The 118,135-nt window shown below is 38.2% G+C and overlaps 6 protein-coding genes across 16 annotated transcripts; 3 read left to right on the forward strand and 3 right to left on the reverse strand.

The window, feature by feature from the left end:
- Positions 1-14,045: 14,045 nt before the first annotated feature.
- LOC126970677 (60S ribosomal protein L31) lies at positions 14,046-17,338 on the reverse strand. Its single transcript, XM_050816768.1, has 3 exons — positions 17,177-17,338; positions 16,808-17,041; positions 14,046-14,216 (listed from the first exon to the last, which is right to left on the reverse strand). The coding sequence occupies exons 2-3, from the start codon at positions 17,029-17,031 to the stop codon at positions 14,066-14,068; spliced, it is 375 nt and encodes a 124-aa protein (XP_050672725.1). The 5' UTR covers positions 17,032-17,041; positions 17,177-17,338; the 3' UTR covers positions 14,046-14,065.
- A 656-nt stretch (positions 17,339-17,994) lies between these two features.
- On the forward strand, positions 17,995-32,760 carry LOC126970663 (exosome complex component RRP43-like). Its single transcript, XM_050816750.1, has 5 exons — positions 17,995-18,159; positions 18,232-18,406; positions 30,423-30,717; positions 31,739-31,868; positions 32,385-32,760. Exons 1-5 carry the CDS (start codon positions 18,143-18,145, stop codon positions 32,629-32,631), a joined length of 864 nt encoding a protein of 287 aa, XP_050672707.1. The 5' UTR covers positions 17,995-18,142; the 3' UTR covers positions 32,632-32,760.
- A 14,795-nt stretch (positions 32,761-47,555) lies between these two features.
- On the forward strand, positions 47,556-60,125 carry LOC126970632 (ufm1-specific protease 2). The gene is made up of 10 exons (XM_050816702.1): positions 47,556-47,679; positions 47,903-48,124; positions 48,579-48,806; positions 50,771-50,944; positions 51,566-51,665; positions 52,015-52,161; positions 53,168-53,290; positions 53,808-54,066; positions 54,598-54,851; positions 57,629-60,125. The coding sequence occupies exons 1-10, from the start codon at positions 47,641-47,643 to the stop codon at positions 57,838-57,840; spliced, it is 1,758 nt and encodes a 585-aa protein (XP_050672659.1). The 5' UTR covers positions 47,556-47,640; the 3' UTR covers positions 57,841-60,125.
- A 1,248-nt stretch (positions 60,126-61,373) lies between these two features.
- Positions 61,374-75,911, reverse strand: LOC126970631 (zinc transporter 9). Its single transcript, XM_050816701.1, has 12 exons — positions 75,187-75,911; positions 74,307-74,506; positions 74,023-74,095; positions 72,334-72,463; positions 71,736-71,874; positions 71,061-71,216; positions 70,547-70,658; positions 68,715-68,925; positions 65,104-65,221; positions 64,782-64,856; positions 64,325-64,438; positions 61,374-64,109 (listed from the first exon to the last, which is right to left on the reverse strand). Exons 1-12 carry the CDS (start codon positions 75,590-75,592, stop codon positions 64,065-64,067), a joined length of 1,779 nt encoding a protein of 592 aa, XP_050672658.1. The 5' UTR covers positions 75,593-75,911; the 3' UTR covers positions 61,374-64,064.
- An 876-nt stretch (positions 75,912-76,787) lies between these two features.
- Positions 76,788-82,747, forward strand: LOC126970680 (uncharacterized). The gene is made up of 2 exons (XM_050816772.1): positions 76,788-77,302; positions 82,498-82,747. The coding sequence occupies exons 1-2, from the start codon at positions 76,975-76,977 to the stop codon at positions 82,623-82,625; spliced, it is 456 nt and encodes a 151-aa protein (XP_050672729.1). The 5' UTR covers positions 76,788-76,974; the 3' UTR covers positions 82,626-82,747.
- Positions 82,748-82,773: 26 nt separating this feature from the next.
- Positions 82,774-115,205, reverse strand: LOC126970612 (putative uncharacterized protein DDB_G0289263). Of its 11 annotated transcripts, none has more exons than XR_007730670.1 (29): positions 114,876-115,203; positions 114,322-114,427; positions 113,537-113,713; positions 110,590-110,687; positions 109,723-109,932; positions 109,206-109,355; positions 108,421-108,993; positions 103,493-103,648; positions 102,800-102,898; positions 102,228-102,434; positions 101,900-102,022; positions 101,390-101,495; positions 100,277-100,366; positions 99,884-99,980; positions 99,202-99,368; positions 97,784-97,894; positions 96,792-96,934; positions 94,759-94,838; positions 94,548-94,629; positions 93,809-93,894; positions 93,649-93,727; positions 92,506-92,599; positions 88,928-88,995; positions 88,561-88,672; positions 87,222-87,334; positions 85,747-85,844; positions 85,591-85,661; positions 83,097-83,172; positions 82,774-82,917 (listed from the first exon to the last, which is right to left on the reverse strand). XR_007730670.1 is itself a non-coding variant. In XM_050816632.1 (29 exons), exons 1-29 carry the CDS (start codon positions 115,008-115,010, stop codon positions 82,913-82,915), a joined length of 5,184 nt encoding a protein of 1,727 aa, XP_050672589.1. In that variant the 5' UTR covers positions 115,011-115,204; the 3' UTR covers positions 82,774-82,912. The 11 variants fall into 11 exon arrangements, 8 of the variants coding, with proteins under 8 accessions (XP_050672589.1, XP_050672593.1, XP_050672592.1 ...); XM_050816632.1 differs by lacking the exon at positions 85,591-85,661 and adding an exon at positions 83,877-85,419 and having other exon boundaries at positions 114,876-115,204; XM_050816636.1 differs by lacking the exon at positions 85,591-85,661.
- Between the last annotated feature and the right edge of the window lie 2,930 nt (positions 115,206-118,135).

Genomic DNA, 118,135 nt, shown 5'->3' on the forward strand with positions numbered 1-118,135 from the left:
GGATGGCTTGTTGAAGTTACCAAGAGCAGCTTTCGACAACGACCAGAACTTGCGTGTTCCGGTCGGGTAACTGGAAAGCTGCTCGCCGATTTTAACGACGTGCTTCGATTTCGCACGGGCGATTTGCCGCTTAAAAAATCTGGAGGCACGGTTATATTTCCTCTTAAGAACTTTGCAGCTCGGATCCCTTGTGCCCAGCGCCGCAACCCAAGTTCGATACGCCTGTTTTTTGCAGTCAGATGCTGCTTCAACTGACGCATCGAACCAGGGCTGTGATCAGCCACCGATCGGTACTACAGAGCTTGGTATAAAAATATCCATGCCCTGCAGTATCACATCGGCTACTGCAACGGCGCAGGCACTAGGATCATCCGAAGGGAAACAAACCTTGCCCCAAGGGTAGGATGCAAAAAAGGAACGCAACCTATATTACTTGGTATCTTCTGTGATTTATCTAAGGCTTTTGATTGTGTTCAACATTCAACGCTGGTCAGGAAGCTATGCCACTATGGTATAAGAGGATCTACACTCGATCTTCTGATCTCATATTTAAATAATAGGATTCAGAGGGTCGAGGTGAATGGCAGGAGATCTCCTGGGACTCCTCTCGGTATGGGGGTACCACAAGGGTCTATTCTTAGACCCTTCCTCTTCCTTATTTATATAAATGATCTACCTAACCTTGTAGAAAAAAAACACAAGGTGGTATTGTTTGCGGATGACACTTCACTTATATTCAAAGTGAAACGAAGCCAAGTTTTATATGACGAAGTAAACAATGCTCTATCTGACATCGTGTACTGGTTTAGCGCCAATAACTTATTGTTAAATAATCATAAAACCAAATATATTAAATTCACCGCGCCAAATGTCAAAAATGTAGATGCGAATATTTTATTAAATGAAGAGGTGGTAAAACCAGTGGAATCCGCTATATTTCTTGGCATTACTCTTGATTCCAAATTGCAGTGGGGCCCCCATATTGAAGGATTGGCGAATAGGCTTAGTTCTGCAGCATATGCGGTTAAGAAAATCAGACGGTTAACTGACATAGATACGGCGAGATTAGTATACTTTACTTATTTTCATAGTATTATGTCCTATGGTATATTGTTATGGGGCAGTGCGGCCGATATTAATACTATCTTTGTGCTGCAGAAGAGGGCTATTCGCGCGATTTATAACCTAGGTCCTAAAGAATCATTAAGAGAAAAATTTAAAGAAATAAACATTTTGTCTGTTGCTTCTCAATACATTTTTGATAATGTTTTGTATGTTCATAAGCACATTGAGGAATTTTCTAGAAACTGTGACATTCATAATGTTAACACGAGGAACAAACATAAACTTGTTATGCCTACTACTCGGTTGGGTCGAGTTAGTAAGTCTTTTGTTGGGCGATGTATATGCTTCTACAATATGATCCCAGAAAATGTACAAAACAAATATGTTACGAAATTTAAAAGAATTGTTAAAAAACGTTTGTGTGGGAAAGGTTATTATAGCATAAACGATTTTCTTAATGACACCACGGACTGGGATTAAAGCGAACACCCTCAGGCTCTTTAATTATTAATAGTTATTGTACGATATTACATTGTAATCCATATTTTATATAAAAAAAAGCCCGCTGAGTTTCTTGCGCCCATTCTTCTCAGGTCTGAGGCAGTCTCTTTTGAATGGGTGGTAGATTTTGACGTTCAATAAGTGATTATAAATCCTATTTTGAATAAAAATATTTGAATTTGAATTTGAATATCCCAATCTGCTGACTTATAGTGCCAAACGCGTCTGTGACGTTGGCGTCGGATAGGCACTACACTCCTGACCAGGCAATGGTCGGAAGTTCCGAGAGGGGCGTCGACAAAGACCTGGTAACCATCGGGATGTGTAGTCAGCAGAAGATCTAATAAGGACGGCATGTGGCTATCCAGATCCCGAAGCCGCGTTGGCGACTCAACCAATTGGAACAGACTATACGCCAATGCAAAATTATGCACAAATCGCCCTGCGTAACCTGTGGTACGTGATCCAAGACATTCGGCATTGTGACCGTTGAAATAAACCAAGACTACGATTTCAGTGGAGGGGATCTGTGCAAGCACGTCGTCAATTGCCGCTTGAACGCAGCCCATGAGATGATCGGTTTCTGCGTAACCACTATGGGACCTGTAGACACACGCATAGATGCGGACGCGGTCCTCTAAATCTAGGCGGAGCCAGAGAGTAGACAGGTCCCTACCCTCAAAATTGCCGACACGGCGACAGCAGATATCATCCCTAACGTACACACATACCCCGGCATGAAGCAAAAAATTGTGCTCAATTTTGTACACGGGGTACGTTAAATATGACGTGACGACATATCTGCGTCTCCGTAAGGAAACACAAGGCCGGCTGCACCGTCTCAAGATGGTTGACGGCCTTTAAATTGGAGTGAATTCCCCTGATACTGCAAAAGTCCACGTTGAGCGTGGAGCGGGGTGCCGTGGTGTTACTGCCTCGTTTGTCCTCGGTCATGCGCGGTTCTGTGCCCACCCCAGAATACGAAGGGCAGCCCGAGCGAGAGTGCTCGGGGAGGGATTCTCCTGGGGTAATATCTTTTTACAACCGCTGTCATATTTTGTTGGAGGGGGGGGGGGGGGGGATGGCCTCCGGTCCTCGACACTAACCTATGCGAAACATAGCGGCACTAAGCCGCTGCTTCACGCTGGTATTCTGTGCGAGTGTGGTAATTAACCCGGACGAGTCTGGCCCGATTGTGCTGATGTCATAAGACGGCAGCGTGACTCATCCACTTCTTAAAAGCCCTTAGTCGCCTCTTACGACACCCATGGGGCTGGGACTCCCCTATTCTTTTTACGCCCCGGGGAAAGTACAGGGCAGAAGAATCCAGAAGATTATCATTAGAGTTCAATTTTTCGGATGGGGATCCATTAGGGAGTCTAGAGTGAGGGGTACTAATTATAGCTTGATGAGCTTGTCTGTCATAACCTGAGGAGGAAGGAGAAGCGGGAGCAGTTCTTTGGGTATAATATGTACGCCTATATGAAACTGTACTAGGAGAGGATTGTGTATGAATAGGAGATTGGTTTGTTTGACTGGGCACAAGAGCCGGAGAAGATTGAGAAATATCAGCAAAGGGTCTTCTTCTTCTTTTTTTTTTTTTTTTATTTGGATCATCAACATTACATATATTACACATTTATATAAACTTATGCTAGGAACAATTATTCTGATATATGTAACAATTAAAGATGAACACATCATTCAATGGTAACAGTGAACAGTGTGATTTATACAGTCAAAAATGTCTAAGTACAAAAATGTATATAAAGTAAGGATATAATTTATATGGTTTTATAATGAAGAGGATATAGGTACATACTACTTGGAAAAAAAAAATTACAGGTTAGCTTGATGTGCGAGAATTTTTACAAACTTTTTTGAATTTTCGTTGAAAATATCGATTTCTGAATTTTTTGAATTTACTTCGTTGTATAATCTACAAAGCCTGACGATGGGGGCGTTGAGTCCAATGTTTGTTCTGCAGTAAGGAATGTGAAAGATCTTGGATATCGTCTGTCTTGGGTATTTAAAGGGTACTGAGAGGGATATGCATTCTTGAAGATCAGAATTATTTATTTTATTATTAACTATTTTGTGCAGAAATAATAAATCTAGGTAGCTGCGATGAGATTTTAGTGAATGAAGTTTAAAGAAGTCGAGGCGTTGGGTATAAGGGCATCTATAAGATATTCCAGGTGTTGAAAAAGCTAGATGTCTCGAAAAAGACCGCTGTATTGATTCAATTCGTTGCGACTGCAAACTGTAGAAAGGATTCCAAACAACACTTGCGTATTCAATATGGGTTCGTACTAGAGCATTAAACAGTAGTATTTTGGTTTTTACACGACGGAATTTATTGGTGTTGCGTCTCATAAAGCCAAGCATCTGCGTAGATTTTTTAACGACTGAGTCTATGTGCGAATTGAATGTGAGTTGATTATCGATAAGAACACCTAAATCACGGATTTCACTTACTTCTTGTATCTCTGTATTATCTAACGTGTAAACAAAATTCGATGGTTTCTTTTTGCGGATAAATTTTATAAGGAAGCACTTGCTGATATTTAAATACATATTGTTAGTGTAACACCATGTCCATATTCTATTTAAATCGGCTTGTAGTTGTGCACAGGAGACAGGGGATGCGGTAACATAAAGCTTCAAATCGTCCGCAAATATAGAGAATTTGGAGTGGAGTATTACTGAACTAATATCGTTGATAAATAACAAGAATAAGATTGGTGCAAGGTGGGATCCTTGCGGCACACCAGAGGTTGCATAGTAAGTATGTGACTTATAACCGTTGGTCATCACTATTTGGGATCTCATTCCTAAATAAGATATAAGCCAGTTATGAAGTGAACCACATACACCAGCGGTTTTTAATTTCAGTGTAAGCAAATTGTGGTCAACTTTGTCAAATGCGCTTTTAAAATCTGTATAGATACTGTGTACTTCATGGCCCTTATCTATGTCACTGCAAATATTGGAAACGTAGGAAACTAAGTTTGTTTGGACAGATCTTCCGTTGAAAAACCCGTGTTGGTTATTTGAAATAGTGGCACTGATATGCCTAGTTATGGTAGGAGTAACAAGAGATTCAAAGAGCTTGGCAAGGCAAGATAGTATTGCAATTGGCCGGTAATTTTCTACTTTCGATAAGTCGCCCTTTTTAAATATAGGCACTATTTTGCTTTCTTTCCATACTTCCGGGAATATGCCATCTTGTAATGATTTGTTAAAAATTAGAAACAGAGGAAAAGAGAGAACAGTACTACATTTATTAATGAAAAATGGGTGGATATCGTCAGGGCCGCTAGCTTTAAAAATATTTATTTTTTTGATTTTTTTAATAATATCTGTTTCTGTTATATAAATACAATTGATGAGTGTGTCCGACAGTATTTGTGATGGGTGATTGTGTGTAGAAGTCTTTATATTAGAGTACACTGAATAAAAGTGGGAGGCAAAAAGGTTAGCTATTTCAGGGCCGGTATTTGCCACGGAGTCGTCTTTAGTCATTCTGTCAGGTAGTTTACATTTATTTTTCTTTTTATCCTTAATGTATCGCCAAAACGCCTTTGGATCTTTTGTTATATTGTCCTCAATATTGTTTCTATAAACAGACAAACAATGATCATGTAAGGAGTGACACCGATCCCGGAGGATTTCAAATTCCAGTCGATCCCGCGGGTTTCTATATTTTTTATATTTTGCACGGACTTTATTTTTTTCCGAAAGTATTTTTATTAGTTGTCCAGTATACCAGTGAGGATATCTGGAAGTTTTCACCTTGCGCTTTGGTACATATTTTGATATAGTTTTCCACAACTTGTTATATAGGACAGAAACCATTTCATTTACATGTTTTTCTTTTAGTTGGTCTTGCCATGGATAGCTCTTTAATTCTTTTTTAATAGCATCATAATCGGCTTTGAAATAATTATAATCGCTACGGGGCTTAGGTTTAAGGAAGGTAAGGTTGGGAAAACTTAGATTTAAAACGAGATTAGGATGATACGGATCTAATTTAGACAATAATTGTAATGGTTTACTTATATTTACAGAGTTGAAACTGCAAAGTACTAAGTCTAATATATTGCCGTTTGCGTTTTGAATATTATTGATTTGGTATAAATTATTAGTAGAGATAAAATCAATCAAATTATAACCTAAGGGATTGTGGTGGTATGATGGTAGAGTGTATGTACTGTTGTTTACGGGTGACCAGATAATTGAGCTCTGATTAAAATCTCCAATTATAATTAATTCTTCTGTATGATCGATGACAGAGTTAGCGTTATTAATAAAAGCAGCTTGAGTGTGAAGTTTGACAGGTGGAGGTAAATAGACAGCACAAATTGTTATTTTTTTAAGGATGTTATTCAGATTCAACTCTATAGTTATCCATAGATCTTCACATTCGCTTTCATAATGACTGATACGTGCTGAAGTTATGTCTTTCATTACTGCTATCATAACTCCTCCGCCATCCAACTTGCTATTACTGGAAGTATGGCGATCACGGCGGTAGACCACATAACGACCATCGATGAATTCGTTATCAAATATTTGATTGTTTAACCATGTTTCGGTAAAAATTATAATTTTATATTCATTTTGAAGAATATTTTTATATATTTCATTAGTTTTTGTACGTATACCTCTTACGTTCTGATAATATATGTCAACAGAATCGAATTTGGAAATGGAAAACTGAGTCGCATTTAAATCTAAAACATAAAATACATATAGTTCCTAAGTAATTGACTTGAGAGTGTCATGACTGCGGATTAGAATGCAGGAGCACGATTCGTCTTTTCTCATATAGATTCGCCCGTTACGAACCCATACATACTTATAGCCCGAGACTTTAGCCGTTGTTCGAGCAGCTGCATGTAAAGACTTATTTGCTGGGGTAAGATGTTCGCTAACGTAGATTGGGGCAAGAGGAGCACTTCCAGAAACACCGAAATGGCCAGAGTTTAGCTTTTCATGAGCCTTTTTATTTTTATTAAACTTTGTGACTGCGGCTAAGAGGGTATCACGTTGACGAGCACTTCGTAGTTTTGCTATTACAGCTCGGGGCCTTGTACTTTCTTTGTCCAATTTAGCCACGCGAGTAACATGTTGAATATCAGCATCTCCAATAGAGCATCCAACAGCTTCAGCAAGGCTTATAAGAGTTGTGGACAGATTTTCGGATCGATGTTCAGGGAGCCCGTTTATTTCAACGTTAGATTCGCGCATGAGTTGTTCGACGTTGCTCAACCTAGTTGTCAAATCTTTAACGGAACTTTGTAGTTTTTGATTGTCCGTTTGAAGATATTTTATGACTTCATTTTTTTCGTCCAACGATTTTTTGAGATCTTCGTATTGCTTATTGAAGAACTCAAAGGAATCTTGGTAACTTCTCACCTGTGTTTTGATGTCCTTCAGTTGTTCGGCAACTTGCTGTTTAATTATTTGTGACACTTCCTGTCTGAGAATGTCACTAAGACGGTTTTCTGTTACGAAATGATCTTGGTTGTTAGGAGACTGCAATATTGGGTTAGCTTTATTGACATTTGTGTCAATGTTTAAAGATGTTGAGTTCAAGGCAGGCGTATTTGTCAACGAATGACGTTTGCATTTGCCACATTTAACAGTCCGGTTCAGTTCTTGACGATGATCCTTGAATTTTGCTGAATCAATATTCATACAGGAAAAGTGGTGTGGACCCTTGCACGAGGAACAATTTAAAAGGCATCCACGGTCTATCTTTTTATTACACTCTTGGCAATTCATAGTGCGAATGCTTCAAATCGACACAAGCGCCTAGTTCCGCTGACAATAAACTTCAATGAATGTTCAAGTAGGAATTTAATCCTTCACCCAATAATCTTGTTATTAAATTATAAATAAAAAACAAAATATTTTTAGAGCTGAGATTCGAACTCGGTTCGACGCGGCACAATCTAACGCCTTAGTTAGCCACAGAGCCACGAGGATTCTGACGCAATAACTGCAAACTGCGTTCACGTTAAGTACTTGGGCAAAACGATCAACACGAGACTGCTACGTCAACCCGACGGCAAAGTTTTTTTTCACTGTACCCACAATAGTTTTTAATTTTTTTCACTGCATACCACACTACTAATTTTGTTTCTATAATAAAAACCGGTAAATTAACTTTCTGTAACAACACTTTTTGACCACAGTTCACTTTAGTTCATACCTTTCACTTTAATCAGTTTCTAAATTCTAATATTCGGGTTTCACTGCTTTAAAATTTAAAACAATACGGAGCTTGACTAAGCGAGGTGTCACCGTTAGCGTCAATTGTAATTAGAGCATTAGAGCTTCTTACTTGGGGGAATCTGACTGATGCTTCAGAATAGGAAATATTTTCCTGTGACAATACTAGTCTTATAGATTTCTTTCTTGAATGTTCGGGACATTGTGAATCTGTGGCCTTACGGCTACCAGAGCACAAAAGACAAGTAGGGGTCTGACAAGCACTAATACAATTTATACCAGCATGTGGTTGAACGCAGATGAAACATCTCTTTTTAGAACGGCATTGAGTAGCAACATGCCCGAATCTGCAGCATTTGTTGCAATGAATAGTTTGCAAAATATATGTCTGTACTGGCAGGGATGTGAAGAAGCAATAAACCCTATCTGGGAGTTTTTGTCCTATGAAAGTTAGAACCACAGTTGGGGTTGAAGTCCAAATGGGTGTGTTATTTTCAAATGATAAATTAAGTAAACTAAGAAATAAGAAATCGCTTTAAACACTTGTTTTAAGCACTCACCTACCGAAAAACCTCCGTGCACTCCTAAATTACTTTATTATTATCAAGTAGGACTTCTTTTAGCCATAATTGATGCACCGATTATGTTACCAACCCTGTCAAGACAAAATTAATAACTATTGAGTGCCGTGCTTCGCCGAGACTGGTCGCTGTCCGAGTTTAATGGAGCTGCAGCGCGCCGGTGAACTCTAATCCATATTTTTGCTGCTACGAAATAACAGGTATGAATTCTTTATGAAATGCCTTTTGATGGGCATAAATTTTCCGAACATTAACAATTGTAATTTATATTTTTTTACACCATCGAAAAGTAAAGATTTCAACAAACAGAAAGCACACAAACTTCTTGAAAAAAGCTGACATTTTGACGGGTGAAATTTCGATTGAAAACAAAGAGTTATTTTCGATATTTAATCAAAATAGGGCGAAAAAATTAATATTTAAATTCAAATAAATTGCAACATATTTGGGACATACAGACAATGATATTTAAAAGTATAGATAGGTTACCTAGACAACATTCGGTGTTTGTAATTGATACACAAACGCACACATGAATAATTTAACATTGCAATAGCACACTACATTACGATTACATGTCAAAGAAGGATAGTACATGCAATTATAGCAAGTGAAAAAGAGATAAGTATAATTTGCTAATTGCTTCGTATTTGCATAGCAAAAACACAGAATCATTCACCAGAAATGAAAACGATTCATTCATGAGTTCATGTAATAAAAGTTATAAAGTAGTAAAACTACATTTAAATTAGGTAAATTGGGTGTTATTGATTTTAAAAAAATCATGATTATAATATATAGCCATATTGATGATTTAAATTATTTGTACATAAAATAATAAAAAACATACAGACATATCAAAACAAAACCGAAATGTACTAACAATAAGGGTTCCATTTTTACAATTTTACTAACGACGGCTCCCAAAAAGTTTTAAAAGTTACATTACAAGAAATAATCTTGTATATTATTATGAATATCATTTATGAATGTATTTTTGTTGAGGGTTTATTACAATAAGATAATGGGAGAAACAGAAAATGATCCATTGATTCTTCTGCAGTTAGCAAGGGATATACCGAAAGGGCAGTGTTACTGAAAAAACTCCTACGCACTCCTCCTACTGCAACAACGCCTTTTTTACATCATTTCCAAAATTGTCCTAAAATATACTACCTGGATCATCCCGCAGCAGACAGGGTAGTTGCGATATATTCGGAGTATTATCGTATCGTTCCAAATGTGTCGTTGTCGATTTTGCGAGTAGACCTCCTGGTACGTTACATACATTCCAAGATTAAGTACTAATAAAATATCAAATAGTCTGCTATTACTAATCTCATTCTATACCATCTTTAATATAAGACTTTGAAAGCCAGATCTTATTATATTCATCATAATATTATGTTATATATATTTTATTAGAAGTAGTATTACAACTAGATTTTATAACTATTGAATCACACACTTGTTGGGTAAAATTTTCTTTTCCTACAATTGGATTTTTAAAATAATTAAGCATTAAAGAGAGAATTACAAATAAGTAGCTGTTTCGGGTGTTACACGAAATTGCCTCTACCTTATGACCATCTGTCTTAATATGCATAATTCAGCGAATTTTCCCAGTAATCTCCAGTTTAATTTATAACAAGTCAAACTATAAACATTAGCCCATCTAAACACGGAATAAAAAATTAGTTATCAATTTTCCATTAATTTTAATTAAAAAAATTACCTGTTTCGGGTGTTACAGATGCTTCGTTTCGGGTGTTACGAGTACGAAATGAATATACATATAAGGAATTTATGGGCTTTATTAATGAAATATTAAGTACGCTTTCTTTTAAAATAATAACAAACATTAATAAACAATAATAATTGTAGAATTATTATAAAACACTAATAAAGATTAACATTTAATAATGAAAACATAAATTTTTCATAGACATCAATTTCTACTGGGAATTTGTAGTTCATACGATCACCTTTAGTTTAAAAATAGGAGTAGGCAACACGCGTATTATATTATCGTATCGCAAATCATAGATATCTTCATCACGTCTGAATGTGGTAGCTTTATCTCCAACTACTTTCAAAAACGTGAAAATTTCTGGCTGAAATCTGAGACGAAACAAATGTGCCAGGTTTAATTTTCTGCAGTGATCCCGGTTCATCTTCTTCTGAATTAGTGTAAACAAGCTGTTTTTTACTAGTTTACCTGAGGAACTAGGTACAGCTCCCAAGTCAGGAATGAAGTCACTTCTAACTTCTGCTTTTTAAAATGTATGTAAGCACACAGGTGTTACACAATTTCAAACGGTAAAAAAACGATTAAAACACATGCTTGCGCATTCATTGTTAGATATTCGATTAGATTAACGACATAACAATACTTTTGCAAAATGTGTTAGTTTAAAGATAATTAGGCGAGAAATTAAACAAAAAATTATCTCTTTTTCGTTTCGGGTGTAACACTGCTACCACAGCTTAGAAAACTCTTCTTAAAACATTTTTATTATTTTTTACAATATTTTTATTATTTTTAGCGCGAATCAAATAACGCTTAAAGTAACGCTCACTTATAACGGAAACCAAGATACAGTTAACAGCTTCATTCTTTTTTTTAGTGTTTCGAAATATTGACATATAAATAAAATGTGTGACCCGACCTCTATAACATTACTTTCAAGTAGGTAAAATATGACAAATATTGTGAATTTTGTAAAAAAAAATCTAGACATGAAGGTTAGGAATGTTTTCTATGAAAAAAGGTTATAGCTGACTTCTTACGCCGATTTTTTTTTCTGAGGACTTGGTAACGTTTATTATGGAATGACCCGGTTACGAACGCTATGTATTCTGCCTACGATTTCACTTCTGGTTGATTAATCTATGACATATACTATTTGTCCTTGTCGCGTTGCAGTTGACATCATAATCTCTATCTTGCTCGTACCACCACGTTATTAATTCGAGATTTATTTGTAAATAAGAAATAAAATCGTGATAAAATACAAATACGTTCTTTTATATACTTTCGTAATAAAAAACCGATAACTTGAATTTTTCACATAATTTTTGAGGTTATGTGAAAAAAGTGTGCTTACCAATAAGTTTCATCCTACTATTTTTTTTTTCACTTTTTTTAATTTTCAAAGGCTTCACTCAGCACTGGTCTATTCTCTTTGTGCTGGTTTTCATTGTAAATTGTATCACTCTCCTACTACTTTTTTTTCGCTTTTTTTAATTTTCAAAGGCTTCAGCACTGGTCTATTCTCTTTGTGCTGGTTTTCATTGTAAATTGTATCACTCTGTATCTTGCCCTTAGCTATAGGTGATAGTTTTGTCAAAAGCAGCTTCAGTTTTCATCAAAAAGGACATAAGACTGATTAGTCTCTCCAAATGCAGCAGCCGACCCGACACACGTTGACGAAGTTGATCGTGAAGTTGAACGTCGCTCCGCTCTGAGCCCTTCAGGCGATGTAATAAAACCCACCTCTTACGAAGAGGTGAAGCTAATCATTAAGGAGCTTCACTCCAAGAAGGCCCCGGGGCCCGACACTATAAACAATAGGGTTCTTAAAATCCTACCCTCGACTCTTATTACTTTATTGGTTACCATTTTTAATATTCTATTGTCTAATAGCGCGTTCCCCGAACAATGGAAGGATTCCATTGTTATCGGTATCCCAAAACCCAATAAACCTAAAGCTAATCCGAGTAGCTATAGGCCTATTAGCTTAATTAACTCGATCGGGAAACTTTACGAAAGATTAATTCTCGCGTGTCTTAATCATTACATCGCGGAGCTCAACCTGATACCCGACATACAGTTCGGATTCAAAACCGCTCACTCGTGTCCCCAGCAGGCTCACCGACTCACCGAGTACATTCTCGTACGGCGTCAACTTCACGCTACCACGGCAGCCGTGTTTTTCGATGTCGCGAAGGCATTCGACAAGGTATGGCACAACGGCTTAGTATTCAAGCTGTATCAACTGGGAGTGCCAGACAGGCTCGTGCGCATCATACGACCTACCTTACTGATCGCTCCTTCCGATATCGAGTAGAGGGCACCCTATCCTCACCCAGACCATCAGGTCTGGCGTGGCACAGGGTTCAGTCCTCTCTCCCACTCTTTTCTCGCTCTTCACGAGCGACATTCCCAAGTTTCCGAGTGTCCAGCTCGCTCAGTACGCTGACGATACGGCACTCTACGTTCAATAGAGCGGAGCCAACTCCGCTCTATTGAACCGCTCAACCTTGAGCAGGAACATTAAAGTACTTCAAGCCGCCGTCGATGAACTAGGCAACTGGTTCAGAAAATGGCGGGTTGAAGTGAACCCCACCAAGAGTGCAGCGGTACTCTTTGGTAACGCGAATAGCATCCACGCTAAAAAACGACCGACCGACGTCATTAAATTGTATGAAACACCCATACCGTGGGTGAAGGATTACAAATACTTAGGAGTCACGTTCAACAGCAATATGAACTTCAAGAAACATATTGATACGGTATGCAATAGAGCCCGATTTGTCCTCAGTCGCCTTTATCCACTTGTGTGTGGGCGAAGCAAACTTCCGCTCAAACACAAAGTGACCCTGTACAAAACCATCGTACGGCCCATACTGTCATACGCAAGCGTCGTTTTCGCGCACACCCGACCGAGCTACTTACGTCGATTGCAAGTAGTTCAAAATAAATTCACGCGCATGGCAACCGGAGCCCCGTGGTTCATCCGAAACGTTGACCTTCACCGCGACCTAGAGCTTCCGACGATAGCTCAACACTTTAAAGAGATCTCGCGACGCTTCTTTGACAAGGCGCCTAACCATCCCAACATCTTGGTTAGGAAGGCATGCGGGTACACCCCCCTTCACCATAGTCTCAACCCAATAAGACGTCCCAGACACGTAACGGTAGACCCGGATGACGACATCACCATCGCGAACGCGACACCCACACAAACACCGACACAGACACGTACACACCGCCTTCGCAGGCGTAGGCGCGGTCAACCACCACAAACCACTGGCACTCGTCACTCTGACGATGGCCAGCGGCCCGCACCCTAGATACACCACACATTGTTTTGATACACGAGACGTAAGTCCCCTCCTGTAATCGTTTCACTACACTCACTCACACACGGACTGACTGACGGACTGACATACACCACTTACACAACCACAAACACACTCCACAAACAGACACAAACACAAACATACATGCACACTAACATTTACACTACTTACACACATACAAACATACCTACAATCATAAACACATACACACACACTTACATACATTCGATAGGTTCGGATTAGGTTCGAGTCTCCTTAGGAGACGCCCCGCGACTGTTGTTGCGTAGTCTTTGCGGCCTCCACGTCCCACGTCCTACTTCGCTGTGAAAGCCAGGGCTGCTAGTTAGCACAGAGGGGGTTTTAGTCGGACACTCGAATCCGATATATTACGCCCCGTTGCGGGGCGTAAATACGTAACAGTATTTCCTCCTCTCAAAAAAAGCATGAAATGAGTGACTTCTTCCACTTCTGTGACCTTAACTTAGACTTCAAACATTTCAGAGTAAAAATATTACCATTTGCAAGTTTTTGTGGGTTACTTTAACAAAATTTTGAATAATTAAATGAAACAAATTATTTCTTAACTATTATGTTTATTCTTGACTGGCATCAACATTTTCTGTTTGTAAGCCCTTGATTGATGCAACTGGAACATATGTTACCAGTGTGAACAGTTTGTGTGCTGAATCTTCATCATCATTGCGTCTGCGGGAAAGCCTGACTCGAACTCGGAATGGTACATTTCTGTAACAACGTATTTGAAGAGTAAATAAAATTATGTTTTATTTGAAGTAATCAATATAGAACATATTGGAAGTCAGAAATCTATAAATAATAATAAATATAAAAAAAATTAAATAAAATTAAAATTGAATACAAAAACCTGCCCAGTTAGGTTCTTTTTCATAAGCAAAATCTTGATTTAATCTAATATTTATCTTTAAATTGTATTTAATAGTTATAATATAGGATATATTAATTTTTTGGCTAACAAAAAATCTCTTACTAAATTTACTTATCGTGGTAAATGTACTAGCTAAGAAGTTACATATTTTTATTTGTAATGTTAACACCCATTTGGAAGCCTTTCCAATTTTTACAGACATGTAGTATGATATTTATAAAATTATTAGCTGAATGTCAAAAATTAAATTACACCTTCGCACAACATGCCACAAATTAGGATATCATCCACCAATACATATACCACATACCACTCACATACCATGACAGTTGGTCAAGGAACAGTGCGGTTTTCAGGGAACTTAATTTCACATACTACAAAGCTGTGGATTGAGCTTCGTTGTGTGGTGTTTCGGTGATGATATGACATGGGTACCTAAAAAAAGTGTGTCAACCTTCCTTAAAGGCAACACTTCTGTGATTCCTCTGCTTTTGCAAGAGAATGTGGGTGGCAGTGAACACTTAACACCAGGTTACCTGTACGCTCATTCATCCTCCTTTTTCTATAAAAAAATGTACAAATTTACAGTATCTAGTGCATAATAAGAGCTGTAGTAATCTAATCCCTTCAATGTATCCTCATTAATTGTTCCAACAACCTTGTACTAACCCAAATTAATTAAAACTAACATAATACCGAAGATTTGAAGCACAATAACCACTAATCATATTTTCGATACAAAAAGTGCAAAATTTAAGCCCCTATTACTACTCCAAGTATACATTGAATATTTAATAATACCTTTATTAGTGAACCTCACACATGTGGTCTGTATTTTAATACATGTTAATGTTGTTGTTAAAATCAACATGATCACTTAGAATTAGAATGATTCACATAAAGCAATGACATAGGCATCAAAGTAGGAAATGCAATCTTTGCAACTGGTTATAAGATTAATTTTCAGATTCATAATATTTAAATAATTGTACAAAGTTAAATTTGTTGCAGTGAGGAAAAAACCCAAGGATGCCTAGTAGTTCTTGGACAGAACTTTACTCAGCTAAGTCGAGTTAGTAAGTCTTTTGTGGGGCGATGTATATGCTTTTACAACAAGATCCCAGAAAACGTTCAAAACAAAAGTATTAAGTTATTCAAAAGAATTGCTAAAAAACGTTTGTGTGGTAAAGGTTACTATAACATAAATGACTTTCTTAATGATACCACAGATTGGGAATGGAGGGACCGCCCTCAGGCTGTTAAATAATGAGTTTAATTGTACAATGTTACTTTTTAAATGTTACTTTAATTGTAAAACATATTTTTGATGAAAAAAAAAAGCCCACTGAGTTTGTTGCGCCCATTCTTCTCAGTCCTGAGGCATTCAGTTTGGAATGGGTGGTCGTTTTTTTGACTTTCAATAAGTGATTTCACATCCTATTTTGAATAAAAATATTTGAATTTGAATCACCTTTTCAGATCTGATAATAACAAAATTATTAATGATTTCAATATTTGATAAGAGTATTGGTGCTTCTCCCTTCCACTTCATATATAGTTATTGTCATCTCTCACTACCAAAGCACACTCAATTACCAAATAATTTACTTGGTAATACATGATTGCTAGATTCTATTCATTATAGTGATAGTAGCATATTTAATAACTTATCATACATTACTTTTTGTAAAATAAAAGGCATCTATTTTCTCAAAATTGATTCCTTTAGAATTATTTTTGATGTCATTTCTAATATACTAGATATTACAGCAAGCTCTATCGCCACTCTTAAAGAATGGGATAATGTGTGCTTTCTTCCAATTTGTACAGTCATTTCTATCTCTATAAAATAATCACAATCTAGTCCCAGGCTGTCCGCTCATTTAGATATTCAGCTGTGGAGTAATAGGACTGACGACAGAGCATTTTTTTTTATAAAACATTTAAATTTATTTATAGATAATGCCTGAACAGTAGCTGGGACTTTTATAATAAAGTGTATACATTTTCCCTTAAAGCTATTATGTATCTTATGAAGCCTACTACAATTAGTTACAAGCAATCCCTTATTTCTAGTGTTATAATAATGAAAATTACTGTTAAGAGCAAAAAGGTGACGATTTTTGTGAATGTATATTAAATTTTCATAAATGTACTGGACAATGAACAGTCATAATATTTAATTCTTTAAATTTTTCTTTGAGAGACTGTCTATAATCAAGCTGATATATAGCACGAACAGCTCTCTTTTGCAGAGCAAACACTATAGAAATGTCAGCAGCATGACCCCATAGTAAAATACCGTACATGATACTGTGAAAATAACTGAAGTAAACAACTATGTTTACGAGAACACATTAGTTGCAAACTACAGCGCTTATATCTTATACAATAATTATTATCCTTGATAGTAAAAAAGAACAATTCTTACCTGACACCTTTGGACCACAAGTATTTGTTCAACCTAGTATCCACTCTTACATCAGGTGTGCCCATTTGTTTTTCCGCAAATTTACGGACTTCCTTAATAGCGCGAGGGGCACGCCTTTTGAAACCAACTCCATGAAGTCTTTTGTGTAAGTTTACAGTGTACTCTCTTGTTACAACTTCATTTATGGCAGATTTGCCTTTTCTCTCTCCTTTAGGTTTTGCCATTGTAAACAATCTGAAATAGATTGTATTCGGTATAAATAAATTATAAAACTTAACAAAACAGTTTCCATAATTCAGCTTGTGGACTTTAATTAGTGAAAAATTAAGATATTAAATTGATTTCATTAGATAAAATTTCATAACCAACCTCGGCGAACACCCGTCGTTTCAAAAAGAAATGTTGTTAAATTTGCTGTCATACGTCAATGTCAATTCACAATTGTTAATATCTCAGCAGGTTGTTAGAGGTAAGTGTTGGTGGGTTAGAATAGTGTCATTATTCTAAGGTAGTCTAATAATTAGCCTAATTAACCTACCATAGCTTGTACTACTGTAATTAGTGTTTAGAATAATAGTCGGCTATGTACCCACTCAAAACAGAATAGGACGATGAATACTGGATTTGGCACAAGCAGCACTTAAACATGTCTAGATTAAAGAAACATAGATATTTAATATCCCTAGTCTGGTAATAAGTACAGTCACAAATAAAATTGAATTTTTATGCACCTGAATTTCACGTCAGCCTTGCTTCAGCCTATCAAAATATTTCTATTGGATATCTTTGAGGAAGAAGACCAAAAATACCACTTCCTAATAGAACGTGATACAAAATCAATGCAAGAACAATACTGAGTCTGAATAGAACAATATATAATAATAATAATATTGACACAATTTTACACAAATTATCTTAGCCAAAATTAGGCATGTAGCCTGTGTTATGGGTTGCAAGATAACGATATATTTAATACAATACGTACTTAATCATACATAAATAAATATAAAAATCCATAACTCAGAAACAAACATTCATATTCATCATTTAGTTGCTTGCACCTATCGGGATTCGACCTCTAGCTTAGTAGGTAGGTCATAATATAACACACCTTTGGCGATGGCTGCATCGCTCTGCTTTTGCCTTTCCCGTAAAAATAAAAAAAAATCAATATGTTCTGACTTCTATCAAAATAAAAACATAACCTCGAATATAAAAAATAGTAAATACATAAAGTTATCAAAAAGTACTCTGTGAATAAATATTCATGCAAAATTTCTGTTTTGTTATAAATTGTGTTACTAATTACTATCAGAAAAAAATATTACTGTTAACATGACGGATGCATACAAGTATGATTTAAATATAATTAATAATAATTAGTTTTATTGATGCCTTAACTTTAGTGTATTTTCTCTTTTTAGAATAATACATCCAAATAAATATTTTGAAGATTATATATCATGTGGTGAAAGACCCGATGAGCGAGGATTTTCAGACCATAGAAGCCTGTTATTAAGCGTTCATTCAATAAAAACAGCCGAAGCATCTGCAGTATTGAAGTGTGGAAATACTGCGGCTGTGTGTGGAATATCCTTAGTAAGTAAAGTGCATATTATGAGAAATACCGCGGTATTTTAGATGTTTTTCGGGTTAATGGTTGCTCCTTTTAGTTATATCTAGTAAATGTCTCAAATACCAATTTGGAGCTTTATTGAGCTATATATTGTAATATCCCTTGACAGGTTCCTTAATGAAAACTCGCAAATTTGTCAGAGTGGGAAGTTCTGTCTGTTATTGATTTACTCTACCTTACATGGAATTACAGTGTATACACTACCTTAAAGCCAGCAGCTCTGCTGTTTGTCCTCTGGAGTTGCAATAGAGCGTGGAGGTGGTAATCACTTACAGTTGATATTTATTATTATTAACTAATATTTTCAATTCCAGTATTCAACTTACTTTGTAATCTTTTATCCTCCTAATTTCATAAAAAATATTTTTTTGTTCTGACATAAGTCATTCGGTTTTTTTATACAATAGACAATAGGGTAATCGACAAGAGACGTAAACATTGATAAGAAGTGGTGAAACAACCACCCATGGATATCTGCAGCATCACAGGTTAAGAGAATATAAGGTGGTATTGCAGTGTAAGCTTGACAGTCCCCAAGCCATAATAGCTTAGGTAATATTGTGGTAATTGATGCCACAAATTACTATACAGACATCTCTATGCCATACTAAGGAATGAAGCCAAAAATGGCTTGATTTTTGGATGATTCTATGTCAAATGGAAGAAGGCTGTTACTGGGAAGTGCATGCCTAAAGAACAGAACAATACTTCGGCCAATTTTTTTCCTTATATAGTTTCATACTTGAAGGGAAGTACTTTCTTGTCTGAGTATACCAAGCTTTTTAGAAGCCAATTTGGCCTTTTCTTCTGAGTGGTTAAAAAAGGAGGAGATTCACAATTTGTTGGTATTTTTTTATGTTTGTTACCTCAAAACTTTCGACTGGGTGAACCGATTTTGATAATTCTTTTTTATTCGAAACTTTCCTGCCTTCCGGTGTCCATCCGCCGCGACTCGCTCTCGCCTCTCGCCTCCTCACAACTCAAGCACATCTCACCTATAACTATGTATGTAGTTACAAACCTATCTTGGATGACACCGACTTCAAAAATGACAATAATTGTAACTAGAATTAGGTGAATTAATTAGATTGTATGTAAAAATACGTAATTATTTTTATACTTTTTAGTGCATATTATATGTATTGTTTTGAAATATTGTTTTGTTAAATTTTATTCTTTTTCTTTTCTTTTAATTCAACATTTACAGCTTCATCATTATAAAAATCATTTAAATTATAATATATATATATGAAACAACTTAAAATACCTAATGTCGCACACAAATAAGTCAAAAAAGTAATTGCAGGTAAATTAACATGTAAAAACAAGAGTTATTGAGTAAAGTAGATGCATCAATCCACACACACCCTAAATAAATAAAGGTGCTTTTAAAAAAATATTGTTTTCTCTACTAAAAAAGCAAATTGCTGAGAAGAAATTCAACCACATCCACTGGAAATTCCTTTCTCTAAAAGATATTTTCTGTGTACAGACATAAACACATGCCCACACACAAACACACACACATACATTGCCCTGTTCTTTCCCCGGGGCGTAAAAAGAATAGGGGAATCCCAGGCTCATGGGTGTCGTAAGAGGCGACTAAGGGCTTTTTAGAAGTGGGAGAGTCACGCTGCCGTCTTATGACGTCAGCATATTCCCTCCGCTGAAATCGTAGTCTTAGGTGATTTCAACGGGCACAATGCCGAATGCCTTGTAATACGCACCACAGACTACGCAGGGCGATCTGTGCATAATTTTGCATTGGCGTATGGTCTGTCCCAATTGGTTGAGTCGCCAACGCGGCTCCCGGATGTGGATAGCCACTTGCCGTCCTTATTAGATCTTCTGCTGACTACACATCCCGATGGTTATCAGGTCTTTGTCGACGCCCCTCTCGGAACGTCCGACCATTGCCTGGTCAGGAGTGGAGTGCCCATCCGACGCCAACGTCGCAGACCACCAGCGACCAGACGCGTTTGGCACTACAAGTCAGCAGATTGGGATAGGATGCTTTCCTTTTTTGCATCCTACCCTTGGGGCAAGGTTTGTTTCCCTTCTGACGATCCTAGTGCCTGCGCCGTTGCAGTAGCCGATGTGATACTCTCTGTAGTACCGACCGGTGGCAGATCACAGCCCTGGTTCGATGCGTCAGTTAAAGCAGCATCTGACTGCAAAAAACAGGCGTAGCGAACTTGGGTTGCGGCGCTGGTCACAAAGGATCCGAACTGCAAAGTTCTTAAGAGAAAATATAACCGTGCCTCCAGATTTTTTAAGCGGCAAATCGCCCGTGCGAAATCGAAGCACATCGTCAAAATCGGCGAGCAGCTTTCCAGTTACCCGACCGGAACACGCAAGTTCTGGTCGTTGTCGAAAGCTGCTCTTAGTAACTTCAACCAGCCGTCCCTGCCGCCGTTGCACATGAGGAATGACACCCTGGCCCATACGGCAAAAGAGAAAGCTGATCTCCTTTGCGCTCTTTTTGCCTCCAACTCGACTCTTGACGACAACGGAAAATCACCGCCGACCATCCCGCGGTGTCAGAGCTCTATGCCTGAAGTACAGTTCAGACAGAAAACTGTTAGGCGAGCTCTGTTTTCGTTGGACGTCAGGAAGTCGAGCGGCCCGGATGGCATTTCTCCAATCGTGCTTAGAACGTGTGCCCCTGAGTTGACGCCGGTGGTAACGCGTTTATTCCGGCACTCTTATTCTAAAGGCGTAGTCTCTGACTCATGGAAGTCAGCCCTTGTCCATCCGATCCAATAAAAAGGTGACAGTTCGGATCCGGCAAACTACAGGCCTATTGCTATTACCTCCCTGCTCTCCAAAATCATGTAGAGCATAATCAGCCGCCAGCTCTTGGTATATCTAGAAGGTCACCAGTTGATCAACGACTGACAGTACGGCTTTCGCCATGGTCGGTCAGCTGGAGATCTTCTGGTATACCTAACTCATAGATGGGCTGCGGCTATTGAAAGCAAGGGGGAAGGCCTGGCAGTTAGCCTGGATATAGCGAAGGCCTTTGATCGTGTATGGCACAAGGCGCTCCTCTCAAAACTTCCATCATTTGGGCTTCCCGAGAGCTTGTGCAAGTGGACCTCCAGCTTCCTCACTGGGCGCAGCATACAGGTTGTTGTCGACGGATATTGGTATTGGTAAAGGGCTCCTGTTTCCGCAATTAGACTGCTTAATTGGGTCCATTTTGCGTGCAGTGTTGGCCAGTCATTCCAACCAGCCCAGCTCCTTCCAGAAGTTCAGAACACACCTGGGGTGTTCGCAGACTTCCTGGAGCGACCTTGTATTTACTAAGGTTTTTGCCCGTTGGTTGGCCACCCCAGCACATTCCAGGATTACGTGAGTGACCGTTTCATCTTCGGTTAGACAGCCCCTGCACTTAGGAGTTAACGCCGATTGTAAATAGGTGTTTGTTCAGTGATGTGTGACCCGTTAGGGTGCCGACCATAATTCGGATGTCATGTCTGTTTAGGCTAATAAGTCGACGTGTCAGTTTGGGCGATAGTGCAGGAATCGCCTCTTTCGACTGTCTGCAGCGTGAGACATTTGTCCATCGGGTTCTATGTAGGTTGTTGGTGAGAGAGCGTATCCATGACCGCATTTGGCTAAGGAAGGGTAGCGGCAGGTCTGGCCCTGGGCCAGCCACTTGCGTTTCCGACCCCCGCCTTGCAAGTTCATCCGCTGCATCGTGCCCCAACGAACCGCTGTGTCCTTTGATCCATTGCAGAGTTACCCAGTTGTTAGAGGCAGCTCGTTCTAAGGATTGGTGACACTCGTATATCAGCGCTGAGTTATAGGTGTTGCTCCCCAGCGCAGTCAGTACTGCCATACTATCGGATAGAATACGCATATAATATCCGTGTATTTTCCTTCTTAGTATCGCGTCTGCAGCTTCCTTGATGGCTATGCATTCGCATTGGAATATGGAGCTGTGTATGCCTAAGGGTATAGAGGTGTGTATATTCAGTTCCTGTGAGAAGATGCCAGCTCCAGTTCCGGCTGCCATTATGGAACCGTCTGTGTAAATTCTGAGTTCATTTACACCTGACTGGTCTGCTCCCACTTCGGACAGTTGAATACGGTAATTCTTTTGAAAGATGTGTGTTTTGGGTATTCTATCACAGGGTGCCTCACAGAGTGGGAAATCCTTCCTTACTCTGTTCTAGAGGTTTCCTGTGAGGCAGTCATCATTCTTGCATACACCCATCAGCTTCAGGCGGAGAACCGACATTGTCGCCTCATGTTGGATATGTATGTCAAGCGGTGTGAGCCCTAGAATGGTTTCTAGGGCAGATGTTGGCGTAGTGCGCATGCAACCAGTTATGGCTGTGCAGGTCAGCCGTTGGAATCGCTGCAGCTTGGTTTGTACGGTTGTTAGCTCTGTCCTGGGCCACCAAGCTATTGCTCCGTAGGTGATAATTGGTTTAATAACTGCTGTATATAGCCATTTACATATCTTTGGAGCAAGACCCCAGGTTCTCCCTACAAGTCTTCTACACTGCCAAAATATTATACATGCTTTTTCCCGCTTGTGGTCTATGTGTTTATTCCAAAGCAGCTTACTGTCCAGTATGACCCCCAGGTATTTAACTTCTTTAGTAAGGCTTATCTCGGTATTGAACAACTTAGGTAATGTAAGATTGCCAAAATTGCGTTTGTTAGTGAAAAGTATTAGCTCAGTCTTTGATGGATTAGCGGTTAGCCGATGTTGTGTGCACCATTCTTCGATTATCTTAAAAGCAGATCTCATGAGATTACATAGGACATTCTCGAATGGACCTGTTATTAGAATGGCGAGATCGTCCGCATAGCCTACTGAGTATACTTTCTTTCTGTTTAGCTCCGCGATGAGCTCGTCCACCACAAGGTTCCAAAGGAGTGGTGAGAGTACCCCTCCTTGTGGGCATCCAGTTGCCACCACACATCTTGTGCTGGTGTTCACAGTAAAACGTATCGGTCTGTGCCGGTCTGTGTATTGTGTTCAGCTAGCGCTCGGCCTATGCTAGTAAAAGGATTTTTGTCAAAGGCGCCCTCAATATCAATAAATGCACCTAAAGTTGATTGTTTACGTGATAGACCTTTACCTACAAGTGATGTTACGCAGTAAAGGGCAGATTCAGTTGATTTGCCTTGACTATAGGCATGTTGGTTGATGTGTAGTGGTTTGTGTAGGAGAGCATTTTCCCTAATATCCCTATCGCAAAGTCTTTCTAAAGTCTTCATCAGAAAGGATGTAAGACTGATTGGTCTGAACGATTTGGGATTCGTGTAGTCACTCTTGCCGGGCTTAGGGATAAATACTACTTTCATCTCCCTCCATTGGAGTGGCACGTATCGGTGTGCTAGACAGGCCCTGTATATAGCTGTGAGATGCAGGGCCAGCACCCCGGTGTCTCCCCATTGTAGCAGCCCCGGAAAGGCCACCTGGCCTTGACGGTATTTTTCAGGTGTTAAAAACAGGTGTTTTAAATGGAAGAAAGCTATTGATTGCCCACATTACCTTATCTGTGTCTACCACCCTGTGAGCTGTAGTCCAATCCGTCTGGTCCGGTGTGCTACTCTGCGACGCCTCATTCCACGACTGGTTGTTGGTGATGCGGCAGCCAGAGAAGTGAGTTTTCAGGAGCAATTCGCAGGTCTCGGTGTCGGATTTGGTGTGCGTTCCGTCAGATTTTTTCAGGCAACCTAAGTGTCGCTCTGGGTCGCGTGAGAGTATGTTTTTAACTTTAGCCGCTTGATTAGTGGATTCTATACTGGTGCAGAAGCGTCTCCATCCTTCCCTCTTCCTATCGCGGATACGCTTCTTGAACCGGTACTGGGCTTGCTTGTACGCGTCCCAGTCGTCTGGTGCCCGGGTGTTCTTGGCTCTGTTGAACAGCTTCCTTACTTTGCCTCGCAGCCTTTCCAGCTCTGGACCCCACCACGCAGATCTGTTGCTTGAAATCGACCTTGTCGAACTAAGAGGGCACGTCTGTTCATAGCTGTTGATTAATGCATGAGATCAGTCAGTTATATGTGTGTTAATACCCGCCGTGCCGTTGTATTCATACGGTAGGGTGATGGACAGAAGCTCATTCCTCACCAATTTGCTGTACTTGGCGCGGTCCGTTTTGCGCGGACTACGCCTTTGTAGGGCAGGTTTTATGTTTATGTGCAGGTTATACCTAATCCACCTATGGTCCGAGCATGAAAGTTCATCCGACACGTGCCAGTCGGTGATGTGTGTGGATACATGATCGGTTGCTAGCGTTAGGTCAATAACGGTTTGGGCTCGCGTTGTGACAAAGGTCGGCTCGGAGCCCCTGTTTAGTATATTAAGGTTGGTTGAAAAGAGAAAAGTAAGTAGATCCTCACCTCTTTTGTTGGTGTTCTGGCTGCCCCAGATGGTGTGATGCGCGTTGGAGTCTGCGGAGATGATGAGCTCGAGATCCTCTGTCTCGCAGTATGTCACAAGCGCAGAGAGCTCCGACGATGGTACTTCTTCGTCGCCTGGCATGTAGACCGATGCTAGGACCACACTTGGCAGGCCTAGGCGGTCATCTGCTTGGAGCTTGACAGCGGTTAGATCTCTGGAACATGGCTCGTTTATAATGGTAGTCGTTACATGCTTTGGTGTGTAGATACATGAACGTGGTTTACCTTCGGTGGCAGTGTCCACTAGAATTTTGCCTCCGATGTTATTCAGACCACATATTTTGACATGTCTAATCCACGGCTCTTGGATTAGGGCTATGGTCCCGGTGTTTTCCTCCAGCACCCTTCGCAGGTTAGCCGTTGCGGTATAACTGTGCTGGAGGTTGGTTTGTAGTATTTTAAGGAGTGGAGGTGGATGGGTCTGGGCTGCCAGCACGCAGCAGACTTTCCTCCAGCTACTTAAATTGATGGTCTTCCCCGACCCCTTGCTGCCACCAGTCCTTGGAGTGCGGCTTGGTCTCTGTGGGAGCTCCACCCTCTTTAGGAGTGGTGGTCACAGAGACACCGTCTGTCCCCTGACGGGTGGCCGCAGGGGCTGTTCCTGAGGTGAGGTCTTGTCCACCCTCCGGCTCGTCATCCATACGGACGCTGGGCGATGCCTCAGGAGCAGACGAGGTAGGCAGATTCGGCTGCGGTGCCGAGTCCGATTTGGGTTTCGGAGGCTCGCTGCCCTTACCTTCCTCGTCGGGGAAGTGTACATATATGGAGCCACATTTGTACGAGACTCGTCGGTCTCGTTTTTTGAGCTCCACTACGTCATCTTCCGAAATACCAAGGACGATGCGTACTTTGCCATTTTCGTCCGGTTCTGGAATATGGTACAGACTCCAGGTGCGGACGTTGTACCAGGGATTTTGACCGGCGAATCTGGTTTGAAGTAGGCTCAGATTTTCGCCCTTGGTGAACCTCGGAATGATCATCACCGCCTTTACCTTCTTGGGAATATCGGCTTGGCGCCGAACGACCAGTCTGGTGTGTGGCAGTGGCGAGCTAATCTTTGCGACCGTTTTTCTAAGCCATTCCGCGGTGTACGTATCCTCGCACCAATGCTTGAGGGTACCCTCACCGTGGTTGGCTCTGCCTCTGAAGCTGGGCAGCCTTAGCGGGTCTGTAGAGGAGGTGGCGGCACATATGTCTGCATCTATCGCTTCCTCTATAGCCATCTGGATTGCCTCGGCTTGCTCAGCTTTGATGCCTTTAAAGGGCTCATTCATTATAGCGACTAGCAGGTCGTTAGACTTGCATATGTCCGCATAATTTATGAGGCCCTTTTTGGGAGTGGCCCGCGGGTTCGTACGCGTGCGCTTTGCGTCATCACGTGGTGACAAAGTGTCATCAGGACGAGCTCGTTTGTTGCCCTTGGGAGGGTGTGATCCCTGCCCGGAAGCAACTCGAGCTTCTGCCCTTTCGTGGACTAGTCTGCCCGCGCGTTTCCCGCGCGGCCTTTTCTGTGCCTGTTTGTCTGTTTCTTTTGGTGGGATATGAGGCTGTCCTTGAGGCTTGCCTTTGTCTCCCACCGCGCCACCTCCTTTAACCTCTTGGGGTTTGGGAGGGTTGGCTTTGGCGGCAATTTTCCTCGCCTTCCTAGCTTCAGCTCGCGCGCGGTTGCGTGCAGCCTTGCTAGGTGCTTTGTAGCTGGGCTTGCTCTCTTCTTTTCTGATAGGAAGCGTCCAGGCATCGTCCGTGAAGGTTGTTGCCGGTATAGCTTCCTTAAGAGTGGAGAGGTCTAAAGTCTCTTTTGGCGCTGTAGGAGCAGCCGAAGTTTGGGTCTTAGGTAACTTTGCGGTCACCTGAATAAGCGCTCCCGGGAGAGCAGCTGCATCGATAGGCGTATCAGTATTTCTCTTTTTATCCATACTTGAAATTTTGTAAATTTCATCCCCGAACGCGCCCCACCCGCCATGGAGCCTCAGAAGGGGACGCCATACACCCTGATGTGCATGGATGCCAGGACTTCTGCGGGGATATAGCGACCCTCACCGTGAATGACTGATGACTGACGGTCGAGAAATGCAGGAATGCAATACGGGGAGAAGAGAGCCCCCCACGCTCACCCCAGCACCCGCGACCGGGCCATAGGCACCCACATGGATTTTAGGTAGCTCGCCGGCAGCCCTCTGACGGGAAGCCACAGCCGATTGATCGAGGGTGGCTGGCCCTCGACCGCACGTTTAAGAGGAAGCCCAGGACCAAAGAGGTATGTTACGTCAAGCAGGTAACTGACCGACCCGCTATCCGCTCAACCACCAGGATTCCCTGCTCCCTCCGTACGGGTATCCACGCACGGCACAAACACGTGGATGGTCGAAAGTCCCTTACCCATTAGTGTAATGAGCCTTTGACCTCACGACCACATGAGGTGAAGTGAAGGAGGAAGGGGGGAGGAAGGGATTAGGGGTGGGTAAAGGTTGTGGGGCGGCCAGAGGTTTTTGTCTAGCCAATCGCCGTAAATATTTGTGACTCTACAAAGGTAATTGGCCAAAGAACGGGCGGCAACCTCGTGAAGGATAGTCCACTGGCCTTGTTTAGGGGATCACTTTAATGGAACTCCCCTAAACCATTCGCCAAACTTTCGCTACTCGCTACTCCCAGCGTCTGTCCGACGCTGGCGATACCCCCGCCCAAATCGTCGACGGATATTGCTCGAACCCAAAGCCCGTGAATGCTGGAATGCCCCAAGGCTGTGTGCTATCCTACGCTCTTTCTTCTGCATATCAATGATATGTTGGACACCTCCAACATACATTTCTATGCAGACGACAGCATTGGTGATGCCGTATACACGGGCCATGCAATTCTCTCTCGGGAAATCGTCGTCCAGTACCGGGAGAAACTTGTGTCTTCTATCGATTCCTCTCTCGAGAAGGTCGCGGAATGGGGTAAATTGAATCTTGTCCAATTTAACCCCCAGAAGACTCAAGTTTGCGCGTTTACCACTAAAAAAACCCCATTTGTCGTATCACCGCTCTTCGACAACACTTCCCTTAAAGCTTCGCCTAGTATCGGAATACTGGGTCTCGAAATCACGAGCGATTGCCAATTTCGTGGCCATCTGGAGGGCAAAGCCAAATTGGCTTCGAAGAAGCTGGGCGTCATCAATAGAGCGTCACATTTTAGCGCTCTACAAAGCGCAGGTCCGGCCACACATGGAGTATTGCTGTCATCTCTGGTCTGGTGCACCCCAGTATCAGCTCGATCCATTTGACCGCGTGCAACGCAGAGCAGCTCGAACTGTCGGGGACCCAGTGCTCTGCGAACGGCTGGATCACTTGGCGTTCAAATTCAAATTCAAAAACACTTTATTCATGTAGGTCACAAAATGACACTTATGAATGTCAAAAAAAATATATAAATATTGTTTCTTATTGAATTTGACGCTACTTTGCGTAGAGACGTCGCTTCTTTGTGTATCTTCTACCGCATTTATCACGGGGAGTGTTCCGAAGAGCTGTTTAACCTGATTCCTGCCGCCGAATTCCACCTTCGCACGACTCGCCACAAGTTAAGATATCATCCCCACCATCTGGATGTGTGGCGGTCCTCCACAGTGCGGTTTTCAAGGAGCTTTCTTCCGCGTACTACAACGCTGTGGAATGAGCTTCCTTGTGCGGTGTTTCTGGGACGTTACGACATGGGTACCTTCCCGCCCTTCAAAGAAAGCGCGTACATCTTCCTTAGAGGCAGGCAACGCTCTTGTGATTTCTCTGGTGTTGCAAGAGAATGTGGGCGGCGGTGATCACTTAACACTAGGTGACCCGTACGCTCGTTTGTCCTCCTATTCCATAAAAAAAAACATACTTATATACACTTGCAAGGGCAATAAAAACACTTTTTGTTTAATATTAAATTTTATGAAAAAAGATAGCTTAAGTAGGTAATCGGGAGGCAAACATCCACTTCCACTCACCTTAGGTGGGAGGGGATGGCTGAAAAACAGTGCTGCATGGAAACATAAATGCATGATTCCATGTGAAGTTGAGCTTTTTCCTTTTGCCTATTGTTTCATCGCATAGCGTAATTATTCATTTTATATTTGTAATATTTTGTATGGCAATAAATTATTTATTTATTATTATTGTTACTGTAACCGTAAATTTGTTTTGCTTAACAATGCGTAAACAGTCAGCCACGCTTGGCATAAGATCCTTAGTATTTTGAATATTAAATCCTTAGATTAAGGTTTGGTCTCCCCTGTGCTCCAACTAGATTCCGCACTACCTAAGAACAATAGCTTTTTTATTACGACATTATATATATTTAATAGCATCATTAATAAATTTGTAGCATACGCTTCTTGTTATTTTACATTGAAATTAATAAAATACAAAATATTTATTAATATTTGATCTTAGGTTATTTTTCTTATTTCTTGTAGTATTATTTTTACAAAGTTTTACTACGCAACCATTTTAGTTTCAATTATCAGCAAAGTTTAACACAACATGTGGCACGTGAACGTGACACATAGTTTGAGGCTGACTCTAGTACGCCTACTTGGGCGTAGTAATAGTTGCCGCACTTTGCCTACTACGCCTGCGGTATCTAGTTGGAGCGCAGCGGAGACCAATCCTTAATGTAAGATTAACGGCCGTTCCCAGTACACTATCTACACATAGAAATATATTACTTCCTTCTACTGACAGTAATTAGCAGTCAATAATCTGAAGCTGTCCCAATATACCCGATAAGTCATTCTTATCGCCTTATGTTGGGACGCGTGGATTGCACTTTCCATACAAACTTCTATCGCTGGTAAGCTATACGTCATCCAATTGACAGACAGCGTGAACGGATGACTGATGAACTTATCGACGGTAACTCACCTTGAGTTACCGTCAATAAGTTTATTGGGACAGAAAAGTCAACGATATTTACGATTTTTATCTCAAGTAAGAGATAGACTGAATATTGGGAACGGCCGTAAATAATAATAATAAATAAATAATACTAACTAATGCATTCATTGACAACAAAATTGGTCACACATCATCGGGCTGTCGGGTTATCTATACGCCACTATATTGTTAGTCTACGTTCTAATTGAAAATGTGTTGAAATTGTGTTACGTGAAATCCCTCCAAAAGCCAGTTTCTCAAAATTTTCGATTTCCAATAAAGCAATAATCTCAACTATTTGCTGCTTATATAATTTTATAAACAATGCCTTTTCGTCCAACGTTTTATATCTCCTGAAATTTCGCGCCAAACTTCCATTTAATGTCTCCTCTCGCTCCTCCACTCCTTCTGTAAATCTTTTGTAGGTGCAGGTGCTATCCATGATTTTTTCTTCGAGAATAGGTTAATACTATTACGTATTTAGGCCTTGATCGAAGGGCCTACATGTCGGACTCAGATCGCAATCTTACCGATTTAAAACCTTTATGCGGAGGTCATTCAAAGTTCACAAATTCAATCCTTAATTTATTAAATACTTAAAGATTATCTTAACCTTTATGTTATTGTCATATTTATTTAATTCACAACTTTTTAGGAATTGGCAACACCAAAGGCTGAAGAACCAGACAATGGATTCCTTGTAATTAATGTTGAAATGACACCACTGTGTTCCTCTAAATTTAGGCCTGGACCACCTTCAGACCAAGCTCAAGTTATCAGTACGGCAGTTAATGATGTTATTACAAACTCAAAATGCATAGATTTGAAGGATTTATGTATTGTATCAGATAAACTGGCTTGGGTGGTGTATTGTGATGTGGCGTGCATTGACAATGATGGCAGTGTGATAGATGCTTGTATTGTAACATTGATGGCAAGCTTAAAAACATGTAAGGAAAATTTATATTATTATATATATTATGGCAACACCTTTTCTCTTTGTATAACATGGTTATCTGTCCACTTTGCTGTATTCTATAACGGCCGTTCCCAATATACTATCTACAGATGGGGATAAAGTACTACCTTCTACTGTCAGTGATTAGCTGTCAATAATCTGAAGCTGTCCCATTATACCCGATTAGTCACTCATATCGTCTTATATTGGGACGCGTGAATTGCAATTTCCATACAAACTTCTATCGCTGGTAAGCTATACGTCGTCCCATTGACAGATAGCGTGTACGGATAAGGTGAGTTACCGTCGATAAGTTTATTGGGACAGAAAAGTCAACGATAGTTACGGTTTTTATCTCAAGTAAGAGATAGATTGAATATTGGGAACGGCCGTAAGAAAAAACACATCAAATAATTGTTTGTAATTTATAACATAATTTTGATTAAATTGCGTCCTTCTCGCAAGAAATGCGGGTGCCATTTAAAGAAACAGAATTTATGTACATATTTTATATTATGACGTATGTTTTTTTGTAATTATATACAATAAATGTGGCCACACTTATAACCCTGAACATTTGGGGCAGGCGACGTTCTGGTAGTGTGGAACGCGCGTAAACGAAAATGTTCTTTTTTTGAAATTCATACAGATACCACAGTATGGCTGTCTGTTGAAACTCTTTGCGCATGAAGGGATCGAAAAAAAACAGGAGTGTCGTTATGAAATTCAATACAACATTACAACACTCGTTTGGATGATGATTACATCATGGTATTTGATGAATCGAATACCATAACCATTAGGTTATTAGAACATTGGGCAATAAGCTAACTGTTTCAGAATCTTTAATAGAGGATTTAAAGCATGGGTGTAGATAAAATAATTAATGTTGGTAAATCAGCCTTTTCTTTGCCAATCAATCCATACCTATGACATGTCAGTTCGAGGTGCACGACTTAATTCTAGTTAAGTTAGTGTACCTACGTGTTATATCTAATAATTTTCATTTTCAGTAACTTTACCCACTGTATCATATGATGTTGAAACAGAAGAAATAAAGGTTGATCCAACAGTTCGAATACCATTGAAGATGTCAGGTCTACCAGTTGCAACAAGCTTTGCAATCTATCAAACACCTCAAAGGTTTGTTAACAAATATGAATCTAACCAAAAGATACAATACACAAATTAAATTTGTAACCGAAATTTTTGAACGATGCGGGTCTCGAACCCGCGACCTCTCGGGTTCTGTTAGAGCGTCTTCCAGTCAGCCAACCGTTCGAGGGATGTATCGTTCATACATCTTGATATGTCTTGTTCAACTCTCAGGTTGTGGCTTCATCTACAGGATCTACTTTAAAGTTGATAACCTGCTCAACCCCAATATTTGCATATTAGGAAATTGACTTGAGATGTCGCTCTTTCAAATCCAAAAAATTTGTAATTTTTTTAAAGTGATAACCCTCACTTCTGGGATTATTTACACAAATTATGTCAAGATTTGATTTGATCGAACGAAATTTGTTTACAAATTTAATTTGTGTAATAATTAATCCCAGAAGTGAGGGTTACCACTTAAAAAATAACAAATTGCAAACAACACATTATTTTTCTTACAGACTATTTCTTGTAACTCTTTAAATTTCTTAATTTTTTCAGAAATATTTTATTAAGTGATCCAACAAGCTATGAAGAAGATATGTGTGGTGGTATTGGAACAAATCTAATTGTTTGCTGGAATGAAGGTCTTTTATGTGGTGTACAAAAATTTGGCGGGAGTAACATTTCAACTGAGGATCATAAAGAATTATTTAGAGTGTCTAAAATGCGAAGTGAAGTTATACGAGAAGCCATCATCACTTGTATTACAGGGGATACAGAGGAACTTAGTGAATCACCTAAATAGACTTAGAAATGTAAAAATAAATTAAATAAACAGCCGAAGAGTTAAAAGAATAAGCGATAACCTGATAATACGATTTACGTATTTGTTTTTCACTCATACCTTTTTTCTAAATAAATATTTTCTTACTTATTTTTTATTTTAAGAAACATTAAATAGTTATAATAATATTCAGTTTAATGAGACTTTATGACCCATTATATTACATCAATTGTTCCGGTGTCTCCAAGGTATTACAAATATTTCATTGACAATATTTGTAATGTAATCTCAAAAAAAAATTAGCTCAGAGTTTCTTGTGGCTTCTTCTTCGCTGAGTCGCAATAGTAAATTTAGCATTTAATCCTGCCGATTCAGTTACTACATTGAATGCATTGAATAGATAAATAAATTTTTATTTTTAAAATATTGTGCTATTAATAAATTTAATACATTTTTGCATTGCTATTCTTCTTAGTCGTTTCCTCACGGCTCAGGCTCAGGGCTATCCCCATCGGTTTCGCTCCGTCGCTTGGTTGGTCGCACTATTAAAATAATATAATAATAAAATTGTTGCGGGAACCCTCTATTGCATTCCCTACGCACTAGTAATGCGGTGGCGATATTGGGGATTCACAATCCAACGGCGAAGCGCACAAAACGTCATTACATATTTTACAAAACGAACGGAGGTTTGTTGCCCCGTCAAGTTTTATTATTTAGGCACACAAACTATAATAAAAGTAAAATTAAATAAGTACCTACGTAATGTAGTTTACAATATTTACACAAATCTGCTTTGTAACTTAGTTTACTAAAAGCGTGCAAATTAAATTTGTAACCAAAATTTTTTTTACGTTGCGGCACTCGAAACCGCGCCTTTTGGGTTCCAACCAACTGAGCCAACCGTCCGAATGACGCATCGACCGTAATTTTTGGTAGGTATGTCTTGCTCAACTCTCAGGTTGTGGCTCCTTCTAATATAATTTGTCTATTAATCCCAGATGTGATGGCATCTTGACGGAATAATGACGGATTATACTCAAATAGCTAGATACCCGTTACATACGTAAATCCGATGTGGAAATAATTACAACTGGGGCTCAAGGAGGCGAGCAAAGCCCACATAGAATTGTGTCGTTTCATGTCACATATTGACTGTGGAGCTTGAGGTCTGGGTCGAAAAGCATAGCGGCCCCGGAGCCCGTCTCACAGATATCTGTGAGCATATACAATTACTCCTAGTTTAGCGTTTTGATGTCCGATGAGTCACACTTGTATTGAATTAGGCTATGCTACACACAAGTACCTACAGTTACACAAACAAACAAGTACAGGTACACACGCAGATGGACAATAATGCACACGTATGTAGCAGTGTATGACAGTCCGGCTTCCGTTGTCGCTGTTATACACACTGTTTCATGGGCTAACATAAATAGATACACATCCGACCCTTGATTTGTGTCCCGTTGGGTGACTTTCTGCGGCTGTGAACCGTCTTTTAGGCCGCGCCCGTTTCGCTGGATAAAGCTTTTTAAACTACCGGCACAGAGGATGTTAAAACATCCGGGTGTTCCACCCACTAAAGTGGCGTGACATAATTATCCACCCACTAAAGTGGCATGACATAATTATGCGCCCTACTTCAGGGCCTTCATACGAAATGTATTTTCCTCCTCTCGAAATAAATAGTGGTCCTAATGGTAATAAATATCCGTTTATTGATAAGCTGAAACGTAAATTAGTCAAGCTATTGGGCTTATCAGTCTATGGCCGTCAGTCAAAGTAGCCGATAGTGGAAACGATAATATAAATGTTAGTCTAGGTATATAAATCTAACTCTGCTCGCTTTTTCAAATTCACAATTGTGTTTTGTTGAATGATTGATATAATATCTTAAAATCCTCTATATATTTCATAAAATATATTTGCGGTACCTCGAGACTTCCACGAAAACCGAAATTTATAATACATATGACAGTCCAGTACGATAACTCACGAGCGAATGAACCTATATTGGCCGCGTGCAACGCAGAGCAGCTCGAATTGTCGGGAAGTGAGTCCAAGAGATCACTTGGCGTTGCGTAGATACGTCGCTTCTTTGTGTGTCTTCTACAGCATTTACCACGGTGAGTGTTCCGAATAGCTGTTTCACCTGATTACTGCCGCCAAATTCCATCTTCGCATGACACGCCACAAATTAGGATATCATCCCCACCATAGTGCGGTTTTCAAGGAGCTTTCTTTCACGTATTACAAAGCTGTGGAATGAGCTTCCTTGTGCGGTGTTTCCGAGACAATACGACCTGGGTACCTTCAAAAAAGTGCATACACTTTTCAGGCCGGCAACACTCCTGTGATTAGCACCAGGTACGAGACCCGTACTCGTTTGTCCTCCTTTTCCATGAAAAAATAGTAATAAAAGTGAACGCATTGTTTTATAAGCGTTCACTGGGTAGCAAGCATCCTTCGGGTTAAGAATGTAATCTACAGAGGATCAAATCACATATCATCCATAAATTTTGGTAGAAATAAAATTTGTATATGTACTTACCTAATCAATCTTTAGAGACTGTGCGTTTGGCAATTAAATAAAACAACTGCTTGACTGTGAGGAATATGTGGAAGATATATGGAAGATATGATTTGTTAAAAAGTTACACGATATATATACAAACTTCTTAAAACTAGTTACCCAATTACAATCGTTACTTAAAAAATATTTACAAGTTCAGAAAATACACACCAATACTAGAGCTTACATTTTAACCAATAGTAAAACGTTTCATTCAATAAGATTTGAGAATAATATTATGTGTTCTATCATGCTCTAAAACTAATGCTATCGCAGTTTGTGTAAACTCGCGTCGAACCTCGATCATACGATGTCAATGAGCATTCCGCACCTACGGCTGTTGCTCATTGATTAAAATTGCATGAATAGCGATCGACCCCCGAGTCCCGAGTTCGATTCAGGCAGGCAACGCGAGCACACGTGCCGCGTTATCTGTCCTCCTTCGAATATTTTTATTACCTGCGTTATCGCACTATCTGTTCAGGCCACCTGGGCTAGCTATTGTTATCGCGCGCTATTGTTCGGGACTCTTTGAGTCTCGCACCTGTTACGTTCCTTCGCGGAACGTAGCTTAGTTATTATCAGTGTTAATTACCCGGTTTTAAGATCGTGTTAGTTAGCATCTGTGCTGTGTTTCGCGATTCTGCACGCTAATCGTGTGTGTTTGTGAGTTGCAGTTCGTGCCGTGTGTGTCTTCTCCGCGGGGGCCTGCATAGCGTGCATAGGGGTTCCGGCCCAGCCTGTCTACATCCAGAAAAGCTAAGTCTTAGGCTTACTTAGTATTATTAATTTCTTTTAATTTTGCATATTTTATTATTATTAATCTTATTTATTAATGTGCAAGTGTACAACTTAACTATAGTTGTCCACTTAATTATTATATTCCCCCTCTGCCTGACTCGGGCAGCGGGGGTTGTTGCCCGCCCAACCTAGTTAATATATATGACAACCATGGCTTCACCAATGGTTCCCGACGAGGGCTTCTTCAGTGCTCTCTTAGATAGTTTATTTTCGGAGAAGATCGCTCCCCTTATTAGAAAAACAATAGATCAGACAGTGGATCCCGCTTTTAGAGTGAAATCCAACAAATATAACTCATCGTCTGACGTTTCGGGTTCCGACGGGGAATCCGAAATGGAACTAGGTAATGACTCCGACGCAAGCTCCGTAGCTTCGGTCAAACCAAGGAAAGTGATCACCCGATCAGCCCGTCCGCCTGTCTTTCAGGCGTACTTTGACGCGCAGGCGACCCCTAAGGTCCCCGCGGTCAGTCCTGACCGCACGGAAGCCCGTCAGGCTTCCAGTGCTTCACCGGCCCAGCCGGAAACCGCTCTACCGTCGAGAGCGGAGAGTGTCGCGTCGGATGCTGACGGCTTCATCACCGTCAGTCGCAAGAAGAAGCGCGGTCGCGAATCGCCTTCTCTTGATGGCACACCCGCCAAGAAAGCCGCGGCCACGACTGGCTCCACTCCCGCGCCCGCGCCCGCTAAAGCCCGCGTACCGCCTCCGACCAAGCGCCCGCCTCCTATTTTTATAGGAGACCGAGGCCGCTGGTTGGTTATCAAAAATAGGATCCCGAAGACGCTCTCCTTCCAGGCGAGGGCGTACCAATCTCTCATCAAATTAGAGACCAAAGAGGTAGCGGACCACCGCGCCTTGACATCCCTTCTTAGAGAGCTGAGTGTGGGTTTCCACACGTACGCCCTGCCTGAGGAGAAGCGTCTGAGGGTCGTTATTAGGAACGTCCCCAGAGAGTTAGACGAGGCCGACATTCTGTCGGACCTCAAAGAGCAGGGTTTCCCTGCACACGAGGTGCACTGTATGCGCGGAACCACCAACAAACAACCATTTAACATGGTTCTCGTCGTCCTCGACCTCACGCAAGAGGGAAAGGAAATTTTTAACATAAAATCGGTTTGCTCCCATCAGGGCATCCGGGCCGAAGCTCCTCGCGCATCTCTCAACCGCGGGGGGCCTGATCAGTGTCACAGATGCCAGTTATACGGGCACTCGGCACGCAACTGCGAACACACCCCGAGGTGTGTGAAATGCCTCGGCAAACACGGCACGCCGGAGTGCCCTCGACCAGCGCAATGCGCGGAGCCCCCGGCCTGCGTCTTGTGCGGGGAGAAGGGGCACCCCGCGAGCTATCGCGGGTGTCCCAAGGCACCCAAACACAAGCGTCACCCAGGGCGCCGCCAGCCGCAAGGCAGAGCAGAGAAGGTGGAGTTCACTCCGACCTTCAAACCTGCGCCGCCTCCGAAGGTAAACGCCTGGGCGAGGTCTCCTCCGGCTGCCAACGCTGCCACAGAGGCCACTCTCGCGGCCCCCGCGCCCCTCCGGCCACCGCTAGCGTCCCGCCCGGCGGCGTCGGTCGACCGCGACCGAGGCCACCGGCGCCCGCGTCCGCGGCAACAGGTAACAAAGGCGGCGGCACCTTTGCCTTCATGTTCGAACTGTCAGAGCTTTTCGACATAGATGAAATCACAGCCCTGGCCAGCAGGCTCGAGGCTGTCCGGGACGACCCGCCGTCGCTCCTGCAAGTTATGGCAGACAACGGCAAAATATTCCGTGCCCTCACCGATATAGGGCGAAAGTATAAAAACATTCGCGATACCTAATTACGTAAGCGGACGGGTTAAACCACATACGCTCCGTATAGCGTATTTTAACGCCCAAGGCCTTAAGCCTCAACTAAACTTGGTGAAGGAGTTCGCTCACGAACATCAATTAGACCTATTCTTAGTGCAAGAGACATTTCTAAAACCACGTATACGCGATCCGCGTATCGCTAATTATAACTTAGTCAGGAATGATCGCACCACCCGTATGGGCGGCACCCTCATTTATTTTAAAAGGTCTCTACACTGTATACCTATAGATCCTCCGGTCCTCACTAACATCGAGGCCTCTGCCATCTGGGTCAGTATGGCGAATCACCAGCCGATCACTGTTATTTCAGCTTATCTTCCGCCGAACAAACAAATATTAGACACAGATATAGAAGCATTACTCGGCCACGGGGCCGCAGTCATAGTGGGCGACGATCTTAACGCCAAACACTCCAGCTGGAATAGTAGAGCCACAAATAGAAACGGAATTTTATTAGATTGTCTCACAGACACGCTGAACTTTTCAGTAATAGCACCCGACGAACCAACACGTTATCCGGATAACGTCGCGCACCGACCCGACATTCTAGACGTTGCGTTACTTAAAATCGTAACGCTCAATGTAAATTCAATCGAGGTTTTTCACGAATTAGAGTCAGACCACCGGCCCGTCGTCCTAAATCTAGGCCCCCGGTTAACTTTCAACCACCGACGAAACAGTGATCGACTGGCAACGGCTGGAAAAGGATCTCGAGTCTATCAAGTCCGACGACCTTGACCGTATACCGGACGTCATCGACTCGGTCGACACGGCTCACAGTGCTATCTCTCATGTGACGTCACATATACAGAATAGGATCAAGGCCTGCTCCAGGCAGGTTCCGACGATGCAACCGCATCGCCTAAACCTGCCTCCAGAGGTCAGGAACTTACTCACACAGAAGCACAGAGCCACTAGACTTTACGACAGGTATCCGTCGGTCGAGAATAGGCGCCACCTCCGCTACCTACAGCGGGTGGTACGGGAACGTATCGCGGAACTCCGCGGCGAACGTTGGGACCGCTTGCTCGGCAACCTTAAGCCATCACATGTGGCTTTCTGGAAGCTGCCTCGCGCGATCAAACAGGAGCCGCCCACTGTCATGCCTCCTTTGGACAGACCGGGACTGCAGCCGGCGCTCGATGACGATGAGAAGGCTGAATGCCTCGCCGATAGTCTCGAGAGTCAGTGCTCTCCAAATGCAGCTGCCGACCCGACACACGTTGACGAAGTTGATCGTGAAGTTGAACGTCGCTCCGCTCTGAGCCCTTCAGGCGATGTAATAAAACCCACCTCTTACGAAGAGGTGAAGCTAATCATTAAGGAGCTTCACTCCAAGAAGGCCCCGGGGCCCGACACTATAAACAATAGGGTTCTTAAAATCCTACCCTCGACTCTTATTACTTTATTGGTTACCATTTTTAATATTCTATTGTCTAATAGCGCGTTCCCCGAACAATGGAAGGATTCCATTGTTATCGGTATCCCAAAACCCAATAAACCTAAAGCTAATCCGAGTAGCTATAGGCCTATTAGCTTAATTAACTCGATCGGGAAACTTTACGAAAGATTAATTCTCGCGCGTCTTAATCATTACATCGCGGAGCTTAACCTGATACCCGACATACAGTTCGGATTCAGAACCGCTCACTCGTGTCCCCAGCAGGCTCACCGACTCACCCAGTACATTCTCATACGGCGTCAATTTCACGCCACCACGGCAGCCGTGTTTTTCGATGTCGCGAAGGCATTCGACAAGGTATGGCACAACGGATTAGTATTCAAGCTGTATCAACTGGATCGGAGTGCCAGACAGGCTCGTGCGCATCATACGAGCCTACCTTACTGATCGCTCCTTCCGATATCGAGTAGAGGGCACCCTATCCTCACCCAGACCATCAGGTCTGGCGTGGCACAGGGTTCAGTCCTCTCTCCCACTCTTTTCTCGCTCTTCACGAGCGACATTCCCAAGTTTCCGAGTGTCCAGCTCGCTCAGTACGCTGACGATACGGCACTCTACGTTCAATAGAGCGGAGCCAACTCCGCTCTATTGAACCGCTCAACCTTGAGCAGGAACATTAAAGTACTTCAAGCCGCCGTCGATGAACTAGGCAACTGGTTCAGAAAATGGCGGGTTGAAGTGAACCCCACCAAGAGTGCAGCGGTACTCTTTGGTAACGCGAATAGCATCCGCGCTAAAAAACGACCGACCGACGTCATTTAATTATATGAAACACCCATACCGTGGGTGAAGGATTACAAATACTTAGGAGTCACGTTCAACAGCAATATGAACTTCAAGAAACATATTGATACGGTATGCAATAGAGCCCGATTTGTCCTCAGTCGCCTTTATCCACTTGTGTGTGGGCGAAGCAAACTTCCGCTCAAACACAAAGTGACGCTGTACAAAACCATCGTACGGCCCATACTGTCATACGCAAGCGTCGTTTTCGCGCACACCCGACCGAGCTACTTACGTCGATTGCAAGTAGTTCAAAATAAATTCACGCGCATGGCAACCGGAGCCCCGTGGTTCATCCGAAACGTTGACCTTCACCGCGACCTAGAGCTTCCGACGATAGCTCAACACTTTAAAGAGATCTCGCGACGCTTCTTTGACAAGGCGCCTAACCATCCCAACATCTTGGTTAGGAAGGCATGCGGGTACACCCCCCTTCACCATAGTCTCAACCCAATAAGACGTCCCAGACACGTAACGGTAGACCCGAATGACGACATCACCATCGCGAACGCGACACCCACACAAACACCGACACAGACACGCACACACCGCCTTCGCAGGCGTAGGCGCGGTCAACCACCGCAAACCACTGGCACTCGTACTCTGACGATGGCCAGCGGCCCGCACCCTAGATACACCACACATTGTTTTGATACCCGACGAGACGTTAGTCCTCGTCCTGTAATCGCTTCACTACACTCACTCACACACGAACTGACTGACGGACTGAAATACACCACTTACACAATCACAAACACACTCCACAAACAGACACAAACACAAACATACATGCACACTAACATTTACACTACTTACACACATACAAACATACATACATACAATCATAAACACACACACACACACTTAGATACATTACACAAAACATCACCACACTCGCCGGCGAGTGTGTTCTAATCACCTTTTCATCTTTCATCTTCATTTCATCTTCATTTTCATTCTCTCTGCTTCCCACAAGCACACAGCCGGTCTGAGGTTCGAGTCTCCTTAGGAGACGCCCCGCGGCTGTTGTTGCGTAGTCTTTGCGGCCTCCACGGCCCACGTCCTACTTCGCTGTGAAAGCCAGAGCTGCTAACAGCACAGAGGAGGTTTTAGTCGGTATGGGGTGTCCGCTTACGCGGACACTCGAGTCCGACATATTACTAATTCGTAACAGTATTTCCTCCTCTCAAAAAAAAAAACCCCGAGTCCCGACGCTTCATTCGAGGACGCTCGGCCTTGCTGTGCGGTTGTGTAACGCGGAGCATATGATTGATCACGTGAGCATATCTGCGATCGTCGAGACAAAGTATGGTGCTTGAAACTTCACTGAGATGACTAAACTGGTGATCTGTATGATTCTATGAGTTGATGTACAGCATTATGAAATGGTTCTTATCAGAGCTAATATTACGTTATACAAAATAAAATGTTCTTGTCAGAGCTAATATTACGTTATATAAAATAAAATGTTCTTGTCAGAACGAATCTTTCGGCATAAGCTTATTACAGTTATTATGCACGATTACTATTTCTACGATCTATAATGCTACGTTACAAGTTAGATATTAGACATTTGTATTAATTGATATTATTGGTTGTAGGTACAGCTACAGGAGTCCCCTTCAAGTGAAACGCACCGGCAACTTGATGTGTCGGCCTGTCCTTGACATTTTGATAGGCTGGGACGTCAAGTTGTTCGTAGGGTCCGGTAACGTGGTATTTTGGGTATTGGTGGTATGTTTGTTAGGTATGGTATCGGTAAGGTTTTGGGTAACTTGTACAGGTAAAGGTAATGAATATAATGTATTGTTTTCTTCAGTTTCATTTAATAAATATGCAGGTATTAAACGGTCGATCGATATGTTTGTTTGTCGACCTGGTAACTGAATGGTATAAACTTTACCGCTTCGTTTGATAACACGGTACGGTCCTTCATATGGTGTTTGTAATGGTGGTTTTACTGAATCTATTCTAATAAACACATGACTGCATGTATGTAAGTCTTGATGAACAAAATGTGTTTGTTATTACGATGTGAAGTAGGAGTGTGGTTTATTAGCTGCGATATGGGTACGTAATTTATCAACGTAGGTATGATCCAATGAGGTAGATGATGTATGTGTGTTTATATCGAAGAAATGACTTGGTAGACGAAGGTTATAGCCGTATGTTAGTTCGGCGGCGCTAACGCCTGTGTCCGATCGTATAACTGCGCGCAGGCCTAATAATACGGTTGGTAGTTCATTGACCCATGCACAGGTGTTCGTTAACCTTGAACGAAGGGCTGTCTTCAAGCAACGATGAAAGCGTTCTACCTTTCCGTTACTCTTTGCGTTATAGCTAGTATTCGTATTTCGTATCCGTTAACTCCCATAGTTTTCATGAGGTTGGTAAACAGAGAGCTTTCGAATTGTCGACCTTGATCGCTTGTTAGTGTCGCTGGGCATCCAAATCTTGAGATCCAGTGATTGTATATGATATCTGCAATTGTCTCGGCTGTAATATTGTCGCTAGGGATTGCCTCAGGCCAACCAGTGTGTCTGTCGATCATTGTTATCAGATAACGATGTCCTTGAGCAGAGGTAGGTAGAGGTCCAACAATAACTATGTGTATATGCTGAAAACGATCGCTTGCGTCAAAACATTGAATTTTGCTGACTGTGTGGCGTTGTATTTTACTTTTCTGACAATTTATACAAGTTTTACTCCACTTCCCGATGTCGATATTCATTGATGGCCAAAAGAATTTTTGAGATATTAATTTACGTGATGTTCGTATTCCTGGGTGAGTAATATTATGTACACTATTAAAAATTTGTTTGCGGAATTCTGTAGGTATGTAAGGACGTACATGACTTGTTGATGTTTCGCAATATAATTCTAGGTTCGTGTTAGGTACATTTATTTTCTTGAAGGTTAAGTTTGGTTGTTGAATGAGTTGTGTTATGCTGCTCTTGTGCGATTGCAATCTCGCTGTAGTCGATCGTAGGTGACACTGTTATTGTTTCTATTCGACTTAATGCGTCGGCAATAATATTGTATTTTCCACTGATGTGTCGAATATCGGTTGTGAATTCACTGATGAATAATAATTGGCGCGTTCGGCGTGGCGTTTCGTTTGCAGTATGTGTTTTATTCATAGCGAATGTGAGGGGTTTGTGGTCTGTGAATATAAATAATTCACGTCCTTCAAACATCTTACGGAAATGTTTCACTGACTTATAGACGGCTGAGAGTTCTCTATCATACGCTGAGTATTTCTTCTCCGCCTTTGAGAATTTCTTTGAGAAGTAACCGAGTGGTTGCCAATTATTTTCGATGTATTGTTGTAGGACTGCACCTACTGCATTGTCAGACGCATCGCAGAATATTGCGATAGGGGCATCATGTGATGGGTGAGCGAGTAAGGTAGCTTTGGATATACTATTCTTGCACTCTTCGAATGATTGTGATGCTTCGTCGGTCCATTCAATTATTGTTTTATCACGTTTCTTGACATGGTGTAGGTAAGCGTTTAGCGGAGCTTGTATTGATGCGGCATTCGGTATGTGGTCACGATAGAAATTTAACATGCCTAGAAATCGTCTTAAACCTTCTATAGTTTTCGGTTTTGAATATTCGGTAATGGCTTTAATCTTCTCTTCTGGTGGCTGTATACCGTTTTTTGATACGATGTATCCAAGAAATTTGACTTCCGTTTTGCCTAAGTTACACTTCGCGGTGCGGATAGTGATACCGTTTTCTTCCAATCTTCTAAGAACTGTTCTTAGGTGATCGCGATGCTCAGTCTCGTTTGCTGAGGCTATGAGCAAATCGTCAATGAATGGGAAAACGTAGTCTAATCCACGGAGCACTTCGTGAATAAATCGCTGAAATGTTTGTCCCGCATTCTTCAGACCAGGACACATGCGAGGAAATTCGAATAAACCCATTGGTGTGATGATAGCTGTCTTCTCTATGTCCTGTTCCCTGGTCTTCAATTGTTGGTAAGCGCGGTTGAGGTCGATTGTGGAGAATATTGTTTTGCCAGACAGATGATGGGTAAGTCCTTGACTCTCGGCACTGCATATCGATCGGGTTTGGTTATGCTGTTCAATCGTCTATAATCACCACATACCCGTATATCGCCATTCTTCTTAGGTACTATATGGAGTGGTGAAGACCACTTTTTAGACTTTTACTCGGTCTGCAGAGTCCTTGTTGCATCATGTTTTCGAATTCTTTCTTCACTATTTCATAACGATGAGGTGGAATGGGACGAGCACGGCAATGTAATGGAGGTCCTTGTGTTTCAATATAATGTTCCACGTTAATTTTTGGCGATAATTGCATCGATGTTAATCTCGTGGTACCGGGGAATTCGGCGAGTATCGCGTGGTACGGGGCCTGTATATCGATACTTCGTATTGTGGATGAGGTCGTTGACACTTTGGGCGCGTTGATTTTAAGACTTGTGACGGCATCAATTAATCTTCGATTTTTTTAGTCTACGATAAGTTGATGGTGGTTGAGAAAATCGGCACCTAATATTGGTTTCGTGACGTCAGCTACAATAAACTTCCACTTGTATGGTCGACGGATGTTGAGATCGAGTTCTAATGTTTTCTCACCAAAAGTTGAAATTGTTGTGTTGTTTGCAGCGTACAATTTAAATGGTAAAGGCGTTGCTTTCAGGCCTAGTTTTCTTGGTAGGACGGATATATTAGCACCGGTATCTACTAAGAATGACATCTTTGTTTTCTTGTCTGTGACAAAAAGGCGGTATGAAGTGTGAAGGACGCCGAGTACCGCCGCAGCTAGCGTCCGTTCTAGTTTCCCGATGGCTCTTTCTTGAAGCTGCAGGGCGTAGTACAACGTCGTGCTTCACTACCAAATCGGCGATGGTAATAACAGTAAAGTGTTGGTGAGCTATTGAGTGTGCGGGAACGGTGTTGTGACGAAGTTCTATAGCGAGATGACGAGCGAAATCTGTGGCGATGATAGTGTTGAGATGGCCTTGACTTGAGTTCGGTGACTTCTAGTGATAGTTTTCGTATCTCGTTAATAAGGAATTGTGTGTGATCTACCTGATTTGACGTCGATGATTCTGGACCTGATGCTGGTGGCTGGCTGGAGACGGCTGCTACCTCCTGGATTTGCTCCATCATCGTGTCAGCAAGCAACGCTAGTTCCTCCAGCGTGGACTTCGCGCTGAATGACTCGCTGACGGCGAGCACGGAGCGGACGTGGGCTCGCAGCAGCTTACTCCACATCATGCGGAGGGTGGAGTCGGTAACCTTGTCCCTTGCAAGGTTACGCATGCGTCGCAGTAGCTGTGAAGGCTTCTGGTCTCCAAGCTCCATCTCGGCGAGTAGCTTCTGGAACTTTCGGCTGTCGGATTCTTCATACGCCGATATGAGACGTTCCTTGATTGCTGAATATTGTTTGTCTCTCGGTATGTTAAATAGGATGTCGGAGATTTGTTCGATGTCAGCCTTTTCTAATTGGACGAGCACCATCTGTGTCAGCTGGGCTTGACTCCTCTTGAGATCATCGGTGGCGGCTTCAAAGCTGTGATACCACAATCGCGGATTTTCCCGCCAGAATGGTGGTATGCGCATCGACAGTGAAATGCTGGAGATTTCTGTCGCGGTGGGCGTTGAGAGTGGCTGAGCCTGGTTTGTGTCTTCCATTTCTTCGTCGGGTTGATATTCCTCGAGCAGAGATTCGTCGAACAGGAATTCGTCGTTTCGGCGAGCTGGTGGAGCTGTTCTTCGATGTGTAACCGGACAGAGGTTCGGTGTATTCTGTTCTGGCTTCCGTCCGTCGGTGTTCTTGTTCGGGACCACTTTAGAGACTGTGCGTTTGGCGATTAAATAAAACAACTGCTTGACTGTGAGGAATATGTGGAAGATATATGAAAGATATGATTTATTAAAAAGTTATACGATATATATACAAAATCCTTAAAACTAGTTACCCAATTACAATCGGTACTTAAAAAATATTTACAAGTTCAGAAAATACACACCAATACTAGAGCTTACATTTTAACCAATAGTAAAACGTTTCATTCAATAAGATTTGAGAATAATATTATGTGTTCTATCACGCTCTAAAACGAATGCTATCGCAGTTTGTGTAAACTCGCGTCGAGCCTCGATCATACGATGTCAATGAGCATTCCGCACCTACGGCTGTTGCTCATTGATTAAAATTGCATGAATAGCGATCGACCCCCGAGTCCCGACGATTCATTCGAGGACGCTCGGCCTTGCTGTGCGGTTGTGTAACGCGGAGCATATGACTGATCACGTGAGTATATCTGCGATCGTCGAGAGAAAGTACGATGCTTGAAACTTCACTGAGATGACTAAACTGGTGATCTGTATGATTCTATGAGTTGATGTACAGCATTATGAAATGGTTCTTATCAGAGCTAATATTACGTTATACAAAATAAAATGTTCTTGTCAGAGCTAATATTACGTTATATAAAATAAAATATTCTTGTCAGAACGAATCTTTCGGCATACGCTTATTACAGTTATTATGCACGATTACTATTTCTATGATCTATAATGCTACGTTACAAGTTAGATATTAGACATTTGTATTAATTGATATTTTTGGTTGTAGGTACAGCTACAAATCTATAGCAGTTGAATTGTTATTTAGATCAAAGAAATGGTGCTCATGGATGCCATGTGTACTTTTTATTATTAATTATCTTAGAATTTATACGTCTAGACTCTAGATAGAGCCTCTTGCTGATAGGCAATTTATTAAAACAGGCCAGGTGTATTATACTTTAGTGTATAGTAACATGATGACGTCTTACACTCGCGATATGTACTTATGTCACTTTATATTAGTATGCATGCGTAGCTGAAAATAGAGATCTATTTTTTCGACGTGTTGTCAAATTCATTACCCTTTCCATTTCGGGTAACTCTGATCGCTGCGTCAATCTGTCAATGCGTGATAATTTACGTGTACCGATAGATTGCATAAAATTAGAATGATTTGTCAGAAATTATATAATTATATTATAATTAAGATGTATCAGAAAGCTATAAGACCATGCAGAATAAACAAAATAAGGGTCAATGAAACTTGGTAAGGGATAAAGGTGTCATACGGCACTTCAGTTTTGGTGTATCTGAAAAATTTAGTACCCTGGGGACTGCCGAATTGAGAAGGTTGAATTTAAATGACATTATTGACCCTTATTGCAAAGACTTTTGTCTTATTTTTATTGTTGACTTTTGTATTCAAACGTTTCATTTCAAGTGAAAGGTAAAAGGTGCTGAATGAGACACAATGAAAGACATTCAATTTATATTACAATTCTTTCAGAGTTCAGATGAATTGTTATAAACAAATTAGATAATATTTTAACAGGAAAAGGTCATCAAACCCAACTAATCAGGTAATCCACAATAATTATAATTCTACTGTCACCATTTCTTTACTCGCAAAAATGTTACTTGGCTTACACTGGGGAATTGAGATCGACATCCGACATTCTTATTTCTAAGGAGTATTGGAAATTGGAATCTGGTAACATTCAATTAAAATGTCACCACGTCTCAAAATAACAAAATACGTGATAGAGGTAAAGATATTTAATTTTAAGATATTTTCTTTTTCTTAGGCTTATTAATTATGCTCGTTAATTTTCATCTATATTACTTTTTCTTATAATTAATTATTGGACAGCCTTTTGCTATATTGCACAGCTGTCTCTTGATTCTTTTCGGCATTCCCAGCAAGCCTCTTTACTTAATTCATTTGAAGTAAAATAGATTTTATTCATATTTAAATAAATTATATTACAGAGATTGTCTAAGATAGACACAAACGAAACAACAGGATGTCTGTATGGACTTATGTACGATGGTACTCTGCTTGTTATAGGATTGAGCTTAGAATTCTTTGAAAATGAAAAGAAAACATACAGCCAGCTTCTATTGTCACTCCCAGCAGAAGTAGAGCTATGTGGGGTTGTTAAATTTAATGATTCAACAGGTTTCGACAGTAAGCTTAAAGAGATACTTCAGGTAAATAATCTACTACACATCTTATAATTTATAACTGTTTCTTTATTTCACATTCATAATATTGTCACTATTTTTTTTTAATAAATGTTGAGAATAGAATATACTCCCCAGTTTAATTGTTGCTTTGTCAAAAAACATGGGTACCTCAGCTGAATGTTGCATCAACTCAGTTACTCATGTGCAGCTCACTGCCTTATGTATCTGACTTGGCTTTAGACAGAGCCACAAACAGAGAAGACTAAGGTAAAAAAAATGAGAAAGTGTGTCAACATGTGTCACACATGTCTACCAATTATTTATATCACACTTTCAAGCTTCATTTAAGGGGACAAAGCCACCAGATTTGTCTCCTTAACAAGTAATATAAACACAATATTTACTATTGTGATAAATGACTTAAAAATACTGTACTACTACTGTTACTATATTACTAATTTCTATACTTTCTGTACAGAATGTAGACATAACAGATAATCCACTGTTTATTACAATTGGTAAGGATAAAAAAATGTCAGTAAACTTTATGGTGCATGATAAGTTTGAAGAGACAAAATATGATATATTGGAGGCTGATGAGCTCTGGAAACAGTTTTTACATGTGAGATTAAATACCATAATACCGTTCTCATGTGAAGCTACAATAGCTGGAGTGAAGAATGTTATGCAGAATAAAAGAAAAAAGGTAATTATAACATTTTTATGGGGCTTAGGGTTGGCTGTTTCAAACAGTTGGTTAATCTTTCCGTTTCGGGAAACTCAGATCAGCGTGATTATGGGTCTCATGCAGCGTTCTGTCAATGGGTATTATTTTATGTGTATTAATAAGATTGCTTGTAATTCGGATGATTTGAGTGAATGTATCTAAAAGCTATTGAAACAACCTATAAGACAATGCAAAATAAACCATCTTATAAACATAATATATTTTGAGGGAAGGGTCAGATCTTATTGAGGGAAGAGTGTGTGCCGTACAACACTTTGGGTTTTAGTGTATCACAAAAAATCTTTTGCCAGAAACTAAAGGTAGGTTAGGTTAAGAAGGAAAATAAATACATATGAGCAACAACCAGTATTTATTGAAATACTTCAGATAACAGAATCTAGATGAGATTAAAGATTATTGGTTTCATCCGACATAAGGAAACAAGAAAAATAATATATAATATAATAAAGTAAAACCAGATAATGGTAAGGAAAGAAAATATCAGATTGTGCAAGTTACTCGATGTTTGTCTCATTAAAACTTTCAATATCTACTTATAATGTATTTCTGTATGTTGTATATATTATTGGTCTATATATTGGTATAATTTTTTTTATGGACAAAGGAGGACAAACGAGCGTACGGGTCACCTGGATGAGTGATCAAGTGATCACCGCCACCCACATTCTCTTGCAACACCAGAGGAATCACAGGAGCGTTGCCGGCCTTTTTTAAGGAAGGTGTACGCGCTTTTTTTGAAGGTACCCATGTCGTATCGTCTCGGAAAATATTCATTTTATAGGTAGAATGTAGAAGATGCTCCTTGAAAACCGCACTGTGGAAGACCACCACACATCCAGATGATGGGGATGATATCCTGACTTGTGGCGTGTCGTGCGAAGGTCGAATTTGGCGGCAGGAATCAGGTGAAACAGCTCTTCGGAACACTGCCCGTGATAAATGCGGTAGAGGACACACAATACTCAGCGCCAAGTGATCCAGCCGTCCACAGAGCACTGGGTCCCCGACAATTCCCCCTGCTCTGCGTTGCACGCGGTCAAATGGATCGAGCTGATAATGGGGTGCGCCAGACCAGAGATGACAGCAATACTCCATATGTGGCCGGACCTGCGCTTTGTACAGCGCTAGAATGTGGGCTGGCTTGAAGTATTGCCGTGCTCTATTTATGATGCCCAGTTTCTTCGAAGCCAATTTGGCTTTGCCCCCCAGATGGCCGCGGAATTGGCAATCACTCTAGATTTCGAGACCCAGAATTCCGATACTAGGTGAGGCTTTAAGGGAAGTGTTGTCGAAGAGCGGTGATACGACAAATGGGGATTTTTTTGTGGTAGACGCGCAAACTTGAGTGTTCTGGGGGTTAAATTGGACAAGTTTCAACTTACCCCATTCCGCAACCTTCTCGAGAGAGGACTCGATAAAAGACACAAGTTTCTTCCCGAGAGAGACCTGCATGGACCGTGTATACGGCATCACCAGTGCTGTCGTCTGCATAGCAATGTATGTTGGAGGTGTCCAACATAAATCATTGATGTGTAGAAGAAACAGCGTGGGAGATAGCCTTGGGGCACTCCAGCGTTCACGGGCTTGGGATTCGAGCAATAACCGTCGATAACGACCTGTATGCTGCGCCCAGTGAGGAAGCTGGAGGTCCACTTGGAAAAGCTCTCGGGAAGCCCAAATAATGGAAGTTTTGAGACAAGCGCCTTGTGCCATACACAATCAAAGGCCTTCACTATATCCAGGCTTACTGCCAGACCTTCCCCCTTGCTTTCGAAAGCCGCCCCCCGTCTATGTGTTAGGTATACCAGACGATCACCTGCTGATCAACCATGGCTGTGTATATTGTGACAAATATAAAATTAGAATTGATATCAGCTGAATTTCATTTTGATTTCTTACAAAAATTTTATGTCTTCTTCAAGATAGCTTCAGGTCAAGTGTCATTTCACATAAATAGTACATCAGTGTATTTATTTGGGGTGGCATCAGATGTTGGTGTGACCGGTACGAGTACAGATGCAAGTATTGGTGATCTTGTAGACTCCATGAATCCGGAACAATCTCAAAAGAAGAAGAAATACTACAACAGTAATATAGTAAGTCTTTTTGTACAATCATCATAATTGTCTATATTTAATTAAAAAATATTGAAGATGTCATGGTTCATTGCTACAAAAGTTAACAACAGTAGCAAACTAACTTTCGAACTCTTGTTAAAATATTTTTTATTGATAAAACATCTTTAAAGAGAGTCACATCACATATGATATTTGTCAATTCTCAGTTTATTTACCAAAATTTAATAAAAGCATTACCATTTTCCTTAAATTATTGATTTTTATAACTGCAAAATGGGAAACAAGAAATTGCTTGTTACTTAATGTCTAATTAATGTAGTATTTGTATATGCTTCTATAATAAAATTCCAAAAAAAAATGGTTCTGCTGTAAAACTCAACTGCATTTTACCAAACAATCATACAGACTTAGTGTTGATTATGATTGTCCTCTGCACATTCAGTATAGGTAGATTTGGTAGTTCAACTGATGGAAAACATATTGTCTACTTTTGTTGACCTTCATTTTATTATTAATTATAGCTTATATTTGGCATTAAAACACCAAATTACTAATATGAGAATTTGATATGTAACTTTATAAGAATTTGATAATTTGATTGTTGCTGTAAATAAAATAAATAAAAATTAACATTTTCAGGAAATTCTACCTGTAAACCTAGTGCTAAAAGCAACTAAAGATATTTTAACTGATAAGCACACAAAGACTGCTGTCAAAATGATGACAACACAAAGAAAACGTAAGTTCTACTGGTATTTGGTATTTGTAAACACAAAGAGAAACTTCAAATAGCCAACTCTAATTCCTACTATGAGCTTTTTTTGCTTTTGGATTTTTTACCAAAAAAGAACTCACTGTCTCTTGATAGAGCGTTATTTACGATAATAGGCAGCTAAGTACACAGTACAGTGACATTTGTTTGTCCATATTCCAGAAGTGTTCTGCATGACCTATGATCACTAGGATGTGGTTCAGTAAAGTAGCAGTTAAGTCTCAACTGTAAGGAATGAAATCTTTGAAACGACAGAGACACAGAAACTGTAGGCTCTTGTTCGTAATGTTTTTTGTATGTTTTTGTTGTGTTTCAGCTGCTTTTTGCATAAGTATGCCGTTGCAAATAGACACATTGGCAATGATTCACCGCACCACCAAAGTGTCTGATCTGTACAATGTACTGGTAGAGGCTTCATGTCGCTCGCTCAGGTTGCTGGAGTCTGTACTACTTGAACAGTTAGGTAAGTACTATACATGCTGATTCTGTTGTACACATTAATAACTATTAAGGACAGTAATGAGTACTGACCTTGGACGAATTAACCACCACCTTAGATACATGAACCTGTAATTATCAGTAAGCAATAGGTATGGCGTTGTCAGAATAACGCGGGAAGAAGTGTATCATTATCAGAAAAATGATCAAATGTTCTGTTTTGCTTTGTAATAATAATAGCGGACGCTCAAAAAATGAGTTCTGTCACGTTTCTCGTAAAACAATGTTATAATATAATTATTTTAGAAAGTCCTTTGACATTTCATTTCATATTATATATTTGTATAACATTACTAGCTGACCCGGAAAACATTATATCGCCATATAATGTAATAAATAAAATTGCATATACCTCTATAGTATATTTCGTTAAGTATATTATAGTTATATTTATTTCGCATTGAATGGTGGTAGTGTCATGTCGATACGATCAGTGGCGTGATTGAGCCTCAAACTAAAACCATTTTCATTATGTATATATATCATATAGGTCAGCTTGTATATATATTGTATATATATATATATATATACTAGCTGACCCAGCAAACTTTGTATTGCCGATATTAAAATTGCGATACAAAAGTAACTGTTGATCGCAGATGGGTGAAAATTTGAAGTTGTATGTATTTTTTAATGCTGACTCATAATCAAACAAATTAAAAAAAATGTCAAAAAAATATAAAAACTTAAACCACCCTTAACATTTAGGGGAAAAAATAGATTTTGTCCGATTCTCAGACGCGTCTCAGTCACGCCGTTTCGAAGGAGTTTAACTACAAACATCGCGACATGAGAATTTTATATATTAGATAAGAATACATTCATACAATGAGCCGGCGCGGGCGGTAAGTTTTTGTAGTAATATTCTATATATTATCTAGTTCTTTGGTTTTGTGTCAAGTGCCTAATTCGTCCAAGGTCTCAGTAGTAACTGACCTAATTGTTTAATCAGGTTTTTATTTTTTATGTAGGTCAGGAAGGAATTGGTGACGGCGCAGGTCTGAGACTACCAGAGACATTCCACTATTTACCCATAGAATTAGGTCATTTTGTCACAAGGATAGTACCTAAGGGAATCCCAGATGAAAGCATGGGTGAGTAAAGTGTTTTTATTTAGTTTAATGTTTAATCTACAACACTTATTGTGAGATTTGAACACAACTAATAAGCAGCTTTTATAGTCAGCAAACTTCTTACAAATTGAAATTTATCTACCTATGTTAAATTAATGTGGCCAATATACCAATATCGCATTTCCAACACATTTGATTGCAACATCATCCGAACTTGTGTGATTACTATTAAATTTTATTAATTGAATTACTACTTCTTTTATGGACATTAAAAGAGCTCAAGTCTGTGCCATACTTTTATTATACAACTTGTGTTATTTGGATGCATCATTAAAGATCTTGGATAACCTTGCATTTAATTAATTAAAAATCATCTTCATGCGTTCGCCATATTATTTCTAGACTAGACTAGACTAGAGTCTGGTCTTCTAATAGTGAAACTTTATTTTTGTCTTCCATGCATTCATTTGACAATTTTGGTGCTAAAAATGATAAAATTAAAATATCCAGGTATTTAATATGTAATTTTTATTTGTAGAAAAAGAGAGAAGATTGTTACATGAGCAGCTGGCATTATCTTTAGACAGGCCAGTGTTCCAAAAGGGGAACGCACATATATTCAGCAGTGCTAAACTAATAAATCCCCATGAATCGCTGGCAAGTGCAACCAGACCGAATGTAAGAGTCGCTCTTGTCAGAGGGAGATACACCTACTACCATTATATGCAAGACAACTTCAACGATGACGGCTGGGGCTGTGCTTATAGATCTATGCAAACTATATTTTCATGGTTCAAGTTAGTATCAATTTATTGTAGTTGAGATGTTACCAAGTCGTGTCATAGATTTAGACAGTAATTGGATGTAGTTACTGAAAAGTGTTCCAAGCCACAACAAACATCACATTTTAAGGAATTAGTGTTTAAAGTTTCATAAATATTAATTTATTCCATACATGTGGTATTGGGCCACTAAGTCATGATATCATTTAAAGAGTGACAGTAGGGCTGCCATTTTTTGTCAGTCTCTTAATATGAATCAATCACGTGACCAGTTTCGTGTTCTTAACTCAATTTAGACATGATTGTGGTTAGGAACGTTTTTCTGGAATTACGTTCAATTAATGTAAAGATAATATGCCAGTATTATCCTACAACACCAATACAAATATTGATTGGAAACAAACCAGTCATACATTCACATTGTATTTGGTGCTAATCAATGTTTTAGTTTATACTCAAAATTTGATTGTTATTTTCATTGTTTCTTTTTTATTATTTTATTTGTATGCAGTAAATACTATAATAATGAAGAGTTTTATTTTGCAGACATCAAGGGTATACCGGGGTAGAAGTACCAACTCATAAAGAAATCCAACAATGTCTTGTTAAGATTGGTGACAAGCAAACATCGTTTCTCGGTTCCAAACAATGGATAGGATCAACTGAAGTGATGTTCTGTCTGCAAACGTTACTAGGAGTTCAGTCCAGGATTCTGTTCGCCAATACTGGAGCAGAGCTGAAGAGTTACACACCTGAACTTCTTTATCACTTCGATAAACATGGGAGTCCCATTATGATAGGTATGTATGATAGATATGTTTGTACTGAAAGGCATCATTTCAGTAATTATATCTTTTTAATTTAAATTCAATAAATATAATTGTACTGAGATCGCTGGAGTGATTTATTTATTTTAAGTATTTATTTAATACATCACAAAATCCACAGAACTTAAATTAGGTTGTAATAATACCATTGTAGAACTTAGTTCTAATAATGGATTTACAATGTTTATAATAAGAGGTGGTATTTGCGCGCGTGTGTGCTTTAGTATGAGTGCGTGTGTGTGTGTTGTGTGTGAATTACTTTTAATTTATATCTTCCTTTAGATTTTTATTAACACTCCTTATAAAGCAGCCTTTACTGTTATTAAAAAGTTCAGTACTGTTGAATTGTTTATTATAGTTGCATAAAGTGCGACAGATTACCGAATTTTCATAATAATTGGTGTGACTCAGCGGGACTTGGAATAGAGACGTGTGCGAACTAACTATTCACTTGTGATAAATAACTATTCACTATATTAACATACCACTTTATTCACTATATTTAAGAATAATGTAACAAAATAGCCCCTGAAAATTACGGGGTTCAGTTCTAAAATTAAATTATTATATCAAATAATTCTCAGAAGAATTATACGAAATAATTGAATTGGAATTAAATTTGTCTAAATCATTTTGCTCCGAATGAATTTCCTTTAAACCAGGTCAGAATATTACAGAACTCATTCACCTGTATAAATACCACTGGACAGGCTGTTCCCATACATGTTTGACAGCAAATTTTTTGTGCCTTTTTGACGCGCCACTCGTAAGCGTCCAGAGAACTAGTTTTCGCGTGTAATACAAATGGCTGCGAAGGAAAATACAACACTCTAAAGTATTTTTACATTTTGAATTAATTTCGTTCGTTTTCCGTGTTATTTATACTTCAAGAATCAACGTAATAAAGTACACATTTTTTTTGTAAATAGGTTCCCACCATCTATGTTGTCCACTAGGTTGTCATCACTAGTTTTAGTACCGCAGACTCTCGCTACATGGCCAACAGCGCCAAAATGGAATATCAAACAGGCACAAAAGCACTTTGACAGCCGCCAGTCTAGTGGTTTACAGTAGAGGTCCGTGACAGAACTAGTCTATATGCCAAAAGTGCCACTCCAACCACTAGATTTTCTGTACTTCTATATAAATGTCTTGCCTCTATCTATAATAGCATTGTTTTTATGAAGTTATGTTATAAATAAACAGTATAAATACAGTGAGTCTACTTCAGCACATTCTAGGGTACCCATTTATATCGGCTGTGGCGTTAAAGGAGACGGATAGCCTTTCATACATTATTAGGCCTAGATGAAAAAGGATGAAATTAGTGTCAACTATTAGGATATAAATTAACAAAGCATCACTGAAAATTTGAGGTATTTTGGCAATCTAAAAGCAGAGTTATAGGAGGATTTGAAAAACTGAGCATATGCAATATATGGGTAACAACCAACAAAGTCCGTAGAAGGAAAGCTGTGGTCGAGGAAAATATCAATAAGACAAAGGGAAACACTAAAATGACAAATCGCGTAGGTACGTACAAACGATACCACGAAACGAGTGATTGAGAATTGACATTGTAGACCAGTAAAAAAGTATTCTGTGGCTGTCACTGTTAGCACAGATTAAAAATACAGAACGAGATTCAGAATCGACTTTTTCTTCGATCAATTTCTTTATAATTATTACTAGTGGACCCGACAGACGTTGTCCTGTACACACGTCTTAAATTTGAAAAATCGGTCCAGCCGTTAAGAGGTGTTCACTAACATACACATGAGCAGGAGAATTATATAATATTGACGGAATTGAGAATCTAAACCAATCTCAAATTCACTGAAACAAACAAAAAAATCATCAAAATCGGTCCAACCGTTTAGGGGGTAGTTTAATTGTGAATCTAAACCATTCTCGAATCCACCTGAAGACACACACCAATCTCAAATTCACTGAAACACACAAAAATATCATCTAAATCGGTCCAGCCATTTAGATATTTTTTAGACATTTCGATATCCCATTTTATTCGTGAATTTTATGATAATAAAAACTTAATTTTAAGATTTCTCGTGTTCTAGATTGTGAATTAAGCTAATTTAATATATTTTGAAATAGAAAAATATGACAGATTTTTGAACCATTTCTCAACTTATTACATTTTGGCCCAGAAATGCCCGTGTCCTTTAAAGTCCAGAGAATCACAGATGTTGACAGATTTTATCTGAGCGTTATTGGAGATTATAGAGCTACATTGGTTGCCCGGTCATGAAGGCAGGTCGTTATCGAATCCAATTAATATAACTAGTCCAATAAACAAAGTCATGTTGCACTTTTTATTATATAAAACGCAAGATAGATTTAAATCCACGTTGACGTCTTGAAATCTTCTAAACAGTGCCATTTTAATAATAATAATAAAATTTATTGCCTTGAAGTAAATTTAAGTATACGGAATCAACTTATTATAAGTTACATTAAGACAAAGGGGAGTAGGCTCAGCTTATGCTGCTTGAAATAATAATTTCATGCAGCGCTGGTTTTCGGCCATCCCCATCTCCCTAAGGAGTTAGGTGGGTGTTAAGGGGTAAGGTGGTACATAGTAAAGAGAGGGCAAACTAATTAGTAATAACTATTACAATGCAGATAAAGAAATCGAAACTTTTTTTTAAATGTATCAACCTCTGTATTTATGAGTGTGTGCCAATGTGTCTGTTTTAATGTAATATAAATATTATTATTTTCACTCTCAGGTGGAGGCGTGCTGGCTCATACGATTCTGGGCGTGGAACACAACGAGGAGACAGACGAGACCCGGTACTTGGTCCTAGACCCGCACTACACGGGCGTCGATGACATCAGCACTGTACTCAGCAAGGGCTGGTGCGGCTGGAAGGGCCCGGACTTTTGGAACAAGACTGCTCACTACAACCTCTGTCTGCCACAAACCAAGCCTGCCATATAAGCGTTCTTTATTCCATGATCAAACATTTTGAAAATCGTTGGATTGCTCTAACCAACCCACTATCGGCTGCTATATAAGAATCCATGTTATAGTTATAAATCTTAATTTCCAAATCCACATTATAATGCAGAAAACACATTATAAAAAATTGTTAACAAAAGGAAATTATTTAAAAAAAAACTTTTATTTTGCTACGAAATAATAAATCCATAAGGTCCAATAAATAATAAGTAATAATATAGCTACTCGATCATTTATGGGCTTTTTTTTGTTTACGGGATGCAAGTTTAAATGTGAAACTCAAGTCATCAAGCATTCCCATTGTATTTATTTTATGAAAATAATTGACGAGACTAGCAGGACGTTCTGCTGATGGTAATTGATACGCCCTGCCCATTACAATGCAGTGCCGCTCAGGATTATTGAAAATCCCTAAATTCTGAGTGGCACTACAATTACGCTCGTCACCTTGAGATATAAGATGTAAAGTCTCATTGGCCCAGTAATTTCACTAGCTACGGCGCCCTTCAGACCGAAACACAGTAATGTTTACACATAACTGCTTCACAGCAGAAATAGGCGCCGTTGAGGTACCATCTTGAAAATAAATCACTAAGTTATGGTAGTGAATTATCATTAAAAAGATATCCGATATAGTCGTTTGTTATACCTAATGTAGGATTAAAAATCAAAATAAATGTTTTAACATTACTTGAAAATAGTGATCGAAGGTTCTATAGGCTCTTATTAAGTATCATCGAAAAAAGGCTATATAGGAGTGAAGTGCCAATAAAATAATTTGATTTGTCAGTCCATACACTTTTATCTGATTATGAATCAGATTTAGTATATTTTCACATTTATTTTGAGGGAAACCTCAAAATTTAGTTATTTAACTGGTGTGACAAGAGAGTATTAGTGGTGATTTTAACTTACCCGGCCATCCATTACAGAAAAAAAATGTACTTTATTATTTTATAAGAAACATCTTTGAATATTCCGAAGATTTAATATCTATTAATACTTTACAATGTATGACAGATATTTATAAAAAGAAATAATAATAATATATCTCCTAACATAATAATGTATAATTTCAATTAGATTACAAGGTTGTGGTACTTATATTATAATTTGAGGGTACTTCTATATGATAGGTTTTTATTCGCTTGACTGGAAACTTATTTTAACTAGGAACAAAACATATGTTTAAGATTTAATGAATTCTAACTAATTAAATCGTAATTTAGTTCCTTGTAGATACTATACTTACTTTGTCGTATTTATTATCATAATTATCACAGTAATTAAAATTTATTTTTGGTTTGTTAAGTCTCCACAATTTCACAGGTTGTCGTTAATTAGTTAAATATCAAATCAATCAAAACATCAATCATATACTCCCCTACACATAATATTCTTAATTAAAAAAATGAGTAGGTATGATTGCGCAGATGTAAAACAATAAGGTTCCACCGGCAGAGGACGCGAAAGGTTGAAGGCAGCATCCATAGATAGCCCGCCTCCGTCGTTCAATACATTATGAACAAAGAGGATGTAAATACTACGTAATAAGAGGTGGGACTGCTTAAGTAAAAATTGATATTTAGTTTAGTATGAAACGTGCAGTGATTTGACCTAAGTTTGAAATAGTAGTAATAAGAGTATCGCGATATGCCACGAAATATAATCCGGCTAAGTTTGAAGGCGAACAGTTGCTTAAAACATAGTGGATTTCGGCTATCTCCGATTTACAAGATTATAGCAGTCATCTGTCAATCTATCAATGACTGCACGTTTCATACAATCGAGTGAATCGCTTTTTTCTTACATAGTTTCGCTATCAACTACAGAGTAGTTTCGGTCACGGGTATGGCGTAACAGACCAAGTGAGTTTATCTATGCATGTTTTGTTAACGTGAGCGTCGTAACTATAATTGGACCGTTACACTTACATTAGTTTAAAATTTTCCGAAAGCATTATATGTTTACTATAATAACAGTAGCTTATGATACATCTCCTTGTCGGAATTGGTCCAGAAGTTTCAGAGATTAGTCATTAGCCGAAACAGACTCGGAGATTAAAGCAGCTTTTAAAAATTTTGATAACACAACATAATTTTTTGTATGAATGTTAATTATATGTTGATGTTAATTCACAATTTCATCGTCTTGGACGCTTTCTCTTCTCTATTCATTTTATTGTATTATGTGACGGTATACCGGGAAATGTAAGTTTAATGGAGTTGTTATATTTTGTAATAAATAAAATATTATTATTTGAATTCATGTTTTATTAAATTACCTTATTGATAAAGTTACAATACTTTAAAATAGGTAGGTACTCAGTGTGAACTACTAACCTAAGGTACGCAGTCTGAAAAATAAGAGGGAACAGTTAGCCTCTGTTTGTATCGCGAGTGTAAGACGTAGCTGTCGTGCACACTAAAGTAATACACCTGGCCTGCCTTTCATGCGTTTCCTAAAAGCAAGAAGAGGCTCTGGACGTATAAATTATCTAAGCCCAGCTTATGATTACAAACAGACTGACATAAACAACAGAACACCGAAAATAATATGTAGCAACCATACCAGTTAATATGATTATATGGACTTTGACGTCACAGTGCGTTTCAAACAATAGCATTGCGTTTCGATAATTTCTATTTCGAGCGTTTTTTTGTTTAATGAATGCCATCACAAACAACTTGTAGGTAAATAAACGTTGACGTTACCTTATTTTAAATTAATACACCTGGTAGACTGCGCTTTGCGCGTATTGATCTTAAATAGGTATATAGAGCCAAATAGAAGTAGTTAAATTATTTTACATCTCTCATATTCGGTAAGTAGGTCCTTATTACCCCCAAATAGGGCTTGTAGGTGACCAATTAGCGCTCTAGGGTAATAATGTAGCTAGAAAAGCCCTAGGGCGGTAAGTTATTAAAAAAAAACTCTTCATTCTTTCAAAAAGTTCGCGTACATCTAACCATCATACTGGCAATAGACATCATGCATTCAGCCCAATGACAAAAGAGGTCGCTTCGCTATTCAGCCTTGTCTTCGTATAATAGTCATAAATTTTAAATATGGAACGGCGAAACTCGATTTCGTTCTTGAAAAAAAAAGATGAAAAAAGGCGGGAATAGAAAACTTACTCTAAATATTGTTTGATTTTGGGATTTATAATTACGTGCAAGAAAAAATCATGAGTTCTGCAAGTGATGAAGATATATGCTGCACTCCCGATTTGATGAAAATGGAAACTAAAGGAGCAATTAACAATATTTAATTATTGTAATGCCAGTTTTTTTCTACTTACCTCACAATCGATATGTAAAGCAGAGTAGTCGGGTCAGTTGCACCCTCGAACTATAGGTGCTCGTGCGCCTAAATATCTCGGGCTGCAATTGATGCCTTACAGCCCTTGGCTACTAATCTACTATTAATACCTTATTAATATGCTAAGATTTCTTTCTTGTTCCTCAACTAAAAAGCAGGCACAAATTGAGAGGGGTCATAATAAAAAGAGGTTAGAATGTTATAAGTAAAGTTTATTTACAATAAATAGATCTTTATAACAACTGCATTTTTATATTAACTTAAATACTTATGTAGGTACCATATTACTCAATACATTAATTACACATACACACTGACATGTACTCTTAAATATTTACATAAACACTACATTAAACAGTGGTGTTATACTGAATACCAACTTTTGATCTTCAGATAGATCTAGATTATCCATAATGATCTATATCACTTGTATACTATACAACAAATATTCCTGTTACAAACTGGGCATTTATTACAATTCTCCAACAGGTTATCTAAACGTTTAGGATTAAATTGAAGGTGGAAGTAGTGACAACATAGCAGCGTGATTTATTAAACTCAAAACATTCATTTTGTACAAGTTCTCGGCATCAGGAATATTCTTATCTTTTCATTGATTTGGAATTTTGATTTATAGAGAGCGTAAGTCGCCGCCTAGGAGAAATTTATACCAATGAGTCTATATTATAAATGCCAAACGAAGATAGTTGTTACTAAAATAACAGATTACAACTGTTCAAGCAGTACCTACCACTGCTTGAGTAAAATTCTGCCAAAAAAAGAAAAAAGACAATTTGCTGCTAAGACAACGAACTTTAAGACTAACCCGATAAATATCAGACGGGTGAGATTTTAGAAAAGTAATAGAATATCTATTAAGACATCAAATGACTAAAATCATCAAATAAATAACTCGGTCACAGGAAATACCAATGTGCAATAATTATCTGATGACAAAATATTAGATTAAAAGTTTAAGTTTTTTTTTTTCAATACGTTATGATTTGATTGATTGATGGCAATTTACTACAAATAATAATATGATGAGATTAGATAAGCAAAAAGCTCGTCATTTTACAATTCAATTACAAGGACGGTAGGCAATTTTGTATGGTCTGTCCCAATTGGATGAGTCGCTAAAGCGGCTCGCAGAACGTCAATTGCCACATGCCGTCCTTTTTGGACCAACGGCCACATCGCAGACGTTTGGCTCGACAAGACAGCAGATTGGGATAGGATGTGTTCCTTTTCTGCATTCTACCCTTGGGGCAAGGTTTATTTCCCTTCGGATGATCCCATTGCCTGATATTTTTATACCAAGCTCTGTAGTACCGATCGGTGGCAGATCACAGCCCTGGTTCGATTAGTCAGTTAAAGCAGCATCTGACTGCAGAAAATATACGTATGGAACTTGAGTTGCAGCGCTGTCGCAGGACAAAGAATCCGAACTGCAAAGTTCTAAAGAGGAAATATAACCGTGCCTCTAGATTTTGAAGCGGCTTGTCGCCCGTGCGAAATCTAGGCACGTCATCAAAATCGACGAGCAGCTTTCCAGTTACCCGACCGGAACACGCAAGTTCTGGTCGTTGTCGAAAGCGGCACATGAGGAATGCCACCCTGGCCCATACGGCAAAAGAAAAAGCCGATCTTCTGTGCACTCTTTTTTCCTCCAACTCGACTATTGACGACGGCGTAAAAACACCATTGACCATCCCGCGGTAACAGAGCTGCTGGAAGTAGTTCAGAAAGATTTCGACGAGCTCTGACTTCCTTCGACGTAAAGAAGTCGAGCGGACCGAATGGCATTACTCCTGTCATGCTCAGAACGTCTGCAATACTTCAAGCCGGCCCAAATTCTAGCGCTCTACAAAGCGCAGGTCCAGCTACATAATTGCTCGAACCATTTGACCGCGTAAAACTCAGACCTCCTCGAGTTTTCGGAGATGCAGTTCCATGTTAACGGCTAGATCACTTGGCGTTACGCTAAAACGTCGCGTTGCTTCATTGCGTGTCTTCTACCGCATTTATCGCGGCGAGTGTTCCGAAGAGCTGTTTCACCTGCTTCCTGCCGCCGAATTTCGCCGTTCGTAGGAACCAATCACCACAAATTAGGATATCAATCACACTATCTGGATGTGTGGCGTTCCTCTGGGTAGGACCTTCCAAAAAGCGCGTACACCAATCTAAAAGGCTGGCAACGTTCTTGTGATTCTTTTATATACCGCTCGACTGTCATCCTCGTCCATAAAAAAGTAGTCTAACTTTATAATTCAAATAAACGGCACATTTAAATGTGTATGTGTAAGTAACATAGTGAGTAATAGGCTACACTTATACGAGAAAATCACAGAAGGTAGGCTGGCGCCAAAACGAGTGAATACAAGGCATAACTATATTATGGAAGTGACTGTGGAGAAAAATATTTTGTGAGTAACTATCAACATAGGTGTAGAAGTAAAAGTGATCAAACCTCTAAACAATTTTTGTATTGATTTTTATATCCAACCCAACATTTAATTATTCACATCACCTGCTAAAAACTATATACATACTGAGTTGCATCTCATGGCAGAACGACCATGATAGTATCGAACTGCACCCGTCACCTGATTTAAGATGAATGTTTCGTGTGCCTTCTTCGAGACTACTAGCTCCGCCACCCGTCGTTATCTAAGTATTAAACAGGCACTCGTAGACGCATACAAAGATAAATATACTCAAGCTAATATATGTATTGTAATATCGAGATGAGTCGGTTGGTCTGCAGCATCAAGAACCAAGTGTATTCGCACCTTAATTTTATTTAAATTATTTATTACTTAGTAGATACTTTGTTAATACACCAATACATTACACTACATCCATTAGTTAAGTCTCAATATTTACAATATCTCTAAATCACAGTGCCGTATTTGCGGAAACTTTTTCTGAAAAAGAAAAGCAGTATAATTATATTTTATTTTTACTTTAAAACGGATACTTATATTTAACATAACCTAAGGCCAACAACGCTCCAGTGATTCCTCTGGTGTTGGAGAATGTGGCGGCGGTGATCAATTAACATGAGGTAAAGCCCGTTTGTCATCCCCTTGTATAAAAAACCAGAACGTATAAAAGTAATTAAACACAATATGGTTCTTACCCTCAACTTAAGTTCTATCCTATCTATTTCACCCCCCAGCATGTCCACAATATTTTCGCCATGCTTTAGAAGAAATGCTTCAACGTCATCTATCGTGTGAATTTTCTTCATATCCTGGTAAAAGTAAAAATTTAAATGAAATAACTCTTTAACGACCGCTATTATATAACTACAAAATTAGTAAGGTACACATAATATATTTGCAGTGTATACAATTCAGTCGGTCAACTGAAGTAAGTGGGCGTAAGGTATTGAATGATTCATATATAAATTTTAAAAGAGTGGCAATGAGTCTCTTGCCACTTTTTCTCATTAAAGTTCGACCTTTTAAAATGATAAGGAAACAAACTTTTGACATTAATGTTAAGTGTCATTTCCTTGACTTAAATATGTGATTTTAATTTCATTATACGATACTATATTAAAAGATAATTTTAAATAAGAAAACGCAACTTACCTCTAGCAATAGATTTAAATCGTGCTTTTCTAAATACGATCTCGTCAGCGCTCTTCCGTCAAAATCAACTTCAGCCTGTCAAAAATAAAGCACATTTTTAACAAAGAAAAGTCTTATCTTTAACTGAACAAAATCCAAATGTATACAAATGTCTACATAAATGAAGTCGCTTGTGGTGCTTAAAGCAAGGTAGTTGACATTGCAAACCATTAACAGATAATGTATACACTTATCTTTAGTAATACTATTATTTCATTGGATATCATTAGCTCCATCTATAATGTCAATAGGTAGGTATCTGGTGCTTCCATGATCAACGAACCTTATATCGGATGAGGTTACTGCCAATGTCGATCCCCTTCACGTCGTGAATGGCCCGAATCATAAAGTCTCGCTCCAGAACGCTGTTGATTTCATCCAGTTGCTCCTGACGTATGGACCTGTGATGGACAATATAAGTACAATATTATTGTTATAATTACAAACAATATTAACTTGTACCAAAAACTAATTACTATATAATTAGAATACAAAAACATATATATTTTAACGGAATAGAAAGAAATATAATTTCTGTTAGAATATTATCAAAATATAATTATAATATAGATAGTATCGTAATGTAATAGTAATAGAACAGTAGTAGATTGATTCTCTATGGACTTGTCAATGTTTTGTAACCACATGCTGCTATGAAATACACCTGTCAGTCTTGTCGCTACAGCTATTGTGTTTTATTAGGTAATGGGCCCAGTCCCGTTTTATTTCAAGTATTACTAAAGATTTTCAATTGTTTTCGCTAAAATGTCTTCTGGTTACATAATTAATGTTCCGAAATTGAAAGGTCGTGAAAATTACGACCATTGGGCGTTCGCGGTAAAAAACTTTATGGTGTTAGAAGGCATTGATTTGGACAATATTTCATCAGATTTAAGTGACAGTGATCAAGCCAAAGCCAAGCTAATTATGACCATCGAACCTTCGTTATTCGTGCATATTAACACTGAAAAAACGGTTAACGCGTTGTGGAAAAAATTGAAACAACTTTTTGATGACACCGGGATTTACTAGAAAAATCAGTTTACTACGTGCATTAATTTCCATCCGCTTAGAAACCAGTGAATCTATGACTATGTATGTGTCATCAGTAGAAGAAACAGATCAGAGATTGAAGGGAACGGGTTTTGAAATTAGTGAAGAATGGATTGCATCGTTACTTTTAGCCGGTTTACCTCAAAAGTTTGAGCCAATGATCATGGCGATTGAACATTCTGGTTTGGCGGTAAGTGCTGACGTCATTTAATCGAAACTTCTAATTATGTCCCCTGATGTTGGCAGCAGTGGACCAGAAACAGCGTTTTGGATGAATCGTCGACAGAGAGTTAGTAGCACTGTGCAGTCCAAGCCAAAACAAACGTCAAAATTTAATCAAAATACGTCATTGTCATCGGGAAATAAACAAATAAAATGTTATGGATGCAAGAAAATCAGACACTATAAAAACCAATGACCTGAATTAAAGGTTATGGAAGCAGGTGCCTTCAGTGTGGCCTTTCTTCACGGAGAATTCAGTACAGAAGATTGGTATATCGATTCAGGTGCGAGTACATATATGACGGCGAACAAAGAAAGTTTGTCGAAAATACGAAAACACACAATAAGTGAAATAGTTGTGGGGAATAAAACCTCTATGCCAGTTATGTGTGCCGGCGATACACGAGTAACTACATGTGTAAATAAACATCTGTTTGATATTCCTGTAAGAAATGTGTTGTGCATTGCTAACCTCACAACTAATCTGTTATCTGTTAGCCAGCTAATAACTAATGGAAATACAGTGTCATTTGAGAAGAATTCTTGCAATATCCGCAATAAACAGAATAAACTTATTGGAGTAGCAAGTTTAAAAAATGGAGTATACAAACTAAAGAAGTCAGAGGGTTTCGCAGCTTCGGCATTACACACATTGGGAGCAAGACTGTAGCATAGGCGACTTGGCCATATCAATAGTTCTGATTTAGAAAAAATGAAGAATGTTGCAGTGGAGGGTGTATGCTATAAAGACAAAGCAAACATCTGTATGTTGCGAAGGAAAGCAGACTCGCTTACCTTTTCCATTGGGTAATCATAGAAGTAAAACACTGTTAGAGGTTGTGCACTCAGATTGATGTGGGCCTATGGAGATCAAATCTATTAGTCAGGCAAAATACTTTCTTCTTTTTGTGGATGATGCCAGTCGAATGTCAAGTGTATATTTTTTGTAAGAGAAGAATCAAGCATTGCACTACTTTAAGGAGTATAAAAGGTTGGTTGAAAATCAAACTGGAAACAAAATTAAAGTACTGAGAACAGACAATGGAGGTGAATTTTGTTCTAAGGAGATGGAGAATTATCTGAAGTCTGGAGGGATAGTTCATAAGACTAATCCCTACACCCCGGAACAAAATGGTCTCTCTGAACGTCTCAACAGAACACTAGCTGAACGTGCTAAATGCTTACTCTTTGAGGCTAAATTAGGCAAACAATTTTGGGCAGAAGCTATAAATACAGCAGCTTACCTAAGAAATAGGTCGCCAGTCTCAGGACTAGGAAATATGACACCATTTGAGAAATGGACAGCCATGTTAGAGTGTTTGGTAGTTCTGTCATGGTGCACGTGCCCAAAGAAAAAAGACTTAAGTGGGATAAAAAGGCAGTCAAATATATCTTAGTTGGTTATCCAGATAACATTAAAGGATACAGATTATACAACTTAGAAACAAGGAAAATAACTATGAGCAGGGATGTGACTATTCTGGAAAAAGAAGACATCTCAGCTAATACTCAGATAGTAGTGCAGGAAATGACGGATGCACAGAAAAATTCACAATCAGTGGAGGAAGAATCACAAGATGACAGGACAGTTTTAGACCCGAATGACCTTACCTATGTTCCTGACACATCTAATTCAAGCTCAATGTCTGAAGACTCGTACTATACATTATGTGAAGAAAATGATGATTCAAGGGCAGTTGAAGTTCCCAAATTACCAAACAAACGCTTACGAAAACCAGTAGATAGGTATGGAGTATTACTGACAAGCAGAAATCCTGGGATGCTGAAATAACATATGAGGAGGTGGGAGGGAAAGGGATCCGATAAAGTTATGTGGGAACAGGCAATGGAGGAGGAGCAGGAGCTCAAGGCTTTTGAAGAAAACCAGGCTTGGGAAATAGTATATGCAGGTTCCACCTAACTTAAATTGTAAAAGCAATACTGATCTTAAATTGAAACATGCTATATATGGATTAAAGCAATCAGCGAGAGCCTGGAACCAAAGATTTAATGATTGTTTACTAGCATTAGGATATGTAAAGCCAAAATTAGAGTCCACGAGCAGGCATTAGTATGATGAAGGAGGCCACGCCCCCGAGCAGCGAGCCCACGAGCAGGCTGCCGACGGCGTCCGGCAGCGGGCTGCCCAGTCATTACTATGTGGTGGTAGGAGGCGGGCGTCAGTACCTGCCGACCAGAGCGCCGACGTTGCTGAGTATGATGAAGGAGGCCACGCCCCCGAGCAGCGAGCCCATGAGCAGGCTGCCGACGGCGTCCGGCAGCGGGCTGCCCAGTCATTACTATGTGGTGGTAGGAGGCGGGCGTCAGTACCTGCCGACCAGAGCGCCGACGTTGCTGAGTATGATGAAGGAGGCCACGCCCCCGAGCAGCGAGCCCACGAGCAGGCTGCCGACGGCGTCCGGCAGCGGGCTGCCCAGTCATTACTATGTGGTGGTAGGAGGCGGGCGTCAGTACCTGCCGACCAGAGCGCCGACGTTGCTGAGTATGATGAAGGAGGCCACGCCCCCGAGCAGCGAGCCCACGAGCAGGCTGCCGACGGCGTCCGGCAGCGGGCTGCCCAGTCATTACTATGTGGTGGTAGGAGGCGGGCGTCAGTACCTGCCGACCAGAGCGCCGACGTTGCTGAGTATGATGAAGGAGGCCACGCCCCCGAGCAGCGAGCCCACGAGCAGGCTGCCGACGGCGTCCGGCAGCGGGCTGCCCGAGTACTGCGAGAGGGCCATGCAGCTGCCCGCAACGACCACGCCTGCCACGGCAGCCATGTCCTCGAACAGCACCACATTCACCGACGGGTCCGAACTGCGCATTACTGCAACGTGTTACTGGTTTTTGATTTTTTTATGGAATAACAATGTAATATGTTATGACTTATGCGTCCCGTGATCGAAGTAATCACCGTGGTCCATACTCTCTTGCAACACCAGAAGAATTGCATGAGCGTTTCAGCCTTATAGGTGAGTGAACGCGATGCACAATGAAGTTTATTCCATAGATTCTACATTGCAGAAAGCTCCTTAAAAACGACACTGCGAAGAGCATCCACTCATTCAGGTGGAGAGGATAATATCTTTTTTTTAACTTTTCAACACGCGTATTAACAACAAGTTGAGTCGACGTTCGGGACTATGTTTGTCTATTAATTCAGCAAAACTGAGTCCGCCTACCTCAAACTACCCAAGCAACGCGTAAGCGTTTGCAAAATCAATATTACAGTCCATTAAGATCTAATAGTTCCTTAAAGGCTGTACAAGAGTGTCTGCATAGATTTAAACCTTTATATATTATACATAGACAAATTAATTTGTTTTTTAACAAGAGGCCATAATGCATCCACTGAACACCTTAGGGAGGAGGGGATGGCTCTAAAACAGCTGTGCATGGCCATATAAATCCATGATTCCATATCAGATGTAGCTTAGCTTTCATCGCCTAGCCAAATTATACATTTTATTTTTGTAATGTTTTATGTGGCAATAAGGAATTTATTTATTTTATTTTAATAAAACAACTTATCCGCAAGAAACTTACATCAACGGCAATTCAATAAATACATTATTTAAGCAATAAGCCTAAAATATGGGGTACCTTACCGATTCGTTCCATTGCAAAACGGTCAGTGTTCTCATGACACAACAAGATCATATTTATCACTGATCAGCACGTTTTAGTTCTTTGTTTTTTAGTTAATTTTTACACTGTATCGGTTTATCTTTTCGACTGAAGACCATGTAGGAACAACTCCTGAACTTATTTAGCTTACAGTACTATTCAAATTTGCTTAATCTTGTGGCTGAAGGTGTCAGTTATTAGAGCTTTTTAAATTTTTAACCGACTTCAAAAAGGAGGAGGTTATCAATTCGATCGGTATTTTTTTATGTATGTACACCGATTACTCTGAGATTTATGATCCGATTTACGTAATTCTTCTTTTGTTCGATGCGAAATAGATGCCATTTGGTCCCATAAAATGTTTAACAGAGTTTAGACCAGTAGTTTTCACGTAGTATATGTAGCACACATATTGATAGCTTTGAAGTCGGTGCCAAGCCAAATGTAATAAACACTCGCCACGCGTGACTTAGAGCGGCATAGCTTCGTCTAGAACCAAGCGGACAGACACGCGTGGCCAGACAACCTAAATCATTACAGTAAGTAAGCTGTGTATAATATTAAGTTTTATTTTGATTAGGGCTTGGCACTGACTTAGAACCTATCAATAGATAGCACATATAAATAATAGTATTTTATTCATATTAAAGGTAAAGGTTTGCATATAGGTGTATTAAATAAAATTTTTAGTTATTTGATACTTTTCAGTTCTTGAAGTCGGTTTTTTAAACGTAGTTTTTTTCTCTGTACTTATTATCTAATGTGTACCTACTTTTCTATTTTAAATATGTTAATATGAAAATATTTAAAATCATACTTACTGTAGTCATAGAGAGACATATTGGCCTCCTTCGCACCTTTCTTGATGGCATTCAGAGCGACCATCAGTGTGGCGCCTTCGGATACCACTGCTCCACCCAGGACGAAATAGGCCTACAAAACCGGTCAAACATATTTTGTGAATTGAAGTGTTCTTCAGGCATACTTTATTTTATGGGTATTTAATGAGACTGTGAATTAACATGAATGATCTTAATGAGCGCGATCAGTGAATAATTTACGAAAGGATTTACGCAGTCATAATTTATATATACCTCTATCCCCCCCACCCCACAGTTCTCGATGACAAGATCAAGACTCGGCCTACGATGCCGCCACAAGTAATATTAACATTTAAGCTACTTTCATGAAAGTTCAATAAGGTACTCTTGGTACTCTCTACCTGGCCCCTTCGCAACACATCATTAGATCGCCTATTTTTGCCTATAGGTTGACCTTTGCTCTCACTTTCATCCCCCCCTATACATATAATAATATAATGAAAGAATACATTACCCAATAATAGTCATGCAAGGGCTGCGGGTCCAAAATGCCGGTAACGCCGTGATAAAATGAGAGGCCGCAACCCACACAGAATATACCGACGCCGGAGATCAGCGAGGACACGTACCTCATGTTGGTGTACCCGTACGGATGATCGGGGTCTGCAATCTGATCACTTTTCATTACTAACTCTAATATGGTAATAACAGGAATGGTATTTCCAAATTTAAAGACAGTCATCTTGACTAATTTATATTATTACTTATAGATTTCAAATTGAAAGAAAAGTTCATACGGTGTTCCGGAAATAGGTAATAAAAAGAAGCATTTACAGAAACATTAAGGATCTAAGAGAATTCGAACATTAATCAGTAATTTTGAAAAAGCGAGAAAACTTTGAGCTATATAGGTACGACATGAAGGTCGGGTGTTGATAGCACGTGGGATATATAGACAGGGGCAAGTCAAATATCGCAGCCCATTCTGGGCTTATTAATAATGTAGTGGTCAGTAAAGTTAATCCCGTGAGAGTTTTTGATGGCTCTTAGTCAGAAATGCAGTCTTAAAACAATCAAATCAACAGGCAATCAAAGAATGCTTACAAAACAGAAAAGAAATTAAATATGTATATAATAAAATTATATTTATGTATATAATAAAATTATGTTCGAAATCCCAATGGCTTACCTGAACTGATTTGTGTATTCCATAAGCCAGTATAAGCTGATTGACTGTATCAGCGAGAGAGTGTATACACTCTGAAAACATGCTGTGAGAGCCAGTGTACAGCCAAGCACACAACTTGAACAAGAAGTTACATCCATTGCTGGAATGTGTTAAATTAAAATGATTTACAATATCATAAAACTTAACACAAAAGAACTGAATTGTAAAACTGTATAATGCATGATTATTATTTTATTGTATAACCTTTAAAAAGCACTATTTTTGTCAGTTTAACTAACAGTAAACACAAAAAGACGAATTTTCTTCTCCAAGCAAATTACCATCAATGAGCTGCAATGATCATACTCACACCAATATTGTAACATTACATTACATTTCAAAACTCTTTTGAAAGATAAACATTTTTGTTCTTTATTATTTATGGCCCGCTTTTATTTATTTATTAACAGTTATATATACATTCTGTCAAAATATCATCTGCCTAACAATACTTAGAGGTTTAGTTTCAGTTGGTTTCCCTTCAGGAGAAATGAAACCAGGGAGCCTCTATGAAGAAGGGAGTATCTATGAAGAACTGAGAAATATAAATAAATCATACATTCCAATAGCAGTGAGAACAACTCGTCCAGACACAGTTTTTAGTCCCATCTCCTCAACTCCATGTTTAAGACGCTTATGACCCATTTCCCGTCTATAGTTTCTCAACCTTCTTTTCACAGTAAACACATCTGAAATTATATTTTATTACTGACAATATTAAACTAGTTATTTATATGGTGTCCCAGAAAGAATGGATAAACCTGGAGCGTCTAATAGTGCAGGTATCATGCGCTCAAAAATAAAATCCAGTTGGTGTCCGCACTATGAAGATTACCTTTCTGCTCTCCAAAACCATGGAAAGCATAATTAACCGCCAGCTCTTGGTATACCTAGAGGGTCACCAGTTGATCGACGACCGACAGTACGGCTTTCGCTATGGTCGATCGGCAGGTGATTTTCTGGTATACCTAACACATAGATGGGCGGCGGCTATCGAAAGCAAGGGACAAGGCCGGGCAGTTAGCCTGGATATAGCGAAGGCCTTTGATCGTGTATGTCACAAGGCGCTTTTCGCAAAACTTCCATCATTTGGGCTTCCCGAGGCTATCACCGCTCTTCGACACTTCCCTTACACCCTCGCCTATCGGGATTCTGGGTCTCGAAATCGCGAGCAATTGCCAATAACGCGGTCATCTGGAGAGCAAAGCCAAATTGACTTCGAAGAAACTGGGCGTCATAGAGCACGGCAATACTTCAAGCCGGCCCACATTCTAGCGCTGTACAAAGCTCAGGTCTGTCCACATATGGAGTATTGCTGTCATCTCTGGTCTGTTGCACCCCAATATCAGCTCGGTCTATTTGGCCGCGTGCAACGCAGAGCAGCTCGAATTGTCGGGGACCCAGTCCTCTGCGAACGGCTGGATCACTTGGCGTTGCGTAGAGACATCGCTTCATTGTTAGCTTCTACCGCATTTATCACGGGGAGTGTTCCGAAGAGCTGTTTCACCTGATTCATGCCGCCAAAGTCCACCTTCGCTGTGGAATGAACTTCCTTGTGCGGTGTTTCCGGTGGCAGTGATCACTTAACACAAGGTGACCCGCACGCTCGTTTGTCTTCTTTTTCCATAAAAAAAAAGACTGCTGTACTTTCATGCATACCACGGCCGCAAATTAATGAAATCTGTTATTTTTGGTTTTACTTATTATTCACAGACAGATTTATTAGAAATACAGTAAATAGTATGAGTACCTATGTGGCCACCTATTTCAAATAAATGCACAGTTAATAAAGTTTATAAAATGGTATAATACATAATTTTTTGATTTTGAGCGCCTGATAGCTGTACTATTAGACACTCCAGGATTATCCATTCTTTCTGGAACACCCTATATATACTAAAGTAGTTGAAAAACTTCAAACAAGCAATAACATTAAACAACTTAAGTTAATATTTTTTAAAAAGGTAACCATCACAGCACAATATTATGTGAAACATCTTAGCGAATATTTAATTTATAAATTACTAAAAACCATAAACCCATAAAAATATGAAATAAAATAATATAGATTATTCTCAATAAAATCACCATATTAAGTAACTTTAAATATTAGTTTGCGTTCTCTATTCCATATGAAAACTACAAAGCAGGGTTTTTATTTACATTAACTATCTATACCAAAGTTATCAGTAAAAGAATAATTGAAAGCATGATGTGCAAATTTTTCATAGAATGATATAAAAAAAACCTTGTTCATATCTTCTCCTGTCTATTTCTCTCCTTAGCAACTCTTTTTCCAAATTTTCTTTTGAACCCCATACCTTCAAAAATAATAAAAATTAACATCATATCAGGATTGACATAATAATAATATAATCCTCCTTTGAAGTTATTAAAACCATGTTTTACATCAATCATTATTATTTACATAATTTATTTAAAGAAAGACTGTTTTGGACATTTACTAAGAAAAATCTATCTTATAACTATAAAAACATCAATATAAAAAATAGTACTATGATAAATACTCACTTCTATTGCTTTTGCATCAACATCTTTTCTATAATACACTGTAATAGGTGGTTCTGATTCATAAGGAGATCTACGAAGGACCTTTGGTAGTGATTCTAAGTCTGACTGCTTCAATAAATATTCTGTCATTGCCCTCATTGGAGTAATGAAATTTCTTTCAGTATATGAGGCAGAGAAATCAATCAATAATCTTTTTTTTACTGTAATTAGAAAATCAAAAAAAATAATCAAACATTAACATTAATTAAATACCAACATTTTATTGTAAAATATGTGACTGAGAATCCTTCACAAATCACTTAGCCAAGATGATGATGCTAATCCAATTCAATGTAAATTAAAAAAAAAAACACACAAGAGTTATTCATTATAGTACCTAGATGTACTAATTCAGACACACTGTAAATAAAAAAATGAACCTTCTTGTTATGCATTTTATTTTTATAAAATGTGGGACAAGACGAGCAGGCCGTTCAGCTGATGGTAATTGATAGGCCGTGCCCATTACAATGCAGTGCAGTGCTAAGGATTTTTGAAAAGCCCAAAATACTGAGTGGCACTACAATTGTGCTTGTCAGCTTGAGACATATGATGTTAAGTCTCATTTGCCCAGTAATTTCACTAGCTACAGCACCCTTCAGACTGAAACACAGTAAAGTTTACACATTACTGTTTCACAGAAGAAATAGGGCAATATATGCCTTGTGCCAGTTCTTCTCAGGTTTGCCGCTGTCCCATACTTTACAAAGTTGTGTTGTTTAGTTGGAGAATCTTAAAACAAACACTGAAATGCGCTACTAAAAAGTAATACTAAAACATTTATGAATATTTTAAATAGAACCTTGACTATAAATATTTAAAATGCTTGTTCTAAATTTACCTGGTGGTGCTATAGCTTGTTCTGTTGTAACAGATTTATCAAGTGATGAACTTGATTCTTTTGGTTTTTCTATTGTCACTTTTGTCACTAATTTATTATCATCTGTCTCAGTCTTAACAATTATATTACGCAATTCTTTACTTTTCAATATTTTTTCGGATAATTTTACTGCATCAGTTTCTCCATTTTGCTTCGTGTTAGGAACTTGCGTTTCTTTCGTCTCATTTTTACTTTGGGTACAACTAGTTACATGCAAAGGTCTGATAATATAATTGTTTTCAATAATTGTCTGCTCTAAATTACAGCCTGTTATGGCTAAACTAATTCGTAAATTCGATAATGTTTTTGCAAACAAAAAGCGTCTACGAAAATTCCGGCATAAGGCAGAAACTGTAAAAGGCATCATGATTTTCGCAAGTTTTATTGCATTATTCCAAAGAAATTTAATTACTGTATATATATGGGTATTAGTAATCTTGAAATCAGATAGAAAGTAAACCTAGTGTTGTTAATTTACAGACGGAATCAGGAAATATTTCCAAAAGAAGTGAGTGACATTTTTTCAACACCACTACTATTGGTTCCGGAAGATCTTGACACACCAAAAAAAATATATGAAAATAACTTAATTACATACAATATTAATTTTTTTTGCTAAATACGTTTACTATTATTAAAGCCATTTGGTATTTCAATTTCATCCTGTAAAAGATAGAAGCCAGGATCTGAAATTATATTTATTTCCATTGTCAATTGTCAATTTGACAATTAGTCCAGCTGCATTTGACATGGGAAAGTTTTTTTTTAATTTGATAGACATACGTGTGGTATTTTTTGAAGAGTTTTTTTTTGTTGAAACGAAGCCTGTTTTTTGGTGTTACCGTTTCTTGGTGATGGTTATTCAAATGTGACTGGAATGTAGGTGGATTCCCTCAGACTCCGATGGGTCTGGAAATGAAATTCATCTTAACGAAACCACAGTTTAAATTCTCTTTGATTGATAATTCCGAATCAACCAAAGAGAATTTAAACACTACGTGAATCAACGACGAACGTAGTGTTTTAAATTCTAACTCGTTAGAGTAAAACAAAGAGTATAATAATATAAAGGGAAGTGAGAGCCCTCTCTACGCATTATGAGCCGTCTATTTGAAAACTAGCGCCATCTGGACATTGGCCCCGAAAATAACTATAAATATGCTCGAAATTATAAAATTCATTAGTGACGCAATAAAATAACTAACTCAACTTTTTAATGTAGGTATTGTAATTTTTTACCATGTTGAAATTGCGCGTAGAGTTATTTAACTTTGTCACAACATAGAACATAAAGGATAGATTTAGTAGTGTACTTATGCAAAATGGAACACGAGAGCTACATACATGCGCAAACGCTAAAAGTAGCCGCCATTTTATGGCAGTGACACATATAAAGAAAAGTTGAAAGGTTTCAAAGCGAGTGACAGCTGCCAAAGCTTTCATTTTCGGGCCAACTAACAGATGGCACTACAGTCTTCTGTAAACGTCAATTTAAAGCGTTTGTCCCACCCCTGGATTAAAAGTGTTCTGTGGTAGTGGTATTCTCTTTGTTCGAAACCGAATCATTCCGAATTGCAATTGCGCTTTGCTTGCACAGAATTTGGTAGTAGAAATTAGAACTTTTTGTGAATATTACAAAACAGAAATACAGATTTCAATTAGCATTTTTTTCTTCAAATAACGTAACATTTACAATAAAGTCTCAATTCGTAAGCGTTTAAAATCTATAGATAAAATATTATTGACGACATGCCTGCTTCCGGAATTGACTTACAAAACATCCTAGACGCCAAAAATGCATTCAATGTTTTAAGACAAACGCTTAATTACCCTGAAAATTTTAAAAGCCAGTGTCGCAGCCAGCAGTTTATATCAACAAATTGTTATTATGGATATCATGATCCCAGTAGACGGCTAGAATCACCTCGAGATGACCTGGATTGTGAAATGCATGAGTTGCCGCCTAAAGCTGATAACCTGAACAACAACAAGTCATCGCTAAATTTAATCGAAAGCAATCCAAGAAAACGTAGCGCAAATGACAGCTTTTCTTCAAGAAGCAAAAGATTACGTCAAGGTAAGATCTTTGGTATTTTTTATATGTATTTCCTCATTTTAAGTAGAAATTTATAATATCATTTTTTAATTCTTGTATATTTTGCCCAATTTTTAACATATTTTACTTGTGGTAAGCTCAAATTGTTAATCTGTTTTGTTGCTATTTTCTTAGTGAGTGATTATATTTTATGTTTGTTTAAATGGATTCCAGTGTCCTTGATAGAGCTTGAGTGCCTTTGTCAACTAACTTGAGCCCAGCAAGTGTGTATTGTACACACACACACACAGTGGATTTATTTACCACTTGATGGGTGGTCTATAAGTAATTTTAATATTTGCAAATAATATTTAAAAAAATATATTAACTAGGTACTTCAACTTCTATCATGGTCTCACTGTGTACTGGTCTAATCATATATTTGAGTATGTGTAAATCTAAATATAAATTAATAATTATATTTGTTATCTGGATAATTGTTAATTTGTCAAATTGGAGATTGAGGTTATTTTCTAAGCAATTTGTTGGTAAATATCAATGGTGATATTTACCTGCCTGTGTCCTACGTCCTGCCTAAACAATGTTTGTTATTGTATCTTTTCGTAAGACGGTAAAAAACATTGATCAGACCTATTCTATAGCCCTTTAATTCTGAGTTAGAGTAAGTCTCTTTTATCAGTGTTCTGGTTGGCAAAGGCCTCCTCTAGCTCTTTCCATTGGAGACTGTTGTGGGTCACTCTTCTCCAGTTCGAGCCCGCTGTGAGTTTGAGTTCATTCTCCCATCTTGATTGAGGTGTCCTCTAGCTCCGTGTGCAACATCTTGGATACCAATTAGTGACAATTTTGCTCCATTTCTCCTGGCTATATCTCAACATAGCCTGTCCATCTCCACTTCTGCTGATCTATTTTATTAAGTGTGTTGGTTACTTTTGTTTTTGGTCTCAGGTCTTTTCAATCAGAGCTTATCAAAGAACAAAAATTGAGAATGTCAGTAAAAATATTTTTGCAGCTGTGGTAACCTTACATAGACTTTGCAAATCTAGACTATGCAGGTACATACTAGCTATCTAAATCTTACTTACAAGCAACTTAACAAACTTGAGTGTCTCCAAAATTTTGTACAATATGAACCTATCATTACATATATGAATTTGGGACAAGGCTCAAGTGGTTTCCAATTTGACTTCTCTGGAACAGATTCTTTCCCTTCTGTAACTCAAAAACTCCGCAGTATTAAAAAAAAAAGTGGGTGATCTGGATTGAAGCTAACAGACTTTTGTGTTCCATCACATTGACAACTTATATTCAAACTCATTTGTGGTTTTAGCTATCAGACTGCAATGCTCACTCGATTTGTATAAGAAAGGCTCAGTGGCTCAATGCATTTAAAAATTTAGTAACATGTTTGGAACATGTTATTTAGTGAAAATGTATATAGTATAACTTAATGTATATAAATTTTCACTAAATGCATACTTTATCTTATTATTTTTAAAGTTGTTAAATCTTTATTTTTATTTTTTTTTCTTTTCTGTGTAGGTATGTATATCTAATAATATAAATGTAAGTTGTGTATATATACGCTATAGCATGTTAATTTATTGCTAAGTCAAGATATCATAAATAAAATCTACTACATATTTAGGTTTCCTGGAAGAAAAAACTGATTAGTCATAAGATTGTTAAAAATATTTCTTGGAACACAATAAAAAATTCTTGAACTATTACTATAGTTTCCATGTGATTGATTTGTATAGATACAGATAGTTAAGATAAAATATTCACTTAAGTTGTATAATAATGGCAATGTTTGATATAAATGTATTTAGAGTGAGTCATTTATAATATTTGTTTAATGTACATATATTTGATTTACATATATTATGTATTATATATTTTGATTATGTATGTCATTGTAAAGTTTTTAAATATTATATTAATTCCTTCCTTAATACCTAGGTAACACTGAAAATGTTTAGAAAATGAATAACGGCTTTATGTAGAAAGTTCCCAATACTTTTATTGTTTTTTGAAGTAATCTCCGTTCCTCTCTACACAGCGTCACATTTGATGGAACTAGGTACTTAGCAAAGCAGAGGACCCATTCTTCCTTCCTTAGGGGTCTCTTCTTTGGCATTTTCGACTCGTAAAGCGAACCTCATATTTTGTTTTTAGTTCTTGGGAATAAATAAAAGTCACAGGGAGCCAGGTGAGGACTGTATTGCGGATGACTCATATCTCGACACCTGCCATAGTCAAATATTCCAGAGTCCGTTTTGCGGAGTGCGCAGAAGCATTGTCGTGGTGAAGGAGGATCCTTCTTCGAGGGCGCTGCTGTCGCATTTTTTCCAAGACAACAGGCAAACAGCAATTGACATACCAGTCTGCAGTGAATGTTCTTCCATCTTCTAGCACAACTGTCGCGAAATGACCTTAGCGACCAAAGAATAAGGCAATCATATTTTTTTCTTGACTTCTTCCTTTCTTTACCTTAGTTGGCCGATCCTCGAACGGAAACACCCATTGAGGTGATTGTCTTTTGGTTTCGGGTTCGTAGCAATATATCCAGCTTTCATCACCTGTGACGATGTCAAATACAGCTGGCGACACCAGTCCATGCGAAGGTGTTTCTGGTCGTCGGTTAAAGTACGGGGAATCCATCTGGTACAAAGCTTCGTGACGCCTCAATGTTTGTAATATTTATTGAACTTGACTCATACCAATGCCTAGGCTTGCGCGTATCTGCTGATAGGTCACTCTCTTATCTTCCTCTATCATGCGTCGCACAGCACTGATGTTATCTTCAGTAGTCGCTGTTAAAGGACGTCCCTCACGCGGATCATCATTGAGATTGCTACGTCCACGCTTAAACTCGTTAAACCAATTGTAAATAGTGTCACGAGATGGGGCTTCATTAAAAAATGCTAATCGCAGCCTATCATAGCTTTGTTGTTGAGTAAGCCCACAACGTAAGTCATAATAAATCAATAACCGAAAATTTTCTCGTGTAACAAGAGTTTTAAGATTTTCCGCCAATTCACAAAAACAAATGAATGCAATATACTACATTAGGTTACTAAAGAGTTCTAAAATTGAAATTCAAAAAAGTTTTAATCGACAATGTTTCTAACTGGCCAGTTCTAAACATTTTCAGTGTTACCCATGTATGTGTATCACATAATTATAAAATAATTTTCATATTATATTTTATAATGTGTGTTGTTGTCTCAATTTTTGCATTAAGGCCGGAACGCATTACCGCGGTGCTGCGCATCGCTGCACTACTGAGTGTCAAAATAATGTTTCAATCATTTTGTATGGAGCATGTCGCACTAGAGCGGTGCTGCACTGTGCGTCGCGGTATAGTTGCCTCCTATAGAATATTTTGACGCGACGCGACGCGCAGTGCAACAACGCTCAGTGCGACACAGCAGGCGGAGCTTTCAATATGCATACTGTTAATTGTTAAGTTTATAGAATTTTGTCTTCGTCATTCTAAAGTAAGTGTGAAACCTTGCAGAGTCATTAACGAGGAAATAAATAGTGATATTCGCCTTCTTGATAGTGTGACCTTGATATTCAGGAATAACTTTTTTTCACATTTTTTTCTCTTCCAAAACTCGGTTTTTTTTCTGCACCAAATACTCGTTACTATCGCTCATCTTGTAATGTTGCTCGCACGCAACCTGTTGTAATGCGATAGGTACCGTCTATTGACGTGAAGCGAAACGCAGCGCAGCGCCGCTCTAATGCGGTCCGACCTTTAATCTTTTTTTATGTATTTTTCATCAAAATTATTTTTCTGAAGAGCACAGAGTCAGTAGTTCAGTGTTGTTAAGTATATTTATTTAGAGCTGAAATTGGTCAATATGGTATAAAAAATCAGAAATTAAAACATTTTAAGATAATTCCCATTCACTGTCAAGTAACCTGTGACATCACTTTACAAATACAATTTTTTTATAATAAATGGAATTTGTTATAAAATATTGTAATAAAATAGTAACTGCTGTCTATAATATATAAATTTATATATACAGCGTGGCGCTACAATGGCGACATTAAATAAACATACGAGTAGTACTACTAAAAATATTCAAAAAAAAAATACACAATTCACCTAAATTAATCAATTTTTCATAATATCATTTCGGAACAACCTGTAATAAATCTAGTAGCCGCGCGCTAGCGTAGTGTACTAGTACTGTAGTACTGACACCTGGTACCATCTTAGGCGACCACTAATCCTACCCTACCCACAAAGGGTGATTAAAATTTTGTTTCGATAACTCAGATTAGATAAATCTACACATGTGTTTATTTAATGTCGCCATTAATGTGCAACGCTGTATACAAATTAAAAATAAATCATAAAATAATATTAATCAATATATGTAATTTATGAGATTATTGTACTAAAGTATAGCTAGTGTATTCAACATGTAAGTTATATTATAACTAAATAAAAAAATAGTTATATTCTATTATTAGTTAATGATAAAAGCTATAATATAACTTATATGGTAAATACACAAACTATACATATTATGTATAATGATCACCCAACAGTGAAATATGTTTCATATATTATTCATCACAGTATGGAGAAGAAAGTTTTTCTACGCAAGTTTAAATTTCTCAAGCAGCGACCACATAATTACTTAACCTTAGTTAGTGCTAATTGCAATATACACAGAGCAGAAATCTTCAGAAAGTTGCTGTGGTCATATACATCAAGTTTAATTTTAAATGAAAGGATACATTCATTTTCCAGTCTGCAAAATCCAAGATTGTGAGAATTAATTACCTCATGCTTGTAAATAATCCTGTGATAAGTGATGGCTTATACTATGGAAACATGTTTTACATTTGTTGATCATACCCAATATTTTTGATACAATATGTAGAATAAAATGAAAAATGTTGTAATGATAGCCAATAATAAAATGTAAAGAAAAAAGCAACAAAAATGTTTCACTCTTCATGCATCTAGATAAAACACACTGTGATTGATTTTGATTTATTTCAGAGGTAATGGTGCCAACAAGCTCTAACTCAACAAACTACAACCCTTGTTTACTGCGCCCAACTCACAATAATCCAGACATTTCTCGTTGTCTCATGGTCCATATGATTTAACTTTGTTAATGTCGTAATAATACATATGTTTGTAACATATATTATAAATTTAATTAAGTATAAAATTTTATCTACAGAAGTACAAACAAAGAAAAATAATGAACCTGAGACAAACGAGAATATGAAATTGGATAGAAGTACAGAAGATTTACTGGCAACACTTTATTGGCATACACATGGCGGGAATTTATATCAGTGTGTGTGAAAAGACTTGTTCAACTAACAGTGATATTATAAGGACTATAAGTTTTTTCTCATAAAAAATGATTTTCTTAAGTATTATAACATTTTACTACAAAGAGTTTTCTAAATAAACTTATTAGGCAAGGGGTTTTTTATTTTAAAGACAAACATCATTTCGAAATTTTATTGCTCTAAATAAATTATAGGTATAAATATATATAATACAATAGCATGTCAATACATTTTGGCAACTGTTATTGTTAAATAGTACAAAACTTATTAAATACTGAAGCATCGAATTCTTCCAAATCAATCTGAAATAGTTAAAGACATATTAATTTGTGTTTATTATTTCTTTCTGTTGCAGGCGCTGTTAAGAAGAACTAATTAAATAATTTTTATTTCAGGATTCACTCAATCATTATATGCTTGTCTATAATTTAGGCTGGCCGTATTGAGTGTGTGCTCCGTTTTTATAAAATATTAACATCACCTTTCTGTTTTTCAGATGAATCTTCCATATGCAGCCTTGTTGGCACACGGTCAAGTCCGAGCCATTCTGCTTCAGCCTTTAATGCAAATATAATACAACTTTATACACTTTACTTTCTGTGTAGAGTAATTTATAAAATGTATCTCACTTGAGTCAATATTTAAAAGTAATGTAATCTCATATTATTGTGATATCTAAGTACCTGATTATGTATATATACTATAACACATAATAAACAACTTAATATGAAGTTTCTTTTTATTTCATAATCCAGACAATTTAAAATGTTTAATTAGTGTGAATGTTGGTAGTTTATCTAATAACCCCACGTCAACAAGAGATTATTTGTAATTTAATATATATAATACCTATATATCATGTCATATGATTGACACTGAAGCCAGAATGGGTTTCAATCTCACTCAATAAGAGTATTTAGGATTAAAAAATATTCAAAAAAAGCGCGTACACCTTTCTTAAAGGCCGGCAACGCTCCTGTGATTCCGCTGGTGTTGCAAGAGATTGTGGGCGGCGGTGATCACTTAACAACAGGTTACAACATCCTATTCCATAAAAAAAAAATCATACGAATTGAAAACACAACATACAAAGATTTGTTATTTATTGTGTAATACAATGAGCATCAATGATAAAAAATTTAATACATAGAACAGCAGGATATAAAGAGTTGAGTAAGAAAATTAATAATTGTTAGTTGTCAGTACGATTACCACAGTTAATCAACGGAAGGCATCTACAATACAATGCTTGTTGGATTACCTCAGTGGGGGTGACTTCCTCATTGTCGACGACGTCTGGCAATGCCTCGGCATTTCCCTGACTCTCATCCTGCCTGTTACTCAAGCTCTCGCTAATATCGGAGCGGCAGGTTTGATCCGCTTCCGCCAGGTCTTCGTTATGCATCTCTGAACAATTTAGCAAGTCAACCTTCCCTTCCTGATTATTATCGTTAATGTCTCCATTGTCAATGTCCATTTGCACGCGTGTCGACCACATATCGTAAGGACAAGTATTTATTTGATGTAGCTGGGTCTCACTGGAACTAAACAAATTTAACGAGCCAGCTACATCTTGCAATATTGATGATTCAGACATCTCGCTCGTGTGGTTCGTAGATTCTTCCACGTCATTACTGTCCATCATGAGTGATAAGTTGCTTATAATTTCGCTGGATACGTCGCACACTCGCATGCTTTCGTACTTCATGAGCATTTCAAAAATTTTCTTGTTATGTTTTTTATCAGCAGGGTTGTCGACAATCACTTTTACCAAGGACTTGAGAAGCTCAATGGTGAATACCTCTTCATGATTTTGTAACAGAAAGCGAACTATTCTGTTGTCCATCTGAAGGGAACCATTATATTCGCTATGCGTTTCATGCACGTTGTTTGTTTCTTGAGATGTCGTAGCCGTGTCTAAAGCGTAGTCCTCTCGCGTCGTATCGCACATCTGACTATCGACCGCGGGGCAGTACTGAGATAGAATATTTCGAACAGAATTGAGCACTTTCTGCCTGAGAGGATCGGAACTAATATATTTTAATTCTTTAAATAATTGGATCAGAAAGTCCGGGTGAGATTCGTTCACGCCGATCAGGTTTGTTACTTCCGAGTAAATATTCTCTCGAAGCAAATCGAACAGTTTTGACGTCGCCTTGTCATCAATTTCGCGACTAGTCGAAGCCAAGTTAGGATTTGCGTTCGACGGCTCGGAAGTGCTCGCTATATTTACATTGCTGATTTGCGAGTAGTCCAACATATTGTAATTTCTTCTGTTAGCCGAATTCTTGGAAGGTAACTTAGAAGAGGATTTCTTCTTGCTGTTCTTGGTGACGTTAAGATTATTGGAATGAGCTTGAATGATTTCTGGTATCGGGTTAGAGATATTCAGAGTGTTTCTTAGCGCGTTGGGCGCGGGTTCTGGTCGGTTCACGTTAGAGGTAGTTGCGTTGGTCTCGTCTGCGTTGCGCGGAGGGCCGCCCTCCTCGGAGTGTTGGTTGAGGTTCAGGACGTCGGGCGCGGACGAGAAGGACAGCGATCGTTCGTAGCTGACGTTTCTTCTCGAAGCCCTGATCGGCGCCGGGATGTCGGGGTTAGGCTGATTCAGTACGGGGTGTGACGAGGCGTTTACGTTGGTGTTACGCTTGGGTGTCACGGAGGGGGACGTGGAAGAAGAAGATATGTGGTTGAGAGTGTTGTGAGAGCGGTCCACCAGCGGGTGGGGGTTGTGCGGCGGACCAACACCTAAGTGGCTGTCGGCGTTAGTCTTGCTATTTGTAGATAGAAGATTTTGCCGAGAATAACTGAAAAACAAACATCAAACAATGAAAACAAAACCACCATATTACTATGTTTTCTAGGGCACAAAATTAAAAATTGTGATGTTAGTTAGAATATCATTAATGTCAGAATCACGCAAACTCGGCATGTTATTAAAATGCATTCACATAAAAAAACGCTGCAATAAATCTTACCATTAAATCTATTACAAACTTCAATAAATAAACTATATTTAGCGACTAGATATACGTTTATAATTTAATATCTGAAATAGAAAAGCATACATAAATGTACGTACTAGATATATTATATGTTTTAAGTAGAGACAAGGGAAGTGTAAATGTATGTACCTTCTAAAGTTATCCCAGTAGTTGTTAGCTCGGTTACCGGGCGGTACTTGGTTGTTGAGAGTGTGCGAGCCTGGCTCCGACCGCCACCGTGCTTCCAACTGAAACAAGCAGGCCGCTATACTTCTATAGGAAGCTTCTAAAGCATTTATAGGTTTAAGTCGGAGCATGCACCGGCGATAATACCGTTGATACCTTACCGAAGTATTTCGCTATGTCCATTCTCACCGCTAAAGCCTCTTCCTTCGACTCATCCGCTTGCGCCCATTTATGACTGAGATAATCAAATTCACAAGAAGACCTTGACGGACCTGAGTGATCTTAAGGAAACCGTACTGGTTATCGCTAATCGGCGGCTGCTCCTCTACGTATGGCAATGGGACATCCGGTCATGCCGGTGGAGTAGTTGGTCATCCACAGTAAAGTTGGGCGTGAAAAGCGAGCCCAGCCCAGCTTTGTCTTTCACGTCATAAGCAATCGAGTCATCATTCCTGTGCAGTGGCGGAATCGCATGCTGGCAGAATTTTCCTTGGACAACCTTGGGGAGTAACCAGAACGCACGTGTTCCCGAGGGAAGGCGTGCAAGTCTCTCGTCAATTTTAGCTTCAACGTCGCCTGGGCAACTTCTTTTTTGAGAAACCGGAGGCATGATTTTTTATTTTGCTGGTATTTATTTTTATACTTAGATACCAAATCATTGACCCAAGCCTGATGGCACTCCTGCTTTCGGCAAGAGGACATTTTACAGGGGCGGTCTAACCATGGTTGAGATTTGCCACCGATACGCACCGAGGAGAACGGAATGAATAATTCCATATCTTGAAGTCCACATCAGCAACAGGGTCAACATATGGATTATCCAACAAAAACAAATCTCAGGATGCAAAAAAACATCGCATCCCATCCCAGTCTTGAATTCCCGTCGGCACAATAACCGGTTATGTCAGACCATACGGAGACGTGAGATCAGAACAGATCTCCCAGCGTGATCGGTGGTAACTGAGCTGAACAATTCGACGTGGTGAGCAAGTAAGTGGTGGGCGTGAGGCGATTTAACACCAAGGATCATGTTGCTTGCTCCAACACGGAATCTGTGGCCAGTTCCTCTTCCTAATTTACATAAAACAACACAAGTTAGTAAATTGTTTGCGGTAAATTTCACGCATATTTAAAGGGAAAAGAAGCCATGTTTTATGTGACAAAGTAAACAATGCTTTATCTGACATCGTGTACCGGTGGAATCTGCAATATTTCTTGGCATTACTGATTCCAAATTGCACATTCCCCCATATTGAAGGATTGGCAGAACTGGCACAAGAAAGTTTCTTGTGCCAGTTCTTCTCGGTTCTGAAATAGTATATTTCGAATGGGTGGCAGTTTCTGACGCGAACGTTAGTGAACTAAGTGGGGTTTAATCCTATTTTAAATAAAAATATGTCAATTTGATCCTAGGTCAGACTAGGGTTAGGAGAACTCACCTGGTCGAGCTGATCACGCAGTTGGTGAATCTCTCGCTGATGCAGCGCCAGTTGGTGCCAGCACCAGGCGCCCCAAGCGCTGCAGCCGCAACTACACCCGCACATCATACCTGCTGACATGTTCATACAGTTTTAACCTCCTGTTTGCTGCATGAGACCACCGTTTAGTACTCTGTTATAAAGTTAGCACACAAGACATTAATAGCAGGATTACATCACAAACAATGCACAATTTATGTTCAATTCGAGTACCTACTCAGGAGTCACATATTAATTTTTTATCAATCATGTCATCCGTCAATCGATCACAAATCTGCATTGCTGCTGAATACTGCTGCCACCTGAACCGCGACTATATTATATAGTAAAACAGAATACTAGAGATCTTGGATGCTTAGCTACTTAGCCAGCTTTTAAGAAGGTTTTACTGGGCTTAGTTGTAGGCACCTTTATGTTCTAAACTTGAAGGTAGATTAGGAAATGGTTCGGGAATACTGAAGCCGGGATCTCATTAATTTGATTGGTTCAACACAACGCATACAGCCCGGCATTGTTTGATAAGCAGACATGTAATACAAATACATATAATGTATTCATTTTCTGAAAGTCGATTATTTTGTAAGTAGTCGTTCTTTGGAATTCTTTTTGATGTCGTCTGGTTGTATGCCGTGATGTGGAAATAGCGCACTGAGAGAGAACAAACGGCACAAGAAAATTGTCACAGTAAAGATATTTGGGATCTTTTAGAAGTGGAATTTATACAATGTGATAGCTATTGATATATCAATATTTATAACGACGGGATTAGATTGTTATAACAATCTAATCCCAAGACGATCTTTTTTTAGACTTTTTAATCTGTGCGATAAAGTAGAAAGATTAACCCGGCATCTTGAGTAGAGGATAATGTTCAAAGAGTGTGTCAAGAACGGAGAAACTAGAGCTGGCACGAGTGTTTTTATTATAGCGTCTATTTTAAACATTCAACGACAAGTTAATATTAGTGTAGTATTATATAATGCATTATTTAAAGCAACATTAGTAACAATCGGACTTAGTTCCTAAAAAACGTTTTAAAGTGTTTTAACGTATTTTAAATATAAGTGTATTCCATACATGTGGGTTGGGCTACTAAATCATCAATGTCATTAAAGAGTGACTGCCATTTTTTGCCGTTGATATGAATCACGTGACCAGTTTTGTGTTCTTAACTCAATTTCGACATGCTTGTGGGTTTTGAACGTTTTTCTGGAATTACGCCCAATTACATAATATTATATTATACTGTGAAAAGCGTTAAGTGTGTAATGTTATTACATACTTAACACAAATAACTTACCGTATGGCATCATCATATTGAAGGGCATTGTCGGGAACGGTATCTGTGACGTCATCAGACGGTCCATAGTCTGCGACTGACTGTTTTGTGTGAACTGATTTGTTCGCATATCCTGTGGGGTAATAAAACCCAAGTAGAATATTATTTAAATTTTTTCTGATAGACGATATTATAACTTATAATAATTATATTTTAAAATAACTGGGTAACTTTATAGGGTTCCGTATCACATACGCAGATAAAACAAAACCTCTAGGGTATACCCTGTTGTCTAGAATATAGAGAAAGTGGAATAAACGCGTCGCACACTAGCTGACTGCAGTAATAGTAGTTTTAATTTAATTATAGTTAATTTTAGATTACATACCTGATTCGACTTAGCGTTCCAGGCCGGAGGAGGGTGGTAAGGATACTGCACATTCGTCGCATTTTCAACTACAATAATAAAACATTCAATTAAATGTAGGCAGGCTATCTTTAATACTGTTACTTAAACTATTGTTATGATTCAACTCTCCATTAGTAAATTAATTTCCTTCACTTCTTTGACTAAGTAGTGTACTTAAGTAATCACTTAAAAATAACAAACTGAATAGATAACAGATTGGTAAGTGGTGGAAATCAAAATCTGAGCAACTGTGGCAGCCTCCTTTGCAACAGATGCCGGCTAGATTATGGGTACCACAGCGGCGCCTATTTCTGCCGTGAAGCAGTAATGTGTAAGCATTACTGTGTTTCGGTCTGAAGGGCGCTGTACCTAGTGCAATTACTGGCAAATGAGACTTGACATCTTATGTCTCAAGGTGACGAGCGTAGTTGTAGTGCCGCTCAGAATTTTTAGAAAAAAAGGAGAAATTTTTCGTTTTTTAATAATCTTGAGCGGCACTGCATTGTAAATGGCAGGGCGTATCAATTACCACCAGATGAACTTCTTGCTCGTCTCGTCCCTTATTGTCATAAAAAACTGATGCTTTTAGGACGTGACGAACGACAGCACAAGAAAGCTAATGGGCAATCGTTGTGTGTGTGTATGTTTCACCGTAGGAGAGTAAAAGAAGAGGAAATTGGTGTCGGATTGCAAAGGGCGAACGACCCACTTGATGAAAGTTAATATTGCCGATTTCTGTGATAGCTGTATACTTGGAGAAGCGTGATCAGCCTTCGAGGTGAGAATATGATCTTAGCTTGAAAGTTCCATAAATCGAATCGGTCCGGGAATACGACAACTGTAGGCAGCAAGTGATTTATTTATTAATAATATTTAAAACATGCCGCAATATCAGCTTCAATAACAACAAAAATATCATGTGAGATGTGGAGAAGCATGCAGTTCACGACGGGGATGGAACGAACAATCAGGCAGGCATTCTGTGTCTAATATAATATAATAATAATATTGACACACTTTTTACACAAATTATCTTGCCCCAAGTTAAGCATATATATCCTGTGTTATGGGTTATAAGAATTCATATAACATACATAAATACATTTAAACAGCCATGACTCGGAAACAAACATCCATATTCATCATAAAAATACTTGCACCTACCGGGATCAATATACGTAGAATATGTCTGTAATTGTTACAATCTATAAAGATAATATGTGTTTTCGGGTTAGTAGCACCACACAATTATCGGGTACTCCAGAAAACCAGCGCTGTAATATGTAACAGCATTAAGCTGAGGAGAAACCCTTTTTTCAGTTTTTGTTTATTTTTTGTTCTTTAATTTTGTAAAACATATTATGTAAAACTGAAAATAAAATTTTATTCTATTCTACCAGACTGACAGGCTTGTTGGGTTTCTATGTCTGAATTTACGTAAAAGTGAGCGGTGTGAACTAACGGGTGATCACCCATCACATGTAAGCCGCCCTGTGTATCACTAAGGGGGTGAACCCGACGCGAGATGACTTCAATATTTATTTATTACTAGCTGACCCGGCAAACGTTGATTTTCCATAAAAAATATTTATTATTTTTTAGAGTTAAACCGTTTCTTGGACATTGCAACATTAGGTTCTTTATTTTTTCTAAATTAAAATTTTTTTCTAAAATAAATGTAGCCTAAGTTACTCCTAATTACATAAGCTACCTGCCAATAAAGGTCCCGTCAAAATCTGTCCAGCTATTTCAGAGATTAGCCGGAACAAACAGACAGAGAGACAGGCAGACAGACAAAAATTGTTAAAAATGTTATTTTGGTATATGTACCGTATATATTATATTCATTTACATGTAGTACAAAACGGTTATTTCAATATTACAAACAGACACTCCAATTCTATTTATATGTATATACAGACACGTTTATCATATAATATTGCATAGTATTTGGTCCCTAGACTAGGCATAGCCTGTCCTGTAGGCAACCAATTTACATTACGTGGTTACCAATATGAACCGAAAGGTTAAAAAGTGCACTCTGTGTGTGTGTGTGTGTGTGTATCATATAAATATTGATTAATTTAGGATTATCATATTCAGTAAGCGACTCAGTCCACTCCATAAATTAATACTGTTTGTCTGGTAATATGAAAGAAGAATCTTCAAATATAGTCATAGCCTATATATAAACAGTGTATCTGTCGATTGAGTGGAGTGCTGGGACTAAATGAACTGTTCGAAGCCGTAATTACTGTACTAGGCTCGTCATATATTATACTAACTGATGCCCGCGACGATAAAGGGTTTTTAAAAATAGCAAACAAGTTTGAAATTGAAGATTATCTCGTGTCCTATTACAGTCCGGGTTCCTGTTTTCGCTCCCGTTCCCGTTCATATAATATATATGAATCTTATTTCGAGAAAGATTGCTCTACCAAACTAAACCTACTATGGTATTGTTATAGCTCATCGACGTGAATTTCAGTTTTTCACAAATCCATGGAAACATTGTTTTTTTTTGGGATAATATGAGCCTATGTCCTTTCCCAAGCTCTAGTCTATCGATGTACCAAATTTTATCAAAATTGGTTCAGTATCTCCGGTGTAAAAGCGTAACAAACAAACTTACATTCACATTTATAATTATTCAAAATTATTAGAAACTGTAAAATTATACATCCCTCATAATATGCCTCGTAAAGCTAATAATTCATGAATTTTTGATATACCACGCTATATATACAAACTTAGGGTCGTTTTCACCACTACCACGACTGCTTAGGCAATATAATGAGATAAATAGAAAAATAGAGAACTTAGATATATTTTCCAATAGTCCACAGGAATTTAAACGTAACCTACGAAAACATCCCAATTAATAAAAACCAACTGGCATTTATTTTTAACTTTTATTCCTTTTTTTTATCTAATAATTGTAGTTTTATATAACTAAAAATACATAATCAACTTTAAATTGTTATTTTATCTTAGTTTATATTATGTTATTAGTTAATAGTTAGTAATAATATGTTTGTAAGTAGTAAGTAGTTACTTGTCACAACGGCAACTATGAATGTTGTGTACATCTGTTATTACTGATGTGAGTACTCACATCAGTAATTTAATTTCTTGTAATACTATATGATGTAATTGTAATATGTGTGTACTGTTGATGTATCATGTAATAAATAAATAAAAGTATTTTATTGACTTACTGTTCTGCATCAGTTGTAGTGCCGCTCAGAATTTTTAGAAAAAAAGGAGAAATTTTACGTTTTTATATAATCTTGAGCGGCACTGCATTGTAATGGGCAGGGCGTATCAATTACCATCAGCTGAACGTCCTGCTCGTCTCGTCCCTTATTGTCATAAAAAACTGATGCTATTAGGACGTGACGAACGGCAGCACAAGAAAGCTAATGGGCAATCGTTGTGTGTGTGTATGTTTCATCGTAGGAGAGTAAAAGAAGAGGAAATTGGTGTCAGATTAGAAAGGGCGAACGAACAGAATAAATAACTATTAGTAGGGATTATAAAGTATTTTATTGACTTACTGTTCTGCATCACCGGCGGCACGGCGTTCACATTGGTGGTATCCATCCGAGGTTCATGGCGGGTGTTAGGACTCGATGTATTTTGTTGCGGCAACTGAAAGCATTCTAAACATATTATAGGGTCTATTGATTTATCTTCGATAGTTTTTTCTATTTAAATATTTGTTGAATATTAAATATTTATTACTAAACAAAAATGCAAACGTATGTAATGCATAGGTAAGGTATTGCATATTGAAACGCACGTGTGACGTCAAAGTCCATGTTAACACAACTGCTAACATAATCACTGGTATGGTTGCTGGATAATATTTTCGGTGATTAGCCATTTATTAAATTCTTGGTTTTTAAATATAAATTGATTTGTATTATTATTCTTTAGAATGACTAAAATTGTATTTGTTAAAGCGTAATCTTCTACAAATACAAGTGTTTATGATGCTATTTGATGACGCGTTTTATTTTGCTTCAAACCCAGATTTTATTTCTGTTGAATTAGAGGAGTGAAAGCTACAAGGTAACTATTCGATAATTAATATAATTTTTAAGCTTTTACTAAACATTATATTACTAACTAGAGTATTCAAGTTTCATTTGTAACAATACAATTTAATTGGAATTACTATATCCCATGTTTATTCTGTTATTAAAAATATCAACAAGAATCATAATATGATATACCTCAACATTGATAATTATATCAATGTCACTTTAAACAGACACCAAATAAGACTACTTCTAATAAGGATAATTGGCCACTGCTGAATAAATATTTACCAACATAATTAGTAGGTTAATAAGAATGGTGAATTAGGTAATAAGAATGCTGGGAGAGTTTCTTGCGCCGCTTCTTCTCTCTCAGAGCACTATTTGTTTCCGAAGCGGTAGTAGTATCTAGTACATTAGAAATTTCATCAAAAAGGAATCAATTTTGAGAAAATAAATGGCTTTTTTTGCCTTTTATTACATGCTAAGTGCAGTGTACGTTCTGCAAGGAAGCCCTGCACCCTGTCACATCGGTAGCGAATGCAGTGCGCTCCAGACTAAAATGAATTGGAATTCATCGAAGTCTCCAGAAGTTTTCTTGGGGTAGAGCTGTCCTTAAAAGGATTATAGTATTCGTGAGGATTTAAATATACATACTGCGGTGTCTTCGACGAGGCGATCTTGTGTGGGTCTTCGCCGCGTCCGTCCGCGCTGGTTGGACAACACTCGCGAGGCACTGGTCAATTAACACATATTAAATAAATTTTGAGATAGAATTGAAAGTGGATGGTTATGTATGTTGTGTGATAACAGTTACCTGTCAGTGTCGCTACAGTACGTGCTCGCCAGCTGGGAAGGAGCCGTGTTGATGGATCGGGCGCCCAACACACTGTCTCCGCCGCCCTGAACATATATTCAAAGTCAAATAAACTTTATTCAAATGGGCTTAAACTAAGCGCTTCTGAATCGTCACTATAAAATTTCTTTTAAATAACTGAATTTTCCATATTATGTTCGTAAAAAAGTTAAGGTCGTGAGAAGAACATACAAGAAACTCAACAGCTATACATAACAAATTTGTTTGTAAGGTGCTGCATGAAATATATCGTATATAGTCGTGTTTAAATAATATAAATTATTTCATGAAAAGTAATAAAGAATTAAATGCATAAATATAAATTATCGTATATTGGATGCATCAACCTATAGAGCTTGAACTCATTGTTTGTGTAAGGATGCTTCGTGAACATGATGGTCGTGATTATGAATAGGATATATGACAAGTAACGAACACTACGAGGCGAAAATCAACATTTAACTACGTAGTGATAATAGCTACCTCCATTTGAGTCCTTATGCTCATGAAGTAGGTACTTTCTGGATTAATATTGATAGCTACATAGAAGACATATTTATTCACTTAAAAGTTTTAAAGACTGCGAGTTAACGAACGGTCGCATAACATGTTGTTCATACGGTCGGGTGTTTACATATATATGCCTTTCAAAAAAGCAAAACAGGTATTTATAAATTTGTTATTAAAATATGTTACTCACTCGAAAATTGTCCGTTCCATCTCTTAAATTTTGTGTATCCATTTGTATATTCTCGGAATGGGACACAACTTCCTCTTGTTCACTGTAAATAAATTGACGTAAACTTAATTCAAATTCAATATTTTTTCGACTTAAAGGCTAAGAAAAAAATATTATTTACGTTCCGGTTAGGAATGGTTATGTGTGTGTGTTATAATAAAAAAGTTCATACCTATTATATGATTGGTTAATAGCAGAAATTTCGAGAGCATCCGGTGTTGCATTTGTTGCTTCGGACACCGTATTTTTTACCTGGAATTCAATCATAAATTATATATTACAAAATTTAGTTTAAATAATGGCATTATGATACAAGATTCTCACGGAAATCGCTTTCAATAAGCACCCGAATCTAGAAATTTCTCGCCGCCGATTTTCTTTCTAGAAAGCAGTTAGATACGACAGGAACAAGAGACCTTAGACATTGGGCTTTTAGTTATAAAGCCGAAATTGTTTATCAATGTTTTGTTAGTTAGTTAAAAATTTTGAGATTTGAGATGCGCAATTTTTTTGTTCTTCTAGACGCCTTAAGTTTAGTATTTATATAAAGAAATCAACAAACTGTCAGCGATCCTTCTTAGTTTGGAAGCGAAACACAAGAAAGTGAAAGACTTTAAGGAAGTGAAGCTGGTGGTCCACTTACACAAGCTCTCGGGAAGCCCAAATGATGTAAGTTTCGAGAAGAGCGCCTTGTGCCATACAAGATCAAAGGCCTTCGCTATATCCAGGCTAACTGCCAGGCCTTCCCCATTGCTATCAATAGCCGCTGCCCATATATGTGTTAGGTATACCAGAAGATCGCCTGCCGACCGACCATGGCGTAAGCCGTACTGCCGGTTGTTGATCAACTGGTGACCTTCTAGGTATACCAAGAGCTGGCGGTTAATTATGCTGTCCATGATTTTGGAGAGCAGGGAGCCTAATAGCAATGGGCCTGTGCTTTGCTGGATCCAAACAGTCTCTTTTTTTTGGATCGGATGGACAAGGGCTGACTTCCGTGAGTCCGGGACCACGCCTTTTGTATAAGAGTGTTGGAATAAACGCGTTAGCACCGGTGTCAACTCAGGGGCACACGTTCTAAGCACGATTGGAGAAATGCCATTCAACCCGCGCGACTCTCTGACGTCCAACGAAAACAGAGCTCGCCGTACAGTTTTCTGTTTGAACTGTACATCATGCATAGAGCTCCGAGACCGCGGGATGGTGGATGTGTGGAGGCAGAAAGAGGCGAAAGAGCGCACAGAAGATCGGCTTTCTCTTTTGCCGTATGGGCCAGGGTGTCATTCCTCATGTGCAACGGCGGCAGGGATGGCTGGTTGAAGGTACCAAGAGCAGCTTTCGACAACGGCCAGAACTTGCGTGTTTCAGTTGGGTAATTGAAAAGCTGCTCGCCAATTTTGACAACGTGCTTCGATTTCGCCGCTTAAAGAATCTGGAGGCACGGTTATATTTCCTCTTTAGAACTTTTCAGTTCGGATCCTTTGAGCCCAGCGCCGCAACCCAAGTTTGATACGCCTGTTTCTTTGCAGTCAGATGCTGCTTTGACTGACGCATCGAACCAGGGCTGTGATTTGCTACCAATTGATAATACAGGTCCTCGACACTAACCTGTGCTAAACAAAGCGGCACTAGGCCGCTATTTTACGCCGGTAATCTGTGCGAGTGTGGTAAGTAACCCGGATGAGTCTGGCCCGATTGTACTGATGTCATAAGACAGCAGCGTGACTCTCCCACTTTTAAAAAGCCTTTAGTCGCCTCTTACGATACCCTTGGGCCTGGGACTACCCTATTCTTGTTACGCTCCGGGGAAGCACATATAGAGGATAATGATGCATGGATATTGTCTGGTTCTATGCAAGCCATCTAAAACTGTATAATATTATGTTAAATAGGCTACGTTGTTATACAGATTTAAAAGATGGGTTGGGAGTTTCTTATCAGTTCTTCTCCTCGTGGCAATGCCCCTTCGCGAACTGCTGTAACTTCATGACGTTTTTGCAATATGTTATGTTATTTTCACTCTGTATGGTAAATAAATAATAACTTACTTAACTTAACTTACGGAGATTCCCTGTTAGATCGAATCAGAAATGAGGAGATCCGTAGGAGAACCAAAGTTACCGACATAGTCCAAATGATTGCCAAACTGAAGTGCAGGGCAGCGCCGGACCAATCTGATGTGACATCAGTGTACACGGAGCCTACCTGCTTGTTCAGCAGCTCCTCCAGCTCCCGCTGCTTGTCCGCCAGCAAGGCTCTCAGCTGCATCTGTCGCCGCTCGCTCGGCCCCGGGGACGTGCCCCGCGCCCCGCCCTCCTCATTCACCTTCTTCTGCTTTCGGCTCACTTCTGTTACATTTAAGTCGCTAAGGTTGACAATTGTTAATTTTACGAAATAACCTCACATTTATTTTTATTTATAATAAGGTTGGCGACTAGATAGCTAAGTCCTGAAATAAATCGATTGAATTTCAGTGCCATGGAAAATAAAAAGAAGTATAAAAATCTTAATATGGAATTATGGAAATGCAAAAGTAGAGACTTCAAGTAATAATTAAAACACTTCAAATATTTTTATTCAAAATAGAATAATATCACTTATTGAAAGTCAAAAACTACCACCCATTCCAAAAGGTATGCCTCAGACCTGAGAACAACAAACTCAACGGGATTCTTCTTTTTTATAAAAATATGGTTACAATTGTAAAATCTAACAGTAAAAATTATTATTTAATAGCCTGAGGACGATCGCTCCATTAACAATCTGTAGTATCATTAAAAAGTCATTTATGTTATGTGTCTATATGTCTTTTGAATTTAGCAATACATTTGTTTTTGAAAAATATCTTGTTGTAAAAGCATAAACAACAACCCACAGCATAAGACGTTAACATTATGGTTATGACAATTTTATTATGTGCAATATTCACTTATGTGCCTGTGTACATACATAACATTATCAAGAATACATGGAGAGACAACAGTCAATGTGCTTATTTCTTTAAATTTTGCTCTCAATGAACCTTTTCTCTCAATTTCGCAGTAATTTCCAAAACCTGATTTATACTCCATGCACGTGGCATTTTGTTGCAAATATTTTGCAACAAAACAACATTCTTGTTCTATAGCTTTTTATTACTGCAGAAGAATATACCTAATCGAATAAGATATATTCTTAATAACATCGGCCGAACTCACCCTTACTGGTGACCAATTCTTTAATTCTTGCACGTTCCCCGATTATCTTCTCAGTTTCCATGCGCAGCTCGTTAGCTAACTCCTGAAGTGAATTTAAGTTTGCTTCGTGACCTACAAATATTATTGAACATTATAATTTTCAAGAAGCGTCTATTTTGTTCACTGCACTACGTAATTCTTGTCATTACTCTAGCATCTACACTGGAACCAACAAGAGATCTGTCAGCCATTGTCTTTCTTTAGTCAAGTAGGATAACTACCTAGTAGCAAATTTATACATAACAGACTGCCTGTTATTTCCAATTTTCGTTTGTTTTGGAGAAAGATGTAGAAACTGATTAAATGGTGATTTTTAAATCCTAACTTAGTAAAAATATTTGAATAAACTAAGTCTACTGGCATTACACAAATTAAATTTGGAAACGAAATTAATGAAATGTTGATAAATCTTGTATGTCTTCTTCTACTTGTACTCTCAGGTTGTGGCTGGTTCGAGTCCTGCATCGTTCATAATTTTTATTTTCATATTATTATTTTTTTCTCTTTTATTTGGAAAACAAACAGCTATATATTATACATAGTTTTAGCCTTAATTTAGAAAAATACAATAAGCCAGCAAAGTTTTCACAAACGTGTAGATTCATAATTGCTAGATTAATTACTCGATCGGGTACAACTAGGCTCGCATACAACACTAAAGTTATAGACAAAAGTAAGGGTTGCAGCTGCAATCAGGGAACGAGTTAGACACATTTCCTGATCTCAGATACAAACCTCCCGTACTTATGAAAGAAAATATCAATTTGTTGGTATTTATTGTTATATCTATCGCATGACCTTTGGAGAAATTTATTTCTGCAGTAGTTATTATTAACTCTTGGAAGATGAAATGTGTACTGCTGCCGACAATTTCGCTTTAAATAATGTTTTCGTGCTATATATTTGATTTTATTCAATAAATAAGGACTATCGATCAACTCATTGACTAATTTATATAAAAAAATTGATCCTTATGTTCTCGTCTTAATTCTAAGGAAGTTAAGCTATTAGCCGAGAAACCAAATCTTTTATAGATGCACTTCAGAAACTTACGCTGGATTCCCTTAATCATATCTACGTGACAGGCATACTGTGGGTTGCAAGCGGTGGAAGCGTATTCCAACTGGGATCTCACCAGGGAGTTATTAATTTGTGTAATAAATCCCAGAATTATTTATAAGTTTAAAAAATAGCAATTAATAGTCTACTGTTATTTATTACACGCCCACCTTGATCATGACGTTTGAAACAATCGAAAAAATATAAATACTATAAAACTTATTCACAATTTAGATGCTAATAACCTTCAAAGCCACGAATAACACTTTAATGATAAATTGTCAGTGAAGAAAAAATTGTATCTGTAGCTGTTAACTTACTTTGCTGAGTATTTTGCTGCATATTGTGGTGTTGCTGAATTGGTAGCTGTTGCTGCTGCAATTGCTGTTCATTGGTGAACTTGTGTCGCTGCGGCAACGCGTTCATCACACGATACATGCTGCCGTCGTTTGACCACCCACCCATACTTCCACCACCTTCCGATTTACTATATAATGGGATAACAAACACAATCATATTACAGTACTCCAGCCTATAACGCGGTTTCATATTACGCGATTTCAACCCTCGTATAACACAAGCATACCACCATATAACACGGGGTTTTCCCACATACGTATTTCTTAACTGTGAAATTTATAATGATTTGTATAGTTCATAATTAGCTTCGCGTACGTGCACGTGTGTCAATCATTGTGTTATTACAAAATTAAATTATTTTATTAAATGTCAATGAAAAACTTTAATGAAATAGTAAAACTAGGCAAACAATTGGAAATACTTGTTACAAATTGTGATTAATTATTATTACGAATTACGAGGTCGTAAAACACGTTTAAGGAGAATACTCTATAACGCGGACCCACAATATAGGTAATACATTTACCGCGTTATATGTTACCTATATTTGAATTCAATATAGCATTGTGACTCTAAGGAAAACTATTATACATCATTATAGTACTAGTTGATAGAATGTTGTTAACAGCTGTCATATCTTACTTGTCATGTAAATTGGAATGGCTTGGCATGAGGTACGACTCATCCCGGACTCCGGATAAGAGATCAGCTTCAAATGTGTCCACTGATCTCATGAGATCTAAAAATAAATCGTAAACATCAAAAATATCTATAAAATTTAGTGTATATATATATTTACAGGAGAAATATAATATTTTGTTCATTGGGTGCGACTTTATGTTTATTTTTAAAGGTAATATATAATACATGGATTGTTAGGGCTATAAAAACCAGTGCAAATGGTCAATAAAAATTTGTAAACTTGTTTTATAAATATAAAAATTCCAACATGTCTTCATGTCTATTCCATTTGTGAATGTCATGTTATATCATAATTTTAATATCAATAAACAAAAATAATTTTCATTTTCTAACCTTGTGTTTTTTGTAGAGCTGCCTTTATCGCTTTTATTTCCATAGCTTTAAATGGATCTTCATTGGGTAAATTAACAACCGGTTTATTACCTGTAACAAACACGATTATTAATTGGGTATAATTTTAACCAAATTATTTATTAAATATCTAATACAGGATAGATTTGTCAATTCTTAAAATTACATACAAAAATCAAAAAATCGTGTTTCTGAAATTGTAGTTGTATATAAGAATACATATTTAAAATAAAATCAATTCTAATAAGCTAAACATTACTGTGTTACGGTTTGAAGGGCACCGTGGCTAGTGAAATTACTGGGCAAATGAGACTTAACATCTTGTGTCTCAAGGTGACGAGCGCAATTGTAGTGCTGCTCAGAATCTTTGGTTTTTTCAAGAATCCCGAGCGGGACTGCATTGTAATGAGCAGGGCGTATCAATTATCATCAGCTGAACGTCCTGCTAGTATCCCTTATTTTCATAAAAAAAAAACAAGATGAAACAAATATACTAGCCAGCTTAACCAGTCCAGTGTAACCCAAACAAGAAAAACGTTTGTGGGTTCACTGGTAAATAGACTTCCTTTGTAGTAATTCTTTGAATTGAGCCATTTCGAAGAAAAGGAAAAGTTGGCCTCTAAAAAGCTTTGTGTACTTAAGAAGACGAGACAACGTCCCTTCAAGCCACTAGCTCTGACCTCTGGGCGGGACAGTACTAGCTTTTACCATTTGACCAAGAAGAGCGGCTCAAATAGGGGCGAAAAAGTCATCTCCGATCGCCTTGGCTTTTCGAACTCGTGCAGAAATGTTGAGTCTCTTATCTTCTACTTGGCAAATGAAAATAGGAGACAAACTAGGAATAGAGTTGTTAAAGAAATTTAGCTACGGGGTCAGAAGTATCAATTCATTTTGGAAATGCGGTCTCTTGCCTAAATCCCTGGAATACTTCTATCTCAAAGGCCATCAAATGATCTGTTGATCTGTGATATTTCTGATAGGCGGCCGGTTTTTTACTTCCTATGAGGTAAGGCAGTTTTTACTGTTTGCCCCTTCTAGCATCAATATTATTATTTAACTGATCACATTTGGAATATTAATATGTTATTTACATACATTTTCCTGATGCTTCTTCATCGCCACTGTCTTCACCCGAACTTGAATATGTGTTCTGTGACTCTCCCAGCCCAGCAGACATTCGCAGGTTTTTAAATTCTGTCAACTATAACATAAAACATAATATGTATAAATAACATTTAAAATACACACGCTGTAATATTTTTAGGGAATAAAATAAAACAGATGTGATTAAAATTTGATATTTCCTCAATTTTGAATATCTAAGTACCTAAAGTTTCAAAATGTGTTTAATGAATTCTCAGATTTCTTAAATTTGGAGGGAGGATTAGTGATAATTACTTTTGAAAAAGCACTTCAAGTATAATCTTAAGCACAAACCAACAACAATATATAAACTTATTGCGAAAAGGTTTCGTTTAGATTACTAGAGTCTTGAAAGAGACATGTTTATAATGCTGGCAACACATATCAAACACCTCTGATATTGCATCATACATGAGCACTGGTTTTAACTTAACATCATCATCATTCTCAATAAATACATACAACATTCTCCATATGCTGCTTCTTCATTTGCAACTCCCGTAGCTTCTGCTGCAACATGAGCCCACGTTCCTGGATATCACCCTCGTCTTCTTCAGCTTCGCTATCGCGGCCGCCACCCAAACCCTACAATATATATAATGATCTCAATGTGTTACCAATATTTTTATCAGACTGAGTGTTTATATATCTTTTTGGACTGAATATTTATTTAGGAGCATCGAGTACTTTCCAGGTGATGAATTTTCGCATGTACTCTTATTAGTATTACACCACGTTTTTAATTATCAAAAACAAATTAATAATAGTATGTATATTAATAACAACAAACCTCATTGCTGACAATATTATGATCACGAAGCAAGAACCTCTCTTCTTGAGTATTGTTTGAACGTGATCGGTTTTGTTCACTGTCAACATTATTAGCAATTTGCATTTGAAGGCCATCCGTGTTCTGTTGTAGAGTTGTGGCAACACCAATCTGATTAGCTGCATACATTCGGTTGGGATGTATGTAGTTAGCATTCATTGACATATTCTGAAATTATTTGTTATGTTCTTAAAGTGATAACCCTCACTTCTGGGATTAATTACACAAATAAAATTCAAAAACAAAATTTGTGAACGATGCGGGACTCGAACCCGCGATTTATCGCGTTCTGTGCGAGCGCTCTTTCCAATTGAGCCAACCGTTCGAGTGACGTATCGACGATAAATTTTGTAGGCTTTGTTCAACTCTCAGGTTGTGACTGTGTGAGAAATTTTATTTGTGTAATATTCTGAAATATCTTATCAGATTATTTTAAGAACCGACACTTTTATATCATCTAGTCATGAGCTATACTAATTTAGAAAGATGTAATTGTTTTGCCTTGTTCATATTATGTATTGTTAAAAGAATACCTGCATTCCATTAAAGCTCTCATGAGATGTGGATGGCTGATGCATTTCTTGATTATGTCTCTCTTTATTAAGTTCTTCTAACTGCTGTTTTGCTTCCTGCTATCAAATTTATTAATAAACATGAGTTATACACAACAAAGTTACCAAACTTAGTCCCAAAACACAATTCTTCTTCCTTAAATTAGACCTTAAAAAGATTGGGAGAGTTTAAAACAATAAAAATGCATCTTCGGCCTTTAACGTGGGAGTATGCTTTTTTCTTGAAGGTCCCTCAGTCGTATCTGTTCGGGAAAACCGCAGCCGGTAATTGATTCCACAAAGTGGCTGTGCGAGGCATGGAATATCTTACAAAACGCGCGGTTATAGAATGCCAGACGTCATCGTGATGCGGATGGTACTTTGCACGTAATGTCCGATGGTGGAATTCGGCCGCTGAAATCAACCTGAACAGCTCCTCTGAGCACTCCCCGTGATAAACACGATAGAAGATGCAGAGAGAACCCACATTTCTACGCAATGCCAAAGAATAAAGCTGATTGGATATGACTTGATCGTCGATGATTCGAGCCGCTCTTTGTTGTATGCGGTCAAATGGAAGAAGCTGGTACTGGGGACCCGCCCAGAGGTGAGAACAATACTCTACGTGTGGCCGAATTTGCGCCTTATAAATTTTGCGCATTAAAAATTGCGTACCTGATATTTTAGCAGTCTCTTTTGATGTTGTTTGAGGGTGTTCAATCGCATTTGCGATCGTTCTACTTTATTCTTTATTTCATTTTGCCACAGTTCGTTGTCGCTGTAAGCTGATGCATTGCTCTGTACAGATACAGGACGTACAACAACATCCAACTGAAAAAAATAATAATAATAATTCGGCCAATTGTACTAGCCTTAAAAATTTATTTCAAAGTTTTAATTTGTTCAATGTATTTTGGGAACCTACTAGAATCACTTCTACAACAGCAACCTGTTTAGATAATATTTTTACAGATGTTACTATTACTAGTAAACTCATAATTAATAATCTTCAGTCCGACCATAGTGGGCAACTTATAAAAGTAAATACAAGATTGGACAATGTCAGACCAAAAAAGGTGACGATTATACCAGTTACGGGTAGCCGTCTTGAGAGGTTTAGAAATAATTTGGTAAATACGATACCATTTTTACACTGTGGTGAAACTGCTAATTTTCACTATAACTTAGTCTTCAATTCCTTCTGTGAGGAATTTGACAGGATTTTTACTCCAGTAACGGTGACAGTAAACAACAAACATAGTTTTAATGATTGGGCAACAATGGGTATCCACAAAAGTCGTAAACGCTTATATGACCTTTATTATGAGAAACATTACAATTATAGTGAAGAATTTAAAATATATGTAAAAAAATACTCCAAGCTTTTTAAAATAGTTTGTCATGAAGCGAAAACACGTTTCATTGCAGATAAAATTAAAAACAGTAATAATAAAGTAAAAGCGACTTGGAGTGTAATTAACAATGAAACTGGTAGATCGAATTGCCGTAACACCTCTATCTGTTTAAATATTAATAATCGCGTTATAAATTCGGAAATAGAAATTGCAAATGAATTTGATAAATACTTCTCCGAAATCCCGATTGTCACGACCAAATACCTTAACGCTTCGCCAAAAGCAGCATATGATATGCTTAAATTACACGTACCAGTATCTTCTACTGACTTGAAATTTAAGTATGTTACAGGTAGCGATATAATAAAAATCTTCAAATTAATTAACCTAAAAAATACAAAAGACCTATGGGGCCATTCGACTAATATTGTTAAATACATACTTGACATTATAGCACCTGAATTAGCAATAATATTTAATGAATGCATAGATGAGGGTGTGTTCCCTGACCTCATGAAATACAGCAAAGTTATACCTTTGTTTAAATCGGGCAGTTCTTTTGACCCTGCTAATTTCAGACCTATTTCAGTGCTGCCTGTTTTTAGTAAAATTTTTGAAAAACTTTTGCTTCAACAGCTACAAATGCATTTTTGTAAATTAATGAACAAAAATCAGTTTGGTTTCACTAGGGGTTTATCAACAATTAATGCGGGTACTAGACTCATTGAGCACATCTTTGACGCCTGGGAAGAGTCACAGGATGCATTGGGCATTTTTTGTGATTTGTCAAAAGCATTTGACTGCGTCCACCATGAAACTTTACTCCTAAAACTAAAGCATTATGGAGTGAAAAATAGAGCCCTAAATCTGTTAAAATCATATTTAAGCGAAAGAGTTCAGATAGTCGATGTAAATGGCAAACGGTCTTCGGGTAAACCTGTGCGAATAGGTGTTCCACAGGGTTCTATTCTCGGTCCTTTCTTGTTTCTTATATATATTAACGATCTACCGTTTGTGGTAGATGATAGCCATGAGATTGTATTGTTTGCTGATGATACTTCACTTATTTTTAAAGTGAAGCGACGTGCGGATATTAATGACGAGGTAAGCAATGCACTCTCAAAGATAGTGCGTTGGTTTGAGACGAATAATCTGCACTTAAACAGTAAAAAAACAAAGTGTTTACGGTTCATTACACCAAACACAGCGGAGGTACAAACCAACGTACTTATAAATGACCAGAGATTGGAACTTGTGGACACTACGGTCTTCCTGGGTATCACGTTAGATAAAAAGCTTCAGTGGGGTCCACAGTTTATTGTCAGTACATTTATGAAAATTTAATATATGTTCACAAAAATCGTCACCTTTTTGCTCTTAATAGTGATTTTCATTATTATAACACTAGAAATAAGGGATTGCTTGTAACTAATTCTAGTAGGCTTCATAAGATACATAATAGCTTTAAGGGTAAATGTATACACTTCTACAATAAAGTCCCAGCCACTGTTCAGGCATTGTCTATAAATAAATTTAAATGTTTTATAAAAAAATGGCTCTGTCGTAAATCCTATTACTCCACTGCTGAATATCTAAATGATCGGACAGCCTGGGACTAGATTGTGATTATTTTATAGCAACTGTACAATATTGTATATTTTTATTGAAAAGAGCGCAAAAAAAAAGAATGCTGGGAGAGTTTCTTGCGCCGCTTCTTCTCTCTCAGAGCGCCATTTGTTTCCGAAGCGGTAGTAGTATCTAGTAGTATAAGAAATGACATCAAAAAGAATTCTAAAGGAATCAATTTTGAGAAAATAAATGCCTTTTATGCCTTTTAATATACCTTAAATTAGTTGTGTCAGCTCAATTATATATATATCAAAGATATCGGGCGGTCGCAAAAACGAAAGACGACCCAATTGGAGTCCAGATGTCTCCAGCCCATTATTTTTTTCCGTTCTTTTTCAAGTTCCTTCTTTTGTGAGAAAAACTATAATTGGGAGCCCTTTATCAACGTATAGTATGAGTATATTTTCTAAACGAAATTAGTAAAGAAACCACCATTGTGCAAATATTTTTATCCTTTTAGAGATGTTTCGTCACAAAGACTAAAGCCAAATCAAGAAAAATATGGCTCAATCTATATCTATTGGGTATATAGTATTTAACTATTTAGCAACTAGGGCCACCAAGGTCCTCCACACCATCACTTCCATCAGGTTTCAATTCCTCACTAAAACGGCAGTGTTTATCGTTTCAATGCGCAAAAGAAGCCTCTTTTAAAGTTCCGTACTCAAAGATTCCCAAAAGGAACTGTATTACTATTCCTCTGCTATCTGTCCGCCCGGACATCCGTCTGTCTGTCACAGGACTGTATTTTTCAACCCGTAATAGTTAAATAGTTTTTTCTTCAAGCTTTTTTTATGAGAAAACGTCAAATTTTTTTATCAGAAAATAATTCTTTTTTGTGAGTAAAACTATTATTTGGACGAACTAACTGCTTTACCGACACAGCAACACTAAACCAATGAGTGTTTGGTTAGAAGATAGGCCAAAAAATCACACCTTCACTGAATACTGCCTAAAAGATCTTTGAAAAAAAAAACGCTTATAAACAATTAAACTACACGAACTCGTCACAAGAACACCTAGAAGAAAATCGTCATCAAACACAAACAGTGCAGGTGTCTCAAACGTCGCGCAGTCAAAATTCAAGAAACCGTCATGAAAATAATCAGATTTCTGCTCGTGAGCTTGAAGATGCTTGCGAAACTTGAATAACATTAAGTATACGAGCAGAAAGGCCTTATGATTTAGATGAAGAAAATATGGACGTTGAAATAGACTTTATAGAGCAATGATAATTTGCTTATTATTTACTTAAATTAGCTAACGGCCAACTGACCTTAAATACTATGGACGGAATTGAATTTCCACAGAAAATCAATTCAAGCAACAATCTTATTGATGAAGTATTTAGTAACTGCTTAGCCAATGGAAATTATGTGGGGATGAAAGATGTTGTACAAATTAATGATGATATAGTAAACCTTAAGGAAAGTACAAAATTTAGTCTAGCCATGACTCAATTAAAGATCAACCTGAAAGAGTAGACGAATTTACAACCGAATTTATCATTAGTTTCAAAATACCAGACTTACCACCACACGAACTTAAATTGAAAATAAAATGCGTTACTAATGTTGTTGCGTAATTTAAACATGGAATTTAGTTTTGAAATCTCATAATAAAGGCAAAATTTGTTACTGGTGCACAATCCGAAATAGAAGTCCATAATATACCAAGGATAACTCTTGACTCATCAAAAGGGCAACTACGATGCACCATACCGCGTCATCAATTTCCTGTTAAATCTACATTTTGCATGACTTTCCAGAAATCCCAAGAGCAAACATTAGAATTTGTTGGGGTGGACTTTAAAGTCCAGTCCCGTCTTTATGCATGGCATCTTAGTAGCATTTTCTAGAGTTAAAGCGACCAACTACGTTAAAAGTCCATCTTCCCAATGAAAATCCTCGAAATACCCGCAACATAGTATGGAAGGAAGTATGAGATAAGACCCGATTTCATACGTCGTACTTAGGTATTTTATTGATAAACTGTATTTTTTACACTCGTGGTTTTTTATTTAAATAACCAAAAAATACTATCCATATTTCATCAGTACGAATTTCGCACCTAAATATAATTTCAAGATTTATCAAAGAAGGAACCGAGCGGGTCGTCCAGATACTGTTTATTTAGAATTAATGAACTTATTTAATCTACCACATTATTTGATGATAAAACACAAAATCATTACTAAACCATGCTGTAAATGTATTAGCATTAGTAGACAAACATAATCTATTAAAATAGGTATAAGTTAAAAATCATCTTGAGAAATCTGTGAGTTGGTTTTCCACCTAGTATCATAATCACTGTTATTCCTAGCACTTTGTAACATAAAAGTGAGGAGGGGATCCATGTACGCGTTTTAGGCTATCATTAACACACTTTCTTATTAAATAGCATATGGAAATTTTCGACAAAATACGTACAATGGGGTTTTGCAAGGAATTTTTAGTTAGATTGAATCATACAATTAATGCTTAAGCAAAATAATAGCATTAACAGGTAAGTTTCATAGGTATTTACACGTAAGATAGTGCTTAGTTTTTAGTTATGAAAGTACGTGCATGGAGCTATCAATGACAACATCAACACACACATCAATACTTCACGCACCAAAACTTGCTTGCCGTTGTTGGTGTTAGAATCTTTAGCTTTATTCTTAATTTCCTCAATAATAGCAATTTTCTCAACACACGACGTTATATTTTTTCTTAAAACTTCATTTAAATGTTGATCATCTTTATCTGATTGAGTTTCAAAATAGGGTCTTGATTCTATTTCTTCGATTTCAACTCCATGTGATTCTTCATGTTTAATTGTCTCTTCCGCAACAGTTTGCACTTCATCTTTTGGTTTAGACATCAAATTCTTATTGAGCTGCTGATTTTCCAAATTTGTCACTTTTTTGAGATGACTGTTACAAGCAGATCTTGAATCATTGTTATTTTTCACATTGTGTGGATGTGTTCCTTGATTTGCTACATTATCTTGGACATCAACTTGGTTTCGGATTTCATTACTATTATTGTTGTTATTAGAAGACTGAACATCACTTTCAGCTAGAGATTCTAACATATCAGATGTCTTCTGGAGTAGCAAATTTTCTAATTTTTTCTCACTTTCTCTTAATTTCATTATCATTTGTAACAATTCATCATATTCTTCTTTGGTATGTTCAATAAAGGCCTATTTAGGAAGTTGATTGTATGAACATTAGGAATTTAATTAAACGAATTATGTTTTTTCACTTTATATGTATAATGTTATTTTCGCCAATAATACAACTTGTAATAAATTGATGCCCCCGACAAATTATTGCAAAACAGATCATTTATGAATTATACAATAGATATATTTGGAATATATAACAAAAACAATTAAAATTAAAGATCACCTACCTCATCTTCTGAATTACGCATAGTGTCAACAAGTGTTGAAGTAACTCGAATGTATTCCCTTATCTGGCCAAGTCTCCTTTCAACAGCCTCAGCATCAGGGCAGGTAGCCGCAATTGCTTCACCCAAGGCACGGGCGGACTCCCTATGTGACTGAATATAACATTTTTATTAGCCTAGAAAATCTTGGTACAAGTAAGTGTGACTATAATATGGAAAAAAAACTGTTAATGGATGTATCATTATAACCACCTCGGTGTTTAACATTTAAGTTCGAATTGTTATTATATTATATTATATATAAGGTACTCTCTTCAATTCAAACCCTTAATTATTATGGAATTCAAAATTATTAGTAGTAGCATTCCATCAGTATTTAATAAATGTGGATAATTCTTTGACACATAAGGAACATATGAGGAACATGGGTGGTTGTGATTACTTAACTGGTGACCCACTATTATAAATATTCAAATAAAAACTGGATTTAAGATTGAAAGTGTATAAAAAGTGCACTTACATGATTGCTTTCATTAGAATTGCTGAAACCTGCAAGTCCTTGATCATACATGTTGTTCATCACATTTATTGTCTTAGTTCCATTCTGTGGGTTTGAGTTTGATGGAGCTGCATTATTATTATTTGTATTGATATTGCCCTCAAACATATTGTGATTTGATCTTATTAAATTTAAGTTTCTGATTAAATTTTTTCTCCTATAGTTTGGATTCTGAAAAAAATATATCATTTAGTTTGTGTGTTCATAAAGCACAACAGCTTGCTAAAAAAATTTTCTCCACTGTCATTGGCATACAATATACAACAACATCAACTAGACTCACAATCACAATCAAAAATAGTCTGAAGCAAAACTCTACTTCAGACTATTAGGCAGAGATTTCGTTCAATTGTGTAACGTGTATAGTTACATAAATATCCACTGTGCATCATCAACAACATCTATCAAAGAGAGTGTTGAAAAGAGCTTTTGAAGCTGATTGACTCTGCACAATATGTTATATATATTCAGATACCATCCTCACCATTTCATAGAATGGCATTCATCCCAAGGCATCTTGTCTCCCTATAAATAATATAAATATAATAAACTGTGGATTGACCATCAAAGCCTCACAATACATCTGTGATACATGCTTTATTGTCTGGTATAATTGCTGGATGGTTTTCACTTTGTATCAGGTGATTTTCATGATATCCTAATAATAAATGCTCCCCCTCTAATCTGAATAAAAACAATTTGTCCTTCTACCCCCATAGTTTTTTAATTATTAACTTCAAACAGCTAGGCTTTAAATAAATTACAATTTACATAACAAGCAGAAAGTGTAGGAAATAGGAATTTAGTCAACATAATTTTTAAACTTACATTTAATGACTGTGTAATATTCCCTGCAACAGCATTTGGAGTTGTGGGGTTAACTATCATCACTGCAGCCGCTGCATGGTTTGAGTGTGGTATCAAACCTAGCAAAAACATTCAATTAAAAACAAAGTATTGAGATACCAATAATGAGACTTGACTAGATGGTTACCAATAATTAATTTATGTACCAAATTTTTAATCAAGATTTGTAAACAATATAGTTTGTATCTTAAGGTTTTAAAAATAAGAAGGGGTGACACTGAAAGTTTTTAGAACTGGCCAGTTAGAAACATTTCTATTGAAAACTTTTATTGAATTTCAATTTTAGAACTGTTTTTTAACCTAAAGTAGTAAATTGCATCCATTTGTCATTTGTTTTTGTGAATTGGCGGCAAATCTAAAACTCTTGTTACACGTGAAAATGAACCTAACGCAAGAAAATTTTCGGTCAATGATTTATTATGACATTCATTGTAGGCTTACTCAACAACAAAGCTATGATAGGTTGCAATTCGCATTTCTTATTGAAGCCCCATCTCGTGCCACTATTTACAATTGGTTTAACGAGTTTAAGCGTGGACGTAGCAATCTCAATGATGATCCGCGTGAGGAACGTCCTTTAACAGCGACTACTGAAGATAACATCAGTGCTGTGCGACCCATGATAGAGGAAGATATGGGAGTGACCTACCACCAGATACGGGCAAGTATATGCATTGGTATGAGTCAAGTTCAAAAAATATTACACGAATATTTAGGCGTCAAGAAACTTTGTACCATATGGATTCCCCACTACTTTAACCGACGACCAACAGCACCTTTGCATGGATTGGTGTCGCCAAATGTTAGATAAGTTCAACGGCGGTGACTCAATTACTGTATTTGACATCGTCACAGTTGATGAAAGCTGGAAATATTGCTACGATCCCAAAACCAAAAGACAATCAGCTCAGTGGGTGTTTCCTCTCGAGGATCGGCCATCTAAGGTAAAGAAAGTAAGAAGTCATGGAAAAAAGATGATTGCCGCAATCTTTGGTCGGAAAGGTCATTTCGCGACAGTTGTGCTAGAAGATGGAAAGACAGTTACTGCAAACTGGTATGTCTAAACAAATATGTTTGAAGCGTTTAAGCAAAAAGCAATCATATTATCGTGAACTATAATGTCAAGAAAATGATATATATATATTTATTTATTTATTGTTATTATATCGTAATTAATTTAGATATTTTTTTGCACTGCAGGTAACGCTAAAGAAGTATAGAACTTACAACTATCAAAGTTAAACCTACTGAAAGTGTGTTTCATGATGATTAAAGTACCTAAAGAAAATTCATTGGGATTTATCAATTTATTAAGGGTTTTACAAAGAAGAGTCGTTTTCCAATCGTATTAATCGCTAAAAATATAAAATAAAATGAAAAATTAAAACCTGAAGCAAAACAAAAAATTAAAAAGTGTTATTTTTCAGTATTCTCTCCCCGTGCATGGATAACTGCCAGCATCCTTGTATTCAACGAGTCTGACGATGTAATCTTGAGAAAATGTATTTTACTCCTCTTCAATTCACATTCACAGCTCTAGACTTGTTAAAGCAGGTACCTAGGCTCGAACCCGACGTTTCAGCTTATCCAATAAGTGTTCTATTGGAATCAAGCCCGGGCTTCTAGCTGGCCAATCCATTGTATGAATGCCGACTTCGCGTAGATACTGGTTCACCACGTGAGCAACACGACGCCGAGCATTATGATGCATCAATTGCATATCCTGTCCAATATATTCTGCGTAAGGTACCACATGGTCAGTGAGGATTTCAGTAATGTAGCGATGAGAAGTTTAACGACGTGCATAGCCACTGGCCATCGGTTCGATGTATCTGTATACGCGGTTAACGATATGCCACCCCAGAGCATTACAGATCCTCTCCTCCATAAGCAATAGTTTCCTCGGTACAACACTGAAAATAATATTCTCCAAGGCGACGATATACTCTCTGTCGCCCGTCACTTCCATGTAGACTCGGGTGAGTCTCATCAGTGAAGAGAAGATGACCCCACCTCTCTAACGTCCAATCCTTATGCTCTCGAGCAAATTCAAGCCGAGATCGACAGTGGGCTCGATCTGTTGCAACTCTCTTTGGAGTCAGGTTCCTTACAGCTAGTCTTCTTCTGACGGTATCTGAGCTTATGACCACTTAGCATTCGGCACGCAGACTTTGTTGGACTTGAACTGCAATGAGGCGGCGATTTCGCGGAACAATAAGTAGGACATAACGATAATCTGCCGATGATGTAGCCATAGGTCTGCCCATACCTGGACGCCGATCGAATGTTCCAGTGTCTCGGTATCGTCTGTAAGCTCATTGCACTGTAGATCCTCTGATTTGAAGTCTTCAATCTACAGCTTGAGCTCCTGCCTGAGGTGTCATATCCATTATTGACCGAAAACAGTAGCAAAATTACGCGCGCCAGATCAAAAGGTTAACAAAAACTAAGGAAATTATTAGAAATATCAGAATACCCTCATTGTAGTAAAACGAACTCCAATCGCGATCTCTATTCAAAACAGAGAAAGTCATTACCATAGCGTTAGTTGCTTGATTGCAATGTGAATTGTCAGTACTTTAGAATAAATTTATAGTCATTTTAATCATCATGAAATGTACTTTCTGTAAGTATTATTAGTAGTTGTAATATTTTTCTTATACTTTTTGAGAAAATCGAGTCAGAGATAGTTGGTGGCCTGGTTTATTTGCTGTCCAGTGTAAGTATATTAATTTTGTATTTAGACTAACACATTGGGATTCTATATAACTCCTTCCTTTGTTCGCATTCAATGCAAGAATATTCATAAAATTTTTTGTTCAAATTGTTAAGTAATAATAAATAAGTAATTATTATTAATTAACAATTCAACAATAACTTAATTTATTTAAATAAGATATTGATTTACCATTTTGCATTTGATGTGTGTAGGGATGCAGAGAGTGAGAGCCTGAGGAGCTTGCATCATCGTTGAGGTCAACAGAGTTAATGTGTTCTCTATTTTGTGCAGTTGGTTGGTGGGCTCGGGGCTGGGGTCTTACTGGCACAAACCGGCCTAATCCACTTTCAAAAGTAACAGAATTATCTACAAAAAGTAATTAATATTGAGATCACACATTTGAATTATTTTCTTGTAGTATCATAAATAATTTAAAATAAAAACTGTAATAAGGGAGAGCTATTATTATTTCTCAACAGTAATAACTGAAAATCGCATAACCTGGATGTTTATATGTCCTACTATTTCAAAAATGTCATAATCAATTTGTTATGTTTTAAAGTGATAACACTCACTTCTGGAATTAACACACATTATTACACAAATGAAATTTGAAAACAAAGTTGAATTTTGTAATTAAACTGATAAAATTTACAAAACTGACATCTCAAGTCAATTTCCTAGTATGCAAATATTGGGGTTGAGCAGGTTACCAACTGTAAAGTAGATCCTGTTGATTTGTTCAATGCATGCAAGATTTTATCAACGATATGTCACTCAAAAGGTTGGCTCAGTTGGTAAGAGTGCTCACACGGGACCCGAGACAACGCAGGTTCCAATCACACATCATTCACAAAATTTTGTTTTGTCTGGTAATTACTTTTTAAGAGAAAATATTATTTCTACTTATTAACAATTTCATTCTCTTGCCCCAAACTATGTAAATGGATAAAATGTTTTAAAATAAGACATACCCAGATCAATTAATTCTTGGTCAGATGTATTATTTGTCTGCTTCCTGGATTGATTGGAATTTCTTCTAGGGTTATATTCTGATACAGGTACCCAATCCAAAGAGGTCTAAAAATATAAACTTATTACAAACAAATAGAGAAAGTAGCACTCATAGAACTCTTCTACATTTATACCTTCTTTTTACTTGGTTTAGATAAACAACTACCCATAGGTCATTTTATACTGCAGTGATTTATAATTAATATTTTTTGTATTTATAGATAAGATGGAATTCTATGCACAGACAAATGTCTTATAGCTCACTGATGATTATTGGCACTCATCCAAATAACATGGTAGTCTTTTACTAAAAATATAACTCGAGCATTGGCTAACTAGTTAGTCAGTTGTTAAAAGCATATTCACGACTCAAGTCACTAGTGTAAAAATAATAAATTGTTGAAAAATAGTACCTAGAAATTGAAAAATTATTGATATCAATGACTACTTTTTTCTTATTCATTGAGTCAGTTGTCTACAATTTATTTGAATACAGGCATAAGTTACAAATTACCGTCACCAAATTTGATGCCATATCTCGTCTTGTTGGAGTCACTGCTTCTTGTGGAACATTGCAGTTGTTTCGAACTTTAGTTTTAGGTATGGTACCCGTATGGTTTGGGTGTCTTTCTTTATTACCAGGTGCCATTTTTATTGTTGCATCGTCTTCACTAGGAACAGTAGGTAGGCGCTGTTAGAGTACATTATTTTCGTTTTCATATGTAATGTCTAGATAATTCAATCATAGTAGCGACCTTATTATTTTTCGTTATTTAATGTTCCTGAAATTCAGCCACAAACTTGACCAGTGGTGTATAGCCGTAAAGGCTGAAGTCAACCACAGAAGTCAACTTTAAAGTTTGACATTTGAGTGTTGACTGTTGAGTGAACCGTGAGTGTTTACTGTTTATATTTTTTTTGAGTTTTGAGTGTTGACCTAGTTAGAGTAATAGTGTTCTGATTGTATCGTATCGGATTGGCGAATAGGCTTTGGGATTGGCGAATAGGCTTAGTTATACGGTTAAGAAAATTAGATGGTTACTGGTTAACTGACATAGATACGGCGCGATTAGTATACTTTAGTTATTTTCATAGTATTATGTCCTATGGTATATAGTTATGGGGCAGTGCAGCCGATATTAATACCATCTTTGTGCTGCAGAAGAGGCTAGGTCCTAAAGAATCATTAAGAGAAAAATAAAAAAATAAACATTTTGACAGTTGCTTCTCAATACATTTTTGATAATGTTCTGTATGTTCATAAGCACATTGAGGAATTTTCTAGAAACTGTGACATTCATAATGTTAACACGAGGAACAAACATAAACTTGTTATGCCTACTACTCGGTTCAGTTGAGTTAGTAAGTTTTTTATTGGGCGATGTAAATGCTTCTACAATATGATCCCAGAAAATGTATAAAACAAATGTGTAACGAAATTTAAAAGAATTGTTAAAAAACGTTTGTGTAGGAAAGGCTACTATAGCATAAATGATTTTCTTAATGACACCACGGACTGGGAATAAAGCGAATACCCTCAGGCTCTTTAATTATAAATGTTTATTGTACGATATCACATTATAATCCATATTTTATATTAAAAAAAAAGCCCGCTGAGTTTCTTGCGCCCATTCTTCGCGGGTCTGAGGCAGTCTCTTTTGAATGGGTGGTAGAAAAATGTTAAATTTACTTCAATAAATATAATAATAAATTGAATTTTAAGTAAAAAAGGATTTAAAATTTTATTGACGTTCAAAAAGTGATTTTAAATCTTATTTTGAAAAAAAAAATATTTGAAGTTGAATTTGTGGTGTTGACTGTTATTTTTTAGATATACCTTGTACCTCAGAGCTCGGCGTAATAATATAAACCCTGGAGTGAAATAGTAATTAAAATCTACATCGTTAAGGTAGAAGGCAGAAGTACTTCACAAAGTCACCAACACCTAGACACGATTCCGACTAACGGTCCCAACAACCTATATAATATGGAGACGCGCTGGATTCTTTCCAAACAGATATTCACCCACACCAACCTTGGATGTTGCGCGGGAGGTTAATGCCCTTTTACCCACATCCATCAAATCCGGTAAACCGAGTGTGTGAATGAAATAGACTAAAGAAATGAACCATTTCATCATGCGCACCTATTCCTACATCACTTAAACAGAGAATTGCAGATCAAAGAAGAGCAATTGTAAAAAACAACCTTTTTAAATTAGGAAACTTTAAATCGAACTAAAGAAGAAATAGAGTCACAACTAGAAACAGAAAATGAAATCCATATTAACAGTAGTGTATGAACAAACTTTGTTATTCTGCGTTCTTCTAATCAACCAATACCAAACACACAGCACACCCCGCGATCAAACACATTCACATATAATACTCAGTCACTACTCACATTACATATCTTTACATTCACATCGGAAGCTCATTCCATAACTTTGTAGTGCGAGGAAGAAAGCTCCTTGAAAACCGGACTGTGGAGGACCGCCACACATCGAGATGGTGGGGATGATATCCTAACTTGTGGCGTGTCGTGCGAAGGTGGAATTCCGCGGCAGGAATCAGGTTAAACAGCTCTTCGGAACACTCCCCGTGATAAATGCGGTAGAAGACACACAATGAAGCGACGTCTCTACGCAACGCCAAGAGATCCAGCCGTTCACAGAGCACTAGGTCCCCGACAATTCGATGAACTCTGCGTTGCTAATGGATCAAATGGATCGAGCTGATACTGGGGTGCGCCAGACCAGAGATGACAGCAATACTCCATGTGTGGCCGGACCTGCGCTTTGTACAGCGCTAGAATGTGGGCCGGCCTGAAGTATTGCCGTGCTCTATTAATGACCCCCAGCTTCTTGGAAGCCAATTTGGCTTTGCCCTCTAGATGGCCACGGAATCGGCAATCGCTCGAGATTTCGAGACCCAGTATTCCTATGCTAGGCGAGGCTTTAAGGGAAGTGTTGTCGAAGAGCGGTGATACGGCAAATGGGGTTTTTTTAGTGGTAAACGCGCAAACTTGAGTCTTCTGGGGATTAAAATGGACAAGGTTCAATTTACCCCATTCCGCGACCTTCTCAAGAGAGGACTCGATAGAAGACAAAAGTTTCTCCCGGCACTGGTCGACGATTTCCCGAGAGAGACCTGCATGGCCCGTGTATACGGCATCACCAGTGCTGTCGTCTGCATAGCAATGTATGTTGGAGGTGTCCAACATATCATTGATATGCAGAAGAAACAGCGTGAGAGATAGCACACAGCCTTGGGGCACTCCATCGTTCACGGGCTTGGGATTCGAGCAATAACCGTCGACAACGACCTGTATGCTGCGCCCAGTGAGGAAGCTGGAGGTCCACTTGCATAAGCTCTCGGGAAGCCCAAATGATGGAAGTTTTGAGAGGAGCGCCTTGTGCCATACACGATCAAAGGCCTTCGCTATATCCAGGCCAACTGCCAGGCCTTCCCCCTTGCTTTCAATAGCCGCCGCCCATCTATGTGTTAGGTATACCAGAAGATCACCAGTCGACCGACCATGTCGAAAGCCGTACTGCCTGCCGGTCGTTGATCAACTGGTGACCCTCAAGGTATAGCAAGAGCTGGCGGTTAATTATGTTTTCCATGATCTTGGAGAGCAGGGAGGTAATAGCAATAGGCCCGTAGTTTGCCGGATAAAAACTGTCTCCATTTTTTTGGATCGGATGGACAAGGGCTGACTTCCATGAGTCAGGGACTTCGCCTTTTGAATAAGAGTGCCGAAATAAACGCGTTA

Source organism: Leptidea sinapis, chromosome 21 (genome assembly GCF_905404315.1).
Source record: "Leptidea sinapis chromosome 21, ilLepSina1.1, whole genome shotgun sequence".
NCBI classification, from domain to species: domain Eukaryota; kingdom Metazoa; phylum Arthropoda; class Insecta; order Lepidoptera; family Pieridae; genus Leptidea; species Leptidea sinapis.

Coding starts and splice junctions, on each gene's coding strand:
- LOC126970677 (XM_050816768.1), bottom strand. CDS start 17,031: ATGGCAAAACCTAAAGGAGAGAGAAAAGGCAAATCTGCCATAAATGAA. Junction 14,217..16,807: donor TTGTGGTCCAAAGGTGTCAG/GTAAGAATTGTT, acceptor ACGTTGTTACAG/AAATGTACCATTCCGAGTTC.
- LOC126970663 (XM_050816750.1), top strand. Junction 30,718..31,738: donor GATGGCAAGCTTAAAAACAT/GTAAGGAAAATT, acceptor TTTCATTTTCAG/TAACTTTACCCACTGTATCA. Junction 31,869..32,384: donor ATCTATCAAACACCTCAAAG/GTTTGTTAACAA, acceptor TAATTTTTTCAG/AAATATTTTATTAAGTGATC.
- LOC126970632 (XM_050816702.1), top strand. CDS start 47,641: ATGTCACCACGTCTCAAAATAACAAAATACGTGATAGAG. Junction 48,125..48,578: donor AGCTTAAAGAGATACTTCAG/GTAAATAATCTA, acceptor CTTTCTGTACAG/AATGTAGACATAACAGATAA. Junction 52,162..53,167: donor TGTACTACTTGAACAGTTAG/GTAAGTACTATA, acceptor TTTTTTATGTAG/GTCAGGAAGGAATTGGTGAC.
- LOC126970631 (XM_050816701.1), bottom strand. CDS start 75,592: ATGATGCCTTTTACAGTTTCTGCCTTATGCCGGAATTTTCGTAGACGC. Junction 74,507..75,186: donor ACAAGCTATAGCACCACCAG/GTAAATTTAGAA, acceptor TTCTAATTACAG/TAAAAAAAAGATTATTGATT. Junction 71,217..71,735: donor GAATACACAAATCAGTTCAG/GTAAGCCATTGG, acceptor AAAAGTGATCAG/ATTGCAGACCCCGATCATCC.
- LOC126970680 (XM_050816772.1), top strand. CDS start 76,975: ATGCCTGCTTCCGGAATTGACTTACAAAACATCCTAGACGCCAAAAAT. Junction 77,303..82,497: donor AAGCAAAAGATTACGTCAAG/GTAAGATCTTTG, acceptor TTTTATCTACAG/AAGTACAAACAAAGAAAAAT.
- LOC126970612 (XM_050816628.1), bottom strand. CDS start 115,010: ATGGCACCTGGTAATAAAGAAAGACACCCAAACCATACGGGTACCATA. Junction 110,688..113,536: donor CACACATCAAATGCAAAATG/GTAAATCAATAT, acceptor TGTTTTTGCTAG/GTTTGATACCACACTCAAAC. Junction 88,996..92,505: donor GCCGCCGGTGATGCAGAACA/GTAAGTCAATAA, acceptor TTATTATTGTAG/TTGAAAATGCGACGAATGTG.